Here is a 144,179-nt window from a genome sequence, read left to right on the forward strand (position 1 = left end):
AAACAAAGGGAAGTCACTTCTCAAACCCTCAAAGTCTTCAATAACCATTAAAGGCTCCAAGTCTCCAACAACTTTCTCTTACAAACCATTAATGGTTAACTCAACCCCCTTGCATGATTAGAGACTTTCTCTAAACTCAACCTCCATGTACCCCAAGGGTCTCATCAAGCATTCATTTCTTTGACCATGGTTATCCCTTAATTATTTGCATGAGGGTTTATCCTTTGATAAAAGCTTAATCCAATGGGTAATCTTAACTTAAGCTTGACCCTTACCCCCTAAGATAACCATGAGGTCTTCTCAGGCATTTAATGTCTCCAACCCCTTTTCTCGACCAGTCTTATGTTGACATTTGTCACCATTTCATTGGTGCCAATTGCAAACATGGATTCCCAACTTTCAAACTCAACCCTTGATTAAACCTTTCAATCCTGGCCATCCATTGCCCTATTTTTGCTATAAATAGAGCTCTCATTTCTCCATTTAATCATCCAAGTCTTTTACATCACACTTATACTTAAATCCATCCAAGCTTTCATATCTCATTTTATGCTCATCATTTAGCCTCTCTTTTAAATAGGAATTAATCTAAATATGCAATTTTAGAGTATGTTCCTTATCATTTAGTTTAAATCATGAACTAACATAGTATGCTAGGATAGTTTGTTTACTAACCTTGTCATCTTATAGTTAGTTTATTGCATTTGTAGCATCATGCATAGCTTAGGATGCATCTCATATTAAATCAACAAGAAGCATCCCTCGTTCTTGCATTTACCATCCCTAAACCATTTTGCTCAGTGATCTGAGAGCAAAAACATTGGTTTGAGGGACCGTGCAAGATAAAGAACCATGGAACCATCCTTGGGAAGCTGAGTCATACTTCATGACTCCATAGCTTGCACCAAGAAGTCCTGTGGGTGTGTGAGCAAGGCTCCCTAGAGTTCCATTTTTCGCATTTTGAGTTCTATCGACCTGTTTTTCCCGTAAACATAAACCATGGAGTCTCCTATTCTACCAGTTGGATCACATTTTCTCGATCACCACACTTGCCAATCCTCAACATATACCCATGGTAAGTTATTATGCAAATTTCCATCTGATGAGACCTCTTCACTTTTCCTCTTTTCTCGCTTACCAATTGTCCTACTTACCGATTGATAATGCATCTGCTTGTATACTAGTAATAAACTTGATGACACGATGCCGTCAAACTTCAATCATCATGCATCAATCTGCATCTGCATTCTGGTTGACATCGGTATCTTAGAGTGAGTCCATGTCTACAAATGCCAAACCTTCCTTCTTCTTCATTTGCCTAGTCCTCATCTCAACCAGTTTGCCAAGTTGGCAAACACATCACTTCTTATTCTTCCTCCTCTGTACCAGTACCTTATCAAACCTTCTATTGATGATCCGGTGCATCTCTTGTTTCATATGCTGGAGGCTTCCTCAAGTCCAACTATGGTCATCCGGTATAAGCCTTCAATCATCTGCCTTTAACTTCTCTATCTTATCCCAGAGCATTATCACTTACCGGTGGGAGTAGATGAACCAATGCACTAAACCTGTCAATCATCTAGTGAGAGTGGATCCTTGTCACCTACTAGCCAATATATTGTTCTCTCTACTTCTGGTATAACACTGATATAAATTTTCTGTCATTGAGCAGATATATCTTAAATATAAGCATATAACCCAATTGACATCCCCTTTGTCTACCTAACTAACTCGCAACAACCCAAACTCTGTCGGTCATATCTTCATCCGGTGGGAGTCCTACTATATGACATCCAACTGCTTACCAGTTGCCTGCACTTTCTCCATTTTCTTAACCTTGCTTTCTTACCGATCACATGCTTGCTGGTTGGCAACCATATACTGCAAGCACATCACTCACCGGTTGGCATTGCCATAATGCCAACTGTCTCCAATGCCAATTCATCGATCAACATCCCAACAATCCATACCGGTTGACATCCCATATTTACCAGTGACAAGCTATACCGGTAACATGTTATACCGGTTGACATCAATGACAACACAATTCCAACAATCTCCACCTTTGGCATTGATGTCAACACATGTAGTATCTGGTATACTACTGGTTTTCTCTCCCTCTTTGACAACAATGGGAAAGGATATTGACAAAATTTCTACCGGTGGCTTCTCCCCCTTTGACCATTATACTCTATATTCTCTTATCCAACAACACTTGAGATAGAGGGATTAGACACCATCTGATACCAATTGTAGAAAAGTGTGTCAGTGAATTTCACTTACCTACCGGCCAGATTGCATCTTCTCCCCCTTTTGGTATGCAAAAGGTTATTCTGACACAAATTTGCTGATACCAATTTTAGATGCTGACACTGATACCAATTTGATATCACTTGTATGCTCTCCCCCTATGTAGGTAACTCTCTCTCTTTGTTCACAACCGGTTGAGTGAGGACTTCCTAATATCGCAAACTTGGTGGTAATGCATCATAGACACCTGATCTCCCCTTTTGTCCAACATGTCTGATACCAATCAGAAGATATGGCTGTGAACTCCCCCTGAGCCATAGATCTTAGGTCCGAAACTGGGGCTCCAATCTGCACCTTGTACCGATCTAGTTGAGTATACATGATCTACAAATAATTTTTTAGCTCCATGATATCCATCACAACTTATGACATGATCTTATATGACCACAATGCCAAACCACATCACTATCATGTCAATTATCAAAACGGTTGGCCCATAATGATGCATGCACATAAGATCAACTACCAGACCAATACATTGTTACTTAAGACCTTCCAATGTCACCTGAGACAATTTCTTCACTTCAAGCCATAGGAGTCACTGCATAGACCATAATCTATAATACCGATTAGTATCCATACCGGTATCGTACTATACATATTGGTTTACTATACCAGACCAATATCTCTACCAGAATGATTTGTCCATCAACCTCTGTCTTCTTGTGTCAAGTGCCTCTGATCCCAATTTTAATTTGAACCATCCATTGACACATGCAATAGTAATCTATCTCTCATATGAAGATTTATAGCAAAGGCAACAACTACACATACTGTCATCTCATCTTCTTCCTTGTACTGGTAGGAGCTTATCCTTACATATGTCTTTTTCAAAATTTGGGGGTGAATGATATGATCAACATGTAACTCCCCTTGAGTCCTACATCTCCTTTAAACCTTAGGAGATATCACCTGTGAATTGAATGCATAGTGCCTGCCCATGGTCATATTCTATTCCTTCTTCCTCCATACCTGCTTGGTCTCCCTCCTTTTCTCATTTGCAGTCTTTGGGGCAGTGTTAATTTTCTTTTACCGATTTGTCCTTTCTCTACAATATTCTGTAGTATGACTAGAAACATTGCTGTAGTATCAAATTTTGTTCATGCGAAACAAATGATTGGAGGACCTTCTATCAAACCGGTTTGATCTTCTACCTCTGATCATGCTATTGTGGCCAACTACCAGAAGCGGTGGATTTATTGATCTTGCGGGAACAATTCTCCTTTTGTTCCATGTCAGTCTTTGACTCTCATGTGCTCTATAACTACTTCCATATTGAGCATGACTATTACACCGACTGCCATAAGACGAAATGTTCTTCTTTTTACATTCATTACTTCTATGACCAAAACCATTAAATGTTTGACAAACAAAATTATTATTCCTAGGAATTTTTTTTTGTCCCTTCCTGAACCTCTTTTTATTCATCTTCTCTATGACCATAATCTTTGCATGAAAAACAGTAACTGGAGAAAGAGGGCTTATGACTTACAAATTTATTCTGCAAAACATGAGATGATCTTATCAGTTTGGCTTCTCCATTTCTACTTCTCCAGGGGTTGTTCTTGAGTTGTTCAGTTTCTACAGTCCTTTCATTTGATCCCCTCCTTTTCCACACTTCTCTTGACTTGTGGGAAGCAACATTTCTTTGTCTTCCACCAGTAGGAGGTATTCTAGAATATTTTCTTATGAAGCCATCTTCTATCAGCATTCCTTTCCCTTTTGGATCAGCATTATTCCTCCTTGCATCACCGAACTTTATCCTCATGTCTTCACCGGTTGTAGTCAGGTCTATCTTCCTTCTTGGAGCATTTCTGACAGTGCAGGTCTGTCCTTTGTTGTTTCCATTTGTGGAGACAAATGGAATCTCTTTGTTGGTGACAACTTTGCTTGTGGAGCATTCACCGACATCAAATCCTAATCCTTTGGTATCATTGGAGTGTTTTTGTTTATTCATCATTTTATCCAAGGCTTCAGAGCTTCCTTCATATTGGATCCTCACCTTGACCTCATCTTGACATTACTCAAGGTCTTTCCCAAGATTCCCCATTTCTCATTTTTGCTTCTGACACTCTTGGTCCTTGGCCTCTAGCTCGGATTGTAAATCTTTGCACCTGCACTTCTTGATATGCAAATCTGATTCTACACTCACTATTTTTGCATCATCCACTTGTGCTTTTAGATTTGCAATGGTTGACTCTAACTCTTGGAGGCTTTTGATCAGTCAGTTTTGTTCCACAATAGCAACATTATTGAACATATTGTATTCTTTTCTTACTATGCTAAGCTCCTCGAGTGCACTTACCAACTCCCCTTCAAGATCAACTTGAGTGTCAACTTCCTGTTCATCTTGACCATCACTGCCAAACACATCTTGCCGATAGGATTGATATCTAATATCACTTTTTGATGTGTGCATCTCACTTTCTATCTCTTGAGCCATGAAGAGATGAGTTTCCTCTTCATCATTGCTGCAACAATTGACTAATCTACCTTTATCATCTACACATGTGTTTGTTTCATTGATCTTCTTGGTTTCACAAATTGGTTCTGCGGTGCTAGGTTTATTACCATAGAGCTTCTTCAATATGTCCCATAGGCTCTTTGCCAATTTGAATCTGTCCACCTTTGAAGAAACATCACCGAAGAGTCCACTGAGTATAGCCTTCATTACTTCAGTGTTACACCTGTATCTTCTTTCTACTTCAGGATCGGTAGGAGGACTAGCAGGACTAGAATAGCCATTTATAACTCACATCCAGACATCATACCCTAAAGAGGACAGGTAGACTTCCATCCTACAACTCCAAATGGAAAATTTTGACCCATTAAATATCAGAGTAGAGAAAGCTCTACCCAAGCTGGAGAAAGCTTATCTAACTGGGAACCTAAGATCTGATACCAATTGTAGAACACAAGATGCCACTAAGAAGGGGGGTGAATTAGTGGTTTCCAAACTAAACCCTTTTAATCATAAAGATGAGTACTAGTTAACATATCAAAGACCAGGTAAACATACCAGTAAGATAAGGGAAGAGATCAATATGCAAGCAGACACCATGGCACATCACATAACATCGGATATATGAGGAAAACCCAATATGGGAAAAACCTCAGTGAGAAATGCTATTGGAGTCTATTTCTCCAATCCAGCCTCATAATAAACACCAGAATACAAATTTTAGGGCACCAACCCCTAATTTTAGGGCACCAACTCAATAAGCACCAACCCCTGATTTAGGGCAGCAACCCAAGGAGTACCAACCCCTAATTGTTTATGGGCACCGACCCAAAGGAGAACCAACCCAAGGAGCACCAACTCAGCGATTACAATACATGTTAACAATACAATAGTAATAACCTAGTTACAAATGAGCTATGTAACCTCTGCAATTAATTCTCTCTTCTGGTTCAAGACTTCTCTTCTGGTTCTACCCTATTATGTTCTCTGTCGATTCTCTTCTCACCCTCTCCCACTGCTACTGCCTTACCACTTCAGACTCAACCGGTTGGATGAACTATCAGAATCTGCACTTGGTTACTAGTTAATCTCCTTACCGGTTGAACCCTTCTTGGATCTTTGCCTGATTCCACTTTTGCTCTGCTTCTACCTTGACTGACCTCTTCTCACTCTTCCCTGCCTCACTCTCTACAACCTTCTTACCGATACAAACACTTCCTATTCACACCACTATCAAGCTCAGTGACAGTCTACCAGTTGCCTTAACATTGCCAGTGTAACCCCTCTTGCTAGTAAAACACTTCGAGCACTTAGTCACTTCAATGTCTTTTCTCTTCAACACTCTAACTGATCAACTCTCTGATGCACACTCATGCTCTATTCTCTTGCATCTGACATCACAACATCTGCCAGCATCAATCAACTATGATCTTTGATCTGCATATTTATATGTGAGCTTTCCTGCCAAAACACCAATTCAACCTTGGCGTGCTAGGGATTCTTCTACAATTTATGAGGCATATTAGATCAGATCGAATCTTGTCTCTGGGATTGACAGCTTGCCAAAAATCATGCAACAAATCAGAAGAACTGCCAAATCTTTTCTTCCAATACATGTTTACTTTTTTTAGCAAATGACAAACTGATCATCTACTTGCTTCTGTCAATCACATTAAATGATCTCACTATTTACTACTCCATATCTGATCTATACCAGAACATCCTACATTGATCATTGTAACACAACCATCAACCTTTTGATTTGCCTCGAGCCGCATCCTTCTACTCTTGACCCATGATTTTTGTAGTCGACATTTAATATCGAATAAATCACCAACTACCTCACTGACAATGCATGATCCATTTGCTACTTTACATTTGGCACTTGGTGTCCATGTGTCTTGTTTTCTAGCATCCACCTCAGCTTAGTACATTGTGTTAGTTTAGGCTCTATCACCGACCATGTACACTAACACTATCGGTATACACCTATGGGTTCATCTTACCTTACCAGTTATACTAACCGGTTAACTTTCAAACCATGTAGTCTCCTGTTCTGTCAGTTGGATCACATTTTCCCAATCACCACACTTGCCAATCCTCATCATATACCTAGAGTAAGTTATTATGGACATTTCCATCTGCTGAGAGCTCTTCACTTTGCCTCTTTTCTCGGTTACCCATTGTCCTACTTACCGGTTGATAATGCATCTTCCTGTATACTAGTAATAACCTTGATGACACCATGCCACCAAACTTCAACTGTCATGCATCAATCTGCATCTACATTTTGGTTGACATCAGCATCTCAGAGTGAGTCCATGTCTACAAATGCCAAACCTTCCTTCTCCTTCATTTGCCTGGACCTCATCTCAACCGGTTTACCAAGGTGGCAAACACATCACTTCTTATTCTTCATCTTTTGTCTTGGTATCTAATCAAGCCTTCTCTTGATGATCCGGTGCACATCTCTGGTTTCACATGCTGTAGACTTCCTCATGTTCCACTATGGTCATCTGGTATAAGCCTTCAATCACTTGCCTTTAACTTCTCTGTCTTATCCCAGAGCATTATCACTTACTGATGGGAGTAGATGAACCAATGCACTAAACCCGTCAATAATTCGATGAGAGTGGATCCTTGTCACTTGCTGGCCAATATATTGTTCTCTCTACTTCTGGTATAGCACTGATATGAGTTTGTTGTCATTGATCAGATATATCTTCAATCAAAGCATATAACCTGGTTGATATCCCCTTTGTTTACCTTACTAACTCACAGTAGCCCAAACTCTATTGGTCATATCTTCATCCTGTGATAACATCTTCATCTGGTGGGAGTTCTACTATATGACATCCAACTTCTTACCAGTTTCCTACACTTTTTCCATTTGCTCAACCTTGCTTTCTTACTGGTCACATGCTTGCCAATTGGCAACCATACACTACCAACACATCACTCACCGGTGTGCATTGCCATAATGCCAACTGTCTCCAATGCCTATTCACCGGTCAACATCCCAACAATGCATACCAATTGACATCCCATATTTACTAGTGACAAGTTATACTGGTAGCATGTTGTACCGGTTGACATCAATGACACCATTACTAGTTGAGATCAATGACAACAAAATTGATCCAAGATTTGTTGTGGATTAGTAATTGTAGTCACATAAATCTGTCCACTTAATTAAATGAATATTTAATATTTATTTGATTATTTAACCATCAATTAATAATTAATTAAATTAATATATTTAATTAATTCATCTTAACCCTCTTCTCCTATTAATTAAATAAATTATTCAATTTATTTGATTTAATTCACTTAACCAAATTCAGACCATTAATTAAATAAATAAATCATATTTATTTAATTAAATATTCTCTCACATTTAAATAAATTAATATTTATTTAAATCCCCCAAAATCCCACCTCTCACATTTAAATAAATTAACATTTATTTAAATCACCTTTATCCTCTACCCACTTGCATTTTCCTACAAATGCAAGTTGCACAATTATTTTAAATAAATTATTTATTTAAATCACCTTTATCCTCCACCCACTTGTATTTTCCTACAAATGCAAGTTGCACAACTATTTTAAATAAATTATTTATTTAAAATCCTATTTATCCTCACCCACTTGAAACCTTTAATGGTTTCCCTTAAAGTCTTCAAAACTTGATGGCTTTAAAGTTTTCAAACTTGATGGCTTCCTTCTATAGTCTTCTTAAGCCTTTAATGGCTTCCCTTAAAGTCTTCTTAAGACTTTAATTGCTTCCCTTAAAGTCTTCAAGCCTTTAATGGTTTCCCTCAAAGTCTTCAAGCATTTTAATGCTTTATCTTCCTTTTTCTCATTTAAATAAATTAATATTTATTTGAATATTTATCCAAATGCAAATTACACCATTTAATTGAAATAAATGATTTTATTTTAATTGAAAATACCAAAATTCCTCCCACTTGCATTTTCCTACAAAATCCACTTGCATGCCTAAACCCCTTCTAGATTCTTCTAAACCCTTCCTAATTAACCTAATCCATCCCCTAAATATTGTCACATTCCTAAGCAAATTGGAGTCACTTCTCAAAGACTCCAAAGTCTTTGAAAAACAATTAATGCTTTGTGTGTTCAACAAATTAACCTCTAAAGTCTTCCAAACCACTTATGGCTCTTACATGACCATTAATGGTTAATTCCACTTGCACCCATGGTTAATGACTTTGACCCCTAACTTAACCCTCATGTAACCCATGTGTCTCTTCAAAGCATTTATTTCTTTGACTAGGGTAACCATCATGTCCCCTCAAGCATTTAATGCTCCTTATCTCTCCTCTCAAGCCTCCTCATGGTGACACTTGTCAACATGAGATTGGGTTGAAAGTCTCACATGGATTGAATATCTTTCAATCCTAACCCTTGTTAAGATTACTCAATCTTAACCCTTCATTTCCCCATTTCTTCTATAAATAGAACCCTTCTCCTCAAGCAACAAAGGAAGCATTAGAGTATTGTTGTTATACTGGCATTAGCATAGAGCTTTCTCATAGCATCACTATCTACACTTGCATAGCATTTGCTTATCATATTCAACTATCTTGAATCTCCATATGGCATCCATGGCTAGTGCTAAAAGCTGAGAGCTACACTCATTTGGGACTTGGAGAGGAGAGGAACAAGGGAGGAGCAACTATGAGCATCTTGATTAGCTATTTTATTTTATGTTTATATGCTTTCTATTTCATGCTTAATATCTCTCTTGATATGCCTATTTAGGATAGTCTTTTGTTGCTAACACTAACGTTTGTTTCTTGTGCTCTTGTGTGTGTTGCCATCAAACAGATTTTCTAATCCTTTTTGCAGAGCATCAGTAATCAATGTTGGCCTCTTGCCTTTAAGATATAAACACCATGTTGACAAAGTTTGGTTTGATGGTCTAGATTCTGATGCAAAACATAATTTATCATATCCCTCATTAGTAAGGTCATAATGAAACTTTTGGCTTCTTCTCAAATTATCAAAGATAATACTTGATGACATAACCATTCCTAGGATAATCAAGCAACCTACCTCTTTTAACAACTGCCTTCCCTTTTCAGGTGTCATATTCTCAAACTCTTCTTTCAATTCTGCATAAAATTTCCTATGGTACTCTTCTTGTTGCTCATTAGGGATATGAATTTATTTACCAATTAATTCCCTCCCTTTCCACTTGTACATAAACAACTTTAACTCCTAGGAATGTATAAACTCATCATTTGATATGAAAGTATTATAAGCTTTCCTTCTTACATCTTCAGTTAAGTAATTACTTTATTGAATTATGTCATCATTATGTTCATTAAGTGGAATGTAAGGTTGAAATATTACCTCTTGGTTCACTTCCACCTCTTCTTGCTGATCAATTATTTCATTGAGTTCCTATGATATCACAATGTTAGAGGATGAATCTAGGGACAATTGTTCTGAAGGTGGTGCTACCAATGGCCCTCCTATTGCATAGGTTGATGGGTTTGGAGATGGGGGTGAAGGAAAAATTAGGCTAGCCAAAAGAACAAGGGAATTTTTGAATTAATAATTCCACTTTCAACTCTGTTAAATTGATCTGGAAATATGCCCTTATATGAAGGGTCTTCTAGCCTTTTTCTACTCTCAACCTTTTGCACTTTGGAATAAGATGATCTCCTTGCCTTAACTTATTCATAGGAGCCAAAATTCCTCATCAACTCTTCTCTTAGCTCAAATTCATGTTCAATCTTTCCCAAAGTGACTGCTTTCTTTGCAGAAGAGTAATATCCCTCTGGATCAAAGTCTTTGGATTTTAACCCAATTGGTAGGTGGAGGGATTTGAGCATTTTAATTGCTTGTTCAAATACTTTGTTAGAATTAATTGCAAAGTCACCAATCTCTAGATACAAAGGGAGGAAAGATCCCTTTTGACTAGCCCTGAAAGGAGCTGAGGCCTCAAACATTTTCCATACTATTTCCAAAGCAGCTAGTCTATTTGGGACAATGAATGGTAAAATATGTGGCATTGCATTGAACTTGTAAATCGTGATGTAAGTATATTCTTCATCTAGATACTAATCAGCCTAGTTATAATCAATGCTCACTTTAAGTTCTTGCTCCTTCCTCTTTGACTTGGCGAAGTTCTTAACTTTCTTTGTCAATCTGGGAAGTTCCACACCACATGCAACATAGATTCTCCTGACAAAGTGTTTCTCAATTATGAGGGCCCGTGAATGTTCATACCTACAATCCCAAATCACAGTCCATAATTGTATTGGCTTCCAGATATTATATTGATGAAGAGTTATAACATGGAGAAATGGTCCCCATACCTTGAACCTTTGTCCTTGAAATAATAACATATCCATTAGTAAAGAGTACCATTTAAATGTTATTGGGGCATTGCCTTGTTTGATTCTAACCAGCGAATCATGAATGGCTTCATGAATAAATTGAGGATAATCATATGCCCTGTAATCTATCTCACTTTGAACATCACAAGTGAGTAGTATAATCTATTTTGGTGTCAAAGGGTCTCCATCATACCCAAATACTTAGCATATTTCATAATATGTCATTTCAAAGTACCTATAAAATAGGTCAATTTTATATGGGGGTTTCTCTGTTCTAGTAAACTATTACAAATCACCCTTATACATCGATCTATGCATGAGCAACTATTTCCTCCTATAAAGACCCTCAATAGCATCATACTCTATTGTTAATCTCTTCAAATCAATAGTTGGGGTGCAATCCCTGCAATCCTCCATATCAAATACTTCTATTATTTTATCCCTATTAATATCCAACAAACTTTCATTCACAGTTCTAAGGCATCATTGTTGTGGGTCATAGAAATTGGCTAGGATTTTAATTGCATATGTATTAACAAACACATTTGGTACTACCAAGCTAGCAAGCCCTAACCTTCAAGGGTTACACTCTAGGATAGAAAATTTTGACTTCAAAAAGAAGTACTTGAAGTTTTGATGTCCCCTAATACTAAAATAAATTTCTCTTCAATTGTGCTGCTTATCAAAAAGCTTGGGAACTTTTAGTTTCCAAAACCACAGATTGGAAAACTAAAAGACTTGCCAAATCCTCAAGTAGTCCAATCAGCCTTGGCCAACGAACAAGGATAGTCAAGGACTAGATCCCTCTACAATTTAGGCTCCACTGAACCTTAGGTAGGTGTGCCTCTTCCTCTCAAGCACAAAAGAGGTTATTTATAGTGGATTTAAATTTTTTAGCAAGTTTACACAACTAGCAAATTATTGTTCTGCAACTATGCTTTATTATGTGCTTTAACTAAATGCTTTGAAAACAAGTGATTGTGAATGTATATTGAAAATGAGATTGCTTTCAGGACTTAAATGAAATCTACATAGATTAGTTCATATAGGATTTGGGAAGAACATTTCTCTTTCAAGGACCTTGAAGGAACAATAATGGACCAATGCCTCTATCTAGGGATATATATGACACTTTGTGGACAAAATATCTTATCAACTCAAGAGACAATTTCTCATCAACTATGAAGGTTCAGTATGCGTTACACAAACAATAAGAACTCAATCTTTCAATTAATGCAATGACATGTGATTCACATCATAGCAAATCTATAAACATATTTATCAAGAGGACAAAGATAATTATCAACACAAAAGTGTACACAATATTTGGAAAAACAAACAATGAACCTTGTATATTAATCTTCAGGAAATACTTGCATACATAAGCTGCACTTGTAGATACTCCATTACAAATTGCTTGCACAAAATGATACTTCTTCTTCCTATAGACTTCTCTAATACAATATCTTGTTCTTATGACTCTCCCTTTTTTTACATATAAGAATGTCTCCCTATAAGTATGTAAATCAAAAGGCATATATGAAAGGACACACGCTTTTATGCACAGAAGGGAGTTACATACAGTTTCCTTCCAAAGGAAACACCCTTTGGTTTAATAAATAATTACAAATGAGAACCCTAAAAATACTAAATGATGCTTTAATAATATGTGCTTTATTCTCCGCCTTGATAAAATTCCTTAGCAAGTATTCATTATCTTCTCATTATTTTCTGCACACAAGACAAGCCAATCAGATTCCTTGATTTGAAAATACAACGTATTCCACTTTAGATTTTAGTTTGAAAATACTTGTTTAAAATAATTCATTAAAACCAAAGTATTTCCCTTTAACAATATTTTGCAAACATAACATCCGTTCATATAAAATAATACCTTACCCTAAAATATATATTCAAGGCACTTTATTCAGGATAAATACACATAAAATTCATCTTTAATGCACTTTCAAATAATAATGTAAAGTAGAGAATATACTTCCCTTTTATTATTCTTTCGGCCAAACTTCCTCCCTCAGCGAGCTGTTCTCATGTCCTATCAATTCTATAGTTTCATCGATACCTTTTATTTTCAATGGGACCGCTTCTAATTTCTTTGATGAACCTCATGTCAATGAAACTGCTGCTTTCGGTGAGTCCTCTTAGAGATCCATCACAGTGTAGATTTGTTCGATAAGTCATTTTTTGATGACTTGCCTCCTGACTGCCACTTCAGCTACTAACTCATTTTGACCAGACCCACCACGTGTCACCTCTGGATTGGCTCTGGGGTTTCTATCCTGCCACCTTAGCATGGTCTCACTTACCACTAGAATGAAGATCTCTCTTGTCACCTAGCCGCTAGTGGTTAGTCGCCAAGTCACAGTGAATAAACATCACACACTTTCCTATTGCGGTATAGCGACCACCGTCATATCGACTTGGCCAACTGTCCAATCTTCCTTATCTACTCGGATTTTAACCTTGCCTAAGCAGCTCTCTCTTCTCTTTGTCCATCTGTGCTGTGTGTCACTCTTTGGTTCGCCCACAGATCCACCTACCCACCACTTGGACCTTGGTTCTTCTTTTGTGCTCTGCCACGTGGCACATCTTGATTTGCTTGTAGATCCACCGGGACGACACCTTATCTGCCACCTTGCCAGTCGCTATTTCACGGGGATATAGGTCGTGCAACTTCCTATCGCGGTATAGCTACCGTCGTTGGATCAATCTTGAACTTGCATGCTCGTTAACCTCCCCTTTTTTGCACGTGCTTTGTCACCAAGTCGCGGGGATAAACCAATGTGCATCTCTATCTTGCAGTATAGAGACGACTGTCAGATCTACCCAAATTGCTCAATCTTTAATTTGTCCTTCTCCTATAAAATTTGGGTGCTTTGAGATGCGCACGCACGTAAGGGGCCCACCAGCACTGAGCTAGCACTTGGAAAAAGCCTTTTGTCTTCTAATAGTTATCATGCGAGTTGCTTTGGACTTAAACGTTAAAAGAGCCTATCCCACAAACAATGTGGGATAAAGGCTTTCCCTCTTCTGACGTAGCTCCATGTTCTTCAGTTATGCTCCTCGAGCTGACCTCCTTGCAATTCACCATCCACCATAACAATCTTATCGGGATTCGTCATAGCATAAAACTCCTCCTCTTGACGTCCCGATGAGTCTTCAATCTATGTTACTTTGTTAAAATAACTCACACTGATATCCCTGCAGGCACTTTTATCTTCATCGGGGGTCAGAATAGCCTTTTTCTATTCCTCCTGAAGTCCCAATGTTACTCTGATGCACTTTTATGCTTTATACCTCCAAGTATTCTTTATCGGTATAGGAAACATTGATGGTTCTGCCTTCCGATTCTCCATGTCATCGGAGATCGGCCTAACTGTTTCTACACTGTCCTAATATGGTCTTTTTCTCCGATGGACCCACCTTTAGTTCCCTTCAGTCATCGGGTATCAGGATAGAGTTTTTATTTTATTTTTGATCTCCTGATGCTATAAGTCCATGATCTGCATTGCCTTTTCATTGTTACAAGTTACACCGATAGCCTCATTGGCTATCGGTATAACAATTTTTACACTTTCCGAATAAGCCGATGCATGCCAATAGAAAACACCCTCCTTTTTCCTAATCAGAACAAGCTGTCTTGATGGTATGACTTTTCTAAGAGTGCACATCATGTTGAATATCATTTAAGTGCTCCAATGAATCCACCTTTTGAGTTATTGGTAAATGTCATGCCGATAATCCTTCTTTTGCTTGCCAATGTTGTTTGATCGGGACTACTTATGCCAATAATTGAAATTTTGTAGTTTTGAAAAATGATCCATCCACCATGAATAATAGTGATCCCATCTATCCCACAGGGTCTTGACACTCCTGAAATAGTTGATCCTTACAGAACTTTGCCTGTGCTAATAAGGTTGTTGCACATGCAAACAAACAGTAAATGCTCCATAATAGCACATAAAATTTTGCAAAAACGTGTGCTAACAATGGCTCTTTCTAGGGATGTATGTTCTCTTTAAGGACATAGCAAGATCCTAGTTATCTCTGGAAAGTAGACCAAAATGAAAATTGAAAACATATAACAAAAACAAGAGAAAAAACTATATTACTATAATACAAGAAATACTCTCTGATCATCAAGAGAAGAAATGCTTAAGGTATTGAGCATGGATTGGAACTTCCTGCATTTCACCATTAGTATTCTTCAAGAATTATGCATTTTCTCCTCCTTTCTGTAGATTCCTGTTTGAGTTTAATTTGGTGGCCCCAAGCCCTCGAAAATGAACATCATTTCTTTCCTCTATCAAAAACTTGATTCCCATCCCACAGCAATGTGCACCTTCTGATTGTATGATCATCCTCTTTACCAACCATATGAGTTGGTGAACTCATTTTTTCCACTTTGCTACATTTTACGTAGTCGCATGCCATCATCATCATTAAATTGGTATACTCATATCCTTTATCACATTTGGTTTCTGGATATGTAATCCTAAAAACATTTACCCAATGTTCACTTGAAAACCCTACTATTTCACCATGTCTCATTTCCTTGAAAAAATATTTCCATTCACTTTTACTATCATATGTGGATTGCACCCTAACGTAACTTTCATAAAAACTCTCAATGTTAAAAATCTGAATACTTCTTTCATTGTATAACATATTTTCTGAGTATGTAACATTCTTTGGAGGGAAAATAAAATTTAGTCTACTTGTTCTTTCTTGAAAAATATCTAGGCCTCCCAATGCAATATCTGCATTAGACTTAACACAACCCCTATTGCAATAATTCAAACTATTTATCCCTTTGAGATTATGTCCCATATTGTTCATTTTTACCACCTCCTTACTTTGAAAAGATATTTCATTTTTCTTAATTGCTAAATTAGGGCACACATAGGAATCTTTATCGCATATGATTTTATCAAAATGAGAACCTGAACACATATCACCTTCAAACATATTTTCTATTTCCCTATGCTTTGGACATATTTTACCCTTCTCACAAAGAGACTTTGGGTACATATCTTTTTTAACAATGTTGTGTTGAGGTATCACATCTGCCTTCTCATATATTATTTCCTTTTCTCTCATAGTCTCTAAAACATTACTTCAGGATATATCTTCTCCCATATCCGTTTCAAACAATAAGCCTAAAAAAACAGAAATTTTCGGTATACCTTCATGAGAATTCTCCTGAGAGTCATCATCCCCTTGAATAATGTCTTCATTCGCTGAAGTGCCTTCCTGTACACAAATTTTTTCATGAATATTATTAACCAACACAGTAAAAACATTTGGGAAATCAGTTATTATTACATCCTCTTCAAATGTTTTATCCTCCTGGAGTCCATCACATGTTTTATTTTCAGGAATAATGTCTTCATAAATGTTATTTGCTGAAGTTTCTTCATGTCTGTATATTGAATGTAAATCCATTTTTTCTTCACTTCCTAGATAGTCAATAATTTCACAGGAGGGACTGAAAAATGATTCACAAAAAATCATTTCCTCACATTCATGTGGAGTTTCATGATACTAAGGATTTAAAAAAATTTCAAAAGGATTTTCAAGGACACATTTCTTATTACACTCCTCGCTGTGTATGTATTCCCTTGATGTATTATTTTCTTGGGAATCATCATTTTCTTCATCAAATAGACCCTGAATGTGCCCTAATCCTTTAGTCTGTTTATTCTGAAAAAAAATTGGATCATTCTTCTGAACATATCTTTCATATTCTTTATCTAACAAGTACAAAATTTCTTCTGGACTGAGGAATGTTTCCTCTTTATTATTTATGTTTGTACCTACACATATGGATTCTTCCCTACTTAAATCCATAATTTCTTCTTTATCATAAAATTCTTCCTCTAACATGTTTTCATATAAAATCTCAAGTAGAAGCCTTACCTGAGGATCATGATAAATCCCCAACTCATGCATTTTTCTTGAAATTGGGGCCTTGATGTTTGAAGGTATTTTTGTGTATATATTAAACATTCTCATAAATAATTGTGTTGTAGATTTTGATAACTCAATGATGAACAGATAGTACCAAACCGATACTGAGAGGGGGGGTGAATCAGTATAGGCAAAAACACAATCTAAAATCGGTTTGTCAGCAGACACTATGCTTTGACAGACAAACAGTAACACCGTTCTTAAACAGAGTACAACCAGAAAAATGTAGAATAACTGAGACAAGCATAAACCGGTTGACACTTACCTTTTCAAACATTCTAATACTTCATATCCATTTCACCCTAGTGCGTGAACAGGTAATCTATCATCAAAAAGATATATAAACAGCTAGATGAACATGATTTACCTTCAGACACAAATCACTCAAACCATCTCAAGAATATCACCACACATGACACACAGATTTTTTTCACATGGAAACCCAACTGGGAAAAGCCATGGTGGGGATGAATACCCACAAGCTATTTTTGAACTCTTTAGAAGTCTGCTCTGTTAGGAGCCTTGTCCGGTTAAAGACTAATACAATAGGTTCTATTATGAACCAATCTTGTTAGGGATCACCCGGTTAAGGGATGGCTAGAATACCCAGTTAAGGGTTAAACCCTGTTAAAGGTTACCTTGTTAGAGGATTTCAAGAATTCAATGGTTTTGAGTCACCCTGTTAAAGGATTTACAGCAAGCCAGTTAAAGATACCCTGTTAAGGGATTTCTCAACTGTTGAATTGGTTAGAGATCAACAGGTATTACAATGATGTGGTAACAACACTCAATGCCATGCAGATCCGCTTTAGCTCCTCTTCACCTTCTGCACTTACACTCTGCAGGTATCACTTCTCTCTTTTGGTCTGACAAGAATCACGTATCTCTTCTCTTGGATAGTCACACACAACTTTTTGCAACAACCTCAGAAAGAAACACAACATCAACCTTATAGGAAATAGATAGGTCGTTAGCATAAACCCTAAACGCTAAACCTGTTAGGTTAAGCAATTCAAATGGTTCAATCCTGACCGTTGAGCACATTGCATTAAATGCAATAGTCTTGAACCAATCTCAAGACGTTCTTCATCATTCATTTTCCACTGATTTCATGGTGGTTAATAACCAATCACACACTATCACCATTTATAGACTTCGCACATTCCCGAGGTAGATAGGGACAATCTGTTAGGATTCCCACAGATACTGAGAGGGGGGGGGGGTGAATCAGTATCTAATCGGTAAATTGAATTTCTTAACTTAAAACATGTAGAACATATTATAACAATATACAGGTATGCAAGAAATAATGCAATAAACAGAATTAAAGGCAACCACATGAAAAACACACCATAACACATTGGTTTAACAAGGAAACCTGGTGTGGGAAAAACCTTAGTAGGATTTGTGACCCACAATATTCACTTACTGGCCAATAAGAGAATATTACTGCTACAAGAGGGGCCTACACATGTAGGAAGACCAACTGCCTAGAGCTCACTGCTCAATGGGAAGTCTCACTGACTTACAATGATGGATTATATAAATCCAGTATCTTGTACTGCTTCAAAATAGCATCTATAATGCCAGATCTAGTACCGGTTTCTACTCTGCTTCCTACATAAACCCTTAACCTATAATTTGCATAATAGGTCTGCCTTATTTTGCCTAAATATAATCTTTTCTACATACTTAAAAATGTTCTATAATGATCTTTCTTATATAAGAGTCATTTTACAATGATGCCAAGTTGGCTTACAAAGATTTTACAATAATAAACAAAATATAATATAACAAAAATCCTATTGGCTTCTGTGCCGGTATGCTTCCTTTCTCTGCCAGTGCCGATGGTCTGAGTGTCAGTGTAGAGTCTGATCTTGCTAGTGCCGGTGTAATGCCTTGCCAGTGCCATAGGATTGTAAGGTTGCCATCAATGAAAAAACCTTCAATCACCTACAATGTCTCATTGAAGTGTGCATATGTCAACACAATCTCCTTCATGCAGGATCCTTCATACGCACAGGGCTTACATGGCAACAAGATTTTTTCTTCGTTACATTGCTAACTCATCACAAAAAGTCACCGATTAAGTCACACAGGCTTTAGGCACTTAAACTGGAAACTTTGAAGTTGAGACTACCAACTGGTAGTCATACAAAGCTTCCATGTGTCGGTTCCACATGCCAATTCACCTCAAACAAACACACCGCTTCACTTTGGCACAAATGTCGATTCACAGTGCTATACCGGTTCTCACATATACTGGTTCTCTCCTCTTCAACATATTGATGTCAATGACAACATACAATGTCATCATGTCCTCATACCGGTTCACATTATGCCAACAATCTCCCCCTTTGGCATTGATGGCAATATACAAAGATATATCTTTGCTTCACATCTTCTCCCCCAATTTCTGCAGATATCTTCTCCGCTTCTCTTCTTCTCCCCCTTTGACAACAATGCCAAAGTGAAGGCACAAGCTTTCTTGTTCCAATATGCTGCTCCCCCTAAGGAGTAGCATCCTTCAACACATCAATCTAAAAAGAATTTGACTATGCAGTACCTGATTGATGTGGAGCATATACCTTTAGTTCACCTCCTAAAGGGGCACCACCCCTTATTCACTTCTTAAGTACATAAATGTAGCCTTTGGGAGAGGCTTGGTGAATATGTCTGCTAACTGCTCCTTACTGGAAACATGTTCCACTGCAATCTCTTTGTTCTGAACCTTTTCCCTCAAGAAATGATACTTAAGCTCAAAGTGCTTGGTTCTAGAATGCAAAACCGAATTCTTGGAGATGTTAATTGCACTAGTATTGTCACAATATATACTTACTAGTTTAGATACATGAACTTTGAAGCCATTTAATACATGCTTCATCCAAATTGTCTTAGTGCAATTCATAAAAGCTGCAACATACTCTGCTTCTGCTGTAGACTGATAGATACAACTTTGCTTCTTACTCATCCATGAGACCAGCCTACCACCGAGAAAGAATGCACCACCGGTTGTGCTCTTCTGGTCGTCCACATTACCAGCCTAATCAACATCTGTGAACACTTTCAGGTTAAAATCATTATTGTGTGGATACCATAACCCATAGTCAATATTTGCCTTCAGATACCTAAGAATCCATTTGACTGCAACCAAGTGGGATTCTCTTGGACTTTTCTGGAACCTTGCAATAATGCCAACTACATGTGCAATATCTGGTCTGCTATGCACTACATAATGCAACTTACCAATCATTGATTGGTATTCCTTCTCATCAACCAATGCTGAGTCATCCTCTTTGAATAGTTTACAACTAGTCACCATCGGTGTACCAACCGGTTTGCTATCTTCCATGCCAAAGGTCTTCAACACCTCTTTGACATACTTGGATTGAGTGATAAAGATTCCATCTTTCATCTACTGAATCTGCAATCCAATGAAGAACTTAATCTCCCCTATGAGTGACATCTCAAACTCTTTCTTCATCTCATCTGCAAACTCATGACTCATCTTGTCATCTCCACCAAAGATAATGTCATCAACAAATACCTCATAGATCAGGATCTGATCTCCTTCAGACTTCAATTAGATATTGCTATCTTCGCTTGTTCTCTCAAATCCAATCTTCACAAGATGGGAATGCAGGCATTCATACCATGCTCTGGGTGCCTGCTTTAAACCATATAAGGCTTTATGTAGCCTACACACCATGTCACTATCTTCAGATAGGGAAAACCCATATGGTTTCTCTATATACACTTCCTCTTCAAGTACACCATTTAGGAATGTAGATTTTACATCGATTTGATATACTTTGAATCCTTTAAAAGCTGCATATGCAAGAAGCATACAGACTCCTTCCAATCTAGCTACAGGAGAAAAGGTTTCTCCATAGCCTTCTCCTTCTTCTTGGGCATATCCTTTGCACACCAGTTTGGCTTTGTTTCTGATCACTGTGCCATCCTCATTTAGCTTATTTCTGAAAACCCATTTGGTGCCAATGATATTTTTATGCTTCGGTCTGGGTACCAAAGACCATGTACCATTTCTCTCTATCTAGTCAAGTTCCTCTTCCATTGCCTTGAGCTAGTCTTCATCTTTATGTGCCTCTTTGAGTGATTTAGGCTCAAATTCAGAGATCATATATGAGTTTTCTCTGACTTTTCTTCTTGTAAGAATTCCTGGATCCTTATCTCCTATGATCTGCTTAGGATCATGATTCAGCTTGACATATCGAGGAATGGTCTTGATAGATTCCTCTTTCTTTTCTTATTCATCCTCATCTCCATCAGTATCAACATCAACATCTATCGGTGTAGGAACACTGTTACTGGTACTTGGTTGACTGACAACCAGTTCCTAGAAGGTTACAACTGGTTCATTTACCACTTGCTCACTGTCGGTTTCCTCATTTTTCTCAGAGGTTTCATCAACTCTTACATTGATGCTTTCCATAATTCTCTGAGTCCTATTATTGAAACACTTGAGAGCTTTGCTCTTGGTGGAATACCCTAGGAATACTCCCTCATCACATTTCGCATCAAATTTGCTCTGGTGTTCGCTCCTCTTGATGTAACATTTTCTACCAAACACTCTAAAGTAGCTAACCACAGGTGTCTTACCGGTCCAATACTCATAAGGAGTTTTATCCTTACATTTCTTAATGAGTACCAGGTTCATTGTGTAGACTGCAGTGCTCACCACTTCTGTCCAAAAGGTGTGAGCAACTTTTCCTTGAATCAACATAGTTCTAGCTGCTTCAACCACAGTCCAATTATTCCTCTCTGCTAGGCCATTCTATTGTGGAGTCCGAGGGGCAAATAGTTGCCTCTTGATGCCATGTTCTTCACAGTACTTGTTGAATTCACCGGAAGTGAATTCCCCTCCTTGATCAGTTCTCAAGCACTTGATCCTTTTATCGCTTTCCTTCTCCACTAATGCTCTAAAAGCTTTGAACATTACAAAAGCTTCAAACTTATCTTTCAAGAATGTGACCCACATCATTCTTGAGCAGTTATTAGTGAGAATCATGAAGTACCTATCACCCTGCACACTCCTAGTTTTCATAGGACCACACAAATCAGTATGCACAAGATCAAGAAAATTGTCGACAGTGAAAGGTTTACCTTTAAAGGTTGAGGAAGACATTTTCCCTAGTTGACACTCTCTGCACAAGGTATTTTTCGGTTTTCTTAGTACTGGCAACCCTCTAATTGCCTTAATCTTATTGGTTTTCATAATGTTATCAAAGCTTACATGGCAGAGTCTCCTATGCCATATCTAGCTATCATCAAATTTAGCCATAAGAAATGTGCTTACATTTTCATTTAGCTGAAATAGGTTACCTTTGGTCTGCATGTCGGTGGCCACCAATTCACCATTCTTGAATTCCAAAATGAGACCACTGTCATTCAGCTGGGCAACACTCAGAAGGTTGTGTCTTAGACCATCAACCCAATACACATTGTCAACACTACTCTTTCCATTCAGAGAGATGGACCCTTTGCTTTTGACCATACATGGTGCATCATTACCAAAGCAAACCACACCACCATCATACTCTTCCAAGGATAGAAACTTGCTCCAGTCACCAGTCATATGGTGAGAACAACCACTGTCAATAATCCAGTCATTGGAATTATCAAAGTGGGAGACAAGAGCCTTCTTGTCTGACACATCTTCCTTGACAACAACAAACACAATATCTTCATTTTCTTCATCTTTTGACTCCTCATCTGTGACACCTTCATCAATTGCCACAAAAAAGTTTCTCCGGTTTCCTCCTTTGAATTTCTTGAACCTTTTTGGTTTGTCCTTGTTGTCACCATTAGGATAGTTTATAGCAATATGTCCTATCTGGTTACAAGAAAAGCATTTCAAAGGGATCTTACCTCTGTATTTTCTGGTTCCTTTAGGAAGTTTCCTAGCAAGAAGAGCTTCAAATGCCATTAAAATCTCCTCATCATCCATTTCTTTGCTCTGTCTTGGTTCACCACTAGTGCTAGCTTCTTTTCCTTTTTTGGATGGTACAATAGAAGCTTTAAAAGCCGATTCAGTCTTTTGAACACTGCCATCAAAACTATTTAGCTCATAGGCTATCAACTTTGCAATGATGGAGTCTAGGGATACCTTAGTCTTGTCTATTGATCTCAACTCTTGAATACCATCAACCCTTATTGCATAGACCAATAATAAGGATCTCAGGACTTTGCTTACCATAGTGGAATCTTCCATTTTTCCACCTGCACTCTTGATAGCTCTGACAATAGTTTTGATTCTTATTCTGTACTATTGAATGGTCTCACCTTCAACCATCTACATGTCTTCAAACTTCCCTCTAAGGCTTTCTTCCTTAGCTTATTTTACATGCTCATCACTGCCATAGATATTTTCAAGAGTATCCATACGTCTTTGGGATTTACCTTATCTTGGACATCAATGAACTCAATGTTAGATAAACTACTAATTAGGGCTTCCATGACTTGCCCATTCTCCTGCATCTCTCTCTTTTGGTCATCGGTGAGAGTACCGGTAGGGGCAACATAGGCATTCTCAACATAGCTCCAGTGTTGAGAACCCATGCTTCTGATGTATATCTTCATTCTGTCTTTCCATTTACTAAAATTTTCTCTGTTGAACTTTGGACCTTCCCTCTTCATCATTAGACTGGGATCTTTACCTCAAGCAGTTAAGCTTATAACATAGAGGACCTGGAGGACACTCTGATACCAATTGATAACTCAATGATGAACGGATAGTACCAAACCAGTACTGAGAGGGGGGAGTGAATCAGTATAGGCAAAAACACAATCTAAAACCAGTTTGTCAGCAGACACTGTGCTTTGACAGATAAACAGTAACACCGGTCTTAAACAGAGTACAACCGGCAAAACCCAGAATAACTGAGACAAGCATAAACCGGTTAACACTTACCTTTTCAAACAATCTAATACTTCATATCCATTTCACCCTAGTGTGTGAAAAGGTAATCTATCATCAAAAAGATATATAAATAGCTAGATCAACATGATTTACCTTCAGACACAAATCACTCAAACCATCTCAACAATATCACCACACATGACACACAGATTTTTTTCATGTGGAAACCCAACTGGGAAAAACCACGGTGGGGATGAATATCCACAAGCTATTTTTGAACTATTTAGAAGTCTGCCATGTTAGGAGCCTTGTCTAGTTAAAGACTGATACAATAGGTTTTGTTAGGAACTGATCCTGTTAGGGATCACCCGATTAAGGGTTAAACCCTGTTAAAGGTTACCTTGTTAGAGGATTTCAAGAACTTAATGGTTTTGAGTCACCCTATTAAAGGAATTACAGTAAGCTGGTTAAAGATACCTTGTTAAGGGATTTCTCAACTGTTGAAGTGGTTAGAGATCAACAAGTATTACAATGATCTGGTAACAACACTCAATGCCAATGCAGATCCACTTTAACTCCTCTTCACCTTTTGCACTTACACTCTGCAGGTATCACTTCTCTCTTTTGGTTTGGCAAGAATCACGTATCTCTTCTCTTGGATAGTCACACACAACTTTTGCCAACAACCTCAGAAAGAAACACAACATCAACCTTATAGAAAATAGATAGGTTGTTAGCATAAGCCCTAAACCCTAAACCTGTTAGGCTAAGCAATTCAAACGGTTCAATCCTGACCATTGAGCACATTGCATTAAATGCAATAGTCTTGAACCAATCTCAAGATGTTCTCCATCGTTCATTTTCCACCAATTTTAGGGCAATTGATAACCCATCACGTGTTATCACCATTTACAGACTTCACACATTCCTGAGGTAGATAGGGACAATCTCCTTCATGCAGGATCCTTCATACGCACAAGGCTAACATGGAAACACAATCTGTTCTTCATTACATTGCTAACTCATCACACAAAGTCACCTTTTGAGTCACACAGGCTTGAGGCACTTCAATCAGAAACTCTAAAGTTGAGACTACCAACCGGTAGTCATACAAAGCTTCCATGTGCCGGTTCCACATGCCGGTTCACCTTAAACAAACACACCGCTTCACTTTGGCACAAATGCTGATTCATAGTGCTATACCGGTTCTCACATATACCGGTTCTCTCCTCTTCAACATATTGACATCAATGACAATATACAATGTCATCACGTCCTCATACCGGTTTGTATAATGCCAACAAATCTTCCTATTTTTCTATGTCAAGAAATTCATCCAAAGGAGACATACATACTTATGCTTCTATTATGTATTGTTGGTCCTCCTCTAGCGCATAGCTCATACTTCCCTCTTCACCTGCATCATAAAACACATCAAGGAACCATTTCTCCAACTCCCTCCATGATGAGATGCTATGTGTAGGGAGTGATTCATAAGCTTCTCTTGCATTGTCCTTCAAAGTCCTGACAAATAATTTCATCACATAATCTTCTGCATAAACCTCATAATCTCTTACAAATGTATAAAATACATCCAAATGATCAATTGCTGATTCATCATGTTCCCCATGGAATTTTGGTACAAGTTGTGAAAGCTTAGGGAAGAACTTGTTTGGAATACATTGAAAGCCCCTAAGATCCAATGGCTTGATGCCATCTGGAATAAAAGGCTTTCTTTGAAACATTTTTAAAAAGGAAATTTTTCATCTCCCTTTGGGTCTCTTCTCCTAGTAGATTCACCAATTGAAATAAAAATTCTTATTAGGTAGAGTTGCCACCTCCTAAGAGGAATAATACTTTAATTTACTTTTTGGGCTTTTTCCTCCAGCAGAATTTGAAACAAGCTCACCAGAAGTTCTAAATACTTTTTGTACAACTCCCCAGTAGAGTCGCCAATCTGTTGGTGACTCGGATGGGGAAAACAAAACTTATCAAATCTTCAATGAAAAAACACCAAAGCTTCTAGGTGAATGTCAAACTATGTATGACAAGTCCCCAACAGAGTCGCCAATCTGTTGTGTGAGTCAGATGGGGAAAACAAAACTTATAAAATCTTCAATGAAAAAAACACCAGAGCTTCTAGGTGAATGTCAAACTATGTATGACAACTCCTCAGTAGAGTCGCCAATCTATTGATTGTGGGACTCAGATGGGGAACTCTCAACTGGTTACTAATTGAATGATCTATCACTAGAGATTCTAGATTATATTTTACCAATATCTTCAATTTAACTCCCCAACAGAATCTTAATAATTCCTCCCCAGCAGAGTCGCCAATCTGTTGGTTCCCAAAAGCACATATTGGAAAACCAAAACACTTGCCAAATCCTCAAGTAGTCCAATAAGCCTTGGCCAATGAACATGGATAGTCAAGGACTAGATCCCTCTGTACTTTAGGCTCCATTGAACCTTAGGTGGGTGTGCCTCTTCCTCTCAAGCATAAAAGAGGTTATTTATAGTGGATTTAAACCTTTTAACAAGTTTACACAACTGGAAAATTATTGTTCTGCAACTATGCTTTATTGTGTGCTTTAACTGAATGCTTTGAAAACAAGTGATTGTGAATGTATATTGAAAATGAGATTGCTTTTAGGACTTAAATGAAATCTACATAGATCAGTACATATAGGATTTGGGAAGAAATTTTCTCTATCAAGGACCTTGAATGCATATAGATCAAAACCTTCAAGGGACAATAACAGACTAGTGCCTCTATCCAGGGATATATATGACACTTTATGGACAAAATATCTTATCAACTCAGGAGACAATTTCTCATCAACTATGAAGGTTTAGTATGTGTTACACAAACAATAAGAACTCAATCTTTCACTTAATGCAACAACATGTGATTCACATCATAGCAATCTAGAAACAAATTTATCAAGAGGACAAAGATAATCATCAACACAAAAGTGTACACAATATTTGGAAAAAGAAACAATGAACCTTGTATATTAATCTTCAGGAAATACTTGCATACATAAGCTTCACTTGCAGATACTCCATTACAAATTGCTTGTACAAAATGATACTTCTTCTTCCTATAGACTTCTCTAATACAAAATGATATACAATCCTTACAGCAGTATCTTGTTCTTATGACTCTCCCTTTTTTTACATATAAGAATGTCTCCCTATAAGTATGTAAATCAAAAGGCATATATGAAAGGACACACTCTTTCATGCATAGAAGGGAGTTACAGACAGTTTCCCTCCAAAGGAAACACCCTTTGGTTTAATAAATAATTACAAATGAGAACCCTAAAAATACTAAATGATGCTTTAATAATATATGCTTTATTCTCCGCCTTGATAAAATTCCTCAGCAAGTATTCATTATCTTCTCATTATTTTCTGCACACAAGACAAGCCAATCAGATTCCTTGATTTGAAAATAAAACGTATTCCACTTTAGATTTTAGTTTAAAAATGCTTGTTTAAAATAATTCATTAAAACCAAAGTATTTCCCTTTAAAAATATTTTGCAAACATAGCATCCGTTCATATAAAATAATACTTTACCCTAAAATATATATTCAAGGCACTTTATTCAAGATAAATACACATAAAATTCATCTTTAATGCACTTACAAATAATAACGTAAAGCAGAGAATATACTTCCTCCCTCGGCGAGGTGTTCTCATGTCCTATCGATTCTTTAGTTTCATCGATACCTTTTATTTTTGATGGGACCGCTTCTGATTTCTTCGATGAACCTCATGTTGATGAAACTGCTACTTTTAGTGAGTCCTCTTATAGATCCATTGCAGCCTAGATTTGTTCCTGACTACCCCTTCAGCTGCTAACTCATCTTGACTAGACCCACCGCATGTCACCTCAGGATTGGCTCCAGAGTTTTTGTCCTGCCACGTTAGCACAGTCTCACTAACTGCTGGAATGAATCTCTCCCTTATTGCCTAGCCACTAGTGGTTAGTCGCCAAGTCGCGGTGAATAAACATCACACATTTTTCGATTGCAGTATAGCTGCCACCGTCAGATCGATTCGGCCGACCGTCTGATCTTCTTTAGCTGTTCGGCTTTTAACCTTGCCTGAGTGGCTCTCTCTTCTCTTTGTCCATCCGTGCCACATGTCACTCTTTGGTTCACCCATAGATCCACCTACCCACCACTTAGACCTGGGTTATTCTTCTGTGCTCCACCATGGGGACATCCTGATTCGCTTGTAGATCCATCAAGACGACACCTCATCTGCCACCTTGCCAGTTGCTAAGTCACGTGGGATATAGGTCGTGCAACTTCCTATCACAGCATAGTGATCACCGTTGGATTAATCTTTAACTTGCATTCTTGTTAACCTCCCCATTTCCGCATGTGCTTTGTCGCCAAGTCATGGGGATAAACCAGTGTGCATATCTATCTTGCAGTATAGAGACAGCCGTCAGATCTTCTGCGATCGCTGTCTGATCTGCCCAAACTGCTTGATCTTTAATTTGTCCTTCTGCTGTAAAATTTGGACGCTTTGAGATGCGCATGCATGCCCCCACCAATGCTGAGCTAGCACTTGCCAAAAACCTTTTGTCTTTCGGTAGTTATCATGCGAGTCACTTTGGACTTAAATGTTAAAAGAGCCTATCCCACAAACAATGTGGGATAAAGGCTTTCCCTCTTCTGACGCAGCTCCATGTTCTTCAGTTATGCTCCTCAAGCTGACCTCCTTGCAATTCACTATCCACCGTAACAATCTTATCAGGATTCATCATAGCATAAAACTCCTCCTCCCGACGTCCCGATGAGTCTTCAATCTATGTTACTTTGTTGGTATAACTCACACTGATATCCCCGCAGGTGCTTTTATCTTCATCGGGGGTTGGAATAGCCTTTTTCTATTCCTCCCAAAGTCCCAATGTTACTCCGATGCATTTTTATGCTTTATACCTCCAAGTCTGCTTTATCGGTATAGGAAACATTGATGGTTTCGCCTTCCGATTCTCCATGTCGTCGGAGATTGGCCTAACTATTTCTGCACTGTCCTGATACGGTCTTTTTCTCCGATGGACCCGCCTTCAATTCCCTTCAGTCATCGGGTATCGGGATAGAGTTTTATTATTATTTTTGATCTCCTGATGCTATAAGTCCATGATCTGCACTGCCTTTTCATTGTTACAAGTTACACCGATAGCCTCATTGGCTATCGATATAACAATTTTTACACTTTCCCAATAAGCCGATGCATGCTGATAGAAAAAATCCTCCTTTTTCCCGATTAGAACAAGCTATCCCGATGGTATGACTTTCCTAAGAGTGCACATCGTGCTAAATATCATTTAAGTGCTCCAATGAATATGCCTTCTGATTTATCTGTAAATGTCATGCCGATAATCCTTCTTTTGCTTGCCCATGCTGTTTCATCGGGACTACTTATGCCAATAATTGAAATTTTGTAGTTTTGAAAAATAAGCCATCCACCATGAATAATAGTGATCCCAGCTATCCCACAGGGTCTTGACACTCTTGAAATAGCTGATCCTTAGAGAAGTTTTCCCATGCTAATAAGGTTCCTACACATGCAAATCAACAGTAAATGCTCCATAATAGCACATAAAATTTTGCAAAAATGTGTGCTAACAAAAACACCTACCTCGGTCTTAGGTCTATACGACAACCCAAGTAACAAGGCAATTAGGTCATCATGGGCGTTCTTCTCCTTTTTCTATTTCTTTACCTTAGGCTCTCCAGAGTGTGAAACTTTTGAAGTAGGCATTTTACTTGCTTTATAGATACCCCTTCTCAATTCTACATATCATTCAATCTAGGTCTATAACTAACTACCCTACTTTTCCTTTTGAAATGGAATAAGGAATACAAGAAGCAAAACATACAGGCTTTCATCAACTTTATTTAAACTCCGGGGTGACTAAGTCTTTCATTGGTAACACAACTTTGTTTCTTTTCCACACTAAAACTCTCTCTGAATTCTAAAATTGAAAGACCCAAAATTAATAGAAAGTTTCAATCTTTAATATTTTCCCCTTAAATGCAATTCATGTGAATTTTGGTGGAGCAAATAGGTGTATCACAGGTTTGAATATGAACCCTTAATCATAAATAATTGATGGTTGATGACAAAATTTGAATTTTCCTACCCGAGGAGATCAATGTTGACATGTCACTTTATTTCCAACTCTTAGACGCTCGTCAAAGTCCTTCAAACCAACTCAATGAGTTATGTGTTGACATGCTGGATCCTATTCATCTGTTGGCACAACATCCTATCACCTTTCACTCGGGACTCGTTGAATCAGACAAAACACCTCCACCAAGTGCAGAGTGACTCTCATACATCATTCCCGAAATTTTTTTTTTGGACAATGCCATAAAGTTATCTGAGGTCCAATATTTTAATTATCACAACCCCACTTGGGACTTGGTGAAATAGGAAAAAGGTCTTCATGAAGTTCTTAGTTTATCATTGGGACAATGCTTACCTACCACATTAGACAACAACTCATTACTTTTAAAGATATCTCAAAAGTAGGGCCCACTTCAAAAACAATTTAAAACACATGACTTAAGTTAACTCCTAACATCATATGTGGGGGACAAACCTAAAGGATTAAATAAAAACAAAAGGACACATCCATTTGAGTATTCGTAAGACACTGGCTGAAAATAAATTGTAGGACATGGGGTCAGTTTTTGGACGATAACAAACCCTTGAAGAGAATGCTAAAAGGAAATCAACTGGGAAAACAAGTCACCGCTCAAAAAGAAAGTTTACCAAGGACCATTCAAAATTTGAAAAGAAAACCAAGGCTAAATCAAAATGGAGACCTATCCCAAATAGTTCTGACACCTAGCATCTTCACATTTTTCCAACAAATCCTGCATGTTATCAATGTCTTCTTTCTAATATTCTTCTTTCTACCTTGCAACTCCCAATTCTTCCTTAACTGTAGCGGATTCCAAATCATCTAACTCAATGATTTCTTCTTGTTTATGCACTTTTTGCTTCTTCTCGGGTTCTAGAGAACTAGAGGACTCAATCTCTTTTAGTTTTCTCTTTCCGAAGGTCGAACCCTCCTCAGCCGAACTAGTAGTAGGGGATACCAGACCGATACTCCACATGTCCATAAATGATTTGAAATAAGCATCACATGCATGATCTCTCTTATCCAATTTATTAATATATCAAAAGATTTGCCTACTAACTGGGACTCCAGATTCCCATAACACATTCTCCTTAGTTGGAAGAGATCCCAGGCAATACACAACCAAATATACAAGCAATGAACCAAACCAAAAGGGGTAACCTTTCTCTTTTGTCATCCTGATATTCTTTAATAATTGATTCTTTAATAGTTTACACAAATTGAACATAGCGTATTCCATAACAATCATATACGCAACATACACAATAATTGCCGAAGTAGAACCTTCCCTATTTCTAAAATAAATTTTATAGGATATGCCATATGCCACATACCTCAGAACATGATTAATGATTTTGTCGATTAGCAATTCTCTCTGATCACCCATCATATTGGTTATGGTTTCAACCTCCTTTTCCTTTACTGTCTTCTTAATCGACACATTCCCACTGTCACACAAGCCAGTAACAACCAAAATAATGTCCTTCGAGATCGGACAAGGTTTATCTAACATAATACAGTTATTCTACATATGAATCGAGATCAACCTGATCACTTCCTCATTGTCAAACTACGAGAACTCACTCCAAAAATTCATTCCTTTATGTCTCAACTTCTTGACCATCTGCAAATCTTCTTCACTTAAAATCCTTTCTATTTTTTTGATCTTTTCTGTGTCAAATTCATCCAATCGCACCTTTCCCAAAGTTTGAAAACTTTTGCTACTCGATTCTCTGATAATCATTTTTGATTACATGCTTTCTATGCTTCTTTTCTCTTCTCTCCTTAATAGTTGCTCCTTCTCTTCAAATAATTCTTCTTCGCATAATTATAAAAATGATCTCAAATTCCCAAATTTAACTTACCAATTTATTCTAGTGTTTTGCCACCAAAAGATGTCTTGTCTATGATGTCAGCACAAACATTGAATTACTAGATTGCATCTCAAACATAGTCATGTCAGACTGACAACATGAACCAACAAGAAGAGGGGCCAAAATATTTTCCTTGAGAAACTCTTCCTGAGCCAGAACAATATGCTCAGTTATTGAAGGAAGAGGTGTAGGTGTCGGATTTCAATACACCGGGCTTTCTCTCATTATTCACTTTCTTCTTTCTCCAAACCATAAATTCCTTCTTCTTTGATTCACTAGAATTCACTGCATTCTTCTTTGTTGGATTCTTCAGACCACCTTCATTTCTACATTGATTACATAATGTCTGGATTTCTTGCACTTGTAACAATTGATGTTCCTTTGTACCAAATTTGCTGAATGTATTCTAGATATGCATTGATTAACCTTGTGACCATAACCATTGTATAGATGACAATATCCATGAAAGTTATTATTTACCTTATTTATTCCAACCGCATTATGATTATGATTCATAACATGATTTCTATAGTAATTTTTTGTGACCAAACCTCTTGCAGTTGTAACATTGAATTCTTCTACAGTCTATAGCCTTATGACCAAATTTATTGCATTGAAAACAATAACCATTAAATGATGCGTACCTTTGTGCATTCGATTGACGAACCAGTAGTCTCTTTGTAGTAGATCTTTGATTCTGGGTTTTTCTTGCATCTTTAGGTTTCTTTTCTACTTCAACTCTAACTTCCTTTCCTTTGTCTTTATCATTCTGAATTTAACATTCACCATTCTAAAATCTTAGTCTAGTCTTGTCTAAATGAGATTTTTGTATGTTAATCAAATAATCTAGTAACTTACTACTTTCAAGGACTTCAATTTTTGTCTTCAACTTTTTCACCTCTTGTTCCAGCTTCTCGCATTCTTTTGTCTTGAACTTAATTGATTCTTTCAGACTTAATTCTATTTTGTTCTTCTCCTCAATTTTCATCATCAGATTTTTAATGGTTTCATTCATCTTCTTCAGTTGATTGTTAACTTTCTTATGTCTCAACTTGAACTTCCAGATTTGTTCTCTTAGTTTTTGCACACATTCATTCACTACCTTCACATTCTCTTTCAATTCTTCATTCTCAGATTCCACACTTTCCAAGTCTTCAAGAGTTGTCTTCAATTCCTCATCTAGATGATATTCTTCAATCATACACATCGATGCCATGATTCAATGAACAAGGATCTCCCTCAAGCAGTTAAGATTTCCAGTAAGGGACGAAGCTCTAATACTAATTGTTGAATTGGTTGAATGGACGAGAATACTGAGAGGGGGGTGAATTAGTATTCCCACTCTTTAATAACTTTTAATGATGCACTAACCTTAACAATTAATCTCATCATCATGAAATAGAAAATACAAAATAAACAAATAACACAACCACAAATTGAGCACCAAATTTTATACATGGAAAACCCAAATGGGAAAAGCCACAAAGAGTGTTAGCTCTCAGGATAATATAACTAGTTATATGGTGTTTAAAAAAAGGGGTGGCTCACTACCATATGGCTCACTACCACATAAAAAGCAGTTCATTGCTAGAATGTGTTGGCAACAACAATGAAGGAAAAATGATTCACCCCCCCCTCTCAGTTTTCACTGGATCTACAAACTTAACCACAAATACACATCTGATAAATTGCAGCAATAACAAAGATAAGAAAATTGATAGCACAACACACAACACCAAGATTTTGATGTGGAAAACTCAGTTATGAGAAAAACCATAGTGGGAACCTACCCACAATAAGATGATACTCTGCAGTAGTATGTGTAAATATTACAATGGGGAATGCACATGCATTCAGGCACACTGCCTAGAGCTCACTACTCAAAATATAATGACCTAAAAGGCTACAACCCTTAGGGAAGTCTCATTGACTTACAACAAGATTCAAACTACAATCCAGAAGGAATGAACTGCAAAAATAGCATCTCCAAATGCCTGATGACAGTTCTGGTTAAGCACAATTGTCTTCTCTGCAACAATATTCTCTACTTATTCACAATGCTGAAGGATTAATCACTTGTTTCCACATACATCACTCTCTAATAATGCAGACACAACTACGAAACCTAAATTAAATGACAATATTACCTATTTATATAATTCATCAACCTTGACAACAAGGGCGACTAAACTCTCAACTCATAATTACAAAATTACATCACATGATACAAAGATCGACCACCAGAACAATATAATGATATACATGACATAACATGGACTTAATTCAAATCTCCAAACATGCAACACCACCAGAAATCACACCAAGATCAACTGCAACACGATGCACCACCAGGAAAACTACATAACGCATAGAACATCACCGGTTCAACAAAATCACCAATAATTTGCACAATGATCAATGAAGATCATCAAAACAAATAGGAAATAATTAGGAAACACCAACAAGAATGTTAGAATCAATAGAAACAACTGCACCAACACCACTTATCAAATCTTCATCGATCAACATCTGAAAATCAAGGACACTCAAATAGCAACAACTTTCATGAAGAAAGATAACTTGTGGAGCACCAAATCATGAACCATCTGAAATGAAGATACACAAGACCATCCCAAACAGTCTTCTAAATATTCAGATCTAGATCTAATCACACCGGAATATACCGGAGGAAATACTAAACTTTGAAAAGCACTGATCAGAAAAACAAACTGCAAAACCAGATCACATGATATGATCAATTAAGCTTCCCAGATCACCAAAACTAATTCAAAAGAATATAGTGATACTACACCATACACCAAACCATGATCCCAATAAAGCAATCAACAATCACCAGAGTAGGAATATGTTGACATCAATGACAACAACATATCCTAGCAGCAGTGATGCAGAGGCCTTCCTACACCTAAGGACAAGTCCAAAAGGTTAGAGTCCAATCCTTCAAATGACACAAATGACCCTACAAGGAAGGACTCCACATTTGAACTACTCTCCACTACTCAAGCCTAACACTAACTCAAGATGCGTAAATGACTTCAACGTCTCTAACATGCCTCACTGGTGACTCCTGCTCTTAGGGGCTTTGGAATTGGTCCATTCATGACTGCTAGGGATTGTTCCAAGAATTGTTCTAGGGTTTTGTCTTCAAATCCTTAAACCTCCTTTGGAAACCTACCACCTAGGCTAATAACTCTCCTAGACTGATATTTTGCCTTTAACTCCAAAATACTGAACACAACTTGGAAAATTGTTTACCATTCTAGATACCCTTTATGTAGTTACACTCACCCCCAAAATGGATTGGCAAGAGCTGCAACCTAAGGGTCTGAACCCCTTAGAAGCCTAGAGACCTAATTAGGGTGATTAGGTCTAATTTACAAAGAAACCCCCATTACCAGTACCCCAATTGCAAAACCAACTTTATGAGAATGTGGGGAATGGTGAATAACCTCTAATTCTAGGGTTTCATGCCTAGAATCCATCGCTATAAGGTTTTAGGATGATTGTCCTAATATTGCTCAAGGTAGTCACATGGAGATGCCTACCTAGATTCACTTCAAGTGCCTCACAAACAAGCCTCCCTTGCAAAAAACCATTAAAACCTTAATGTACACTGACCATTCTTTCACTCCACCAAAGAAATTAACTTCTAGAGGAAGGAGATGCAAGATATGACCATTTTCAAGAAAAACCCTAGCCAAACCCTTATTTTTCGGGTTACAGTCAGAAAAATGGAGGCTTCTCACTAAAAAGAAACAATTAAACCTCTAACCACCACCAAATAAAAGATAATTCATTCCTCCATCTACTCCATGAATGGTGTGGCTTGATTCACTCTGTACAAGATCATACAAATTCTGCAAACTCAGGATTTCTGGGAAAACTCAATTTTGTTTGTATCTTATTGCTTCCAACTTCAAATCATAACATCACCCCTCTTGGAAATCATGTCCCCAAGGATTATAAACCTCTTCAATGGTTTCCAACTGAATTTGGAAGAGGTGTGAGCTGTTGAAAGTCTTACATCAACCACATTTTGAAAAGTTGCACTTTCAAAAGTTGCATTTTTGCATAAAAAGTTGTCAAACTCTCTAAGGTTGGGATCCACACACTTGGATCAACCAAACTCCCCTAAAACATCCTAAAAACCTATCAAACAAAAATCCAAACATTCTAATACCCCTATTGACCATATTGTCCCAATTGGCTTATCAAATTGCCTAATTAGTGACATGGGTTTACATGGTGGGTTCTTATTGAGTACATGAAACTTGCATAAACACAAGACACTAAGACAAACACTATGATCCTAGTCTTCATCCTTAGAGCCATGATTTTATTGTGAATGAGGTGCCCCTACACCATACTCCCTGGGAGAAGAGATCTCAAGCCCACTTGAGATCAGAGTTTTTAGGTCTACACCATGGTTGGAAATTTGTTTATCTGTCATCCACACTGCCTCAGAGTTTGGTTTTCCCTACCAAGCCACTAAATACTTTATGTAATCCTTGTTCCTCATCCTCTTTGTGACTCTAGTGTTTAGAATCTTGCTCAACTTGGTGAATTATGCCTTGGAATATCATTGTCTACTGCAACCTCCATAGATTGAAAATGGGTGACAATCCAAGATCAGGAGGAAGTTGGATTTCATAGGCATTTTGTCCATATTTCTTCAAAATCTGACATGGTCCAATCTTCCTCTGCATGAGCTTGGTGTGATTACCTTTTGGGATTCTCTCCTTCTTCAAATGTACCCATACCAAGTCCCCAACACTAAACTGCACATCCCTCTTTTTCTTATCAGCATAAGCTTTGTACTTTTCTGCAAATTGTTGGAGATGAGACTTCACTTGGTCATGTACCTCCTTGATGGTTGATGCAAAAGCTTCACTATTTGCACTAATGGGCTCTTCCTTGGGAAAATCCCTCAACTTGAATACACCCCTTGGGTGGATTCCATACACAATTTGGAAAGGAGACTTCCCAGTGCTTCTATTTATGGTGTCATTGTATGAGAATTTTGCCTGTGATAGTATATTGTCCCATTTTTCTCCATGTTGTCTAGTCAAACATCTAAATAGGTTTCCCAATGACCTACTGACAACTTGAGTTTTCCCATCCATTTGAGGATGGTAGGTTGATGAGAAAGCTAGGTTAGTTCCCAACTTCTTCCCAAGGGTCCTCCAAAAGTGACCTATGAACTTCACATCCCTGTCTGAAACTGTGTTTAGAGGAAACCCATGTATCTAGACTATTTCTTTGAAAAAACAGTCTGCAACATATGAGGCATCACAAGAGGTTTTACATGGAAAGAAATGAGCCATTTTGCTAAATCTATCCACCACTACAAAAACACTGTCAAAACCTCTCCTTTTCCTAGGTAGGCCCAACAAAAAATCCATGCTTATGCTTTCCCATGGCCTAGAAGGAATGGGTAAGGGTTGGTACAAGTCTGCATTGGTGGATTTCCCCTTGGAGTTTTGATAGATTACACATGTCTCCACAAACTTCCTGACATCTGCTTGCAACTTAGGCCTGTAGTAATGTCTTTTCACAAGGTCAAGGGTCTTGTCAAGACCAAAATGACCTGCCATTGCTCCACAATGCTTCTCCTTAATGATATTCAGGCTCATTGAACACTTAGGAATGTATAACTATCCACCTTTAAATAGAAATCCATCTTGTATCAGAAATCAGAAAATTCAACATGATACCGATCACCATGTTGTTCACCAAAAGTGATAACCCAAGAACACCTGCAATTGATCTATGAAGTAGCCAATTTAATCTATGAAGAACCTCAGGGCTTGGACAACATGACAAGGATATGAATCCTTCTGCTCTTCAGGCTCTACAAAACCTAGGTGGGTATAACTTTGATGCTTAGAATTAAACCTATTACACACCTATGACAACATCAACATAAACCGATAGATCTCACCAGAGCTCTAAAACAAGTAGTTTATTGCAGATGGGCTAGATCTACACATAAAACTCAACTATGCTTGAGCATGAGATAGATGAAGCATTTCAAAACATAACATAAACCAAAGATATTCTGATTGGATTTTAAATTGGTTTGAGAACCCCCTTATTTGCAAGATCAGTGCCTTATCCAAGGGCAACAGAGTCATACATCAAACTATAAGTGAAATCACTCATTGCAAATCCATCTTCATCATGAAATCTTTCTGCATTAATGCCTTACATAATGCATTACTAAGCTTATCCACATAAAATATCAGATCCAGAAGCATGAACCCTATTTCATTAATGTTTGCTCACAGAGTTTAAAATCTTCCTTGAAGATTACCTACAAACAAGTATTACACTCACAGACACAACTATTTATGACAAACTTGGTCCTCCTTAAGAATCAAATTTGAATAAAATGAAGATACACTTCAGAGACAAATTCTATGTGAATTTGTGCATGCCTTACATACACAAGAACCTGCAACAAATAACACCTATAGCATGAATCAAACTCTATTCTATGGAAAAAGACATTGCCCTGTACAATTTTGAAAAGAACTCAGAATTGGAAGCCATGAAAATATGGAGCCATCCTCCAAATTTCTGGAACCCTTACAAATGAGAAGAATTGAGAATAAGAAGAGGAGGGAAAGATCAGATTTGCAACCGAAATTGCCAAGTGTCTATTTTCTCTAACTGAAATTCTTTACCTTCTTCTTTCCCATGTAAACTACTCTCAAAATATCCTTTATTTGTTAAAATTAACTACCTGATCAGATTCCTCACTCCGACAGCTTTCTAGAAACATATAATACTTCATGCTTTGGCCAAAAGCCTTGGGTGAATTAATCATTTACAGGTGCACATCATTAAAATTTTTCATTTTCTTTATATAGTCTCAACTATATAATAAACTGAATTTAACTTTGATTTTTTGCTCTGATTGTGCCCTGATGCCTTGCCATGTGTCGAGACCTGATTGGTTGATGGGGTCCACTAGGTGTCACCTCGGATGATGCCTCGTCACTCCGCCACGTGTCCACTTGCTTGTCGTCCACCTAGGCACCACCTCTGCGCCACATCATTGCCATCGAGACGGGACCTACCTGCTGGACATCTGACTGTACCTACCACGTCATCGCCACCTGGCTTTTGCCATTTTACATTACTCCTTTCACCATTTTGAGGCCTCTAACGGGTGAGCATCTTACCTTCGCGAAGCTACGCGGACCGTCGGATCAACCCTGACTTGCTCAATCTTTACCTCGCTGCATTTTTGGAAATGCTTTTTGCCATTTCGCGGTATCTAACCTTTGTGCATCTTCGCCTCATGAAACAATGCGCTTCATCGGATCATCTCGGACCTGCTCACTGGTTAAGTCGGCCCTCCTCTGCAAAATTTGCCTATCTGCCTCGAGAAGCATGCCTACGTGGGGTCCACATGTCACCATCTTATTTCTCCTTTGGTCTCCTTGGGATCTGTGCCTATGCGTGGGCCCACCTTGGGTGCCATCGGGCATCGTCCGTCAAAAGCCTTGATGGCTTTGACATATTAGATGGGTGGGCTTTTGCTTATAAATACCAAAAAAGACCTCCGCCCAGCCAATGTGGGATAATGTGTTTAGCCTAGGACTGTGTTTTTAAGCTTTCTCTAAGTGTTTTAATGGATGCCGACCACTGCCTATGATGTTTTCTTCAAGATTTCAATACCTTTCTTTACACCAAACACGGAGGAGGGAGGACAAGCATTTTTCCTACAAATTGCATTTGACTGGAGCTTCTATTTGATCCTAGCCATTCCACGCAGACAATCTTCTACTGATCTGCCAATTTTTTATCATATTTATGTCCTGATGATTTAATGGTTGTTATGCCTGATATTACTTTAGAAATATGCAAGTTATCTCTAATTTCAGTTTGATGCGATCTCAAATTTGTAATTAGTTTCTATGCCTCCTTCACCATATTGCACAGGGGATAAGGGGGCTTTGTTTGATTGGCATTTGCTTGAATGTTTTGCTGTTCCTTTTCCCCACCATCCACGCAGAGGGGTTATTGGACTACTGCTGCAATTGTTTTGATTTTCTAATAGCCTTTCAAACACCAATCACGCCATAGATAAGGGAGAGCTGCCAATCAAACTTGCTTCAGAGCTCCTGGTTGCATTCTCTAGAGACACAGATTTCAGCTAAAGTTTGGAGTATTTCACATGCCACGTGAGGAAGGGAATACTGCAACTAATTAATTTGCATTCCCTTGGCTTTTTACTTTCTGTGCTGGTTGTTACCACGTGGGAAGGGGAAGATTTCACTATTGCATTTGTTTGAAATGTTTGCTACTGTTGCTTTTCACCATGCCACGCACCACAGCAAGGGAGGCGAATACTTGACTGTTGCATTTGCATTTGCTTAGCACCATCCTCCATACTCCATGCAGCAATTAAACTTAGTTTCAAAAGCTCCAAATCCCTTTTCAGCACCTCCAACTCTTACATCCAGATAAAATGGATGAGACCCATGTTGGCTGCCCTTTTCCAATCCATACAAAAAACATTCGAAGGATGAACAAATAAAAAATCTTAATATTGGTCCTTCAACACCATGTTACCGAATAGATGCTCATTTCCTACATGTTGTGGAGTGGAATTAAACATGATTTCTTCATTGGAACACCTTGTAACTGCAAAACCAAATGGATTCTTGGTATATGAAAGCTTCAATCATATCACCATCATTGTTTCATAAAAACCAAACCACCACTTATGGTCCAGTGAGAAGATAGGGTCCATAATCTCCTCCTACCTGGCTTTCACTTTAAACCTTGATTCAAAAATTATCGTGAAGCAACAAGTCAGGTCGGGCCCCAAAGCGGGTCCAACTAATTTTTTTTTCATTTTCATGCAACTGACCTCTGAAATGCTTCAAGAACCTTACCCATACCTCTGGAAATGATCGGCATCATTTTCGGATCATCAGACTGAATTTTGCAACCTTCAGGCAATTACGCCACATTTTCGCATTTAATAACGAGACGTAATTTTCAAAGTGGTCAAAACACCTTTCTGCGCCTCGCCATCTGATAGGCGTGTACTCTGATATACAAGCATGAATTATACCAAACATTTTTTCAAGATGAGTCTCAAGTGAAGAGGTATTAATTGGCAAAAGTGGCCAACTAGCTTTGTCGACACTGCGGACCTAATGAAGTCAATGTTCTGGCAACACATGATGCCTTTCTCAAAAATATCAAACGACCTCCGTAGACCCTCAAATTTGAAACACCCTCAAATTTGAAACACAGGTACCTTGAAGTACATGTTAAATCTTTTAATTCTTAGTTAGATCACAAGATTGACAGGATGCAAATGGTGCGCTCATGAAAATGGCTACATTAACTGATAAAGCACTGAAAGTACGGATAACTGAAAATGATGGCTAAATGAGCTCTTTTGAAAACTGATCAAACGGATTGACAAAGGCTTGAAATTTGAAATATAGCTCATCATTTATACCAACATTGTCCTGGAAGAAACATTTTGGCATGACACTCACTGAGGCAACTTTTACACTTATGTGAAACAAGGCTTCGACTAGCTGTCGAAATAGGGACTAGTCAAACCACACAAACTGCAAACGGATTTGGCTTTGAAAACTGAGTAAATGGATTCATTAGGACTTGAAATTTTGTAGGTTGACTCAAATTTATGCATAGAATCCAATCCACTTTTAATTTCTTCATGAAAATCAACAGGGCAAAAGATATAATCGATCAAAGTAGGCTACTCGATAAAATCTGCATTTGGGCCTAAAATGCACTTCCAGCTCACCCCTTGAAATGGGTACCTGGTAAACTTATCCAAACTGAATTCTGAAAGTTTCACATCACTGAATAGGACAAATGAAAGGTTTACAACAAGTTTCCAAAGCCTTACCCCCTGAAAATCAACTGGCTCCGTTTTACCCTCTCTAACTAGGCCATTCAAACTGACTCATTCAAGAAATGCAAAGCAAAATATGAATGGGCCTCTAAATTGGGACTCAATTTAATGGTCCCAACACACCAAAAGGCTCACATACCTTTTATATCTCTCCCAAGTCTTCATCAATGTCATACATGTTCTTCAAGGAGTCAATACCAACACTTTCCATCTTGATTTGGTTGATGGTTAAGACCCTCTTACTCAAAGCATCTGCAACTTTATTCTTGACCCCCTTCTTGTGCTTAAGGTTGAAGGTGAAAGCTTGTAGGGTCTCTACGCACTTCATGTTATGATGGTTTAACTTCTCTTGACTGTTTATGAAGCTTAGAGCTTGGTTATCAGTAAAAACTATGAACTCCTTAGGCAATAAATAGTGCCTCCATTTCTTCAATGACTTAACCAAATCATACATCTCCAAGTCATAGGATGAGTATCTCCTCTTGGAATCATTTAGATTTTCACTAAAAAAGGCAATTGGCCTTCCCTCCTAACTTAGTACTGCCCCAATAGCCATGTGGCTTGCATCACATTCCACCTAAAATATCTCGTTGAAGTCTGGTAGGGAAAGGACTGGTTGTTATACAACTTTCTTCTTCAAGGTTTCAAATGAGTCATCTGCCTCCTTGGTCCAACTAAACCTGCACTTTTGTCATCCCTTTATGGTGTCAAGCATTGGTGCACAAACATGACTAAATCCTCTTATAAACTTCCTATAAAAAGTTGCTAAACCATGGAAACTCCAGACATCATTCATAATTTTAGATGTAGGCCAAGACAATATGGAACTTACTTTCTCCTAGTCCATTTCCAACTCACCATGTGAGATTACAAAGCCCAAGTAGATGATCTCCTCCTGCATGAACAAACACTTATCCAAACTTATCATTAGCTTCTCTTCATGTAACCTTTTGAGGACCATATCTATGTGTTTGAGGTGCTCTTCCCTTGTGTGGCTAAAGATCAAGATATCATCAAGGTATACTATCAAAAAATTGCCTTTGAGCTCCACCAAGACCTCATTCATCAACCTCATAAAGGTACTAGGGGCATTGCACAACACAAATGGCATGAATTTCCACTCATATAACTCATCATTGGTTTTGAAAGTTGTTTTCCATTCATCCCTTGGCCTTATCCTAATCTGATGGTATCCACTTTTTAGATCCATTTTGATGAAATATTTAGCACTCCCCAAGCAATCAAGTAAATCCTCTATCCTAGGGATTGGGAACCTATACCTATAGTTATCTTATTGATAGACCTTGAGTCTGTGCATAGCCTCCAAGTGCCTTCTTTCTTGGGTGCAAGGGTTGCCGGTACTGCACATGGGCTTAGACTTTTGCCAACTAGCCTTAATTCAAGAAACTCCTCAATTTGTCTTACCATCTTTGCATTCTGATGTGGGGTAAGCTTGTATACTGCCTTATTTGGTAGGGTAGATCTAGGGATCAGATCTATGCAATGACTTATGTCTCTCACTGGTGGCAGGGATCTTGGCATTTTATCTGAGATGATGCCTATGTAATTTTCAAGTAACTGTCTGATTGCAGGGTCTATGTGCCTTTGTCCTTCTTCTTTCCTCTCTACAAACTTCTCCCCTTTTGTCACCTTGGACTTGGCAATGAGGGTATAGAAAACTCCATCCTTCTCTGCTATCTCTTTCATGAACTGCTTCCCTTCTATCAACAACACTTTGGCAATTAGATTCCTACACCAAGTTGCTCCTCCTTTCTCCCATGGAGCTTGTGGCCTTCTCCGGACACCTATTGGCCATGTGCCCTTCTTGGTTTCAGTTGTAGCATCTAGGAGGTCCTCTACCTTGGGATATTTCTCTAGAGAATGGTCTTCTGCCCCTAAAGTTCCCTTTTTGATTGTAGCCTCCTCCTTGGTTATAATTGTTCTCTCCTCTGGTGCCTTCTTGATTTGACTCACCTTGGCATCCAAAACCACTTCCTTTGCCTCTGAAAGGACTTCTTCCTCCTATTTGTTGTCTCCCTTTTCCTCTACTATTTTGTTCCTGCCTTCTCTTTAGCTTCTCCTCCACCTCGAGTCCCAATTGAAAGCATTTTTGGACTATCTCTGGGGTGTGGAGGTTCAAATCTTCTTGGATAGAAAATCTCAGTCCATTGAGACATCTCGCCACCTTCTCATCTTCACTCTCCTTTACCTTGTTCTTCACACACAACTTCATGAACTCCTCTATATAGGAACTCACGTCCATCTCCTTCTGCTTCAAATTTGGTCTCCTCTTCTGCAATTGGACATTATAATCCATTGGAACATAGGCTTCCTTCACCAAAGCCATCATCTTCTTCCAAGTAGAAACTCTTCTCTTTCCCTCTTTCACCCTCTCATCTTGCATGAAAGTCCACCAAGTTAGTGCAACCCCTTTCATTTTGGATTGGGCCATCTTCACCCTTTGGTGCTCTGGTATGTCTTCACTCTCAAAGAAATTGTGTAAGGAGTCTATCCACTCCATCACTGTATTTGGTTTTATCTTACCGGAAAACACTGGAAGATCCATTTTCACATCCATTGTTATTCTTTTCATGGACTTGAGAGCACTCATCAGGGGTCTCTGGTCTGCAGGAACCTCTAGTTCTTCTTGCCTAGGGATCTCCTCTTTATCTCCTTCTTCATCTCCTCCAGACTCTCTCTCTCCCCTCTCCACTTTGCCCTTCAACTGGTCCATTTAATTTCTCAAGGCTTGATTCTCAGCCCTGAAATCTTTTCTCTCTACCATTTGCTTCTTTACCAAGACAACCAGCTAAGCATTGGTCATCCTTGATGGGATATCTTGGGATCCCTCTTCCTCTGACATCTTGTCTTCTTCTCCGGTCCAAAGTACACTCCTAAGCTCTGATACCACTTGATGCAGAGGCCTTCTTACACCTAAGGACAAGTCCAAAATGTTAGAGTCTGACCCTTCAAATGACACAAATGATCCTACAAGGAAGGAATCCACATCTTATGGTTTGGAACTACTCTCCACTACTTAAGCCTAACACTTACTCAAGATGCGTAAATGGCTTCAACTTCTCTAACATGCCTCACCGGTGACTCCTAATCATAAGGGCTTTGGAATTGGTCCATTCATGACTACTAAGGACTGTTCCATGCATTGGTTTAGGGTTATGTCTTCAAATCCTTATACCTCCTTTGGAAACCTACCCCCTAGGCTAGTAGCCCTCCTAGACTGGTATTTTGCCTTTAACTCCAAAATACTGAACACAAAATGGAAAAATGTTTACCATTCCAGATACCCTTTACGAAGTTACACTCATCCCCAAAATAGATTGGCAAGATCTGCAACCTAAGGGTCTAAACCCCTTAGAAGCTTAGAGACTTAATTAGGGCGATTAGGCCTAATTTACAAAGCAAGCCCCATTAATGGTACCCCAACTGCAAAAAAAACTCTATGAGCATGTGGGGAATGGTGAATAACCTCTAATTCTAGGGTTTTATGCTTGGAATCCACTGCTATGAGGTTTTAGGATGACTGTCCTAATATTGCTTAAGGTAGTCACATGGAGATGCCTACCTAGATTCACTTCAAGCACCTCACAACCAAGCCTCCCCTGCAAAAACCCATGAAAAAATAATGTACACTAACTAATATTGCACTCCACCAAAGGAATTAACTTCTAGAGGAAGGAGATGCAAGATATGGCCATTTCCAAGAAAAACCCTAGCCAAACCCTTATTTTCTGGGTTACAGACAAAAAATGGAGGGTTATCACTACATAGTAACAATCAAAACCTTATACCACCACCAAATAAAATCTAATTCATTCCTCCATCTACTCCATGAATGGTGTGACTCAATTCACTCCATACAAGATCGTACAACTTCTGCAAACTCAAAATTTCTAGGAAAACTCAATTTTGTTTGTATCTTATTGCTTCCAACTTCAAATTATAACATCACCCTCTTGGGAATCATGTCTCCAAGGCCTATAGACCTCTCCAATGATTTCCAACTGAATTTGGAAGAGGTTGTAGCTGTTGAAAGGCTTACGTCAGCCACATTTTGAAAAGTTGCACTTTTGCACTCAAAAGTTGCACTTTCAAAAGTTGCATTTTTGCATAAAAAGTTGTCAAACTCTCTAAGGTTGGGATCCACACATTGGGATTGACCAAAAACCCCTAAAACATCCTAAAAACCTATCAACCACAAAACAAAACATTCTACTACCCCTATTGACCACATTGTCCCAATTGGCTTATCAAATTGCCTAATTAGTGACATGGGTTTACATGGTGGGGTCATTGAGTACATGAAACTTGCATAAACACAAGACACTAAGACAAACACTATGATCCTAATAGTCATCCTTAGAGCCATGATTTTCTTGTGGATGAGGTGCCCCTGCACCAAGAAGAAATGTCCAACAATATCTCCCTTTGGCATTGATGGCAACATATGAATGTGAAAAACAGTCAATGAAAAGAAAGAAATTAACTCCAACAAACTCTCCCTAAGATGATGTAGATAAAACAATTTTTCACATGCTTCTCTCCCCCTTCAACAACAATTCCAAAGATCTCAAAATAGAAAACCAAACTCACTCTCTTAGAATATAAAACATGAATATCTCTCCCTTAAAAACACATAACTAGAATACTCCACCAGGATAGCAACACCAACTCATCAATCTGGATAGAAAGATAAAACTTTGAAATCCACCGGATTGATGCAACTCAATGCATCTACTTCCCATTAGGAGGGGTGGATACCCCTAACTTGTCTCTTAAATAGGCAAATATATCTGCAGACAAAGGCTTAGTGAAAATATTAGCAATCTGTTCCTTTGTAGACAAATATTCCAACTTCACTTCCTCTTCATTGAATTTTTCTCTCAAGTAATGATATTTTATTGACACATGCTTAGTTTTTGAAAGTTGCACCAAATTCTTTAACATGTTAATAGCACTGGAATTATCACAATATATGACATCAGGCTCATCATAGATAACTCTGATATCCTTCAACATTTGTTTCATCCAAACCACATGAGTGCAACTACCAACAACAACAATGTACTCAGCATCAATAATAGATAAAGACACCAAATCTTGTTTCTTACTAGCCCATGAAACCAATTTCTTACCCAAAAAGAAAGCACCACCGAAGGTAGTCTTCTGGTCATCAACATCACCAGCCCAATCAACATTAGTGTAAGTACATAACATAAAATCATCATTCCTCAGATACCACAAACCATAATTCATAATCTCCTTCAAATATCTAAATATTCTCGTTACAACAGTGACATGACTCTCTTTTAGATCAGCTTGATATCTAGCAACCATGGACACAACATGCATAATGTTTAGCCTAGTCTAAGTAAGATATAACAATCCACCTATTGGGAATATGATAGATTTGGTTAAGTATTGTCATTGATGTCAACACTGTATCCCAGTTGGATATGGTTTTTCTATCCCAGTTGGACCTATCCTAGTTAGAGTTGGTGTTTGTCTTGGTTTTGGCTGTGATTCTAATCCAGTATGATCAGATCCTTGGATTTGGTTTTTGATGGTTATTCAAGTTGGTCATATGCTTGTCATATTCCATTGGTTCATGATTTGGTGCTCCAAAAGCTATTGCTTATGTTCCTGATTGATATTTCTTGGTATCGGTTAGCTTTATCGGTTGGCGATACTTGATGATTTGATTAAGTGATTTTGGTCTAGCTTATGGAAATGGTTTCTAAATTGTTGAAGGTGTTATTGATCATGTTATAATTTTTTGGTGGCTTCACATTGGCTGGCATGCTAATTTGGTGGTCCTATTTGGATCTGGTTGATTATTCTATGTTATTGCACTAAGGGTTTCTACTGGTTGGTGAAACATGTTGGAGATTGGTCTTAGCGTAATTTTCAGTGGATGTAATTGTTTGGGAATTTGAATTAAGTCCATGCTATGTAATTTAAATCATATTAATGGTCTGATGATATCATGTGATGTAATTTTTGTAATTATGGGTTTATAGGTTTAGGGTTTATCCGACCTTATCATTAAGGTTGATGATCTGTATTTATCGGTGACTTAATCATGTAATCTTGGTGTCGATGGTTATGTTTGCATTATTAGAGAGAGGTTTATGTGAAGGGTTTAGTGTTATAGGGCAGACATTTGTACTTAACCAAAACTGTATCAAGCATTAGGAGATGCTACTTCCACAATTCATTCTTTCCAAATTGTTGTCCGATGTGTTTGTAAGTCAGTGAGACTTACTTTTGTGATGAGCAGTGCGCTCTAGGTGATTGGCCTAATTTCAAGTGCATCCCCATTGTAATTATTTCACATACCACTGCAGAAGTATTATCTAATTGTGGGTAGGGTTTCCCATCATGGTTTTTCCCTTTACCAGGTTTTCCACTTCAAAATATTGGTGTTGTGTGTATTGTGCTTTCATGCTTTATCTTTCATTGTGTTGTTTTCTTTGTGCTCTGGTATAAAGGTTATAATCTGCATTAACTATTATACTTGTGAGAAAACTGATTCACCCCCCTCTCAGTTTTCTCTCGGTATCATAACTATTTAACACCACCAACCATAGATCTATACAATCTCTAATTATCTTTTGGAGATTTATCGTTCTTAGAAAATTTGCAGCCAATCACCACAGGAGTTCCAACTAGTTTACAGTCATCTAACCCAAAATTCTTCAACAGTTCCTTCACATATTTAGTTTGAGATATAAAAATACCTTTTCTAGTTTGTAAAATTTGCAAACCTCAGAAAAATTTCATCTCTCCTATCATAGACATCTCAAATTTTTTCTGCATATCACCGGCAAACTTCATGTTGAAGTTATCATCACCTCCAAAGATAATATCATCAACAAAGACTTCAACAATCAAGATGTTATCATTCTCAATCTTAAAATACAAATTACTGTTAGCAGTCCCTTTATTAAATCCTAATTTTAACAAGTACTTATGTGGAGGGGAAAAAGCGAGACCAGGTGACTAGGACCTAATCCCACTTTTGCCAACACATTGGGAATATGAAAGAGCCTATGGAGATAGATAAATTTGGCTACTTCTTGTGAGAAAGATAGAGCCAAGGATTATCTCTTAGGGTTTATATTCCTCTTATTTTATATGAAGAGAAGATGTGAAAAATAGGGTGTGATTGATTAACTAGACTAGGAGATGAACAATGAAGCATATATGAACTAAAATTGCAGAAACTTGCAAGACTGAAACTAAGATATTGAAAGAAGAGAAGGGGGAGGAATTTGAATGTGTACCTAGTGTTGAAATATGAGTCAAACTGACCTAGATAGGGGTGCCATAACTTGGTCTTGTTTTGTTTGACAAAAAGATGCAACTGAAGGCCTACAAATTTGGTGTTCTGAGCTTCCATCTTGCTGAAAATCACCTGAAAGTGGGGGGACCAGGGTGCCACACCACTTTCCTTGGCAGGACTAGGGTGCCACGCCCTTGTCCTTGATGATTTTGGGATAGATCTAAGGATTTAGGACAGTCCTTGTACCTTTCAGCTATCTTGAAAGTCTTTCGGGTACCTGTACCTACACCTGCAATTGAAATATAGGGTTTTGGGTGGCTATATGGGGTTTTGCCTTAGTCAAACCCCTATTTTGGTGATTTCCACCTCAAAAAATAGTCGATTTGTATAGTAAAATAGTGTGTGCAGGAATCTTGTGTGTGTGCAAGACCCTAAAATAATGAATGCAAACAATCTAGAGTAACCCTATGCTTTAAAGAGTAATTCCTAAATGCTTGTAATTGACAAAGTAAATTCTCTAAATCAATGATGCCAAGTGATCTAAAGCATAAATGTAAATCTGCAAATTGATGTAATTAAGCTCATATAAAGACATGAAAACAACATGAAATCATACTCAACCCCAAGGGAGGGGTACAAGCCAATTGTCAGTTGGTGATCTCCTATTATTTTTCAATGTCTTCAAGGCTCCTAATTGATGATGAATACATGATGAATACTTGATGAATGCTTGATGAATCTTTGATGAATGCTTGATGAATTCTTGATAGATTTTGTTGAATATTGTTGAAGAATCCAAAAGACTTGCTCTTTCACTGCATAGAAGTCTCCTTGTGATCACTAGCTCCTAGGCCTTCAAATGAAGAAAGAGAGCTCTTATGTATGAAACCCTAGATCTTAATTTCATCTTTATATATACCTAGGAATTGAATTTCCCACCAATTTCTTGGGGTTAAGCATTATAATATCATAGAATTATACTCCCAAAATTTCAGAAAAAATGTCGAGGACCGTGTGCAACTTACACACGGTTTGACCAAATTTTCACCAAATTTTCAGGGTCATTAGATATGATGATATTAGAGTGAATCCCAAAGTTACATCTGATTTTGAGATGTTTTTATATACGAAATTGGGCCTTAAAGGTCGAAATAAGACATAATTAGGGTTTATGATTTAATTATTTATTGGAGGAATACAATAAAAAGGGGCACACTTAGGGTAAAGGGCCCAATTTTATAATGTGGGAAGTGATGAAATATGACTTTAGATTTAATTAAATTAATTAATTAAATGCTTAAAGGGAAATTACAATGCAAGATGCAAACATACTAAGGTGGGTGCTAAACTAAGCGTAGAATTCTAGCACCCTAGCAAGGGTGTACAATTTATGATGTTTCATTTAGCCCCCACTTTAGCAGTCATATGACACTACGTGCATATGCAAGCTAAAGTACATAAAAGTAAACATTCATGAAAATGGATATATCCATAAGTTGTTGGATGAAGCCCCCAACAGTATCTGCAATACATAGCTAGGAACCACACCCTACAAAACCACATGTTAGATAGAAACACAAAATCACCTAAATGCTTACTAAGGAAGGTGATGAAAATTTGAGGGTAGCTATATGCCCCCCCTATTTTGGCTTGCTAATTTAGTGAGTTGAAACAAGGTATCATGTTTACCACATCGAATTGTGAAAGAAGATTGATGACAAATGCTCACAAGAAGATTTGATACAAGATCAAAAGCTAATGGAGAATTGTTTGGTAAGAAAGAGGACTAAACCTCAAGTCCAACACAACAAAGAGTGTGAGGATCTAAGAGCTCTCTAACACAAGATGAAAGATTTAAATGGAAACAAATGATAAATGAAAAATGATATGCAAGAGATATAATCCAACAAAGAATGTCACTCCATAAAGGAAATTGGAAAAGAATGGAGGATTGAAAGGACATCAAAAAGAGATTATTTATAGAAACACTCTTCTAAAAGAAGGCAAGAGATCCACATCAGAGACATGCATTCTCACAAAATAGAAGGGTTTATTATAAAAGATACTATAGCACCAAACCTAATGCTAATCTATTAGGTTATGGACTGGTTTATGTAACGTGTTGGTGGATTCTCTCGATGTGTTACCGGTTGGATTTATTTAATGTTGTTTTGGTCTTAGGCCGACTTGGATTATCATTGGTTTGCGGGTTTATGTAATGGATTTATTGTATTATCTTTTAGGTGGCCAACCTAATTTTTTAGGTCTTGTGTTTGTATAAATATGATGTAAGATCTCTTTTTAGGTCATGGCATGTGGTCGTGGGTTATGGGATTATCTATGTGCGAATAAATTTGTAATCATATGGAGAGTTTTTTCTCGATCATAGGTGATCGGATTGGGTTTGAGTAAGAGGTTTAAGACCTCCGACATCGAGCTTAACCAAAACTGTACTCAGGCATAGGAGATGCTATTCTTGTAGTTCACTCTTCATTCCAGATTGTAGTTCAAAGATTTCTTGTAGTCAGTGAGGCTCCTTTTGTGATGAGTAGTGCACTCTAGGATGTTGGCCTTCCTAAATGTGCAAGCCCCTTTATATGTAATATTTATTCATGTGATCAGTGGATAGATGATAGGGTTTACCTAGCTTGCTCACACTTCTCCTATTGGTGTTGCTCACTCCACCAACTCCTCTAGGCCTTTCTATGCTTCAAGACCTCCTAGTCCCTCTCAAAATCTTTTAGGACTATTTCTTTGTCCACCTTAAGGTGAAATTCAACAAGTGTCTTCACTAGGAACTCTACCAATTCAATGCTCTTCACTAGTTCTCAATCCTTCAAACTGACATTTTGTCACTCTCACCCCCAATGTTGTCTTGTGTTTTGCAGAGGTGTGGAGGTGTTCATTCAACATGGGATTTTGTTAACAAGGTCCATTTTTTTAATTGCCAAACTCATCTTCCTTACCGATTTCAAGAAAATGCTTGAAAAGAGGGCTACTAGGAAAGAGCCCCAATTAGGCCTCCAAATCCAGGTTTTTAGGATTTCTTAGTCATACGGTTCAAATGACCTTGAAAATATTTTTAGGATTCTTCAATCACTCTTTTAACCCCAAGAGATTTTTTTGGTTTTAGACCCCTAAGTGTGCATACAATGCCCTAACCAAAAAATGAGGTTTTGCTAGGGTTTCAATGGCTTTTAGGACTGTGATTGTTCAACTTGGTGAAAAGGCCATCAAATGGATTTTTCAAGGCTTCTCCTTTCATCTGCAACTCTATATGGACCTAATAAAAAATTCCAAATGCTTATGTTAGGTTTTTGGTTTCACCCCTACATTCTTTCATCATTTTTCACCTTGTCTTTCCTAGTCGGGTTGCAACAGGACTCACCGAGGGCAAGGTGGAAAAAATAGTAAACTTCACTTCCATAATTACTCCTTGCATATTTAAAATTTACATTGGGTTACCTACCATGTCCCAACAGGCCATGATGATTGCACAGTGGGATTTTATGGGGCAACCATTTTTCATTGATATGCTATTTACAAGCCAAAACTGGTTGTTTGAAAAACAAAATAGTAAAAGAACTACCAAAACCTATTTACAGAGCATGAAATGGACTGAATGAAACTAGAAAACACCAAAGAACAATAACCCAAGTTTGGATCAATGGATTTAGTCCATTTGTATTCACTCTTTAATGCAAAATAAGAGAAAATGAGTGGTTTCAGATTGTCCTTCACAATAATCAATGCTTCCAACCTTGGTTTCCATTCAAGAGAGGGTTTAAATATTATTATTCATGTGTGGAGGCATCTTAGGTAAAATTTTTAACCCTAACTCCACCTCTAAGCTCTTTTCGGACCAACTTGTCATGACAACTTGAAAAGTTGTCATGACAACTATTACAATTTTCCACATCTTGCCTTTCTCACTTAGGCAACCTATTGAAAATCATTACTAACTTCTATTTCAACATTTCTAAATCTATTTAGATCCCCTCTAATACTTTAATCAACCTATGCCTCTTTTGACCATCTACAAGGCATCATTGACTATTCAAACCAAGAACAACCAACAAAGTGCAAACCTAGAAAGAAACCAACTAAACTAGGCATACACTTGACTCAACCTAGACTCTAATCTCACACATTGGACCCTCTTGGAGTCCTTATTGGAAATATGACTTGGCTAAGGTCAGTACAAGCCAAAATTGAAGAAGGACTATTAGCCTAAGTCCTAGGCGCTCCTGCACCATTCTCCCAAACAAAAGAAAATTAAGTCACCTCTTTTGGGATCAGATTCTGATCAATGCCTAACTTCTTGAACTCTGTCTCAGTAACCCATGTAGCCTCTACATCATCCATACCCTACCACTTAATTAGGTCCTCCCAATAAGTTTGGTGTCTTGTCTTTTTAGCGACCCTTGAACTCATTATCTTCTCAGCCTTTGGACTTGGTTTTGCTGGTATTTGAAGGTTATTTACATCATCTACTATCACTGTTTGACTGTGATCTGAATCTAGAATTGGCCCTTTGTAAGCCACTAAATCTGCTACATTAAAAACTGATGACAATCCTATGTCACTTGGTAGATCCACCTTATATGCATTTTCTCCATACTTGGCTAAGATGGCACATGGACCCAACCTTCTCATCTGCAACTTATTAGGTATCCCTTGTTGCAACCTTGCCTTGTTGAGGTGCACCATGACAAGATCTCCTACTTGGAATTGTAGGTTCTTTCTTCTCTCATCAACCTTTTGTGTAATCTTAGTTGTGTTATGTTTCAATGCTTGCTTAACTAATTCATGGATCTCCTTCATAGACTGAGCAAAATCTTTAGTGTATCCACTCCTTGTTGCTATATTCCCTAAGTCTCTTAGCTCAAGAATACCCTTGGGTGAAAACCATAGATCACCTCAAAAGGGCTCTTGCCTGTGGTTCTATTTATGGTATCATTGTAAGCATATTCAGCTTGTGCCAACACTTGATCCCATGTCTGACCATATTCCTTGGTAAGGCACCTCAATAGGTTGAATCCTAAGCTCCTATTTACCACCTTGGTCTATCCATCTATTTGTGGATGGTATGCAGACCCAAAAGATAGATTGGTGCCAAGATTTTTCCAAATTTTTTTCCAAAAATGAGTCATAAACTTTGAGTCCTTGTCTAAAACAATACTCATGGGAAATCCATGTATCCTTATCACTTCCTTAAAAAACAATTGAGAAATATGAAATGCATCATGAGTGGTCTTGCAAGGCACAAAGTGGGCCATCTTACTAAACCTGTCCACTATGACATAAATGCTATCAAATCCCTTCTTTGTCCTTGACAAACCCACTACAAAGTCCATACTAATGCACTCCCAAGGTCTATTTGGTATGGGAAGAGATTTGTATAAACCTACATTTGAAGATGTGCCCTTGGCCTTTTGACAAACAATACAAGTTTCCACATAATTCCTAACATCTTGATTCATACTAGACCAATAGTAATACCTTTGGACTAACTCTTGAGTTTTGTTGACTCCAAAATGACCACTAAGACTGCCATTATGCTTCTCTTTTATGAGATTTTCTCTTAATGAGCCTCTAGGCACACAGAGTTTCCCTCCCTTAAACAATAACCCATTTTGCAAGGTATAATTAGAAAACTCACTATGGAAAGGTTTTGATACTCTTTGCATACCTTATAAGCACTGGAGAAATATTCATCATCTGGGTATAGGTCTTTAAAACTGTCAATACCTATGCTTCTTAACTGAATTTCTTGGACTGTCAAGAGTCTCCTACTCAATGCATCAACAACCCTATTTAGTTGACCCTTTTTGTGCTTGATTGTAAATGTTTAGGCTTGCACATATTCTACCCACTTCATGTTCTGGTGACTAAGCTTGTCTTGTGAGTTTAGAAAGCTTAAAGCTTGATTGTCTGTGTCAACTACAAACTCCTTAGGAAGGAGATAGTATCTCCACTTCCTCAAAGCCTACACTAATGCATATAACTCCAAGTCATATGAGGAGTATTTCCTCTTAGCATCACTTAGCTTCTCACTATGAAAAGCTACCGGTATTTCTTCCTGACTTAGGGCAACACCTCTTGCAACATTGCTTGCATCACATTCCACTGTGAAGAGTTTCTCAAAACTAGGCAACACCAAAACCGGTTGAGTGGCTATCCTTTCTTTCAAGGTTTCAAAACCTTTATTTTCTTGTTCATTCCATTGAAAATTTTCCTTCATTCCACCTTTAATAGTGTCCAACATTGGTGCACATATAGCATTGAATTGCCTAATGAATTTACTATAATATTGAGCTAGACCATGGAAGCTTCTCACCTCTGTTGCTAACTTAGGAGTAGGCCAATTTACTATGGCTTCAACCTTGCTAGGATCCATCTTGAGATTTCCATGTGACAACACAAACCCAAGATAAACCATGTCCTACTTCAGAAATTCACACTTGTCCAAGTTCATGGTTAGTTTCGCCTCATACAATCTTTGTTGTACAAATTGCAAATTCTTAACATGATCTGCCTTATTCTTATTGAAAATGAGAATATCATCTAAATATACCACTACAAATTTACTTACGAAGTCCTTCAACACCTCATTCATGAGCCTCATGAAGGTGCTTGGGGCATTTGATAAGCTAAATGGCATTACTAGCCATTCATAAAGACTCTCTATTGTCTTGAATGGTGTTTTCCATTCATCACCCTCCTTGATCCTAATTTGGTGGTATCCACTTTTAAGGTCAATCTTGTTAAATTATTTGGCTTCCCCTAAACAATCCATTAGGCCTTTTATTCTAGGAATTGGAAACCTATATCTAATGGTGATCCTATTTATAGTTCTAGAGTCAGTGCACAATCTCCAAGTATCACCTTTCTTTGGGGCTAAGACAATAGGTACAACATAAGGGCTAATACTATTCCTAATTAGGCCTTCGTCTAAAAGCTCTTGAATTCGTTTAGCAATTTCAACATTTTGTAGGCCGCTTTGTTAGGTAGGGATGCTCTGGGTATGAATTCAATTTGATGGCTTATGTCTCTTTTAGGAGTTAAGGTGGCTGGCTATCCATCACTCACTATCTCTTTGAATTGTTTCAATAGGTCTTGAACCTCTATTGGAAAATCTAGTTTCTCCTTCTTATCTTCCTCTTTAGGTTTTATCACTAATGCAAACTCTATTCCTTCACCTTCCTCATGTGTCTTCAAGAACTATTTTTCACTCACCAAAAGGACATTAGGACTTGGTGCTCTCTTTTCACCTTCCTGAAGGATAGATTGTATCTTGAATGTGACTCTATATTTCTTGAATGAATATGCATCCTTGGCTCTATCATGAATAGCTTGTCTATCCAATTGCCATGGTCTTCCTAATAGAAGATGACATGCATCCATGGGTAGGACATCACATAGCACTTTGTCCTTATACCTCCCAATTGTGAAATCCACCCATGCTTTCTCATTTACCAAGACATGTTGGCCTTTATTCAACCAAGTGACCCTATATGGGTTGTCTGTTGTCTGTTGACCCTGAGTCAATTATCACCTTACAAACTTTGCCCTGAATCTTTCATTTGATTCTAAACAGTGATCTCCTTTGGTTAGGCTCTTCCTTGACAGGTTCTTGATCAAAGTTCTTATTATCATTAGGTTGTCACCTACCTCTAATTCTAAAGCCGCTTCTAAGGTCTTACTACTTGAAGACTCTTCTTGAAGGTAGTTTACCCTTCTCTCACCACTCTATGATGAAGATCCCTTCTCTGGACATCTATATGCTGGATAACTAAGATGATTGCAATGGTAACATTTCATTGAGGCAAAATATGATGAACTTCTACCTTGTACACTAGTTCTTCCTCTAAAGCCATTGTTTGACCCCCTTCCTCTACTAGATCCTCCTCTACTTGAACCAACTTCTTGTTGCGCAGTGAGTTTAGACTTGCCTTGTATTCTTTTCTTTGAATTTATTCCTCCAAAGCCTCCCCTATGGCCTCTATTTTCTTTTCCTCTACCTTTGCCCCTGCTACTACTTGAATCATGTTTCCTTTTCAATTTTTCTTCCACTTTAAGGGCAAGCTGATAGCTTTGATGTACTGTCTTTGGGTTCAGTAGAATGATTTCCTCTTGGATATTCCATCTTAGTCCATTTAGGTATCTAGCTACCTTAAGGCTTTTTGCTTCCACAACATGATACCTAAGACTAAGTTTGTGAAACTCCTCCATATAACCACTTACATCAAGGTCTTTTTGTCTTAGGTTTTGTCTTTTCCTATGGATCTGCACTTCATAGTCATTAGGGAGATAGGCTTCTTTGATTTTGACTAACATCCCTTTCCAAGAAGAGATGGGGGTTTTACCCACTTTCTTCCTCTCATCTTGCACAAATTTCCATCATGTGAGAGAAAATCCCCTCATCCTAGACTTGGCCACTTTGACTCTTTGAGCTTCAGTTATGCCTTCACATTCAAAATGGTTCTCCATGCCCTCTATCCATTCTAGAACCACTTCTACTTCCATCTTACCAGTGAACAATGACAATCCTTCTAGCGATTTACCACTTAAGGCTTTCAATGCCTTTAGGAAAGGTTCTTGTTCCAAAACAAGATCAAGTTTAGGCACTTTGTCTACTTCTAACACCTCTTTACCCTTCCCTCCTACTCCTTCAACCTTTACCAACACTTCATCTACCTTGGTTTCAATTTCACCAAGCTTACCTTCCAATTCTACCAATTTTTCCTCCAGGAGTCTATTTTCTTCCTCCTGATCATCCACTTTCTTTTCCAACTCTGCATTGGTCACCATGTTGTCTCCAATAGACTCTTCCAATTCTAAGTACATCAACTTTACCTATCCCAAATCTTATAGGCTCTGATACCAATTTGATAGGGTTTACCTAGCTTGCTCACACTTCTCCTATTGGTGTTGCTCACTCCACCAAATCCTCTAGGCCTTTCTATGCTTCAAGACCTCCTAGTCCCTCTCAAACTCTTTTAGGACTATTTCTTTGTCCACCTTAAGGTGACATTCAACAAGTGTCTTCACTAGGAACCCTACTAATTCAATACTCTTAACTAGTTCTCAATCCTTGAAACTGACATTTTGTCACTCTCACCCCCAATGATGTATTTTGTTTTGTAGAGGTGTGGAGGTGTTCATTAAATGTGGGATTTGGTCAACAAGGTCCATTTGTTTTATTGCCAAACTCATCTTCCTTACCGATTTCAAGAAAATGCTTGAAAAGAGGGCTACTAGGAAAGAGACCCAATTAGACCTCCAAATCTAGGTTTTTAGGATTTCTTGGTCATACGGTTCAAATGAACATGCAAATAGTTTTGGGATTCTTCAATAACTCATTGAACCCCAAGATATTTTGTTGGTTTTAGATCCCCAAGTGTCCATACAATGCTCTAACCCAAAAATGAGGTTTTGCTAGGGTTTCAATGGCTTTTAGGACTGTGACTATTCAACTTGGTGAAAGGCCATCAAATTGATTTCTCAAGGATTCTCCTTTCATCTGCAACTCTTTATGGACCTAATGAACAATTCCAAATTCTTAGGTTAGGTTTTTGGTTTCACCCCTGCATTCTTTCATCATTTTTCACCTTGTCTTTCCTAGCCGGGTTGCAACAAGACTCGCCTAGGGCAAGGTGGAAAAAATAGTAAACTTAACTTCCATAACTCCTCCCTGCATATTTATGATGTACATTTGGTTTCCTACCATTTCCCAATAGGCCTTGATGATTTCATAGTGGGATTGTATGGGGCAACCATTTTTCACTGATATGCTATTTACAAGCCAAAACTGGTTGTTTGAAAAAAAAATAGTAAAAGAACTACCAAAACCTATTTAAAAAGCATGAAATGGACTGAATGATACTAGAACACACCAAAGAACAATAACCCAAGTTTAAATCAATGGATTTAGTCCATTTGTATTCACTCTTTAATGCAAAATAAGACAAAAATAGTAATAATAGTCTGAAAATGAGTGGTTCAGATTGTCATTCACAATAATCAATGCTTCCAATCTTGGTATCCATACAAGAGAGGGTTTAAATAGTCTTCCCCATGTGTGGAGCTATATTAGGTCAATTTTTTAACCCTAACTCCACCGATAAGCTCTTTTAGGACCAACTTGTCATGACAACTTTTACAATTTTCCACATCTTGCCTTTCTCACTTAGGCAACCTATTACAAATCATTACTAACTTCTATTTCAACATTTCTAAGGCTATTTGGAACCCCTCTAATACTTTAATCAACCTATGCCTCTTTTGACCATCTAGAAGGCATCATTGACTACTCAAACCAAGAACAACCAACAAAGTGCAAACCTAGAAAGAAACCAACTAAACTAGGCATACACTTGACTCGACCTAGACTCTAATCTCACACATTGGACCCTCTTGGAGTCCTTATTGGAAATCCAACTTGGCTAAGGTCAGTACAAGCCAAAATTGAAGAAGGACTATTAGCCTAAGTCCTAGGTGCTCCTGCACCAAAAGATATTGTGGGTCTCCAATCCCATCGTGGTTTTTCCTCATTAAGGTTTTCCACATATAAATATGTGTTGTTATGGTGTTCATATTTGTGGTTGCAATATTACTTCTTGTTATCTTCTTTTATGCATACCAGTTGCTAAGTTGTTATGTTTTTGATTATGAGAAAATTAGGTTTTGAAGGGACCCCGAAACCCTTTACAAAGGAACCATAAAAGATAAAAGCATTAAGAAACTAGATGAGACAGACAATGAAAAAACCAACAAAGTAGTGGACAAAAGCTAGCATAAAAGACCAAAACTACTAGCAACAACCAACAAAAAAGAAAAAAGACAAATTACATTATGTTTTTAAGGGCATTAGCCAATTTCTCGCTAATCTCGTGCATTTCTTTGATATTCTTTCTGAGAATTGGGATTTCCTTTGAAGAAGCCAAGGCAGCCTTTTTCAAGCTCGCCCTAGTCCTTTTAGCCGCACCTCCAGGAGCACTATCCACATTCCCAACCTCAGTAGCAGCCTCTTCACCATCAAGGTTCACAATAGAATTGGTAGGGCTCAAACCATCAAGGTATTTGTCAATTTCCTCCATGTTTCTGGTCATAGAGTTGAGGATCTCTAGAATCAAAATTAGGAAGTTCTTCATGGCAACCTTCCCTTCCTCTAGCTTGCTGATCTAAACTTCTAGCTTCTCCACCTTGTAGTCCATTTCCTTTTTCCATTGCTCCAGGTTTCTTTCACCTTTCTATTCCTACTCTTCTTGATGTTTAGCCTTTTTTCCATTTTATTAATTCTTTCATAAACCCATCTATCAAAATCCAGATGAGCATCAGACTGGTTCTTAAGCTTATCCATGATAAGCATACCAGTATTAATCTCATCACCAGCTCTATACTTTTCCATGCTCATATCCTCCTTATCCTTGTTCAACTCTATTTTCATTTCCTTGTCCTCCTATTTTTTCTGGTTATTCAGCTCCTCCATGGGCTGGTTGTTGAGATCACCAGGGCTCACACTATGGGTAGGTTCCTCCTTATTACCCTCATCCTCTTCCTGATTTTCCTTCTCATTACCACTGTCCATTCTGGATGTTTCCTTGACCGAGCTTTTCTAATCGAAATCTTCCTCTTCTCCTCCTTCCTCTTCCCCCACTTCCTCATCTTTCCATCTCTCCACCCTGTCAGTATCGTCAGTCTCCATATCACTACTGTCGTGCCCAAACTTTTGGGCAAAAACACAAACAACAAATTTTTTTTTTGAACACTTAATCATATGCATCCTATGCTTAATTAGTTGTGACAACTTAACAAGTTGTTCCAACGAAACCTTAATTGTTATTAAAATGGGTTTCTAAAGAGAGGGACGAAAGAAAATTTAACTAGAAGCCTTAGGTTTCGATAAAACTCCTCGACGATAGAATTAGATTATTACTTACATAACAATTATGATAACTCCTATTATCAAGCAGAACAAATTAATTTTATAAGGACAATAATAAATTCACTCAAATGTCCCTTTTATTTTGATTGTGTTGTATAATATTTAATTAGATCAACTTCTACTAAATAGACATTAATATAATTACTCGATTCAATAATGGTTCATCTAGGTAAAGGTATATCAAGTATTCCCAATACATCGGTAGTGTAACCTCTTCATTTATAACTAAATCAATTCTTAAATCTATTCATTTAAGTATTAATATGATTTTAATGTAATAATATTAATTAATTTGAACAAATAAAATTGGAAATAATTACTCGATTCAATAATGGTTCATCTAGGTAAAGGTATATCAAGTATTCCCAATACATTGGTAGTGTAACCTCTTCATTTATAACTAAATCAATTCTTAAATCTATTCATTTAAGTATTAATATGATTTTAATGTAATAATATTAATTAATTTGAACAAATAAAATTGGAAACGTTACTATGTTAATTGATTTATTTAACATATGGTTCCATCTGGGTTAAATAAGTTCGCAAGATCAAGTTCATTGACTTATTTTAGAAATAGATAATTCCACCACAATATCCTCTTTCAAATAAACATTTAATAACCTATATTAAATGCTTCCGGTTAATTACAAATATCATTAAAAATCTCTAAAAAGTATTTATATAACTTAAATCAAATTGTAATATATTAATCCTCCAAACATTAGGTATTAAATATTTAATGCTCAACATTTAAATTACCTCTAGATTTTAAATTTAATCATTAAGTTTTACAAAAACCCATCAATAAACTTCTTTAATAAATTTACTCCATAGAGTACATTATTTCTCTATAAATTAATCCCTTCCCAAATTTAATAAATATTGACATTAGAATACTTTTTAAACTTAATTTAGATAAACATACTATTTAATTTTTTTTTCTAAAAACATTAATAACTCTTCAAATATATTTAGCCAAATATAAAATAGTTTATCACATTTCCATTAAATTTTCAAACTGGCCTTCTAAACTAAACAATAACTAAAGCCAAGAGAATAATTTCATTTCAAATTCTTAGAGGGACATCTTCCCTCCTCGATTCTTATTATTTTAAGATTATACATTTTTAAAACCCTAACTAGGGTTTGTTTTTATTTTACTTAAACTTATCCCTTATCTCATATTTTTCAATAACTAACCCTAACCCGTCTATGGGTTAGGGCTTCCTTTTTTTTTAAACATATATTTTTTTTGTGGGTGTGTGTAGGTGCGAAAGTGGTGAAGGAGGTCAAAACCAGCTGAAGGGGCGGCCAAGGCCAAACACAGAGGGCCAAAGTTCCTTAACATTTAGGGAGGGGGCGAGAAGGTGGCGATGGTTTGCAGGGAGCGGCCGCTGTCCACTATGGTTCACCACAGTGTCAGTTGTCGCCCATTGTGGGTTACCATAGTGGCGGCCATCGCCGCTGGGGGTCGCTCGTAGTGGCGGGTTTCGCTCCGCCCACTGTGGATGACCCACACTGAGTGGCGTCCACTCACTGTGGTGCCCATAGGGGGGAACAAAGGCCCCAATCCGACGGGGGTAGGGTTTTTTGGCCCTCCCCCGTCGGTCTGCCAGAAAAAAGGTTTCTCCTTTTTTATTTATTTATTTATTTATTTATATATATATATTCTTTTATTCTAATATGTAAAGCAATATATATATATATATATATATATATATATATATATATATATATATATATATATATATATATATAAGTATATATACATAAATAAGACAATAGGCTATAAAATATAATATACAAAATATATTCATATGTCTTTGGCAATAAGGCATATGTAGATCTCTGGTAACATTTTTTTTTCTTTATATAAATGCATGTATTTTTAAATTCATATACTTATGCCCATATGTTTAATCTGTGTGAAAGGCTGATTTATATATATATAGATAGATAGATAGATAGATAGATAGATAGATTCAACACCAAGCTACATTAGGATATTTAATAATCAGAGAACTAAAGTCTGGTAATACATCTTTATTTCCTACTTCTTAATAGTCTCCTTTTTTTTTAAGTATATATCTCTTTTCCCCCTTTTTGGTATTTCTATAGATGCAGTTATAAGGTAATAAAATATTGTCTGTCAGGAATATTAAATTAAAACAATATATCAAGTAGTTATTTTCCTTTTCTTTTCTAATATGCAGAATATAATACTATAATATTGACTGTCATGGAAATAAAACAACAACCTAAAGTTGGTATATATTTCCTTTCTTGAGTATAAGGCATTAAGATAAATAGTTGTTTACATTAGTTCTTTTTAAAAACAAAACAAAAAAACAAGCATCTAAAACCATCTACATTTTCCTTTGATAAATCTAAAAAAAATACTTAGATCTCTCCCCTATACTAAATCTAAATTTTCAAATCATATAAAAGCAGATTATTTAAAACTAACAGGTTCAAGTAAATGCATCTCTTTCTCTTTAGAATGTCTTAAAATTAACCTTTAGAGTTAGATGTTTTTTTCCTAGATTTATTTTCTGCATTTTTTTTTTGAATAAATGACAGAGATAAATAAATTACAGCAGCATTAATATTGTCTAGAAACACTTAGAAACATTAAAAATGCAAAACTATTATTCCTCTAATATTCATTTAACCATATTTTGCAATATCAACTTAACAAGGAATACATTTCTTATAAGGAAAATCTGAGTACAATATGTCCACTTTTACAATGGGTAAAATACCCAACTAGTCTCTCATTCCTAATAATGAGCACTTAAATAAATAGATACATTTCTCTTTCAAAGTAAATACAACACAAGACTCTTTTCTTTCACTTCTGCAACTAAAATAAAATCTGCAAGGCCATTTCCAAGCAACTTGCATACAAAATCTTAAGGCGCTAACCATGGAGTGCTCACCTCCCAGCCTAGGCTTACTAGAAGCCACCCCCGAGCTTGGAGAACCAATTCCTAGACAGGTTACACTCAAGAAAAAAAAAAAAGCAAGGGGAAAACTCAAGCAAACACATTCCCATCCCAAAGCTGAACTTTATCACATAGTGTGATATTTACATGGGTGGAAGTGGACCAAGTACCTTGAGGAGAATTGCAAGATAGTAGATCACAAGCCAACTCATGGCAACCAAGAACACAACATAAATCCAGCAAGATAGTAGATCACAAGCCGGTCATGGAAACCAAGAACACATCACAAGTCCATCTTGAACCAACATCCTTATGATCCCCAAGGCATACATGCCATAATTTCCCCCCTTATGACCCCCAAATGCATAAACAAAATTATGCAGCAAGGGTCACATAAACAAACCCTTGAGATCACTCTCATAATGAGAGCCTCTCACTCTAAGGCTATCAAAATCCTTCCACCTCCAAGACCATTCTACCCTCCCAAGGGTAAGAAGGCCTTGGATACTCCCAAAACACAAGAAAATGCATAAAAAGAAATAAGAGGAAGATCACATAATATTTTCACAAAGGAAAAGCGAGGAAAACAACATTTACATTCAAGCAATCCTACAAATAGATTTCCAACATACAAGTCAGAAAATGCACCAACCTTGAATCTGCCAAGGGTTTTCTAGGGATAGCTTGGAGAAGAGCAGCCCAATTCCACCATTCTTTTCTGCAACACTTAGACAAAATTCTATTCTAAAACTGGTTTTCAAAATTGCAAGATCTCATCTCCAAAGATGGAGAGTGGGTGATTAACTCACTAAGTCTCAATCTCTTGCCTAAGAAGGCTTCTCCCACTCTTTACAACCTCTTGGATAGAGTGAAAGACTCCCATAGGTTGGTTTTCCCTAGGTCTTACACACTCCCTAACCAAGGCACCTCAAGAAGAGTAATGTAATGGGGAAGAGGAATGGCACATACCAAGAATGTTATCTACCCAAGGATGGCACTCCTAAAGATGAAATTTGGCCATCTAGGAAAACCCACTTTTTTGGGAGGTTAAACAAGTCCTAGGGGAAGGACACATGGCCAAATTTGGCCTTCACCCATAGGTACTCCATGAGGCCCAATAAAAATGCTCCAAAACTGACTCTAGGAGTTGGTTTAACCCTTTGAAAGTCCACCTAAAGTTTACCTACGGGTCAAATCTGAGTTGACCCTCTTAATGGCTCACTATCCTAGATTTCTTGGAACCTTCAAGGATAATTTGGAAATATATCAATTAAACAAAATAAATCTCTCAAAAAGGTGACATGACAATGCCAACACAACATACAACATATGTGTCAAGTGACACCACAAAAGAGTTCCAAATCACTGATACACACATGGCAATTTGTCTCTTGTAGAATCTACACAAATAACTAAATACAATTTACACACATGCAACATTTACATTTACGAATAAAATATGATACATATGGGGTGTTGTCTCTCCAAATAGACAACCCCTGGTTTTACGAACATACATAGGTCTAGGCTTGATTCTCCATAATGTTTCCATGGTCACATGGATAATTTTCCTACGCATCTCAAATACACATTAGTAATTCCTAAATTGCCTCATATAATATTAAACACATAAATAAGAATACCAATCAATCACTTTGCATACAATTGACATCATACAAATCAGTTTACCATAAAACAATAAAATCGATATAAAGCAATTATCATAATCCCCTTAAATTCCAACCATTCATAAGGCATGCATCATAATTTCTAACATCATAATAAAGTCCTACAAATTCAGATATAGCTAACATTCGATGGATCCTATAGGATCTAAACCCATAACACATCAAAATGTGCACCACAAGGTAAAATGCTTCCATAACTTGGTTTAATTACTTTTCTCACTAATTTATCCATCTAACATAGCTCATCCTATTGAATTATTGCATTTATTTATAGGGTCAACCTTGGTCATCTAAGTTAACCAGAGCTTGATCAGGGAGGGGCTCTGCAACTACTTTCTTTTCCCATATAGTCAAGATCAACCTCCACATCCTTATGTTTATGGCTCAAATCCATGTCCTCCACATTTTTCTCCGCAAATCCTTTTTTAGCCTTTTTACTTTGTTTCTGCTCATCCTTTCTTTTCCTCTTGCCATTGCCTGGGGACATTGACAACCTTTTATTTTCCTAAATCGCCAAAATCTTACAATGCTCATAAATGAGAAAAATAAGACCATAATGAAGCACAGGAGAAGATGGATTCTTATTGTGCTTGTTCAAGGAGCGTGACAGGGACCTGAAAAGGTAATAAGGAAGAGACACCCTTTTCTCATGCCTAAAATGGTTTAGAAGCACAAAGTGATAGGTATGGACCCTAGTGAAGCGGTCCTCCAAAGTGATATACTCCATAATGGCATTAAGCACAAAACCCCAAATTTTTTTAATGTTAGACGCATCATAATACCCCCCAGATGATTTGCCTAATTTAGCTCTCTCCTTATCTTTGCGTGGAAAGAGCTTCACAACATTATTGGAGACTTTTAGGTCCCTAAATAAATTGAGACCAGTATGGGGCATACCTATGACCGTAGAGATGAGGTCCGCGTCCAGCTTGAATTTGACACCATGGATTTTGAAAGTGCCATTTTTCCAGTTTTTAGTCACTCTAGTAACCGCCAACTTAACTCTGCTTTTGTCATAATCCTCCAGTTTTTTCATGAACGGCATCATAAAACCCTTCTCCATCTTCGTCCAAATCTTGGGCATCTACTACCATCTAGAAAGGTTATTGGGTTCCTCTCATCTAAGGTCACCTCCCATTCTTGAATTCGTTCTGCAATTTTTCTGCTTCAACAAATTCAAAGTGAGCTTCCAGATGACACTTGGGCACTTGAAAATAAGCACCTACAAAGTGTGCAAATTTTTAATATTCTTATTTAAAATTTTCTCTTCTGACAAGCTATCATTTCCTTTTTAAAGTTTTGATGTTTAATCATTAATACAACCATGATTAAAATGCAATCTTTCTTTCCCCATAATTTTGTCCTTTCTAATGAGGTCTTTAATATTAAACTCAATATGATCTTCACCATTCCATATGCTTTGTTTTTCAGATATAACGCCAAGGTTAGCAATACCGTCTGCAATGACATTCTTTTCCCTAAAGGCATGCTCAATAATAATAGATTTAAAACTAGTAATAATTTTTTTGGCCTTAAAAATGATATTTTTGATAGACCACGAAGGCTCAACTTCACCTTTTAGGCATTTAATAATATTAAGAGAATCTCCCTCCAACCATAATTTGTCATAATTGAGATTTTTAGCAATAATCAAAGTATTAAGGGCAGCCGAAGCTTCAACATAATGGCTTGTTTGGTTACACAAAGGACCAGCAACAACCACAAGACAACCTCCAGCAAAATTCCTGACAATTCCCCCATATCCAGCATTGCCAGGATTTCCCTTAGATGCTCCATCAAAATTGGCCTTGATCCATCCTTGGGGAGGAAAGCTCCAGAAAAGACCTTCTCTGCCTTTATCCTTACTATTTCTGCTATTGGAAAGGTTCCATCTTTCATTAAAATCTTCTTTAGTAGATAATCCAGTATCAATACCATATAAGCAATCATGGACCCCTCTATAAATTTTATCCACCACCACTTCAGGGTTCACACTTTTTCCCCTAAAAATCCTGTTGTTACGCTCCTTCTAGATGTTCCAGGTGACAATGGGGAGAATAAGTTTCCAAAGCTCAATATTCTTAGAATTAGAGCTAGGGAAAAACCATTGCTACCAGAACTCTTCCAGTGAGTTCGAGAAAACCTAGCTCAACTTCCACTTATTAAGAATTATATTCCAAATATCTTGATTGAAAGTGCATTGGAAGAGGATATGGCAGGCATACTCCTCCTCCCTGCAACAAAGAGAGCACCTGTTAGGAAAAACAATCCATGCTTATGGAGATTATCAAGGGTTAGCACCTTACTTTGGATAAAGATCCAAAAGAAGATATTAATTTTGGGAGTCAAATTCTTCATCCACACTTTCGCCCATAGAGGAATCTCATCTAGAACTTTGTAATGCATAGAGACAGCTGAATAAATAGAATATCGCCCATCAAAAGTTTCCTTTCAAATCATACAATCCTCAGAATGCTCCATGAAGATTTTGGAAGAGAGAAAGGTCTCCAAAAATCTTAGGCTCGGACAAACTTGGCTAAACTCAATCCACTTATCATTTCTCCAGTAGTCCCTAACAAGGTCTACATGCCTTCTTTTAAACCAGTCTTTCCATTCATTAAGAATGGGGATTTCTTCCAGTGATTTATCCATTAGCCATCTTTCCTCCCAGAATCTGATAATCCTCCCATTACCCAGTTTCCACTTTCTTCCAGCAGCAGCCCAGACTTTAGTCGTTTGAACAACATTCCAAATAGTAGAGCCATCCACAAGGAAGGAATTATCCATAAATTCTTCATCAGACGGTTGCATATGAAGGTATTTCTTTTTCCAAATGGAATTCCATTCCCTTTCCTCCCCTTCCATTCTCCAAATTTGTTTAGCTAATAGGGCATTGTTCATAGTCATAATGTTCCTTATTCCCATGCCCCCAAAAGCCTTAAGAGTGCAAATATTATTCTAGGCAATAAGGGGGATTCTATTTTTATCTTCCACTCCTGACCATAAGAATTTTTTTTGTATTCTTTCAATTGCCTCAGAAAACTTCTTGGGATATTAAACAGACTAAGGGCATAGTTAGGCAGATTTTGAAGAGTATCCTTAAGCATTGTCACCTTGCCTGCTTGGCTGAGGAGGGCTCCCTTCCACCTAGACAATTTGGAATTAAATCTATCAACCAGCTTCATCTAGAAATTCTCTGAAGGCTTTAAGCACAGAGGGAGACCCAGATAAGTAGAAGGAAACTCTGCAATTTTACATCCAAGGATCCGTTCAATCCTTCTTTGTCTATCCACAGGGGTGTTGATGAAAAACAAAGAACTCTTATCCTAGTTTATTTTTTTCCCAAAAGCAGCTTCATAGGAATCCATGACAATCTTCATATTTCTAGCTTCTCTTATGGTAGATTCTCCCATGGTCATAGATTCATTTATGAACTATTCATGAGTTCAGGTTAAGTTGGATGAGGAAGGCTTAAGGCCTTTGAGTTTCCCTTCCTCCACACTTCTCATAATAAATCTGCCCAAACTTTCTGCCAAAATAGTAAACAAGATAGGAGAGATAGGATCCCCTTGTCTTAGGCCTCTAGAACTTTTGAATAAACTGGAGAGAGGTTCGTTAATAATAACAACAGAAGAGGTCGTACTAGTCAACTGAGAATGTAGCTAAATCACCTTTTCCCCAAACCCAAAAGCTTTCATAATTTTGAAAAGGAATTGCCAATTCACTCTGTCATAGGCCTTGGAGATATCGAGCTTCAGAAAAAAGCCTTGTTTTTTAGTGACGATTAGAGAATAAATGTTCTCATGATCCAAAATGATGGAATCCAAAATCTATCTACCAGAGTCAAAACCATTTTGTTGGGCAAAAATTATGCGAGGAAGGATATACAACATTCTAGAAGTGAGCACCTTATATATTATCTTGTAAAAAGAATTACAAAGACTAATAGGTCTAAAATTATTGAGAGAATTAGCCCCAAGGATCTTAGGGACGAGGACAATAAAGGTAGCATTGAGTTCTTTAAGAAGATATCTAGACCCAAATAATTCCTTAACACCATTACAGATGTCATTATCCACAATATTCCAAAATTTTTGAAAGAGGAACATAGGGAATCCGTTTGGACCAGGAGACTTGTCTCCAAGAAAGGAAAAAACTGCCTTTTTGATCTCCTGATTCAAAGGGATCCTAAAAATATTTTTGCTGTCATCCTCATTTAAAATGGTAGGTATAGCTTGAGAAAGAAGGTCTTGATTTCTGATATCTAGAGAATCCTCACCACCCAAAATATTACTAAAGAAATACACAACTTCCTTTCTAATTTCATCTTCATCTGACAAAATACCCCTATCACTAGATAAACTAGAGATTCTGTTGGCCACCCTATGCTTAAGAGCAGTCACGTGGAAAAACCAGGTATTTTTATCACGTTCCTTTAAATATAATGCTCTTGATCTTTGTCTCCAAAATGTTTCTTGATTAGAAATAAATTCATGGTATTTGGAAAGTAGCCCATTTTCAGAATTCCTGAAATCCTCAGAAAGGCCTTCCACTTGAATTTTATCTTGAACTTCATTAATATTTATCTTAATATTGGCTTTCATTTTGAAGATATCTCCAAAAGTCTCTTTATTCTAGATTTTGACTTTGGCTTTGATAATATTAATCTTTTTGGCCACTCTGAATAAAGATGTACCCTCAACCTTTGAATTCCACCACTCAAAAACAAATTTTTCCATAGGGAGTGGGATAACCATGCTTTTTCAAATCTAAATGGAAAATTATATTTTGAGGAAGTAGGATTGTCAGTGAAAGAGATAGGATAATGATCAGAGCCAATCTTAATGATAGATGCCAGAGAACAATTATACTTAGAGAGCCAATCGGGGGAGATCAGGGATCTATCCAACCTAACTTGAATGAGATCAGGGCCAGTTCTTCTATTGGTCTAGGTATAATTAATCCCTCTAAGATCCACATCCATCAAAGCTTGATCATTGATAAAGTCCATGAGATCTTGTCTTCCATGTAACTCCAAAGGAAGGCCTCCCATCTTTTCATCCTCTCTTAAGGGAGTATTAAAATCTCCCATAATCATCCAGCTTTTATCTGAAAACCTTTGTATCTCTTCTGCCAAACTCCTCCAAAATTTAGCTCTTCCAGCTTTAGTATTAGGTGCATAGATATTAGAGATAACCTAGACAAAGTTATCCCTAATATGCTCAAGAAAAAATGAGGTCCTATTAACCCCTGAAGCAATTTCCTTACCTTTAATGGAATTCTGATTCCAAAAGATAGCTGTGCCTCTGAGGCACCCTCTGAGCTAGTACCAATCACCCCATTATTTTTGAAAATTCAATTTTTTTCCACTTTATCCTTACACATCTTAGTTTCCTAAATAAGAACTACATCTGGTTTATGATCTTTAACAATATTATGCAACACATCCTGCTTGTGGGAGCGTTCAACCCTATGATATTCCATGAAATAATTTTCATAATTTAACTGGAGATAAGGCTGACTTGATGGAAATCTATGTTCCATCAGCATAGTTCTTCCAACTTTCCTATTCCCCCCGATTCTTTAGTGAGGGTCTCCCCTATTTTTTTGTTCTAATTTCCAACATCTGCAACCTTTTTATTCTTGCTTCTGGTCGAAATACCTCTATTGGGTCCTACCTTATTTGACTTGCCTTCTTTATTACTGGAAATCCAAGGATTTCCCTCAAGACCCACTGTCTCCATGCTTCTGGGAGCAGTTTTACATTGGGAGTTCAGGTTCATATTACCAGTTTGCTTAGGACTTCCATTGGTTAATAACAACAAAGATATTGTTTCCAAGATATTACAGTCCTGAGCTTCATTAAAGTCTTCCTCATTTTCCTTGTTATTAGATGAAGTTGAAACATCATTACTGGATAAATCAACAGATTTACCCTGGATGATAAGATCAACCTTCAAATCCGCAAATTCAGTATTTTGAACCAGGTCTTCAGTACCCTCCTCTCCCTCCTCATTACTTTCTTTTTGACTATTAGAATAGGCACAATCAGAGTTTTCCTTGTAGTTATTCATACCCTTATTTTCCTCATTTTCCAACTTAGTCACTTCCTTCTTAGGGATTAACTCTGAAGGTGGAGCATCATTATTCCCTTTCATTTGCCATTTATGTTGGATTATGATCAGTTTTACTATTCTTACCCTTTATGGAAGGACATGATTTCACCCAATGACCCGACTTTTTACAATGAAAACACACAAACGGGAGAGATTCATATTCAATCACTTGGGTCCATTTCCCCAGTTTAGACAAAATCTCAATGGATTGAGGCATATCTGTCATTTGATTAACATTAACACAAATACGAGCAAAAACCAACCTAGATTTGGCTGCAGTCATTGGGTCGATCAACAAGAGTTCCCCAAAGGAGCCCACAATCCCTTTAAAAACCTTCTCATTCTAAAACTCCAATGGAAGTCCAAGAAGACGCGTCCACACAAGAGCCAACACGAAGAAGGAATCATCCAACGATAAGTTAGGAGCCCATTTTTATAAAGCCAAAGTTGGCTTGCCGAGCATCCACGGACCTTCACAGAGCACTTTATTCAAATCTTCTTAATTATTGAAAGAAAATGAAAAAAAACCCCTAGGCAAAGCCACCACATCCACTTGGCCTTTGAGAAATCATTTTCTCCTTATAAAGTTCCTAACAACATCAATGTTAGGTCTAAAACCAGAAAATTGCCCAGCCAAAGTCATAGCCAGACCAGAGATAGAGAAATCAACCAGCTTATCCAACATAGATATAGCAAAAACCCTTGTCACCGGATCAAAAATATTTTTAACTTCTGGAAGTCCAGAATGCACCGAAGGCCTGAATCCAAATAAAGTTGTCCATTTCTTTACTTTACCTCTATCATGTGGGTTCCCTACTTTGGAATCTTTATCTTCAACCGATTTGTTTGTCGCCTTGTCCCCCACAGGACCCTAGGAGGCCTGGGAACCTGCATGATCACTAGCACCAGGCGCAAAAAGTCCACCATCACCTTGCTTAAAATTTGAATTTCTCGCTCACTGCTCACCTCCTCCCGCAAAGTCTGCCATCTCCTTTGTCATTGTTGTCACACCAAGAAAAAAAAACTGAGTTGTTGTGTTGATAAGGTTAAAATTAATCATTTTGGGAGACACTGTTTCACCCCCCCCCTCTCAATGTTCTTGGATTCCAACAATGAGAACATGGCTTAGAAGGTACCCTATAAAGAAATATGATGTTTGATTGTTTGAGGACTTCGAAATGCACATGCATATTCTTCATTACTGTAACCTTCTTGTTGCTACAAATATTCGGTTGATGAAATATCATGGTAGACCACTCAATAAGAATTTATGGAAAGTTCATGAATCCGACCACGAGGCAATACTTGACACAATAAGGGTTAGAGCTGACCACAAGGCTCATTAGATTGATTCTACAAAAGAGTAGAATGATTTTGGAAATTTTGTATATATCCTTGACAAAATTTTGTATATAGATGGCCATGAGTTGATTTTTACCTATTTAGAGGCCAATTTTTGTGTATAGATGGTCATGAGCTGATTTTTATGTATTTAGAGGCCAATTTTTTTATGTAGATGGCCATGAGCTGATTTTATGTATTTAGAGGCCAAATTTTGTATATAGATGGCCATGAGCTGATTTGTATGTATTTAGGGGCCAAATTTTGTATATAGATAACCATGAGTTGATTTGTACCTATTTAGGGGGCCAAATTTTTTTATATAGACAACCATGAGCTGATTTGTATATATTTAGGGGCCAAATTTTGTATATATTAATGACCAAATGATTATCAATGCATAAATGAAATTTTGTGATTTGGATCTATGATTCTATTTGAAATTCATGCACTATAATTTTGTTAATGTATAATTCATGCATTATTATTTTGTCAATGTGTAACTCATGTGTTATTATTTTATCAATGTGTGATTCATGTGTTATTATTTTATCAATGTGTAATTCATGTATTATTATTTTATCAATGTGCAAATTTTGCACGCTTCTCACGATATTTTCATTAACAGAAAAAATGAACGTTATGGTGCTTAAGAGATGATGTCGTGACAATAGGGTGCTGAACGTTTGGGCAACCTGGTTGTCCAACCAGGACAATTCCTAGCATAAATATCACCACCTGAACATGCTCGCACTAACAATTCATGGATACAACAAAAAATTGAGATTTACCCTATCTTGCAACTTTGCATTGTGCACAACTGACGATATTTGTATCAACAAAAAAATTGATGCCTTAAGAAAATGGTTTTGTTTCTTCAAAATTTGAGGTAGGTTATTATCGAGGGGCCTCATGTGAACCTATGGGTTCAAACAGATTGTTCTCATGTGCCCCAAATTCTGAGAAAAACTCGTCAATGTTTGACAGTGTTTTGAACTTAGGGCACTCAAGAGATGACACCACGACGATAGGGCATTGAACATTTGGGTGACCCGAGAACTCAACCAGGACCATTCTTAGCATAAAGTTCCCACCTAGATATAGTTGCATTGACGGTTCATGGATATGACAAATAAAACAATATTTATCCTATCTTGCAACTTTTCATTGTGCGCAACTAATGATATTTGCATCAACAAAAAAAATGTTGCCCTAAGAAAAAAACTTTGTTTCTTCAAAATATGAGGTAGGTTATTGTAGAGGGGCCTCACATGACCCTGTGGGTTCAAAAAAAACACATTTGTATGTGCCTTGGATTCTGAGAAACAACCCATCAAAGTTCAACAATTTTTTGAACTTAGGGAACTCAAGAGATGACACTGCGACAATAGAGCATTGAACATTCGGGGAACCTAGGGATCCAACCAAGACCATGCCTAGCATAAAAATCACCACCTAAACATGCTTTCACTGATGGTTCATGTATATGAAAATAATAATGAGGTTTACCCTATCTTGCAACTTTGTATTGCACGTGACTGATGATATTTGCATCAACAAAAAATTGCTGCCCTAAGAAAATGGCTTTGTTTCTTCACAATTTGAGATATGTTATTGTAGAGGTGTAGGGTCCCTCCTTGACGTATCTTTTAATTAATGCATTGATAGAATTGATTAGACTCTTATGTGATGTTCTGATTTATATTTAAGATGCTTATGGATAATGCGAGATATTTATATGGACATTTGATATATGATGACTCTATGGATGATTGGCATATCATAGACTATTATGATGATGGATATACATTTGATGGTCTTTATGCACTTATTATCATTGGATGATTCATATTGTTTATTGTTGGCATTATGGATGAATTGATTATGTTTTGCATTGATGTTTTCTCATTGATGTCAACACTAGCTATTATAGATGGTTACCGATAGACAGATTTTGGTTACTGGTAGAAGATCTAGTGTTACCGACAAAAGAGATTATCTGTTGGACACTTCCGACATGTTTGGATCTATGGAATGTGATTGGTTACATGTGATACGTTCTTCTGGAGCATGTTTTGGTCATTTGGTATTGGCTTGGTATTGGATACTATCATACACTCTTGTAAACCCTTACCAACATTGGTTTAAGGCTTTACCGATAGAGCTTTCATTGAGGAATCGTGACAGGATGCATAAGTGGTGTTGGTGCAGCTTCTAGATGGATTTTAGGATGCTAAAGATGTTCTTTGATCATGCTTCAACTACTTGAAGACATTGATTTGGCGTGGTGGACCCAGAATAGGTCTGATACCTATCTAGGTTATGGACCGGTATCATGCTAACGTGTACTCTACACATTACTGAGATGTTTTAGGAGGATTTATTGATTTGTTATTATTGTTTTGGTCTTAAGGCAACATGACATATCATTGTAATATGTAATTAGGTAATGATCTTATTGTAATATCTCTTAGGTGGCCGACCTAATTGGTTTAGGCCTTAGGGTTTGTATAAAATGATGTAAGATCTCTTTATAGATCATGGGGACTATGTATTGTGGCCTTGGAATGCAATATCATATGTGAAATAGATTTGGTCGATCATAGGTGATCTAATTGGGATTAAGGAAGAGGTCAAAGGCCTTCGATATTGAGCTTAACTGGGACTTGAATCAGGCATGGTAGATGCTATCTCTAGCAGTTCACTTTATTGGATTGTTGTCCATTTATCTTGAGGTGGTTTTAACCTCTGTAGTCAGTGAGATTCCTTTGTAATGAGCAGTACGCTCTAGGCAATGTGCCTTCCTGCATGTGCAGACCCCTCATTGTATCACATACTTTCTATAGAAGTATCATCTGATTATGGGTAGGCTTCCCATCGTGGTTTTTCCCTTTTCGGGTTTTCCACATACAAATCATGGTGTTGAGTTACATTGTTTACCGATATATGTGTCTACCGGCATTTGTTTCTATTTTACCGATATTTGAATGTTTATGTGCTCCGATTTAAGGTTGTATTATGGACTAAATGTTATAACTGTTGACAACTGATTCACCCCCCCCTCTCAGTTGTTCACCGGTTATCCTAACAATTGGTATCAGATCTTTGGTCCTCTTTTGTAGAAGTTTAACCACTTGAGGTAGATCCTATGGGAACTAGTACTTCTAATCCATCGGTAACTATTTTTAGAAGTGAAATCCCTAAGCTTGATGGAACAAATTATGGGATATGGAAAATTCGAATGGAGACTCATCTTAGATGTCTTAGCAAAGATATTTGGGAGATCACTGAGAAAGGGTACACACCTTATGATCTGGCATCTGGCAATCCTTCTCCTGTAGACTTGGATAAGAATATTGAAAATGATTGTAGAGCTAGAGAAGCCCTCTTGTGTGCACTTATTGATCAGCAGATCATGGAATTGACAGATAAATCATTGACAAAGGTTATGTGGGATGAATTGCAAACATTGAATGAAGGTGACCCTACTGTAAAAATTGCTAAACTTGATGGTTATCGGGTAAGATATGAAAACTTGAAAATAGAAGATAATGATAGAATTGTTGTATTTATGGAAAGAGTAAATGAGATTGTTATAGGAATTCAATGTTGTGGAGGATTTCTAAGTGATAGGGAGATTGCAAGGAAATGCTTGACAAGGAGTTTTTGAGTCTAAAGGTTCAATTTTGTTTCCAAAAGATCTACTTGTGGCAGTTGTATATGTTTACAAATCATTCTTCTGGTCTTCATGTTAAGAAACCCATGCTTCACTTCCTTAACAAACTCCCCAATCTGAGTGGGCTCATTCCCTTACTCATTCCCTATTGGTTTTGCCAAACCATTACATTTCTTCCAACACACTCCTCTGTCCATTTGGCCATGTTTCTAACTACTCTCTATTATCACAAGCACCTCCAATCAGTTTAGGGGACTAGATGAAGGTTTTGTTCAAAAAGCTTATTTTCATCTTCTTGTTTTGGCCTCTTAGTTTCACTTGCTCAAGCCAACTGCCTAGGTCTCACAACCCAAAATGCTTCACAATGGTTCCATAAAGATTTCTAAGAGTTCATTCACTATCTTGGTCTATCTTCCAAAGTTCTCCCCAATCTGAATGAGTTCAAGGTGTTTAGGTTCATGAAATTTGTGTGTTATGCAGTCAAAAGGGCTACTAGCCTGTGGAAGCCTAATTGACCTAACTATGCTCACCCTGCCCAACGATGGGCTTCTCCTCCAACAAACTTAATTTTATTGGTTTTTTAAAGGTATATGCTCATGGATTTTCCTACTTTAGGCCTTTGCTATTGTAAAATGAGGATTGTCCACTATTTGTGGCACTTTTGTAGGGTTTGGTAGGGTTTAAACCAAAGAACATTGAAAAGTATTTCCAACTCCACTCATCAAGCCTCCAAATTGGCTTAGAACTTCTACCACACCAAATAAAGCCTTCCCCTATTACTACCTTGCAAACATAATGCCAAACACTTGGCAAACAACTGAAATGTCACTGTCATTGTTAAAACTGCTCCTTTACCAGTCAATCTACTGCTACATCTTTGGTCCTGCATAACAAGGAGTTTGAACTGGGAAAATACCTTAATGAGGTCTACCAAATACTAATCAATCTTCCTATTACATTTCCATCATAGTTACAAGGCTTGGATAATGCTTTTGAAGCATTCCTTGAGCATTTTGACAACACAATTCACAAAAACAGCGAACTCACTGTTTTGTTTACAAAAAATGTTCAAACTTGCAAATTACAAACTTGTCAACTATTGAAGTTGAATCAAGCTAACATGTAACACTTCTTAGATTCCTTTCTTGGCATTTTTAACACTACAATGCATTTGATTACAAGAATTTGAGTTTTCAAGAAGGTTATTAGTCATGTTCCCAAAACTTGTCTAATCTTCACTCAAATTTGTCCTCCAAACATACTTTTGATTCAAAAAGAAATATTTACACAATGTACATGCATGAATCAACTTGACCCAATCCATTTTGGTCAGAACCCACGCTTGGATCAGTCAAGTTGTGGCATTTTCCAACTCCAAACCCTTGACAGGGCAGTGAGCACACAAAATGGAAGAAATTTTATTACACCAACTTTCAAAAGAAAAACCAATACAATGGTCACTTGAGGAGCATTAAATAATCAATAGGAAAACTTCCCAGAAGGTACAGTATGGACTGTTACTCCAAGGAAGGAAAAACCATAGAAAAGAACCAGAATTTCATCTTTCTTATTGAGTTTTCTTAATCATTACAATCACCAACCATCTTCAAGGAAAAGGGAGGTAGTTTTATAGTGTTTCCAATTAGTTACCAAGCCCTGTATGGACATGAGGCTTCCACAACTGTATTTTACTAGAAAAACCCAAAAATGACAACTTTGACAACTTTTGCAAGCCCAAATGACAACATTTCTTTCTCCAAAAGAAATTTTTGACAATCTAACCTTATCAACTTGTCTAAACACCTTAGACATGCTTAGAAACACTTATGAAACATGTTTCAATGCTTTGAAAAGCATTAGAAGACCTTTTTGGCAATTTTGCACATTTTTGCCAAAAATTCTCAACTCAAATCCTGAAAGGCAAAACTTGACCTCTTGAGCCCAAAATGAGATCAAAACCACTAGAAAAGACACACAATAACCTAAAACAACATTATAAACTTGACACAAGACATTACAAACATGAAAGCATTAAATACTCAAAAAGGAGAGTTTTGCTCAACTAGGTGCTCCTACACCATACTCCCCCAAATTGAAAAAGTTCCAAGTCTTCTTGTAAATGATACCTGCAAAAAATATAGGCTTCATCTTGACCTTTGGCATGTACTTGTCTTTGGCTTCATCATGCATGGCCAAATGAAAAGCTCCTTCCTTCATCTTCACTCAAGGCCTTGCTTCAAAATTCAACATCCACCATAGTTGTAGTTGCTCATAAGGTGTAGATGATACCATCAACTACCATTCCAGCAAACTCTTAGTCCAAGAACAACTCCATGAATAGATATGAGAAATCTCAATGAACTTCATCTCAAAGTGAGGAGAAGTGCTCATTTGTGTGGACCAATAGATGTGCTTGGTGTCATGCATTTTCCTAGTATAGAGCATTACTCCCATAAAGGTCATGACACCTTCATAAAAACTAATACCAATCTGATAGTGTTCATGCATGTAGACCTCTGTAGCAACATATGGATCAATAATAACTATCTCTATATCCTGCTTGTCAATAGGCTTCTCAAGTGCATGTGACCCTTGTATCATGTCTTCTTCTTGTCCAATCTTCTCAACAACTCCATCATCAGGACAAAGACTATGTGCTTCAGCCACATTGGTCTCTATCCCTTGCTCATCCTCAAGAACCTTTGCCATATAAGGTTCCTCTTCAATTCTTTGCTGCTCACTCTTCACTTTAGCATGCATCTGCTGCTGAAAGTCACTGAATGGACTGTCTACCTCTTTAACTTCACCTTCTATGGTACTTGGGGTCACCTTCCACTAAACTTCCATTGTGTATTTTTGCACCATCTACTTCTTCAACATCTTCCTCTTGGTGATTCTTATGCTCAGGGAAAGCTATTCTCTCAACCAATCCTAGACTTCTTGTTATACGCCATGTAGGATCATCTTCTTCCCTCATAGGGTTCAAGATAAAATTTCTGCCATCCTTAGAAAATTGATATAGATTCCTATAAGCATCATACATAGTGCAATTGTCATATTGCCATGCTCTTCCCAAAATCAAATGTCAATCTCTCAAGGGCATAATATCACATTCCACCATCTCATAGTAAGGACCAATATTGAAATGAACAATAGACTTCTCTAAGACATCAACCCAATGATCATCACTCAAACCAAATGCTCTGTAAGGTGACTCGTGTAGTATCCTTGGTAGATTCAACTTTTCCACCATTTCTATGCAGACTATGTTGTCAAGAGAACCACTGTCAACTACAACCTTACATACTTTACCCTTGCATTTGCACTTGGTTATGAAAATGGCTTGTCTTGGATAATATCTACTCTCCATGTTGTTAGGAACTTTTTTCTTCAACTCTCACAACTCACAACTAACTACAAGGATCTACTTCCTTGCTCTGATACCACTATGATAGGGAGATTGCAAGGAAATGCTTAACAAGGAGGTTTTGAGTCTAAAGGTTCAATTTTGTTTCCAAAAGACTTACTTGTGGCAGTTGTATATGTTTACAAATCATTCTTCTGGTCTTCATGTTAAGCAACCCATGCTTCACTTCCTTAACAAACTCCCCAATCTGAGTGGGATCATTCCCTTACTCATTCCCTATTGGTTTTGCCAAACCATTACATTTCTTCCAAAACACTCCTCTGTCCATTTGGTCATGTTTCTAACTACTCTCTTTTCTCACAAGCACCTCCAATCAGTTTAGGGGACTAGATGAAGGTTTTGTTCAAAAAGTTTGTTTTCATCTTCTTGTTTTGGCCTCTTAGTTTCACTTGCTCAAACCAACTCCCTGGGTCTCACAACCCAAAATGCTTCACAAGGGTTCCATGGAGATTTCTAAGAGTTCATTCACTATCTTGGTCTATCCTCCAAAGTTCTCCCCAATCAAAATGAGTTCAAGGTGTTCGGGTTCATGAAATTTGTGTGTTATGCAGTCAAAAGGGCTACTAGCCCGTGCAGGCCTAATTGGCCTAACTTTGCTCACCCTGCCCAATGATGGGCTTCTCCTCCAAAAAAATTAATTTGATTGGTGTTTTAAAGGTATATGCTCATGGATTTTCATGGTTTAGGCCTCTGCTATTGTAAAATGAGGACTGTCCACTATTTGTGGCACTTTTGTAGGGTTTAAACCAAAGAACATTGAAAAGTCTTTCCAACTCCACTCATCAAGCTGTTGGCATTTCAATAGAAAGAAAGATTATTGATATTCATTAAGGATATTGAGACGGTTGTTGAAGATTATTTGATATAACTGAAAAAGGATGATAACTATCTTTATAACATTATTTTGTCATTGATGTCAAGAAATTGATTTTCTGATTCAGTATGATGTTGCCATATCTTGAGGAGATTGATTTGAAGAGAATTAAGATGTTGGTAAAAGACATAGAAAGAATGTGATAAGAAAGGGGAGAAATAAGATATTCAATGGGAAACTATTACCGAGTTAGACAATGATGAGATCATGATGTTTAGATTATTTTGCTACCCTACATATTTTGTTGATTGTAAGGTTAATACTATACTATGCAACCGAGCAATGAACCTAGTCGGTAAACCCTAAGGTTATCGATATCGGTTAATGAAGGAAAAATGTCTACCGAGTAAAGTTTAGTATTTACCAAGTTGCAACTGAGTTATGACAGTGCGCATGGGATGGATAAAAGCATTATTTAATGAAGGACAATGATTAGCTGGAGATGTACAAATGATTGGTATGCCGTGCATGAAGGTTGTTAAGGATCTATGGCAATGGGAGATCGACAGGAAGATCTACAGCTCAGATTGAACCATAATAACCTTGTGCAAGTTCCAAGAAAGGAATTCAAGCCCCAAGGCGAGGTAAAATGTTTTCAGATCGAAGGATGCATTGAACCTAGTCAAGTTTGAAGATCTGATGGCTAAGATTGATCATGGGAAATGTGATCAAGGAGATTCAGTGGTTAGCAAATTGTTTATAAATAAGAAATTATTGATGAACAATGTATGCGGGCAAGTGTAAGCACAAGGATGCTACATAGTGATTACCAAGCACAGAAGCTTGAATACTTATTTGTATAACAGAGTAGGGAGCCCAGCAGAGGGACAAGATAAGTCCTATGACAAGATTGTTTTGAGAAAAATAGAATCTGCTTTAGCATTTTAGATGTGAAGTTGCAGATATATATTTTATTACTGTTATTTTGTAAGTGATAGAAAATCTCTTAACCAAGTGGACTTAACAGTCTTATTTGTAAACGCTCTAGCAAGGTAACATTCTAAATGAGTGTTTGAAATCCTTTGACAAGGTCACTTCTAACAAAGTGAAGATCCTAATAGATCTGAGGGAAATCCCTTAACCGGGTCACATCTAGCAATGTGTTTGTAATCTTTAACAAGATTTTCTTTTAACTGAGCATACTCTAGAAGAGTATATTTCTTAGTGGGTCTGAAATCCCATAGTGGTTTTTCCCTATTTGGGTTTCCATGTTAAATCTGGTGTTATATGTGTTATGATGATTATGTGTTTATGAGTTTGCATGTTTAGCAATTTTTGGTTATATTGCTGAAGTATAAGTTACTGAGGTTGAATTTGTTGATTTCTTGGAAGATTAAGTTTGTATGATTCACCCCCCCCCCCCCTCTCATCTTGTTAGCTATTGGCATCAGAACTTTACAATTGGTATCAGAGATTTGGACTCTAAAAGAAAAGTTTAAAGGTACTTGAGGCAAAGATCTAAAGATGTATAAAAGGGATGCACCAAAGCCGAACAAGTCAAGTTTCTCCACATGGCAGAAAAGGATGAAGTTGTATTTATCAGGAATTAGAGAATATGCAACATATTATTTGGAGAATGATTACATACCACCAAGCACCAACTCGATGACCTTCGAAGAGATAAATTCAAAGCAAGAACATATTCAAGCTATGATTGAAATAACATCAGTATTGACCGACTCAGAGTTTAATGATCTAGAAGGCTACAATGATGCAAAAGCAAGGTGGACTAAGCTCATATCTATGTATGGCGGTGATGAACATGTTCAAAGAGCAAAAGTAGATAGTCTAAGAGGACAACTTGAATCCATGAGAATGAATGAAGGTGAGAATATAAGCCAATACAGTACAAGGTTAAAGGAGGCTGTCAATCAAATTAAAGGAGTAGGAGGAACTATTGAAGAAAAGGATGTAACAAGTAAGTTGTTGAGAACCCTTCTACCTACTTATGCCATTTGAGTCTCTACAATCAATGAACTAAGGTCTATATTTAACATGCCAGTTTTTTTGGATGCTACTATTGGTAAGCTACATGCATTTGAGTTAAGTAATTTTGATAATAGTGGGTCTTCGGTAAATAAAGTAGAATCTGCATTCAGTTCTTTTCATATTGGTGAATTTGATGATTACAATGATAGAATGAGTAAGTACTCTGAAGGGAATCACAGTGGAGCAAGTGAAAGATTTCACAAGAACATGGAAGAAGTGCACAAACTGTATGAGGAAATCAAGAAGCAAGAAGAGTTTGAAGAATTATTAGCCAGAACGTTACCGAGAGGAAAAGGTAAGTATAAAGGAAAACTACCTTTAAAATGTTTCAATTGTGATAAAATAGGACATATGGCTTCTAACTGTCCTGACAAAGAATCTAGTGAAAAGAGAGAATACCAAGATAAAAGGTAGAAAGACAACCAATATAGAGGACACTGAGACTTCAGAAGGAGAGACATAAAGACATGCCTAGTAGCTAATGAGGAATCCAACGATGACAAATCTGATGAAATGGATACAGAGGAAGTTGTTTATGTGGTTATTAAAGATGGATCAGATGAAGAAAGGTATGAAGAAAAAGCCCTAATATCTCACATAAAGAATAATGACTCTTGGATCATAGATAGTGGATGCTCACATCACATGATAGGTGATAAACACAAGTTTGTTAAATTAGAAGACTATGATGGAGGCTATGTAAGATTTGGTAATGATGCACCATGTCCAGTGAAAGGTAAAGGATCTATAAAACTTCTTAACAATGCTAAATGTGATGATGTATACTGGGTTGAAGGTTTGAAATACAATTTGTTGAGTGTAGCACAACTAAATAATATAGGATACCGAATAGAATTTCAGAAAGGAATTGTCAAAGTTCATGACAAGCATGGAAAGTTAGCTACTACCGGAACACAAACAAAAGGTAATACATTTCATCTTGACTCAACTCGGAACAAGTGTCTTTATGCAAAGATAGATGATACCTGGTTATGGCATAAAAGGTTTTTTCATGTAAATTTTGATAACCTGATCAAAATAAGCAAGAAGCATCGAGTAAGAGGTCTACCGAGTCTAGAAAAACCTAAGAATGCTATGTGCCAAGGATGCCAGATGGGTAAGATGACAAGATCAAGCTTTACAAGTAAGTCCTACAGTTCTAAAGGAATTTTAGATCTAGTACACATTGATCTTTGTGGTCCCATGAAAGTTCAAAGTTATTATGGTGATAAGTATTTCATACTATTTGTGGATGATTACTCAAGGATGATGTCAGTTATGTTTTTAAAAGAAAAATCAGAAGCTTTTCAAATGTTTAAATGGTACAAGGAAAGAGTTGAAAATGAGACAGGAAGACAACTGAAATGTCTTAGATCTGATAGAGGAGGAGAATTCACTTCTAATGAATTTAACTTATTCTGCAATGATCATGGTATAAAAAGGCAAGTATCTGCACCAAGAACACCTCAACAAAATGGGATAGCCAAGAGAAGAAATAGATCGATTGTAGATTGTGCCAGAACCTTGATGATAGAAAAAAGGGTACCTCAAACATTTTGGAGAGAAGTAATCAGCACTGCAGTTTACACCCTGAACCAAGTTCAATTGAAGAAAGGAACTATGAAGACACCATATGAGATCTGGTATGACAAGAAACCTAATGGAAGTTATTTTAAAATCTTTGGAAGTAGATGCTATGTTCACAAAGATGACAAATATGGAAAGTTTGATCAGAAAAGTGAAGAAGGAACTGTAGCATAGGAAATAGGAAACCATCACAAACAATATAAACATACTAATCTAGCTCAATCACGAAAGCTCAAATGTAATGATCTATCCTAATTACATCCAATAGAGACATAAAGATAAAACATTCAAAAGTAAATACTATGCAAACCATATGTGGATATGAATGCTTCCTTCATGCGGCTCCATTGTTCTTCTTTCTTCTCCAAATAGCTTTGTTGTGGATCTCACCTACTAGTGCATGATCATGATATGAAAGCAAGTAGACAAGATGATTGCTCAAGAGTACTCAAAGCGTGATTTGACAAAGTGATTATAAATTCGATAATCTGATTAGGGATCAAGAATCAAGGGGTTTGATTGAAGAAATTCATCCAATTTATAAATAAATTGGAGAAAAGACAAGATTAGCATGATTTAATTCAAATGGAAATTGCAAATCAATTATGTCAATTATGACAAATTTATGACAAATTATGCACTTTCTATGCAAAATTTGTTAATTGATAATTTATGACAATTTATGACAAATTTCTATGTCAAAAATTGATTGATTGTCAATTATGACAAATTATGACAAATTTCTATGTCATTTCCATGAATTTAGGAGAGAAATAGGAGGAAATTGAAATTAAGAATTAGAAAATTAGAAAAATTAGAAAATTAAGAATTAAGAAATTACAAAAATAAGAAATTGATGAAAATTAGAAATTAGGTAAATTAATTAATAATCCTTCATTTATTAATTAATTCACAAAGAGGAATAATTAGCCAATTAAATGAACATTTAATTGTGACAAGAAGACTTAGGATAAAATAAATAAATTATTAATCCTAAAGGGAGAAATGACAAACAAGGTTAAATGATTAAATCACGAAAACCCTAGAAGATGAATTAGGTATTGATGAAAGATAATTAATTCGATTTGATTCTGATTAACAAAGGACCAATGTGATAAATGATTTGATTGATAAATACGCCAATTGACGAGGAACAATGACTAATTGATCCAAATTGACATGATTGAGAAAGATGATGATCGATGACAAATCGATCGCAAAATGACAAAATTGACAAGAGGACAAGGATTGATGACAAAATAGATTGCAAGACGATAGGATTGAAAATGACCATGATCGATGACAAATCAATCGTAAAATGACAAGATCGAACATGACAACGACCGATGACAAATCGATCACAAAATGACAAGATTGAAAATGATAAGGATTGATGACAAAATGACAAGATTGATAAGAGGACAAAACCCTAATTAGGATTGACGATGCCCAAAATGATGACAAATGAGCACGCACATTGATGCGACAGGATAAAATTGATCAAAATCATGACTGGATAGTGTTGTTAACAAGACCAAATTCGAGAGCGAGACAAATGAAGAATGTAGAAGAATGACTCGATGCTCGCAAATGATAAAAACCAAGTACGAATCATAGGAGAAATGTTAATGTGACGCAAAAACCTAAAATGAGGCAATGTGCAAATGTTAAAGTATGACTCCGCAAGCGTTGACCTTTTTTAGGTGTCTACATTTTGCCCCTCTTTAAGACAATGTGATTTTAAGCGTTGTTTCAAAGAACTTAATGAAAATGCCCCAGACAATGACAATTACATATGCATTCCCCCTCGAGGAATTGGCTGGAAACATGTAGAAAAGAAGCCAATTGATCGATAAAAATGATAGGATCGAACGGATTGACAATCGGAGATCAGATGCATGAAGGACAAGCAGTTGAAGATGCAAAAGACCACGACCAACATAAGATAGAGAGGGTGCACGTCCATCTATGCACTGACAAAGATCTATAAATGGGACCAAGAGAGTGATAATTTGCTCATTTGCACTAGCCAAGGAGGAGAATTTGTTGCTCTGGACAAGGACACTTGCAGATAGATGGCGAACATTCCAATGGCGGATCACCTCGGTGAACGTGTATGCACATTCAGATGACTGGACGACGTAGGAGCAGCGGTATGGATCTCAAAAACCCATGTTTTCAATTTGATGAATTTTGAGGGCTTACAGGACATTGCGGGGTCCACAGGGGATGCAGAAGAGGACTCCTGCGCTTGTGTAGGGCAAATCCTGTGCTTGTGTGGGGTCTTCTGCGCTTGTGTAGGGAGACACAGGCATAGGTTACCTAACACAGGCGCAATTGTGCAATGCAAACCCTAATTTTGGTCAAAATGACATGCAAATGATCTGGAAAAAGGGGACAAGGGTAGGATAGGTCAGATTAGATGAAAAACACCCTGATTAGGCATGAAAATGAGGAAATGCAACCCATAGGAGCAAACCCTAAAACTGACAAAAATATGCCCCAATTGTGATGCAGAGTCGACAGTATCCATTGATCACGCGAGAGAACCGACCAGATTGCTTCATGTTACGACATAGACTCAGGAGCATGGACAGAAATACATTAGCAGGACTTGGGATATGAGGGACATCATCCTTGAGACATGGCAGGGATGCGGAGGATAGAGGGAACACCCAGTGATAGAGGCACGTGCTCCTTAGGACAGATAGTGGACATTATGTAGTTTGACATTTTGTAGTCAGCCTGCGGGCCCTACTTAGGACAGACAATCCAATTTTGTACTTTGATATTTTTGTGGATATATGATATGATATGCATCAATATGATGGGATGCAATGTGTTATGACTTATGGTTATTTTCCATGTATGGATGGCTTATGCACTGTTTATTGTGAAACATGTATGGATGCATTTTTATGTGTTTTTGATGCATTGATAATATGAAATGGATAAAATGCTAGATATAATGCTTGATATAATGCAGATGTACTAACCAATGAGTGCAGGATGTAGCATATATGTATGGAGATCAGAGCACTAGACCGAACTGACTATCCGAACTGATGGAAGAAACGTTAGTAAGAAGAAATAAGACAAAGGATAGTTAGAGATGAGAAAAAACTTGCTTTTAGTAATGCACTTTGTAGGTGAGAACCTTTATTTTTATGTAGCAAAAGGGATGCGTAGCATCATGGCATTGAAGGCCAGAGCTGAAATGCAACCCTTTTTGCAAAAGACAAACACATCACAGACAAACAACAATCACAATCAAAAAGAAAAGGATCATGATCCATCCCGGTCACTCTAAATCACTTAGTGACATCATTGAGCAACATAGGAACATGATCGAAGATAAATCCATAAATGATAAGACTCGCCAATTCCAACAAGTCAAACAAACATCTTGATCTTCTTTGTCAAAAGTTGAAAGTGTTGATAGGACGATCATGCTGTCTAGTTTCAGGACATGCGGTACCCCGTCTAAGACAGGACACAGTCTGGTTTCGAGTATACCACACCTTGTATAAAACTCATGATAGTGTGCCAAGGACAAACGATATTGATGTTGATGTTCGATTGATATGACAATTATGATCAGTTTGAATGTCTAGGTTGATTGAAAAAGTTTATCTGTTTAAGCGTGATTTCATTAAAGCACAATGTGTGATTGCGTGTCGTTGGATGTATACTCAGCGATCTGTCTATGCACCAAGAGAATATTTATTGCAAAATGCTTGGTTTTGGATTTTAATGTGTTTGAAAAAAAAATTTGTTCATTTTTTCAGGACTTTATATGATTTTTTTAGGGATTTTTTTTTTTCAGGACATTTTTTTATTTTTTATGATATTATTTCAGGACATTATTTGATTTTTTTTGGATTATTTCAGGACATTTTTCAATTTTTAGAGATTTTTTTCAGGACGTTATTTGATTTTTTTTGGATTATTTCATGACAGTTTTCAAATTTTTTTTGGATTATTTCATGACATTTTTCAATTTTTTAGGATTTTGCCCCCAGTGTCTAGCAAGGCAAGGAATATGACAGGTGACTAAATAGGCTTTCTGAAATGATGGTGGATAGAGGGAAGATAAAGGCCTTTTATCATGGAGGCAATACGGATGCAATTTTCAAGGGCTATTGCATGATGGCACAAGAGACTGGATATGACAATGTATATCAGTGACATGGTATGAGGGACATGTCAAGAGGTGTTTGAAACCATGTTTAAATTTTGCATCCTTATGTCAGATCAAGATCAAGGAATGAAAAAGAGTGTATGGATAGTGATAAGATATGGATAGGATAAGCAAGACCAAGAATGGATAAGGGACATGGACTGAAGGTCGGGATAGGATACGGGATAGTGGCAGAAAGTTGCAATAAGCTAGGGAATATGGATGAAAGGTTGTAATAAGAAAATGGATAAAGACCAAAAGCTATGATAGACTGAAAGCTACAAACAAGATGCATGATGCTCATGAAGATCATCAGCCTTGTCAAGATCAAAGGTGGAAAGGGAAATTGGACATGAGGGACAATAGGATATGAAGGGTAATGACAGGGGTTCGATAAGATAATGAAGGGCAATATAATATGAAGGAGGAAACCTGCCCCCAAGTGTGGTGTGCAAGAAGTTCATAGATTACGCATGATGCCTGTTTGCCAGGTTTTCATCATAGTACTTGCCCAAGGTGCCTATTTGCCAAGTTTTCACCAGTGGACAAATTATTTTTGCTTTAATTTTTTTTTTTTTTTGTCTTTTTTTTTCACTTTTTTTTTTTTCTTTTTGACTTTTTCAATAGAAGATGGACACATGATAGGAGATGGAAGAAGGACTCAAGCGTCTTTTTTTTCTTCTTTTGGATAGTAACCTTGAAAAAAAATGGACCATGACTTTTAAAAGTATGCTCAAAGACGTTGGTAGGATAAGGACATGGAAAATAAGATGAAACTAAGGCAAGGATTTATGCAAAGGATTGGATCAAAGGGATGGAAGGATGGAACATATGAATTGGATAATGGATAGGGTATTGGAAGAATTGGTCTTCAGTGGATGGAAATGTTGGCAAGATCGACATTGGCACACACCTTGAGGGGTGATGGACTGATGGAGGACAAATGTATTTTGGATATTGAGATTTCGACAAAGGAACGACTATGGATTTTGGGACATAAGGGCCCAAAATGGATGAAGAAGGTGATGTAGGAGTAGACTTGGAAAGTTTGGATGGAGGAATAGCAATTTTGGATGCCAAGCTAGATGTTTCTTTAGGCTTTTGTGCTTCAAGAAGCTGCTTAGGGATCCACATGGTTTTTGATTTTTCATGCTTTTGTGGTTCCTTGGAGTGCATTGCTTGCACAAGGGATTTAGAAACCCATATATATTTTGAATTTGCTTTATTTTTCTCAGTGGGCCTTTGTGGCCTTTTGGATATTTCTTTTTCTTTATAGATCATATTGTTATTTGTTTTGACATGTCGATTATATTGGACATGTTGATCCTTGAATACATGTGGATTTTTAGACTTATGACTTTTACACTTGGCATTCAAATTGCTTGGAGGGGGAAAGGAATGCATGGATGGATATGAATGAAATGGACTTCTTTTGGATTAGTGAAATTGACTCAAGGATGTGTGCCTTTTCTGACCTTGCATAGAGGACGGAGGGATATAAGGACCTAAGATGGATGGAAGGGATGATGGGGAAGGGATATGTTTGGATTTTGATGGAGGGATACCAACGTCTTGAGAGTGAGTTGTGTAGACATGACCCTTAAGATCTTCTTTGATATGGAGGGGTTCTTTCTCATGAAGGTCTACTCCTTTGCCTTTATGAATATCTTGACTTGTAGGATACTCTTTTCTTTGGGAAGAAGACGCGAGTCCATTATGAGGTGGATATGATATGAGAGAAATAATGAGATCTTGAAGTGGATCGGATTTCACCAAAGTGGAAGAACCAATTGTGCATGTCGAGGGTTCATGAACATCTTGCACTAACATGTTAGGATCATGAGTGGGATTAGGATCATGAGGGGGACTAGGATTGTGTTGTGGACATGGTTCAATGATAGGCTCTTCAAGAGATGGAATGGGAGGAATAATGGGATCATCACAAGAAATATGATCTTGGAGTGTATATGGAGCATTAAGACAAGGAGATGGAGGAACAAAAGGATCTTGTGGAGGATTTAAAGGAATAATTTGATCTTGACAAGGAGGAAGATCATTGGAATCCTCTTTAAAGGTGCTTTTCTCTTGACTTTCAATGGGATCATCAGAAAGGATGGAAGGGATATCTTGATCTTTCTTAGAAAGTGGAATGTCAATTGGATTTGAAAGGACATTGTGTTCTTGGAATGGAAGGGGATCATTTGGGATTGGATGGACTAGGATATCTTGATCTTGCTCGGGGAATGGAGTGTCAATAGGACTTTAGATAGGATGGACAAGAATAGGGGAATCATTGCGAGTGTCTAGGGAAATGGGATCCTGGTCAACAATTGGATGGGATGATAAGGTTTCAGGATCTTGATCTTGATTTTCTTTAGGACTCATTTCTTCATACTCTAAATTATCCTCTTGACATGAGGTTGGACTTTGGATATGCATGGGGGATTCTGACAAGGAATCAATGTTTTGGCATGAAGGAAATGCACTTTGAACCTTTGTGATGGATTTTGGCAAGGAATCAATGCTTGAACATGAGGAAGAGGGACTTCGAATGGGGTCCTCTAAAATAGGTAATGGCAATAAAGTGCATGGTGGCATTGGGTCTTGTATTTTTGATAAAAGACAAGGATGTGCATCATGAATTGGATTATCTTGGCAATCAATTATGGATAGCCCTTGGATAATTTCATCCTTGGGTGTATTGTTTGATGAGGATAATATAGAAGGTTCTTGTGAAACTTCTAAAGGTGTAGGGATAGATGCCACTGGAGAGTCAATTTGTTTGTGGGGAGATGAGGTATTGCTAGACATAAGTGTATTATCTTGATCTTCCTCAAAGAACTCACTTGGTAATTTCCTTAAGATCATTGCAATAAAGCCACCTTTCTTTCAAGGTTTTGACATAGTTGTATCTAGAATTTGAACTTGTTTGGCAAGGAGTTGGTTCTGATTTGATGTCATGTTCTGATGTTGAACTACATGTTGATCAAATTGGTTTGACATGTTCAAAATTTGGCTTGGTGTGGGCTGCAACCTTTGTTTTTGAATTTGTGATTGTGGTTGTTGACATTGATATTCCACCATTGGTTGAACCATTTGTGGACATTGTATAGTTGGTTGGACATATTGTTGAAATTGGACCATTGGTTGTGTTGGTTGTGTCTGTTGGAAATGTTCAAACTGTTGAACAATTGGTTGTGATGGTTAAAAATCTGATTGATAGTAAACACCTTCTTGTTCTTGTTGTGGAGGCACATAATGTTGAAATTGTTGTTGTCTCTTTTCTTGAAATTGTTTCATCATCTCTATTTGGGAGAGGAGAGCTGGTATGTTTGATCGTTCAAGAAGAGATCTTACATCAATTGGCTCAATCTTTGGATTTCGACCTGGAAATTTTTGAAACATTTTGGACATTTGTGATCTATTCTTCTCAATGTTTTTCACTCTTTGTTCCAAAATCTCATTTTCTTGAGCTAGTTTCTCCTCTAGTTTTTGTATTTGGACATTTACATCATCATGATACGTTTGATCAATATTGCCTTGTTGTTGGGTTGGATAGAATTGTGATTGCATTGTCAGTTGATATGTTAAACTTTGTTGCATCATTGGTGCTTGGAACCTTGTTTCAATAGACATGTCACTATGCAAATGCAATATTTTTGGAATTTTTCAAGGATAATGTATGATATGCAACTAAATGCAAACTAAATAAATGAAGATGCAATCTATGACAAGAGTGCAACCTATGTTTTTGGTTGTTTTTGAAGATTTTGACAAACTTATGAATGCAAATCTAAAGACTCAACCTTGGGAAGTTGAAATGAAGCCAAGACCTCAAAGGACAAAAGGACCAAGTGACAAAAGGACAAAATGACAATGTCTCCCCTAATATGCTTGGATACTAAGCTAGGTTTGACCAAATGACAATAATGACATAAAAAGAAAAGGTCTAACAAGGTCTAGACTTCTTAACAATGACTTAGGGTTTATCAAAGATTTGGATTACTCAAGTATGACAAAACCTAGTTTTGACACTATATGCAAAGGGACAATTACCATGCAAATGACCCTAATATGATATGATAATGACCTAATCTTTATGAAGAGACTTAAGGTAAACAATGTAAATGTATGACAATGATATGACTTTAATGCAAGAGGACATATGCAAATGGATGACTCTTATTGATATGAGTATGACTTAGATGAAACCTAACCTTGGTACTTGACAATGAACTTTGCAAAATGCAACCTAGGATGAACCTAAATGTAAGTGACATGAATGTTGAGATAAGATTTTGAACAACGTTTGCTAACCATGTTTGAAGATGAGTTTTTGAATCTTGATAAACTTTTGTTGGATGAATGTCTCTTGTGTTTAATCTTATGTTTTGAATCAATTTGTTTTGCTTTTTGAAATGGGATGCAATTCAACTTTTGACAAGCAAAGAATACAAGATATTACAACTTAGACTCAAGACAATCATGCTCATTTCCACATTTCTTATGGTAGGCAAAGACATTAGGTACTTGAGAGGTAGACTCATTATGGGATTCAAGGAGAATACATAGATGCTTGACCCCACGGGCTCCCCTCCACGGCACTCACTTCTCAGGGCAGCCAAGCATTAGTCCCCATGGAAATCTCCCCATGGTGAACTTAGTATCTCTTCCAAGTATCCGAATTTGTCCTTCTCAAGCAACTAGAAGGGTTTTTGGCCTCTAAAAACAAGGTATGTAGTAAGGATTTCTGTTAAGCGTTACTCCTTGATGTCACACAAGCGTGATTGAGACATTAAGCCCATAAAGATACCAAACAAATGTAGTCACGCAAGCATGATTTAGACCAAGAGGCCCTACTTAGATGTTGATATGAGAAAGAGTTCAAGGGTCATCACTTCCCAAGTAACTACAATTCCCACGTAACACTTGCTTCAAAGCTTTCGCTCATCGGGTATTTTTTTATAGTGAGTTAGAATGCCAAGGATTTCTAGTCGTACTCACTTTGGGTCGTTCCCTTCTCATGATTATCACTTTCTTACAAAAGCAAAGTGGTCGGGAAGGCAGGCCCTCTAAAGGAGACACACAATCAAAGACAAAAGCATGGTATCGAAGATCTGGATTTATGATCACCCTAAAAGGATGAGAGCATACTCTCCTACTCCAATGTCACACTCAACAATCAAAGAAAAAACATGTTCATTCCAACCTATTAGAAATCACTAGGTGCCTAAAACATTTAAAGGCAAACATCAAGTTTAGTTGTTTCTCCAAGGCAACCTGCAAAAAACCCAAGTTAGAAGTTTGATTTGTTGTCTTTGACTATCGATTCTGCATAACACATGTTAGTAGTTTGATTTATTGTATTTTCCATGCGTATGCAAAGATTTTGCACAGATAATTAGTACCAAAATCCAAAGCACAGAAAACAGAATGCAAAAACTAAACAAATTTCAAGTAAAACACTGCATTTTTACCCCTGTTCTGGACTTTATACAGGCGCAGAACCCATGACACAGGCGCAGAACCCATGACACAAGTGCAGAATGTCTTTAACACAAGCATAGAATGCTCAACACAGGCGCAGGTTGTCTGACACAGGCGCAAAAGTCCCCAGAAAGCCCTACACTGCCCTGTTTTTGGTTTTTTTTGGCCTGCAAATCAACTCATAAGCACTCAAAGACACAGTAAAGGGGTTAGAGGGTTAGTGTTCACATTGGGTTCACCAATTAATGTAGCATAGGAAATAGGAAACCATCACAAACAATATAAACATACTAATCTAGCTCAATCACGAAAGCTCAAATGTAATGATCTATCCTAATTACATCCAATAGAGACATAAAGATAAAACATTCAAAAGTAAATACTATGCAAACCATATGTGGATATGAATGCTTCCTTCATGCGGCTTCATTGTTCTTCTTTCTTCTCCAAATAGCTTTGTTGTGGATCTCACCTACTAGTGCATGATCATGATATGAAAGCAAGTAGACAAGATGATTGCTCAAGAGTACTCAAAGCGTGATTTGACAAAGTGATTATAAATTCAATAATCTGATTAGGGATCAAGAATCAAGGGGTTTGATTGAAGAAATTCATCCAATTTATAAATAAATTGGAGAAAAGACAAGATTAGCATGATTCAATTCAAATGGAAATTGCAAATCAATTATGTCAATTATGACAAATTTATGACAAATTATGCACTTTCTATGCAAAATTTGTTAATTGATAATTTATGACAATTTATGACAAATTTCTATGTCAAAAATTGATTGATTGTCAATTATGACAAATTATGACAAATTTCTATGTCATTTCCATGAATTTAGGAGAGAAATAGGAGGAAATTGAAATTAAGAATTAGAAAATTAGAAAAATTAGAAAATTAAGAATTAAGAAATTACAAAAATAAGAAATTGATGAAAATTAGAAATTAGGTAAATTAATTAATAATCCTTCATTTATTAATTAATTCACAAAGAGGAATAATTAGCCAATTAAATGAACATTTAATTGTGACAAGAAGACTTAGGATAAAATAAATAAATTATTAATCCTAAAGGGAGAAATGACAAACAAGGTTAAATGATTAAATCACGAAAACCCTAGAAGATGAATTAGGTCTTGATGAAAGATAATTAATTCGATTTGATTCTGATTAACAAAGGACCAATGTGATAAATGATTTGATTGATAAATACGCCAATTGACGAGGAACAATGACTAATTGATCCAAATTGACATGATTGAGAAAGACGACGATCGATGACAAATCGATCGCAAAATGACAAAATTGACAAGAGGACAAGGATTGATGACAAAATAGATTGCAAGATGATAGGATTGAAAATGACCACGATCAATGACAAATCGATCATAAAATGACAAGATCGAACATGACAACGACCGATGACAAATCGATCGCAAAACGACAAGATTGAAAATGATAAGGATTGATGACAAAATGACAAGATTGATAAGAGGACAAAACCCTAATTAGGATTGATAATGCCCAAAATGATGACAAATGAGCACGCACATTGATGCGACAGGATAAAATCGATCAAAATCATGACTGGATAGTGTTGTTAACAAGACCAAATTCGAGAGCGAGACAAATGAAGAATGTAGAAGAATGACTGAATGCTCGCAAATGATAAAAACCAAGTACGAATCATAGGAGAAATGTTAATGCGATGCAAAAACCTAAAATGAGGCAATGCGCAAATGTTAAAGTATGACTCCGCAAGCGTTGACCATTTTTAGGTGTCTACATTTTGCCCCTCTTTGAGACAATGCGATTTTAAGCGTTGTTTCAAAGAACTTAATGAAAATGCCCCAGACAATGACAATAACATATGCATAAGGATTGATGACAAAATGACAAGATTGATAAGAGGACAAAACCCTAATTAGGATTGACGTTGCCCAAAATGATGACAAATGAGCACGCACATTGATGCAACAGGGTAAAATCGATCAAAATCATGACTGGATAGTGTTGTTAACAAGACCAAATTCGAGAGCGAGACAAATGAAGAATGTAGAAGAATGACTCGATGCTCGCAAATGATAAAAACCAAGTACGAATCATAGGAGAAATGTTAATGCGACGCAAAAACCTAAAATGAGTCAATGCGCAAATGTTAAAGTATGACTCCGCAAGCGTTGACCATTTTTAGGTGTCTACAGGAACATTTCTTGGTTATTCTTCTATAAGTAAAGCATTTAAATGTCTGATCAAATCATCTAACAAAATAGTGGAAAGTGCAAATGTGAAAATTGATGAATTTGTAGAAAGAAATGATAAAGGAAATTCCAAAGAACTAGAAGATTATGAAGAATTTGTTTATGTTCAGTCGAGAAGTCCTACCGAGAAAGCTGCTAAAGAAAATGAAGATAATGTCTAGTTACCGAGTGATGAAGAAGATCATACAGAACCTACCGAGCCTATATTAGCCAAATATGTTAGAAGACATCATGCATCAAGTCAGATTATAGGAGATAAGGATGATCCAGTAATAACAAGGAACAAACTGAGACAAAACACATGTTTGATATCTAAATTTGATTCGAGAATAGTAAAAGAGGCATTTAACAGTGAAGATTGGGTAAATGCTATGAAATAAGAGATTGATCAAATCAAGAAGAATGACACATGGACACTAATCCCAAGACCGAAGGACAAAAATGTAATTGGTACAAAGTGGATTTTCAGAAACAAGCTAAATGAAAAAGGTGAGGTCATTTGGAACAAAGCAAGACTAGTTTGCAAAGGTTATGCTCAAGAAGAAGGAATAGATTATGGTGAGACTTTTGCACCTGTGGCTAGACTTGAGGGAGTAAGAACATTGTTGGCATATGCTGCTTTCAAAAATTTCAAGGTATATCAAATGGATGCTAAATCTGCATTTTTGAATGGTATACTAGAAGAAGAAGTTTACATTGAACAGCCTAAAAGATTTGTTGAAGACAAGAGTAAAGATCAGGTATGTAAATTAAACAAAGCTTTATATGGTCTGAAACAAGCACCTAGAGCATGGTATGAGAGACTACACTCTTACTTAATCAAGATTGGTTTTATAAGGACAAGTGAAAACAACAACATGTACATGAAGAGTGATGAGGACAATGGAATACTGATCTCAGCCATATTTGTTGATGATATTATTTTTTGTGGTAATGACTCCTTATGCAAGAATTTTGGAAATGAAATATGCAAAGAATTTGAGATGTCATTTATCGGTGAGATAAAGTATTTTATAGGTTTACGGAAACTGCAAATGAAAGATGAGATTTTCATTACTCAATCCAAGTACATAAAGGAAATCTTGAAGAAATTTGGAATGGAGGAATCTAAACCAGTAAGTACTCCTATGACTACTAACTGTAAACTATCAAAGAATGATGAATTTGTATCTGTTGATGAGACACTTTACCGATCTATGATTGGGAAGTTGCAATATGTTGTGCACAGTAGATCGGATATAGCACATGCAGTAGGTATTGCTGCAAGATTTTCAGCAGATCCCAAGGAAACACATATGACAGCAATCGAGAGAATTTTTAGATACCTGAGAGGCACTGAAGATTATGGCTTAGTATATGAAAAAAGGAATGATTTTGATTTAAAAGTTTATACTGATGCTGATTGGGCAGGCAACATAGATGACAAGAAAAGCACAAGTGGTGGAGCTTTCTTTTTAGGAAAAAGACTAGTGATTTGGCATAGTAAGAAACAAGGATGCATTTCACAGTCAACAACAGAAGCTGAATATGTTGCTGCAGCATTGAATTGTACCAATATAGCATGGATCAAGCAACTGTTGGAAGGTATAAATGAGAAAGTTACCAAGCCAGTAACTATATTCTATGATAATACGAGTGCCATTAACATTTCAAAGAATCCGGTAATGCACTCTAAGACAAAACATATCTCTATAAAGTATCATTATCTCAGAGAAGAAGTTCAAGAGAAGAAAGTTGTGCTAGAATATATCAGTTCAAAGGAGCAATTAGCAGACATCTTCACAAAGCCACTGCCAAGGGACACTTTTGAGTACCTCGAAAGCAAGTTAGGGGTCCTACCCTGATCTTCTACTCACTGACAAAGTTTGGTGAAAGCATCAATTTGATGAATCTATAGAATGTTATGTGTGGATTGATGTTGATTTACGCACTTTAGAAGGTTTTCTAAAGGTGTGCAGGAAATAGTGAATAGAGACAAGTTGCTCTGACTGAGACTGAAATGATATGTGTGTAACACAGCAAAAGCAAGCATTTCACAGCAGAAGAGTTCATGATTTAGTTCTTTTACTTTTTGGCATTGTTGTCAAAGGGGGAGAAGACTAAATGGTAAAATCCTAAATGAAGAAGATAATAGAAGACTAATGACAGGGGGAGAAGATTACAAAAGGGAGAAGACTAAATGCAAGACAACAACTCAGAAGCTAATGAAAAAGGGAGAAGACTTTAGGAGATTTTAACAACTCAAGAATAACAGGAGAAGTCTAACAGCAATCCGAATCCGAATCAATTTGAATATCTTGTTGGTATTACCATTTAAAAGTTGGTTTTGCCATCAATGCCAAAGGGGGAGATTGTTGGCATTTCAATAGACAGAAAGATTGTTGATATTCATTAAGGATATTGAGAAGGTTGTTGAAGATTATTTGATATAACTAAAAAAGGATGATAACTATCTTTATAACATTATTTTGTCATTGATGTCAAGAAATTGATTTTTTGATTCAATATGATGTTGCCATATCTTGAGAAGATTGATTTGAAGAGAATTAAGATGTCGGTAAAAGACACAGAAAGAATGTGATAAGAAAGGGGAAAAATACGATATTCAATGGGAAACTATTACCGAGTTAGACAATGATGAGATCATGATGTTTAGATTGTTTTGATATCCTACATATGTTGTTGATTGTAAGGTTAATACTATACTATGTCACCGAGCAAGGAACCTAGTTGGTAAACCCTAAGGAACCTAGTCGGCAAACCCTAAGGTTATCGATATCGGTTAATGAAGGAGGAATGTCTACCAAGTAAAGTTTAGTATTTACTGAGTTGCAACCGAGTTATGACAGATCACATTGGATGGATAAAACCATTATTTAATGAAGGACAATGATGAGCTGGATTTGATTGAATGATTGGTATGCCATGCATGAAGTTTGTTAAGGATCTATGGCAATGGGATATCGGCAGGAAGATCTAGAGCTCAGATTGAACCATAATAACCTTGTGCAAGTTCCAAGAAAGGAATGCAAGTCCCAAGGCAAGGTAAAATGTTTTCAGATCGAAGGATGCATTGAACCTAGTCAAGATTGAAGATCTAATGGCTAAGATTGATCATGGGAAATGTGATCAAGGAGATTCAGTGGTTAGCAAATTGTTTATAAATAAGAGATTATTGATGAGCAATGTATGCAGGCAAGTGTAAGCATAGGGATGCTACACAGTGATTACCGAGCACAGAATCTTGAATACCTATTTGTATAATAGAGTAGGGAGCCCAGTAGAGGGACAAGATAAGTCCTATGACAAGATTGTTTTGAGAAAAATAGAATCTGCTTTAGCATTTTAGATGTGAAGTTGTAGATATATATTTTATTACTGTTATTTTTTAAGGGACAGAAAATCTCTTAACTGAGTGGACTTAACAGTCTTATTTTCAAACCCTCTAGCAAGGTAACATTCAAATGAGTGTTTCAAATCCTTTGACAAGGTCACTTCTAACAAAGTGAAGATCCTAACAGATCTGAGGGAAATCCCTTAACTGGGTCACATCTAGCAATGTGTTTGTAATCTTTAACAGGATTTGCTTTTAACCGAGCATACTCTAGAAGAGTATATTTCTTAGTGGGTCCAAAATCCCACAGTGGTTTTTCCCTATTTGGGTTTCCACATTAAATCTGGTGTTATATGTGTTATGATGATGATGTGTTTATGAGTTTGCATGTTTAGCAGTTTTTGGCTATATTGCTGAAGTATAAGTTACCAAGGTTGAATTTGTTGATTTCTTGGAAGATTAAGTTTGTATGATTCACCCCCCCCTCTCATCTTGTTAGCTATTGGCTTAAGAACTTTACACAAGCCTCAAAACTAGCTTAGAACTTCTACCACACCAAATAAAGCCTTCCCCTATTACTGTCGTGCAAACATAATGCCAAACACTTGGCAAACAACTGAAATGTCACTGTCACTATTAAAATTGCCCCTTTACCAGTCAATCTGCTGTTACATCTTTGGTCCTGCATAACAAGGAGTTTGAAGTGGAAAAATACCTCAATGAGGTCTGCCAAACACTAATCAATCTTCCTATTACATTGCCTTCACAGTTAAAAGGCTTGGATAATGCTTTTGAAGCATTCCTTGAGCATTTTGACAACACAATTCACAAAAACAACGAACTCACTGTTTTTTTACAAAAATTGTTCAAACTTGCAAATTAAAACCTTTTCAACTATTAAAGTTGAATCAAGCTAACATGTAACACTTCTCAGACTCCTTGCTTGGTAGTTTTAACACTACAATGCATTTGATTACAAGAATTTGAGTTTTCAAGAAGGTTATTAGTCAAGTTCCCAAAACTTGTCTAATCTTCACTGAAATTTGTCCTCCAAACATACTTCTGATTCAAAAAGAAATATTTACACAATGTACATGCATGAATCAAATTGACCCAATCCATTTTGGTGGGAACCCAGGCCTGGATTAGTCAAGTTTTGGCATTTTCAAACTCCAAACCCTTGACATGGCAGTGAGCACACAAAATGGAAGAAAGTTTATTACACCAACTTGCAAAAGAAAAACCAATAGAATGGTCACTTGAGGAGAATTAAATAATCAATAGGAACACTTCCCAGAAGGTACAGTGTGGACACAAGTGCTACAGTACGGATTGTTACTCCAAGGAAGGAAAAACCATAGAAAAGAACCAAAATTTCATCTTTCTTATTGAGTTTTCTTAATCATTACAATCACCAACCATCTTCAAGGAAAAGAGAGGCCTTTTTATAGTGTTTCCAATCAGTTACCAAGTGCTGTACTGACATGAGGCTTCCACAACTATATTTTACTAGAAAAACCCAAAAATGACAACTTTGATAACTTTTGCAAGCCCAAATGACAACATTTCTTGCTCCAAAAGACATTTTTGAAAATATAACCTTATCAACCTTTCTAAACACATTAGACATGCTTAGAAACACTTATGAAACATGTTTCAATGCTTTGAAAAGCATTAGAGGACCTTTTTGGTAATTTTGCACATTTTTGCCAAAAATTGTCAACTCAAAGCTTGAAAGGCAAAACTTGACCTCTTGAACCCAAAATAAGATCAAAACCACTAGACAAGACACACAACAACCTAAAACAACATTATAAACTTGACACAAGACATTACAAACATGAAAGCATTAAATACTCAAAAAAGAGAGTTTTGCTCAACTAGGTGCTCCTACACCACTAAGTGAAGATGAAATAGTTTCCAAAGTCTTGAGAGCCCTTCCACTGGTTTACAAGATGAAGGAAACTACAATTAATAAGTTAAGAACAATGGCAAACACTTCAGTCAACAAAGATATTCTGATTGGGAAAGTATCTGCTTTTGAGCTTGAAGAATTTGGATCTTCTGGAGCTGTAAAGTCTGAACCTTCTTTTCATGTATCATCATCATCATCTACCAACAAAAGTGATTGGAAAGACCTACATGCAAAAGAATTGGAAGACATGAGGAAAGAAGATGAAGAACTTGAGCAACTTGAAGCCTTATTTTCTAGAAGAGTACCTAAAGGACCAACTAGAAGTAAGTATGAAGGAAAAAAACCTTTTTAAATGTTTTGCATGTAATAAGATTTTTCATTTTGCATCTAGATGTCCTGAAAGGAATGCAAGGTTTGAGGAAAGAGTTAAGAAATCTTTTAAGCCTAACTAGAATAGATATAGATTCAAGAAAAGTAAGCAGTGCTACATAGAAGATGAGGAAGGAATAACTAATGACTTTGGAGATGAACTGACAGAAGACTTTGCAAGTGGATTTGGCAATGGAAAATAATGGGTGTTCTATGCTTTGAAGGAAGATGAACTAGAAGTGGCTATCAAGAATGAAGAAAAGGCCCTTGCAGAAAAAGTTGAAGATAAGGATGAATGGTTAATTGATAGTGGATGCTTACATCATATTACTAGAGATAAAGGGAAATTTCAGTCCCTGCAAGAATACAATGGCGGTCAAGTCAGATTTGGAGATGACAAGGCATGTATTATCAAAGGTAGAGGTATTATTTCTTTGGATGGAAAGCATAATACTAATAAAATCTATTATGTAGAAGGTTTAAAGCATAATATTTTGAGTGTTGGTCAATGGGTTGATACAGGTTTCCAATTTCAGTTTAAAGAGAGAAAATGAAAAATCATTAACAAGACTGGTTTGGAGATTGCAACCAGTATTCAGATAGGAAGTAATATCTTCCACTTGAACACTGGTAATAAGACATGCTTAATTTATCATATTGATGAGAGTTGGCTATGGAATAAGAGGTTGTGTCATGTTAATTTTAATTGTATTGTTAAGATCAGCTTAACTAAGGCAGTTAGAGATATACCTAAGATTATGAAGCCTCATAGTCTGATATGTAAGGAATGTCAATTGGGTAAGAAAGTTAGAAGTTCTTTCAAGAGCATGCATGATAAATGTTATGATGTACTTGATTTGATTCATACTGACTTATGTGGTCCAACAAGGACTAGAATCTTTCAAGGTGATAGGTATTTCATGCTGATTATTGATGACTATTCTAGAATGATGTGGGTGACTTTTCTAAGGGAGAAGTCTGAAGCTTTTGAGAAATTCAAGATCTTTAAAGTGGTTGAAATTGAACCTGGATTGAAAATCAAATGTCTAAGATCAGATGAAGGAGGTGAGTTCACTTCTTATGAATTTAACAATTATTGTAAGACAAATGGAATCAAGAGACAACTATCTGCACCTAGGACTCCTCAACAAAATGGAGTAGTGGAAAGAAAGAATAAAACAATTTTGGACACAACAAGATCTATGATGATGGAAGCCAAATTGTCTCATATCTACTGGAGAGATGCTATAATTACAACAGTCTACACATTCAATAGAGTTCACATCAAAGGTGAAACTGGTAAGACCCCTTATGAACTATGGTTTGGACATACAACTACTATTAAATATTTTAGAATTTTTGGAAGTAAAAGCTATATCAAAAGAGATGATTCAATTGGAAAGTTTGATCCTAGATGTGATGAAGGGATATTTCTTGGTTATTCAATTCAGAGAAAAGCATATAGATGTTATAACAAAAGATTACAAAAAATTGTTGAGAGTGCTAATGTGAAAGTGGATGAGCAGTACAAAAATCATTCTATATCATACGACAGGGAACTGACAGTGGAAGTGATCATAACTAAGCCAACAATGCCTCAATTGGTATAGGAAGCTGAGGTAGTTACAATAACACAATCAGAAAATTCAACTATGACTGATGATCAGAGCAGTGAACCTGAAGTTCAAAAGACACCAAGGTATGTAAGATTAAATTATTCTGAAGATCAAATCATTGGAGATAGGAAAAAGGGAGTTATGACTAGAAGGAAACTGGCTAATGAAGAGGTGTCTTATTTCTAAAATTGAACCAGCAATTATTATTGAATATTGCAAGGATAAACATTGGTTAAAGGCTATGGAAGATGAATTAGATCAGATAGAGAAGAATGAAACTTGGGCTTTAGTTCCATGGCCTAAAAATAAGAATGTTATTGGAACTAAATGGGTTCTTAGGAATAAACTAAATGAGGATGGTCAAGTTGTAAGAAACAAAGCTATATTGGTTTGTAAAAGATATTCTCAAATGGAAGGAATTGATTATGGTGAGACATTTGCACTGGTAGCTAGAATTGAAGCTGTTAGACTATTTCTTGCCTATGTAGCTTATAAAAAATATAAGGTCTATCAAATGGATGTTAAATGTGCATTTTTGAATGATGAGCTTGAGGAAGAAGTATACATTGAGCAGCCTAATGGATTTTCACTGATAGATGATAAAGATATGGTTTGCAGATTGAAGAAAGATTTATATGGATTGAAACAAGCTCCTAGAGCTTGGTATGCAACGTTGGATAAATATATTTTGAAGCTTAGTCTTACTAAAGGCAATGCTAGTAGTAATTTATATTATAAGATCAATGATGATGATATTTTGATTATTGAATTGTTTGTTGATGATATCATTTTTGGAGGAGAAGATAAATTGTGCATGGAATTTGCTAACAATATGAAAAATGAATTTGAAATGTCCATGATTGGTGAGATGAAATTTTTCTTAGGTTTGCATATTACTCAAACTGACAAAGGAATTTTTATCTGTCAAACTAAGTATTTGAGGGAGTTGTTGAAAAAGTTTGGTATGGACAATTCCAAACCGGTAAGTACTCCTATGATGAGAAGTGAGAAATTATCTATCAAGGATACTTCTACACCAGTAAATGTGACAAGGTATAAATCTATGATTGGTGGTCTATTATATCTAATTCAGACTAGACTTGATATTATGAATGTAGTAAGTATTATTTCAAGATATCAAAGTAATCCCAAAGAAAATCATGAATGTGCAGTAAAGAGAATATTTCGGTATTTGCAAGGAACAACAAAATATGGCCTATGGTATTCCAAAAATGATGATTTCACTTTATGTGCATATACTGACTCAGATTGGGCAGGTGATACTGATGACATGAAGACCACTTCTGGTGGAGCTTTCTTACTTGGATAGAAACTGGTTTCATGGATCAACAAAAAATAGTCATGCATTTCTTTATCTACTGCAGATGCTAAGTATGTTGTAGCAGCAACTAATTGCACTCAAGTCTTGTGGATGAAGCAAATGTTGAAGGATATTAGGGTAAATTGTAGTGAACCAATAGTTATCTACTGTGATAACTCTACAGCTATTTACATGTCTAAAAATATGGTATTTCACTTTAAGACTAACCATATATCAATAAAGTACAACTTTCTGAAGGACAAGGTAGAAGAAAAGGAATTCAAATTGGTTTATGTGAACACTAAAGAACAGATTGCAAACATATTCACTAAACCACTGTCTAAGGAATCATTTGAGTATTTGAGAGACAAGTTAGGGGTTTCTACCCCTCTGGGAGAGATTTGATTGATGAATTTTGTCATCAGTCTAACATGCATTATCAGAGACATTATTCATTCCGGCACTGATGAGTGGTGCTACTACTCAGGGGGGGTAGTCAGCTTTGAGGTTTATATTATTGCTTTGATATTTTTGTCAAATTTTTGGCATTGATGTCAAAGAGGAGAGATTTATTTAGAACTTTACAGAGATATCATTCACACAGATTGTTGGTTGTCTTCCATAGGGGGAGACTTGTTTGGCACTTCTTGGTACTTAGATGTTTTTCACATCTAGTGTTGCCATCAATGCCAAAGGGGGAGATTGTTGGCATTATGGATGAATTGATTATGTGTTGCATTGATGTTTTGTCATTGATGCCAACACTAGCTATTATGGATGGTTACCAATAGACAAGTTTTGGTTACCGATAGAAGATCTAGTGTTACTGACAGAAGAGATTATCTGTTGGACACTTACAACATGTTTGGATCTATGGAATGTGATTGGTTACATGTGATACGTGCTTTTGGAGCATGTTTTGGCCAGTTGGTATTGGCTTGGTATTGGATACTATCATACACTCTTGTAAACCCTTACCGACATTGGTTTAAGACTTTACCGACAGAGCTTTCATTGAGGAATCATGACAGGATGCATAAGTGATGTTGGTGTGGCTTCTAGATGGATTTTAGGATGTTGAAGATGTTCTTTGATAGCGTTTCAACTGCTTGAAGACATTTATTTGGCTTGGTGGACCCATAATAGGTCCGGTACCTATCTTAATTATAAACTGGTATCATCCTAACATGTACTATACACGTTACCGAGATGTTTTAGGAGGATTTATGGATTTGTTATTATTGTTTTGGTCTTAAGGCGACATGGCAAATCATTGTAATATGGAATTATGTAATGATCTTATTGTAATATCTCTTAGGTGGCTGACCTAATTGGTTTAGGCCTTAGGGTTTGTATAAAATGATGTAAGATCTCATTGTAGATCATGGGGATTATGTATCGTGGTCTTGGAATGCAATATCATATGTGAAGGAGATTTGGTTGATCATAGGTGATTGAATTGGGATTAAGGAAGAGGTCAAAGGCCTCCGGTATTGAGCTTAACCAAGACTGTAATCAGGCATGATAGATGCTATCTCTGGCAGTTCACTTTATATGATTATTGTCCATTTATCTTGAGGTGGTCTTAACCTCTGTAGTCAGTGAGACTCCTTTGTAATGAGCAGTACGCTCTAGGTAGTGTGCCTTCCTACATGTGTAGGCCCCTCATTGTATCACATACTTTCTGTAGAAGTATCATCTGACTGTGGGTAGGCTTCCCACCACAGTTTTTCCTTTTATGGGTTTTCCATGTACAAATCATGGTGTTATGTGGTATGGTTGATTTGCATTGATTATCTATTTAATTGTCGAGTTACATTGTTCACCGGTATCTGTGTCTACCGGCATCTGTTTCTGCTTTACTGGTATTTGAATGTTTATGTGCTTCGATTTAAGGTTGTATTGTGGATTAAATGTTATAAATTTTAACAACTGATTCACCCCCCCCCTCTCAGTTGTTCACCGGTCATCCTAACATTTATGAGATTATGATGACATCTTGATTATGCTAAACCTATTCCATGATTATGATGATATTTGAGTTGATATTATAATGATTGTGACTGTCTCCTAGTGTCTTTGTGATAGGGACAATGTCATACCACTCATTGCGAGCATTAAAAGGCGTTGCAATTCTCTATCACTTGCCTGATTATCTATGATATATGTTATTGTATATGTTATGTTGTGGTTATTGGTGGTTGCAGGATTGCAAGTACTAGGCATCGACTCCACCTGGATTCATAGGCCTGAGTGTATCTTTATCCCAATGGTAAGTTGTTGGAGATGGCATGAGTTTCCTCTACACACTCTAGGCTTAGTTGTCATCCATGTCAATTTGAGCATTTTGGCACAAGTCGTCATCTTAGTATTTTGGATGTGGCTGTCTTGAGGTGTTGTGAGTATTTGATTAGTTAATTAATTAATGATTATTTTATATAGTTTAAATAAATTAAATTAATGTTTAGCTTTGATATTTTATTGAGCAATTTATTATTATTGTTCAATTAATGCTTTATTGAATGATTAATATTTATTTAGTGTTTTGATATTTATTTAATTGATTTAATGTTTATTTGATATTTATTTATTGTTTGTTTATTTGTTTAAATGTTATTTCTAATGTTGATTATGATTTTATATTTATTTGTGGCATTTATTTATGTTGCCATGATTTATTTTATTGGGATTTGGTTATTATTTAATTGTTACTCGATATTATATTATTAAATTCTATTCTCTTGTTACTAATTGGGTAAATAAGTGTTATAAATTTTACCTACCCTATTATTCTATTAGTCAATTTGTGGGGGGTAAGTAAATAATACTATTTTATATTATTTACCTCATATCTATGCATGGTAGGTAAGTAATATAGTTTATTGGAATATTTTGATTGGTGGAGATTTTTCTATAGTTTTGAATCCAATTTTCTATTTATTGGCATTTGTACATTTGCCTAGGTTGGCTACCAAGAGAAAATTCTGTGCGATTGAGTGTTTTGGTTGTGCTGGTTGTGGACTTTTGGTTCTTAATCAAATTATCTTGACTATAACTTCTATTGTTTCCAGGTTGGTTTCATTTCATCCCATGTGTATTTCATTTTCGGAAATAATTGTATGCCCTATATTTGTGTAGATTGATGCGGGTGATTTTGGGAAAAGTTGTGAATGGTATATATAAATATATTTGTCAAGTTATATTATTGTGATTTGGACAATCAATGCATTATGTAATTTTATTACTGTTTGGGCTATTGCTGTGAATGGTTTTCTTTGCTTGTATTTTTTGTGTATTGTCGGAAAGCATCTTGTAATGATTGTTGTATGAGAGAGAGAGCTTTGCTAATCATCTTTTGGGATTCTTGTCAATCCTTTTGTTGAATTTTTGTTCCCTTGGAATTTTCTCCGTGGATTCTCTCTATGTTGGTTAGACCCTATGTATAGTTGGGAGTTTCATTCAAATTTGATGAAGTGATTTTCCCATGATTAATTTTCCATTGTGATTATTTGTTAAGTCCTTAGTTTTAAGTGACTTTTGTGTCTCCTTTGGACTTGTCTTAGAACTGATTTTGAGCCTTAGTGATTTTTCTGGGCAAGTCAGAAGTTTATGTTTCTATTTTTTGAATTTCTTGACTTTGTTTCAAATGCGCCATAAGATGTGTTGTATGCACCACTTTATTGGTTAAATGCACCACATAATGGGTCAAATGCACCATTTTTCCTTTTCAGTGATTTTTGATAATTTTGTCAATCTGCAATCAATTTTTTTGAATTTGGCTTTGTACCAAAGGCTTTTTATGATATCCCTAAAGTTCTCGATTCTATGTTTTGCTCAAATTTTGGTTATTTGTATTCTTTGAGCTCCAACAAGAGGAATCATGCCTTGTCATTGAGTATGGTGTATGTTAATGAGATTGTTCCAATGAGATGTGTTATTGATGTCTCCAACGAGAGGATGAGAATCTTGTTGTAGAGGATATTTGGTTGTGCAAGAGGATTTATGCCTTTCCTTGTGTTTATGTTTATGGTTTTTACGAGGCTCTTGATTTATATGTTGGCTTTATAGTTTTTATTATGTTTTAGATTTGTATGTGTGCAAGATTGATGGTAATGTGGATTCATTTCTTGTGAGCCTCTTTGTTGTTCTATGTGATTTCAGTTTACCATAAGGTCTTGGCTCATGAATAGGGAGAGTGGGCTTCCATGTGATGGGTAGGGTCAAGAGAGAATAGGCTGTCAAGAGGTTCCTTGTAAGGATGCTTGAAGTCTAAACCACTAGGAACACATTGGGGGTTTTCTTGTTGTAATTGAGTGATAACCATAATAATTAATTAGTGGGATGGGTAATTAGGACTCACCTAATAATATAATAATTAATATTGGTGCCCCATCTCATGGCCCTTGAGTAGAGACTTGAGATGAGATTGGGAACATAATGGAGATGGTAAGCCAAACTCCCTTGATTCTCTCATAGGTTGAGATGGCTCCACATGTTTATTAGGGTGTGTCTTTTCCCCTTCTATGTGAGGATAACATGTGATGACACTCTTCCCTTACATATGTCCATGATCCTTATGCCTTGATTGGTTGGTATGCCTATAGGAGTTTCCCATGTTTTATGTTTATCCTTGTAGTGCGTTTTGATATGTGATTATTTGGTGGTGATGTTCTTGTGTTGTATCCTTGGGTTTTTAGGTGTCAACATAGATCTAGAGTGTGAGTGGGACCTTGTGTCATCTCCTAGCATGAGGAGTGGTTCCTTTGGTTCCACATGGTCAGGTGGTTTGATGCCTTCTTCCATTGGGATGTTCTTCATTGGATTCTCTTATACATGGATGTGGATTCTATTCTCTTCAGCTTATGGTTGGATATCGTAGTAGATTGATCTATATGACATTGTATTGTAGACTTTATGAGATCACTATACTTGTACTTGAGAGCTATGCTCCTAGATGAAAATGGAAATGTTTATGTATTGATAGTTGACATATTAGGATGAGGTTATGACTCTTATAAGAGGACATATTGTTGTATCATGACGTATCTTGGATATTGATTAATTTATGGAAATAATGTATTGTGTTTATCAATATTCATTTAGTATTATGTGGATGATTATTATGTTAGAAATTGAATTGGTAATATGGTAGATTATGTTGGAAGGAAATAAGAGTGTTAAGTAATTATTAAGTAAATGGGATTAGGAATAATTTGTATTGGTGCTTTAAAACAAACTTAAGAATAAATGGGTAGTGAAATGAAATAGTTTGCATTCATGATAGATAGATTAGGAAATTACCATATGTATGTGCATGAAAAGAGTAAATGATAGTTGTTTTATTATGCATTGGATAATGGTAGTGGTTATATTGTTATTGTTTATGGAGGTATATAAGTGATGACGTTGAGATACTCTAGGGATGTTTAGATGTTAAGTTGTGTTCAATTCCGCTTGTGTAATGAGTATTATGATGGTACTTTTATGTTCATGTTCATGATGGATATGCATATATCATGCTAATGGATGTAGTTGTATATGAGTGCTTTGTTATATGTGTTGCATTAGTTGTAGTTTTTTAAAAAATATCTCTATTTACATGTTAATTAGCTTTATTTCTCTAGGGTATTTTGGTGGGAATTACAAGAGGGGTTTCATGTGACCTTTTGGGTTCAAACAGATATGTGCCCCAAATTTCGAGAAACAACCCGTCAAAGTTAATTTTTTGAACTTTGGGCACTCAAGAGATGGCACTGTAATGATAGGGTGTTGAACATTTGGGTGACTTGGGGACCCAACTAGGACCATGTGTAACATAAAAACTCCCACCCATGTATGCTTGCGTTGACGGTTCATGGATACAACAAACATAACAAGATTTACCCTATCTTTCAACTTTTCATTGCAACTTTTGACAACTTTTCACAACTATTGACAACTTTTGACAACTATTTGTTGGCATTGTGTTGTCATTTATGTAAACTGGTATAGGATGGCAACTGGTATGGGATTTTGATGAGCACTATTGTCATTCATGCATACTAGAAATGGTGCCATTGATGTCAACTAGCATAGAAGGTCACCGACAAGGAAGAGAATTTCATCCAACATAATGATCATTAGAGTCACTGGTAAACAAGTTAGTGTTCACTTGTGTTGAAGACATGTATTGGAGACCAATATGGTATAACAACCAGTAAGTGATATATTGGCATTGCATTGTTGCCAACCGGCAAGTGAGCAAGCAGGGTGAGCTAATGAAGAAGTGGCAACCAATATGTTGTTGGATGTGGAATAATAGGAATCCCATTGGATAAAGATGTAGTCACCAGATAATGAGAAGACTCACAAAGTGGTATAGGAGAACCCCAACAATGAAGCCCCTTTTCCATTTTCATGTTTGTTGTAATAAAGATCCATTTTTGTAAGACCAATTGTCAAGTTGGTACACCTATAAACCACTTGGTCAAACTTGGTCAATGGATCTATGGTAGACTAGAAAGAGTCAATTTTGTCTGTCTTGTGTGCTTAGGGTTCATTTGGAAACCTTTAGAGTGAAGGAAAATACATAAATGGTCGATAGACCAAATGTTGTAAAAAGTTGTAAGAGTAGCACTATCAGCATAACTTATCCTGATAGAGTCGCCTTCTTGATGAATTGTCATCAAGTATCGGTGTAACCCGTTTGAGTACCACCTGATAACCTGATGGAGGGGCGACATTCTGAAGGACTTTTTATTGGGTATCGGTGTAGATGTTTTGCTCCACTCACGATGACCCGATAGGGTAGAAAACTGAAGGAGTCAGCATCGGGGGTCAAAAGTCGAGGATCCTGACTTACCCCAATGACCCGGTACGTCAGCACACTTGGAGTTTTGGCGTCAGCAATCGAAGAAGCTATTTTGAAGTCATCCCGATGACCCGATGGAAAAGCAGACTTGTGTCCACTAGTTATCAGGCATCAACAAAGTGGTGTTTAAGTTATCCTGAAGAGCCGATGGAAAAGCGCACCACCATGAGAAAGTTTCATCAGACATCGGATGGAGAGTTTTTGAGCTACTCCGAAGACCTGATAGGAATGCAACACTGACAGAGTTTGTGATTGGACATCGGGAGCCCTATTTTTGAGTTAACCCGATGACCCGATAGAACCACTTGATTGTAAAATTGGTCATCGAGCATTGAAGCTCATGTTTTTGACCTATGCTGATGACCCGATGGAAGTTGCCAACTGCAAAAAAATGCAATCGAACAGGAACTCGATCTCCCAACTCCTCCCAATGGCTAGGTCAATTTGGATTTTAGTTGAGGACATTGGTGGGGACCTATTTGAACAAGTTTGAATCATTTCCAAGGGAGAGAGGATTGATTCAATGAATGCAATTGATCTTTTGGTGTGGACAAAAATACAGTTGTAGGTTTCACAAAACATCTTTTGGTGTTGAAAAATCAATAAGTTGCATTGATAGGACTTGGCATGGCATGAAGGTTTAGAATTGTGTAGTTCCATTTGTTTTCAATTGGCTTAGGGACTGGGTGGACACATCTAAGTCAGAAATTCTTCTGCTTTAGTCTGTCAGCCAGGGTAAAGTGCAATCAGGGTTTCATCCAGCGATGGCTCTAACTTGAGTTTCCTACATTGGATGACAATAGCCATTTGGGGAGTTCAAGCTAGAGCAATGCATGTTAGGACTCTGGTAGTTGCAGCCTAGGAAGTGTCAACACTTAGGTTCCACACCATACCCTAGGCCAAGCATGCCCATGTGCTTGGTCTTAGAATTGAGAAAGTATGAGTTCAGAAGGACTCCAAAAGTGGACTAAACAAATCCAAGGTTGGATTGTGTGTGCAGGAGAATCCTTAGACTTGAACCTAATGTTTATTTAGCCTTGTGAATTCATTTGCAATTTGTTACTTCAGAACCAAACCTAGTTACCCCTATTAGGTCTATCGAGCCAAGAGGAGTTCAAGGGTGTACAAAAGGGAGTAGGAGCCTGTCCTTTTGGAATCTGAAAGTACACCATAAAAGATACTCAGATTTGAAGTTTTTTTTCTTCATCCTTTGGAAGAGCTGAGGCTATTTTGCAGAAAATAGTGTTTGGAGGGCTACAAGCTAAATTTGGTCTGGTATGACAGTATAGTAGCACTTGGGTGTTGCGGGTCTAGGATCTGTTGGGGATCAACTTGGTTGATCAAAACAAGTCATTTCCAAGCTTTGGGAACCCTATCCACTCCCTAAACCAAAGGGTTCGAGTATTTCCATGGTTTGCTAATTTGGCTAGTCATCCATTAGCCTTAGCATGCTAAGTAAGGTGACATTGTTCACTAGGTCAGAGTCAATAAAAGGTTTGATCATCTGCAGAAGGTTGGAGTTAGGGCTTAATTGTGCTTCCCCTACTGAGCCCTGCATCAAGTGGTATCAGAGCTTAGGCGAAGCCTAATGGAAGAAGTAGTTGAACATGTCTGACCAAAACCAAGAAGGAGAAGAGGAGATCCTTAGGATCCCTTTGAAGGTGACCAATGTTGAACTTGCAAAGATAGTGCAAGGTTTGAGCATGAACTACGAAGGTTGAAAGGCAAGCTTGCGAGGAGGGAATAAGGTCTAGTAGAAGAAAAGAGAGAAGAAGAGGAGACCTCAGAGTAGGAGGAAGAGGAATAGGAAATTCCTGCAGACCAAAGACACCTTATGAATGCCCTCAAGTCTATGGCTAGAAGGACTTCAGACAGTAAGTTGGACTTTCCCATGTTCAGTGGAAAGATGGACCCGGACCTAGTCATGGAATGGGTGGATGCATTGGAAAGTTTCTTCAAATGTGATGAGATCCCTGAGAACTAGAGGTTCAAGATAGAAAAGACAAAATTGAAAGGTGTACCATTGACTTGGTGGAACTTCACTCAAGGAGAAAGGGTGAAGATAGGAAAGAACATGATCACTTCATGGAAGGTGATGGTTGCCAAGATCAAATAAGCTTATGTACCTAAAGATTATGAAGTACAACTTCATAAAAAGAGATTGAACTTGAGATAGAAGGAGATGGATGTCAGTAGCTGTACTGAGGAATTCCAAAGGCTATGTCTGAATTCCAAGACAATGGAAGGTGAAAATGAGAAGGTAGCTAGATACCTGAATGACTTGAGAATAAACATTCAGGATGAACTGAACCTTTGCAACCTAGAGATGGTACAAAAGTGCTATCAATATGCACTGAAGGTTGAATAAAAGCTCAAGAGGAGGCAAGACTAGAACAATAGGGGTAGAGGCAAAAAGGACTTCAATAACATAGGTAAAGGAATGTCTAGTGTAAAGGGATAGAAATTTAGACCCCAAGGAGAGTCAAACCAAGAGAACTCACAAGGAGAGAGCAGTTCTAGAGGTGGATATAAAGGCAGGAGATCCAATAGAAAAGGCAGATTTGGTGGAAGAAATGGAGGTCCTATGAGGTGATTTAATTGCAACCAAACAGACCACCATGCCAATAGATGTCTAGAGAAGATGAGATCAAGCACGCAAGGAGATAGGAGAACAAACCTGATTCAAGAGGATGCACAAATTTCCCACTCATCCTCAAAGGATTTGGATCCAGAAGAAGGAGTATGCCTAATGATGAAGAGAACATTGCTGAAGACACCAACACCTTAAGAACCACCACAAAGGAAGATGTTTTTCAGGACCCATTGCAAGAGCCACAGTAAGGTCTGTAAACTTGTTGTTGATTCTGGTTCAACTGAGAATTTAGTGTCTAAAGAAATGCTAGACAAACTCAAACTTGTAAAGATGCCCCATCCCAACCCATCCCATGTATCTTGGATTAGCAAAGGCCAAAAAACCCTCATAAATGAACAAGCCTGGGTTGATTTCTCTATAGGAGAATATAAGGATAGAGTAGTATGTGATGTTGTAGACATGGATGTGTGTCATTTGCTATTAGGTCACCCTTGGCAGTATGACCTCAAGGCACAACATGATGGGATGAAAAACACTTATACCATTAATAAGGATGGAAATGTATACACCATGAAACCACTACTTGACTTGAGGAATGGAAACAAAAAGGAACCATAAAAGAAGGCAAAGGAGCCTATGCCTTAATCTTTAAGCCCAAGGAGCAAGAAAACCCTAAGGAGGTACCCAAAGAAGTGTAAGAACTTCTCAACATTAACAAAGGTGCTTCACTACCTAACACCCTTAAGAGATGTATGTCATCACATTTACTTCATACCTGGTGCTTCACTACCTAACAAAGTAGCTTATAAGCTTACCCCTGATCAGACTATAGAAGTCTCAAGACAAGTCCACCATCTACTGGATAAAGGGTTGATTCAAAAGAGTAAGAGCCCATGTGTAGTCCCTAGTGTATTAGCCCCTAAAAAGGATGGAAAATGGAGGCTATGCACCGATTCTAGGGTAGTGAACAAAATCACAATCAGATACAGATTCCCAATTCCAAGGATTGAAGATCTAATGGATCAGTTAGGAGGTGCATGTTACTTTTCAAAGATAGACCTTAAATCAGGCTATCACCAGATCCAGATAAGGCTAGGAGATGAGTGGAAAAATGCATTTAAAACCACAGAGAGATTATATGAATGGCTTGTTATGCCATTTGGCCTTAGTAATGCACCTAGCACATTCATGAGATTGATGAATGAAGTTCTTTAGGACTTCAATGGAAAGTTTGTGGTTGTGTATCTTGATGATATACTTGTTTTCAATAAGACCAAGGCAAAGCACTTGGAACATTTGAGTCAAGTCTTAAAAAGACTTCATGAACAGAAATTGTTGATAAATCTGGAAAAATGTGTTTTCATGCAGGAAGAACTAATATATTTGGGATACAACACTTTTAATTTTTTGAGCGGGATGGAGAGCGGTCAGATCCAGAATTCAAATTTTCTAAGCGGGTTTTCTAGTTCGGTGCAGGGACAGCTTGCTGTAGAAGATTTAGAGAGTCCTACAGAAGGGGGGAGCTTAGGTTGTAAGGATCACGATGCTCCCTTGGATTCAAGGGACCCAGGGGGAGGACCAAGACCACGTGAAGAGAGGATAGCAGGAGGCAGTGGGAAAGATCAGGTTCAAATTTCAAAATTAGAAGGTGGCAACTCAGAAGGAGCTCCAGGACAGCAAGTGGCTAGTAGTTCAAAGAACATGGTGGAAGGTAAAGCTTCTTCTCGAAGGGATCTCGAGAATCCGATGATCCCAGAGGATCTTAAGGGGGGACCTAGCTTGAATGGGCATATTGGCAAATGGTCCTCTCTGTTTGGGGTCAAACCCAAAGGTAAGTCTTCACTGCCCCCAGTTAAAAATACCTCGAATGTCTCTTAGGGAAAGTTTTCCATCTCTATTCTAGACCAAATCATAGACCATAATATTGCTAGAATGGAAAATACATTGATTGGTAATTTTTTTGGGACGAGACCGAATATAGAGATCGTCTACGGATTTGTTAAAAGAAAGTGGAACTTGAAAGGTGAAGTAGATGTGGTTGCAATGAACAAAGGCTATCTATCCTTCTCTTTCTCTTGTGAGGAGGATAGAAGAAACATTCTTTGTAGTGGATCCTGGGCAATCATAAAAAATATCATATACATCCAAAAGTGGTACCCTAATGCGGGAAGAGAAAATTTTTTTCTGGTTCAAGTTCTGGTCTGGATTAAACTCCCTGGGCTCCCAATGGGATACTAGGAGGAAGATGTGCTTGCAGGAATAGCCAATACCTTTGGGGAGCTTATTGATATATATCAGGTCATGATATCCAAAAGAAGGCTTATTTATGCCAGGATTTGTGTAGGAGTTGGACCTGATACGAACATGCCAGAGGAGATAGAGATAGAATCTAAATTTGGGAAGTGGAGGCAGAATATTGTTTATGAATCAATCCCTTTTGCCTACTTTCATTGTAAAAAGGCAAGAGACTGGGTTAAAAAATGCCCAAATAATGAGGTCAAATCTCATCCCCAAGCTAAGGTTTGGAAAAAAGTAGATAGCTCTCTGAAATCTTCATATTCTAATAATCTAGATCAAGAAAAACAGTCTCAGGTTGGAAGGACAGAGGTAGAACTCATCAGTGAAATGGGAAACAAATTGAAGAAAGGAGATAGTGAAAAAATAGATCATCAGGAGATGGAGCAGAGTGGCAAGGATCTAGGGCATGGAGAAAGAAAATCTAAAGACAACAAATAGAATGAGGAACCTGAAGAGGATAAGATAGAGTTAATCTCAGATAAGCATGAGAGTAATAGAGATAAAAAAATCCAAAGGCAACAAAGAGGAAGGAGATAATTTTAACCTTGTATCTAATTCTCTTGAAATAGATAAAGAAATAGACTGGATTTAGGATGCCCAACCTGATAATATTCTAGATCAAGGGTTGTCGGAGATCTCATTAGCTTCTCCAATAAAGATAAAGCTGCCCTTTTTGGATGAAAAAGAACCAAAATGGTGAGATGAGGAAGACATCAAAAAGGCACTGGGAAAGAGTGAATCAAAGAGGGAGGAAGAAGAAGGAGTAGAGGAAAATAGAAAGAACAAGCAAAAAAAAAAAAGAATAACAATAACATTAATAATAGTACTCTGACTAGAAACACCAGAAGAAGGCTTGGGGATGTGGGGGCGCAGCATACTTCTCCAGGAAGACATTCAAATGCTTAAAATAGGTCACTGTAAACAAGCAGGAATATTGCAGATGGGACTCAAAGAACCATCCTTGAGGCAGGTATTTCTAAAAAACCATGAAGATCATCTCTTGGAATATTTGAGGACTGAACAATCCTCACAAACATGATTTAGTTAAAAGTATGATTAGAGATAAAAACCCTGATATTTTTTTGATTCAAGAAACCAAGATGGAAAAAGATAAAGTAGAAAGTTTGAAGATGTTAAAAAATGGAGGAGTTAGTGGAGGGAGTTCAGAAGGTGCCTCAGGAGGTATTGTTACTCTCTGGAACAAAAACAATGTAGAAGGAGAGGTGCTGATTCAGGACAACAACTTGGCTTGTATCAGATTTAAGCATTTTAAAAATTGCACTACTTGGGTCTTAACTAATTTGTATGCTTCTAACACTAAGACCAACATAAGTGATTTGTGGAGAAATTTTACTTTGTTAAGAAGCAGGTTTGCTGAGGATAGCTGGGTTATTATGGGAGATTTCAACACCCCTTTGAAGGAAAATGAGAAAAAGGGAGGGAGTCAAGCTATTCTGGATAGTAGATTGGACTTGATGGACTTTATTAACAATAATACTGTCCATGACCTAGAGCTGCAAGGAGTTAAATTTACCTGGACTAATAGAAGGAGTGGCAAGGATTTAATTCAAGTTAGACTTGATAAAGCTCTTTTGTCCCTAGATTGGTTTAACCTTCATGTTTGTTCTTTATCTTCTCACATAAGGGCGAGATCAAACCATTACCCAATTACCTTTATGGTAGAGGCAAAGAATAGTAGGAGGAATTTACCTTACATATTTGAAAGAATGTGGACTAAACACCCGAATATAGAAAGCAAGATTGAGGATTCGTGGCAGGTCAGTATTGAAGGAAATGCCATGTACAGAGTGGTTAAAAAGTTGAAGATTGTAAAAGAAAATGTTAAGAAGTGGAATAAGGAGTGCTTTGGGAATATCTTTGCCTCAAAAGCCACAATCCTCTTAGAGCTAAAGGATATATAGGATGAGATACAGAATAATGGCTAGACTAATACTTCAAGAGATGCTGAAGATGTTATCCTTATGACATATCATGACATTATAGCCAAAGAAGAAACCTACTGGAAACAAAGATCAAGAAATGGTTGGTTGAAGGAAGGGGATAGGAATACTAAATACTTTCACATGTCCACCATAAGACATAAGGCCATTAATATAATATCTTAGATTAAAGTGAATGGAAGAAGTGTTGAAGAAGAAGAACCCATGAGCAGGGCTGCTATGGATTTTTTCTCCAATCTACTTGCTAAGGATCAGAATTTGGATATGAAAGCCCAAAGGAATCTTTTGGAATGCATTCCTACAATCTTAGGGGATGATCAGAATTCTCACTTGATTGCTATCCCATCCCATGATGAGATTCTGAAAGCTGTCAACTCCTTTGAAGGCAAAAAGACCCTTGGCCTGGATAGTTTTCCCATGTTCTTTTTTCAAAGTATTGGCATATTATTGGAGATGATGTGTCCAAAGCTATATAAGAGTTTTTTGGTGCTAGAATTTTTTTGAAAGAGGTTAATGGAACTTTTATTGCTCTTATCCCCAAAAAGATGGGGGTTGATTCTATGGATCTCTTCAAACCTATAAGTCTATGCGATTCTCTTTATAAGATAATTTCCAAGGTTCTAACTTCCAGAATCCTGAAGTTGCTTCCCTCTATTATATCTCCTCAACAAAGTGGTTTTGTCTCAGGTAGACAAATCCTGGATTCGATCATCTTAGTCCATGAAAATATCCATTCTTTGTCTAACTCTAAAAAATAAGGCTTTTCTCTGAAGCTTGACCTGTCTAAAGCCTACGACAGAGTGGATTGGGATTTTATGATGGATGTGCTCATTGCTTTTGGCTTCGGCTCTAGAAGTATTAATCTTGTTAGATAATTAGTTTCCTTGGCTTCTTTCTATGTTTTAATGAATGTATCTCCTTTCCCTTTCTTTAAATCATCTAGAGGACTCTGGCAGGGAGATACCCTATCCCTGGTTATCTTTATTATAATGGCAGAGTGTCTGGGGAGATGTATTGGGAAGCTGGTTGAGAAAGGGGAGTTTTGTGGATTGAATCCATCTTTTGCGGATCAAATCTATTCCCATCAGTAGTTTGTTGATGATTCTATAATAAGGGGGAAAGCTACGGTGCAGGACTCTACAAGTTTAAAGAATGCTCTGGATAGTTATGGTTCATGTACTGGACAACTTATTAATTGGTCTAAAAGTTTTGTTTATTTTATCAACACCCCAGAGAGAAGGAGGATTAAAATAAGTAATATCCTGGGTTGTTAAGTAGGGAGTCTTCCTGCTTCCTACTTGGGGCTCCCCTTATGCCATGATCCACCTAACACTTTTCGGGGAGCTTTGGTGGATAAATTCCACAAGAAGTAAGGTCCAGTTGCTGAAATCTACTCTTGAAAGTATCCCTCTTAATGCCATTAGTCTCTTTAGAATTCTGGCCAAGTATGCGGAGGCTATTGAAAAGATTCAGGGAATTTTTTTATGGACATGGGTTGAGGAGAAGAAGAGAATGAATTTGATTGCCTGGGATAAGGTATGCAAGCCAATAAGAAAGGGAGGACTGGGTCTTAGAAGAATAAGAGACATAAATGAGTTCCTTATGGCCAAGCAGATTTGGAGAGGGTATAAAAATCAGGAAGAGTGGAAATTGATATAGGACAACAAGTATAAAAGACAATGTCCAAATCTTTAAAGCTTTCTTAAAGAAAAAAATATTCCAATTGGCTCCAACATTTGGAAAAATGTTTCTAGAACAAGAGACTTAATAGACAGAGGTGCAAAATGGAAAATGGGGAAAGAGAATCTTATCCTATTCTGGGATGATTCTTGGTTGCTGGAGTCCCCTTTGACTGAAAATCCTGAGTGGAGTAGATTTCAAAACCAATGCAAGGAAAGATTTGGATCTATGGTGGGTGATTACTGGGAAGATGGACAGTGGAAGGATTTAACTCAGGTGGATCAGTCCTTGGGAAGTCTGAACAAAGTTATGGACTCTATGGTAAGAGTTGAGGAGGAAGACCAATTAATTTGTAAATTCACAGCAATTGGTACATTCATTTTGGCTTCTCTTTATTATCAACAATACTCTAACATGGAAAGCCCATGCTGGGCTAAGGCATGGGTGAAAGGCCTCACCCCTAAGATTAACATTTTTTTCTGGACAACCCTTCAAGATAAAATTCTAACAATTAAGAATATTAGAAAAAGAGGTATGAGCATGCCTAGTGTTTGTATTCTATGTAAGAATAATGAGGATACCATTAATCATATGTTCTTTCATTGTCCTTTCTCTGCTGAAGTTTGGGGAAGATGTCTGGACCACTTCAAAATCAGTTGGGGCTTCTCAAAATCGATTCAGGAGGTTTTCAACTCTTTGCATCATCCTTCAAGGAATAAGTCTACTACTTTATTGTGGAAAATTTCCTTACCTCATATGTGTTGGGGTATATGGAAAGAGAGAAATGACAGAGTTTTCAAAGAGAAGGTTTCTAAGGCTAAAATTGTGTTTGAGAAAATAAAAAGAAATATAGTGGAAAATTTGAATATCATAGGAGGCATTGATAATCCTCAAGACAAGCATGATCAGTTTATCTAAAATAAGTGGAGATTAAAGGGTCGAGAGCACATTCAGATCAATCCTAGAGAGGGTGTGATATGGGTCAGCCCGCCCAATGGGTGGATGAAAATTAATTTTGACGGTGCATCAAAGGGTAATCCGGGTGTTGCAGGATGTGGAGTGGTCCTTAGGGACAAATGGGGAACATGCAAAATCATAAAAATCATACCCATAGGAAACCAGACAAACCATGTAGCTGAAGCTATGGTGGCTTACCATGCGATGATCCTTGCTAAGAAAGCCAAATGCACTAGAGTCTGGTGTGAAGGAGATTAATTGAACATAATCAATTGTTTAAATATGAAATTCCCACCTTCCTGGTCAATAAGTTGTTGGCATTTTTGATGTTTATGTTGTGATTATCATTGATGGACACACACTTGTATTGAGATCCCCTTTATATGTATGAGCTCATGCTCAACCGATATTTGTTCCAACCGGTATGTTGTATTCTAGTCTTTAGACTAGTAGTGATTTTGCAGAATGTGTTTCCCAGTCTGAAGCGACATGTCGACCCCAAGCAGTTCATAGATCACAAGCAGTATGAGGGAGAAAAGAGGCACAACACATTCTTACCAGTCTTCATTTTTATCAAACCGGCAACTGGTATTTTGTATGAACCGGTAATACTCTGTGATGAGTTACCAATCCATCGATTGTTTGACAATGCCGACACATTAATGGTGATTCTTGTGTCGTGTTACTAAGTATGTCTAGGTTCATTGAACCTAGGAAATTGTAAAGAAATCCTATTGGACCAACATGAAATCAGATTCCTTTAAAAGGACATCATGTATAGGGTTTTAGGTTGTTGCGAAAAGGGTTAATTTTGAGCTAGGGTTTAAGGTAGATGTTGAGTTGTTGGAAGAGCAATCTTATCTGAGAAGATTGAGTTGTAATTGAGAGAGAGATAGAGAAGACTGAAGTAATGCTGGAATGCATTAGCTGTGAGCAATAGTGGATCTAACCAAGCAGTTTGTGCTATTAGATAGATCAAACACTTGTTGATTACTCACATCTTTAACAAGTCAGTAGCCCCTAACCAGGTAGGCCTCAAAGCCTTTGTAAAATCCTCTAACAAGGTGGTTCACACATGTGAATCTAAAATCCTCTAACAAGGTAGTCTTTAATCAGACTTATCTCCTAACCGAGATTGAGATTCCTAACAGGATCTGTTTTGGTGAAGAACATTGTAAGACCTTAACCGGTCTGGTTTCTATTCTGTAGATAGTGACTTGTGAGTTCCATCTCACCATGGTTTTTCCCAGTTGGGTTTCCACGTCAAATATCTTGTGTTATGGTTGTATTGCTTTTGTGGGTGAATGTTTTATTTGCATTTTGGTTTGTATGTGTGGTAACCAGTTTGACTGTCAGACTGCTTTACCGGTTTATCTTTAGACTGTGTAAGTCTTTTAGTGCAAAGATTTTTGGCATACTAATTCACCCCCCCCTCTTAGTATTCATCATAAGCAATGCTATTAAAGCGACTAAGAAAATTAGTGAGGAATTTGAAATGTGTGTTTTTACACTTGTATAGGGAGGCCAATTCCTGCACTGATTGGGCTGCCAACCTGGCTTGCCAATTGGAAGACATCATTACTAGTTATGGCAAAAGTGAGATTGCAAGTGAAATGAAATCCCTGCTAAATCTGGACCGTAGCCATGCTAGGCAACGTGGTACTTTTAATCATAGTTTCTAATGCATCTACCCTTTTTTTCGATGCAGGGTTATTTTGGAGGCAATGAGCATTTATATAGGTGTCTTATCATAATTGTCTGGCATGGATTCTAGGCATTTTTATAGGGCTTCCATAGAAACCAAAGAAGAGGTTTTGAAGCTGAGAGAAGGAGTTTTGAGGAAAGGACTAAAAAAATGGGAGGTAATAAGAAAAGATTCAAACCCACCTCTTGCTCAGAATGGACAAAGAATAGTGAAGTGTGGGATATCCTTTAGCAGGGGGGTCTAAATGTGCTCATGGAAAGGCTAAGTGGGAAAGATCTCACAATTACCAACTATTTCATCAAGAACTGGGAAAATGGCAAAATCCTGGTCGGGTCCCAGATGATGAATGTTGATGAGGAGGTCATTACTGAGGCTACGAGGATGATTACAGAGGGCATGAAATTTTATAGGGACTGCAGCATATCAGATAAAGCAGCGGACAAGTTCCCAGTCACGGATGATGAGAGGATAAAGATGGTGAAAATCGACAATTCCTACAATGCCCCAAAGAGGATTTGCAAGCCATGGAGGTTTGTTTTATTTGCTTCTATCCCCTACATTACTTTGGATGGTAGGTTTACTAGAGCCTATGGTCATCACTTTTTCCTGCTCAACCATTTTCGACATGGGGAAAAGGTGAGCTTGCCTTATTACCTAGCCTGTTCTATGGACCACACTATCAAGGAGGTTCGGAAAGATCCCAAAAGTGACCATGCCCTCCACCAGGGGCTTATGGTTCTGGTTTATAAAATGCTTAAGGGGATATGCATTGAAAAGCCTATTAAAGGCAAAAATGAAAGAGATGAGACTACAGAGAGTGAAGCCAGTGGATTCAACTTTGATTCAGAGACTGAGGGAGATTCGGAAGAGACTAGTAAAAAAGGGAGGAATAAGGCTAAGAGGAAAAGGATTATGGTGGATTCAGACATTTCGGAGTCAGAAACTTAATCCTTTGAGAAAAAAATTATTAAAAAAAAAGAAAGGGAAAGCAATTGGAAAGCAGATTCAGAGGAAGAATACTAAAAAGGGAAACAATAAAGACATCAGCCATGTTCTGATTGATTCTGAGGAGGAAGTTGAGGAGAACAAGAAGGATGAGGGTCAGGACAAAGTGGGGGAGGAAAACCCGGTGATGGGCAACATTGAAGGTTTGAAAACTACAAGTCTGCAAAAGGAGGATAAAGGGGATAAAAGTGGTATCGGTGATAATGATACTATAAAAGCTTTATGTGATACCATCAGAACCATGGTGAAGGATATTAACAATTTGAAGACTGATATAAAGGCTATTACAAGAGTTACGGTTGGTGATAAACCCTTGGCGGAACATGTTAAGAAACTGATTATTGTACTTCACAATGCAGAAGCTATTGAATGTATGGTGGGTAAAATCATAGCAATGGAAAAAAAGGTCAATGAGGTGAAAGATAACAAGGAGATTAAAGGAATGGAAAATAAAATGAACAATCTGGGTAACAGAGTTGATAGAATGGAACTCAATGTTAATAAGATAGCAGATCAAAAATTTCAGATCCCCAAAGCTTCGGTGGATAACATGAACATCTTGATCAATAGATTTGAGAACAATGCAGAGAAGGATGGTGATAAAGATCAGCCAGACAAGAAGGGTCATGAAAAGAGGACCAGAGCTAATACAAGGACCAAGGGTGACATCAAAGGTCATGAGCTAGAGGAATTAAAGACCTCGATGAACAACATGAAACAAATGGTTGTCCATGCCGAGGATATCATGAAAAGTATTTAGGTCTTTGTCTCTATATCTACAGGGGTTCTAGGTTTTGTCTTTTTGCTGTCGTTGTGTTGTCCTTGCGCTCTCTATTTCTAGTTTTTTATTTTATGTAAGTTGATCCCTTTTTGTTCGGGTGGGATCTTTCTATTTTTTGAAGTGATCAGGCACATTTCTTTCATGTCCTTCTGATCTCTTGGCTTGTACAAGGTTCGGGTACCTTTGAAATACATGCTTTTACTTAATCAAAACTAATATATTTGGGATTTGTGATATCCAAAGGTACTTTGAAGATGGATCCAGAGAAGATAGATGCACTCTTGACTTGGCCAACACCAAGGACACTGAGAGAGGTGAGAAGCTTTCATAGGTTGGCAACATTCTATAGGAAATTCATTAATAATTTCAGTCACATCTATGCACCACTCCTTGATACCATCAAGGGAGGAAGAAAGGTAAAGTTTGAATGGACAACCAAAGCAGAGGACGCATTTGAATACCTAAAAGGTAGAGTGGCACAATTTCCTATTCTTACCCTTCCTGATTTCAATAAACTGTGCACAGTAGAAACAGATGCAAGTAATTTGGCCGTTGGAGCAGTCCTTAGCCAAGAAGATAGGCCGATTGAATTATTTTCTAAAAAATTGAATGAAGCTAAACAAAAGTATAGTACATATGACTTGGAACTACATGCATTGGTGCAAGCACTTAGAAAGTGGAGGCATTATCTTTTGCCCAAAGAATTTATTGTTTTCATTGACAACCATGCATTAAGCTTCTTGAGTGGATAGGAGAAACTAAGTTGCAAGCATATGAAGTGGGTTGAGCAATTGCAGGCCTATACATTCACTATAAAACACAAGAAGGGAACACAAAACAAAGTGGCAGATGCACTCATTAGGAGAGTCCATTTAGTGCAGGAGGTTCAGATCCAGAGTATTGGGATTGATGCCCTCAAATACCTATAGAAAGGCGACGCAGATTTTGGTGAGATATATGAGGTTTACATTACTCTTTCTGACGCATATCACACTTTGTATTCTGATTACATGAATTTAGAATGGATTATTGTTCAAAGGGGGATAGTTGTGTATTCCAAAGTGTTCAATGAGAGTGAATATCACTAAGGAGAAACATTATGGTCCTATGGGAGGTCATTTTGGTATCGATAAAACACTAGAGTTGGTTAGGAGGCACTACTTTTTCCCTAAAATGCAGACATCCATTAGAAAGTTTGTAGATTCTTGCATAATCTATCAAAGAGCTAAGGGAGTTAGCACAAATCAAGGCCTTTACCAACCATTGCCAATACCTACAAAACCATGGGATAGTGTGAGTATGGACTTTGTTATGAGTTTGCCTAGGACAAGACAAGGGTTTGACAACATTTTTGTCATTGCAGACAGATTCAATAAAATGGCACATTTTGTACCCTGCAAGTCCACAAATGATGCATCTCACATTGCAAATTTATTCTTTAAGGAAGTAGTCAGAATCCATGGATTTCCTTCATCAATCATATCAGACAAAGATGTAAAGTTTCAAGGCCATTTTTGGCAAACTCTTTGGAAGAAGTTAGGCACAAATTTGTCTTTCAGTTCTGCCTACCATCCTCAGACAGATGGGCAAACTGAAGTTGTAAATAGGTCTCTTGGAAACCTACTCAGATGTCTAACCAAGCAGTATGCACAAGCTTGGGATTCAATTCTTCCATAGGAAGAATTTGCATTTAATGATACTATTAACAAGAGCACTGGAAAAACTCCTTTTCATATCAACTATGGTATTCATCCTAGAGGGGTGATGGAGTTAAGAGAGCTACCAAATGGCAAAGTTTATCAAACAAGTGCATGAATAGGTGAAGGAGACTTTGAAATCTGTTGCAAAGAAGTATAAGGTACATGCAGATCACAGAAAAAGATATGTCAGTTTGAAAATAGGAGATCAAGTGTGGGCTTATTTGAACAAAGGCAGGTTGCCTAAAGGCAAGTACACCAAGTTGCAGATGAGGAAGATTGGTCCTTGCCAAATCATCCATAAGTTTGGAGATAATGCATATGAAATCTCTCTACCACCTAATCTTGCTATTTCTCCTATTTTTAATGTTTGTGATCTCACTTCATTTAGGAGTATCATAGGTGATAACAATTCTTTGCAGGAAGCTGATGATGAATAGGTTGAATGGCTAAAGGACCTTCTACCTATCTAACCACTCCAATTGGAGAAAGTGTTGGACACTAAAGTGGTAAAACAAACTAAGAAGAACACCTACAAGGAATATCTGGTCAAGTGGAGAGGTTTACCAAACTTGGATGCCACTTGGATGGATGAGCAGACAATCCTCAAGCATGGCACCACATTAGAAGAGCTACTCTCAAGTAGGAACTTGAGTTCAAAGAAACAGGGGGAGTATGATGCAGGAGCACCCCAACAATGAAGCCCCTTTTCCATTTTCATGTTTGTTGTAATATAGATCCATTTTTGTAAGACCAATTGTCAAGTTGGTACACCTATAAACCACTCGTTTAGCGGATCTATGGTAGACTAGGAAGAGTCAATTTTGTGTGTCTTGTGTGTTTAGGGATCATTTGGAAACCTTTGGAGTGCAGGAAAATGCATAAATGGTCGATAGACCAAATGTTGCAAAAAGTTGTAAAAGTTGCACTATCGGTGTAACTTATCCCAATAGATTTGCCTTCTTGAAGAATTGTCATCAAGTATCGTTGTAACCCATTTGAATACCACTCGATAACCTGATGGAGGGGTGACATTCCAAAGGAGTTTTCATCAGGTATCGGTGTAGCTATTTTTCTCCAATCGTGATGACATGATAGATTAGCAAATTGAAGGAGTCAGCATCGGGGATCAGAAGTCGAAGATCTTCACTTACCCCGATGACCCAATAAGTCAACACACTTCGAGTTTCGGCATTGACAATCGGAGAAGCTATTTTGAAGTCACCCTAATGACCCAATGGAAAAGCAGACTTGTGTCCACTATTTATCGGGCATCGAAAAAGTGGTGTTTAAGTTATCCTAAAGATCCAATGGAAAAGCGCACCACCTTGAGAACGTTTGATCGGACATCAGATGGAGAGTTTTTGAGCTACTCCGAAGACCTGATAGGAATGCACCACTAGCAAAGTTTGTGATTGGACATCAAGAGCCCTATTTTTGAGTTAACCTGATGACCTGACAGAACCACTTGATTGTAAAACTTACCATCGAGCATCGAAGGTCATGTTTTTGACCTATGTCGATGACCCCATGGATGTTGCCAACTGCTAGAAAATGTAACCAAATAGGAATTCGGTCTCCCAACTCCTCCCAATGGCTAGGTCAATTTGGATTTTGGCTGAGGATGTTGGTGGGGACCTATTTGAACAAGTTTGAATCATTTCCAAGGGAGAGCGGATTGATTCAACGAATGTAATTGATCTTTTGGTGCAGACAGAAATACAATTGCAGGTTTCACATAACGTCTTTTGGTGTTGAAAAATCAATAAGTTGCATTGATAGGACTTGGCATGGCATGAAGGTTTAGAATTGTGTAGTTCCATTTGTTTTCAAATGGCTTAGGGACTGGGTGGACACATCTGAGTTAGAATTTCTTCTGCTCTAGTCTGACATCCAGTGTAAAGTGCAATCAAGGTTTCATCCAGCGATGGCTCTAACTTGAGATTCCTGCATTGGACCACAATGACCATTTGGGGAGTTCAAGTTAGAGAAATATACTTTAGGACTCTGGTAGTTGCAGCCTAGGAAGTGTCAGCACTTAGGTTCCACACCATACCCTAGGCCAAGCATGCCCATGTGCTTGGTCTTAGAATTAAGAAAGTAGGAGTGCAGAAGAACTCCGAGAGTGGACTGAACCAATCCATGGTTGGATTGTGTGTGCAGGAGCATCCTTAGACCTGAACCTAATGTTTATTTAGCCTTGTGAATTCATTTGCAGTTTGTTACTTCAGAACTAGACCTAGTTACCCTTATTAGGCCTGTCTGGCCAAGAGGAGTCCAAGGGTGTACAAAAGGGAGTAGGAGCCTGTCCTTTTGGAATCTGAAAGTATGCCATAAAGGGTACTTAGACCTAAAGTTGGTTTTCTTCATCCTTTGGAAGAGCTGAAGCTGTTTTACAGAAAATAGTGTTTGGAGGGTTACAAGCTGAATTCGGTCTGGTATGACAGTATAGTAGCAATTGGGTGTTGTAGGTCTAGGAGCTGTTGGGGATCAACTTGGTTGATCAAAAAAAGTCATTTCCAGGCTAGGGGAACCCTGTCCACTCTCTAAACCGAAGGGTTTGAGTATTTCCATGTTTTGCTAATTTGGCTAGTTAGCCATTAGCCTTAGCATGCTAAGTAAGGTGACATTGTTCACTGGGTCAGAGTGAACAAAAGGTTTGATCATCTACAGAAGGTTGGAGTTAGGGCTTAATTTTGCTTCCCCTACCAACTTCTATATCACAAAGAGTGTTCCCAATGGAATCATATGTGTCTATTTAAAGATATGCTTGCTCAAACAAGGGAGCCATATTGGTGCAATGTTGGATGCAGTTGACAAGGATCCAATCCCATGGGTAAGTGGAACTTATCCCCTAACATGCATGAAATGCATTACATCTCTTCGAGATAGGTTTCCAAGAGTTAAAGGCATGTGGTTGAAGGCTCTCACCAGATGAACTAGTGAAACACCCAGTTGTCTTAGATGCATGAAATCAGAGATGTGTAGAAGATTTGCAAGGGTATACATGATGAGTTACCAGTACAGAGAAGAACGAAAAGTTGAAGCAGTTATAGACAAAGAGTGCAACCCGATTGAAGATGGAGAAAGGTGTTGCCATAGATGAAGACAAATGGATATTGTTGAAGGTTGATGACATGGTATTATCAAAGTGTGATGACTGGTAAGCGTGTTCCACTGGTAGATCAACAAACTACAAGTTTCAAGGTAGACCAGTTAGGGTAGAACTGATTGGGTAAGAGAGCTGGTAGATGAACCCGGTTATGTGGTTGGTCGGTGATATTGTTTGGACTGACATAGAAGACTTAGCAGAGGTTGATGCCAAAAAAGATGACACATAGGAGACAAGTGTCATTCATGCTATGGTCGGTGAAGTAGGTGGTGACTAGTTGACATTAACATCGATAGCGTGAATCACGGGTCGAGAGAAGAAGGGTGCGACTCAAGATAGATCTAAGATCAGAGATCGGATTCATTGGCATCATGATCGATGTAGTTTGTCCAAGTGTTGATTGGGGTAGGTGAAGCTATCTGCATGATTGCTTCATGGTGTTTGTCAAGTGCAGGTTGTCGTGTTTGCTAAATACAAAAAACATCTTTTGGATGTTGTTAGGAATACTAGTGAGCAACTAAGAGCGGGGTGAATCAATTGTTAACAAATTATGTGAATTAAAGAACTTAAAACCTTATATCGGTATAACTAATTAAGCATTAAAGAATAAATGAAAACAAAAGAACCAATACCATACAACCATAACATATAACACCATGATTTGTACGTGGAAAAACCAGTAAAGGGAAAAACCATGGTGGGAATCCTACCCACACTTAGATGATACTTTTGCTGCAAGTATATGATTACAATAGGGGCCTACACATGCACAAAGGTGCACTACCAAGAGCACACTGCTCATTACAATTAAGTCTCACTGACTACAAAGATATAAACCACCTCAAGATGTTTGGACTATAATCTAGAAAGAAGTCCTGCCAGATTACAGGTCCTGTTAAGATCAATACTAGAGGTCTAAAACATCTTTCATAAACCCAAATTGATCACCTATGAGCAACCAAATCCTCTACACAATTGATTATTACATTATTCTCTCCTTGGCCATCATACATGATCAACAATGAGATCTTACATACATTTATACCAACCCGGGACCTAACCAATTAGGTCAGCCACACAAATGATAATACAATAGATTCATTATATAATCCTGAAATAAAATCATAACACATGTTGGCCTAAGGCCAAACAAACAACATCCAATCAATGAAACATACCGGAAGCGCATCGGAGGATTCACCAACACATTTCATGCAAACAAGTCCATAACCTAGATAGCACAAAACCTAAATTAGATCCACACATGCCAAAGAAATGACACCAACCAGTCGAGGCACAAACACAATCACCATCACCATCCTGAATCCCTTATAGAAGTTGCACCAATACCACTTATGCACTACATCAGTGATCTTCAATAAAGCTCTGCCACTGAAACCCTTACTGGACCAATAAAGCAAGCTTACTAGAACATAAGATAGAATCTGATCATCAAGTCAATACTATTGGAAACCAATAACACTGAGAGGCAGGGTGAATCAGTTTTATACTAGAATAGTAAATTTTAGCCTTAACAAAACATTCATACACCAACCGGTATACCGGTATAAGCAGAATTGAAAGAATTAAAGAAACCAATAAGCCAAACACATAAATGAGAAACATAACATAGATTTATACATGGAAACCCTCAATGAGGAAAAACCATGGTGGGATTTGTGACCCACAATATCAATCCACTGGCCATATGAAGAGATATTACAATATATGATGGGCCTACACTTGTAGGAAGGCTTACAGCGTAGAGCACACTACTCAATCACAATAGGAGTGTCATTGACTACATAAAATTCTAGACAACAACCCGGAGAAATGTGAACTATTAAGATAACATATTCTATGCCAAAATACAGTTCCGGTTTAAGCTCTGTCTATTCTGATTGAAACCCTAAACCCCTTTACTAGAATAACCCTTACAGTAAATTCCTCACATACATAATCTCTTTGGATTAATTACATTTGCATATCCATTACATCTATATCCTTATCATATCAAAATGATCTAATCAAACTGCCCTATATACCCTATACAAATTTATGCCTTATGTCGGCTTACAAAGATATATACAATATCAGATTACATGTCAGCCATATATCACAAATGTATAAACATTAAAACAAGTTGCCGATGCTGGATCCAAGATAGGTCAGCCTCCAATATTGATAACCTTTTCTATACCATGTTGGTTTGCATTATCGGTGACCAAAGAAATCCTTCTGACCTGTCGGTGCTGGTGTAGAATCTGTGAAGTGCCTGTCGGTACACCATATGAAGTCAGAACACAAATTCATGTTGTCATCAATGATAACATAGTGAAACCAACCAATAGGGTATCAATTGCCAACAATCTCCCCCTTTGGCATTGATAGCAACACTCATGTGAAAATGGTCATAGTTTTATCTGTCGGTTTCATCCTGCCCTGCTCCCCCTGAGCTGAATATGAAAAATACTCCATATTTCCAAAATTCAAAAAACTCTATAACTCCCCCTAATGTATGCAACTTTTTATCCTTTTTCACATCCATACTACCCCCCCTTTGACATCAATGCCCAAAAATTATAAAAAGAATGTCAAAGAATAAGAACTGTACAATGAATACCTCCAAAAATGTCTTACTGGAGCTTGACCAATTTCAAGATTTCCGATTAAGATTTCTCTAGTAATTCCATATAAGTATCATAGTAGGTTTTCAATGTGCTAGAAATAGATACAAGACCACTCAATAAATGTACAAAAGATTCTTTTTCATTTACCTCTGCCGATGTGGGCTTTCCTAGCATATCCATGCATTTCTTCTTATGTACATAGAGTGAATCCAATCTTGGACTCACCAAACCTCTCAGCCTTCTGTCTCTCCAAATTATTTTATATATTTCCTTCTCATGAGTAGAATTTCCATTCTTTGAAATCAAAATTTGGCCATCAATTGAAGCAGTCAATTAAATTAATCTATCAAAAGATTTAGCAATACTAGCAATTTTCTCCTATATCTCTTTTATCTTTTTATCTACATTTGTAGTAAGTATTTCAGTATTACAACATACCCTATATATATTAGTACACTATTTCAAAGAATTCTCTATTAGAGTTAGCTTCTCCTCAATATTTTTCTTCTCTGTCTCAATTACCTGATCAAAAGTGGCTCTCTTAGCCTGAGTGAATCTTTCAAGTGCTTGCCAGTTAGAGATCTGTTGTAAGGATTGAAAGTCTTTTGATATGTTCTCAGTAATTACCTTAAGCTTTCTAGAAGAGATCACTTCATTTTCAATCTTACACTCCGGGACCAATTTGTGTAGAACAATGATTGATTGATCTATAATCCCCTTGTCTGTGGATCCCTCCTTCATTAGTTTTTGAGCAGCCATCATCATTAGTTCTATGGGACTCATCTCTGTGATGGTTTTCTTTTCTACTAGAGAAGTGTCAATTGTCAATAATGATGGGCTCCCAACTAGAACCCTATAGGATTCCCATGTTTTCTCTGGTGATTTATCCTTTATTACCTTCTCACTTGCACCAGTGGCTTCGCCACTTGGTGCAGTCTGTGTAACTTTTGGTTCCTCTCTAGGAATAGTATCCTCCACCTATACATTAGTATCTAGAGGAAAATTGTCCTCAATATTAGTATCATGTACAATGTTCTTAGTATTAACCGATGTTTCAGTATTTGTCTATACATTTGTGTTTACCGGTGGCTCAATTTCCACTATCTTGATATTTTTCAAAACTGAGGGTGGAGTACCCATAATCCCTTTTCCTTTATCCAAATCTTCTAGGGCTTGATTTTGTTAGGATTGATGATAGTCCAAATATAGTGAGAGGGGGGGGGGGTGAATTAGTATCTAACTGGTGTACAAAATATTTAACCTTATTAAGTATTTTGCATTCCAAAATAGTGTACCGGTAAACAAGAATTAATGAAGTATATAGGAACAATAAAGACAACATAGAAAGAACACCATAACATAAGATGTTTAACGAGGAAACCTAGTGTGGGAAAAACCTCAGTGGGATTTGTGACCCACAATATTCACTCACTGGCAAATGAATGGATATTACTTACAAGAGGGGCCTGCACATGCAGGAAGGCCAATCGTCTAGAGCTCACTGCTCAATCACAAAAGGAAGTCTCACTGACTTACAAAATGGATAATGATAATCCAATATAATGTATTGCTACAATTCAGCATCTTCTATGCCAGGTTTAGTACCAGTTTAAGCTCATACAATAACCATAAACCTTATACAAAATCTGCTTTAATATTCGCTCATCACTTCTACCATCTATCCATCCTATCTTCTATGTCAAAATAATTTTCAAGATCTCATACATATATGAGTCTTATTACAATATGCCATGTTGACTTTACAAAAGATATTTACAACTAAATACAATAAACAAAACTTTATTCCTGTCAGCTAGAGTGTCATTATACACTATTGTCACTGTCGGCGAAGTGTCTGCCAGTGCTGATGCTTGCCGGTGCAGGTGCCTGAAGATATCCACAAGGTTGCTGATAAGTTGCCATCAATGACAACACCATCATTTCTCACTAGAGTGTAGAATACCAACAATCTCCCCCTTTGGCATTAATGGCAACACTCATGAGAAAAATCCAAAAACCTATCCCAAAAATGAAGTCCAAAATTTTACCAAGAATGTATGCTCCAAAATGTGTGCTCTCCCTGAGCAGATGATCTCCTTTGATGACCATTTTTCTTTGTCCATTACTCCCCCTTTAACATGAATGACAAAGGTTGTCAAAATTATCAAATGAGTGCAAATTTTCAACTTGAACTTTGTAACCGGTTGGTTACAATCTAAAATAGGTCTGCTAATGCCAAGTTTAAGCTTTGTATAAACCTATTACTATCCTTCATAGCTAGCTTATTTCTCTGAATTATATCGGTGAGATGATGCATATGTTCTTCCGGTGTCTTTTGACCTTGAAATAATGCCTCAGAGATTTCTTTCAACAGAGAGATAAGATTATCTAACTTAGTACTGAGTTTGCACTTTAGCTCTCTGTCTTTTCCCTTTATCCTGTCCTTCTCTTTCTCTAAATTCTCCAATTTTTCTTCAAATCCAACAATTTCCTATTCAATAATTGATATAGGTTCAGATGAACCAATGATATTATCAGCTATGTCATTAATCTCCTTTTGAATTGTGCTTATTTTCTTATCAATGTCAACTGTCAATAGATTTTTCTTGCAAGTATCTCTGTACAGTTCCTTGTACTCAAAAGTTGTCTTATTTAGTGCCAGTAAAAGTGTATTGATGTGTTCTGTGCACTTGTTTATTGTTTCCTCAAAGAATTTTTCTTTTTCCTTTTCCATTTTCTCCTTGAATGTTTCCTCATTTATTTGATCAACTATCAGTATATTACCAGTAATATATTTAGACAGTGTGTCTAACTAACCTGAAGAATCCTTTACATGCTCTAAATTGCATTTGGGTGCAATCATCTTAAGAATAGGAATTGTGTCATCAATTACCTTATAGGCCAATGCATTACAATATGTTATTTTCTTTATTGAATCCAAAAGTACTTCAGTCACATTGGTGGGTCTAAATTTTGTCAGTGAAGTACTGGATGTCTGCCCAACTACCTTTACAATCTCAGTGCTTCCGATGGGACTAACCTCTTTTCTTGTCTCGACCTATGGTGGGTCAGTCTGTGTTTGCATTTCCACTAGCAAAGGTTTTGGTTTCTCTTTGGTTATCGGTTTCACTATCTCAATGTGTCCCTATGACTCTATCGGTTTCTTTGCTTGTTTTACTGTGTTATCTACTACCGGTATCTCCATTAGTTTTTCTTTATTCTCCATTGCCGGTATCTTAGTTACTGTCTCTACAGGTTTCTTTGTTCTTGCATTGGTATTGTCAGTAACCATTTCACTAACCAAGGGTTCCTCTAAATGCTTAGTTTGCTCTGCCTATACCCCAATCTCAATCTATTCTTCCTGTGTTCCAATCTCAATATTATATGTCAATTTCTCAGTAGCAACATCTTTCTTTTCCTCTGTGCTTTCCTTATCAACTACAATGTTAACCTTCCGAGTGTCTATGTTTATAGTGTACAAAATTTCCGACTCAGGGTTGGTATCCTCACATGATGTATCCACATTCTCAGTAGCCGGTGTGCTATCTGTCTGAACCAGTGGAGTAACCAAAGGTGGTGGCATGTTATCAGTTACTTTAATGTTTGATAGTCCACCTACCTTTCCTTTCCCCTTATCTCTATCCTTTTGACAGACTTTGAAAGTTTTCTTTGGTCTATTTAGCTCTTCCTGTTTTTCTTTGTCTACAAAGAAAATGTCCCATTTGTCTGTTGTTTCTTCTACAATATCATTTACCCTACCAGCCATTAGGCTCACATGCCGATGTCCACTTGCAAAAACTGGCCTATTTGCTTCACTGATCAATTCATCAATTTCTTCAATGGATTTGACAGGATGTAAAGCTAGAAGTTTCTCAATTTTAGTTTTCTTATCTAGCTCCATAATTGCTAACCTCTTAGCATCTAACGGCCTATACAATTCACTAGGCAAATCATCTATAACTTCTATTAACACTTTCTTATATATGTCAAGATGAAGGATGATGCTATTCTCTATACTTTCTTTCTCTTGATTAGTGAATGTATCATATAATTTGCTCACATTGGATAAGTTGTCATCATTAGTTATTTCATTCAGTAAGTTGTCCAATGGTGGTATAACCTATTGCTTCTTTTTCTTCTTTGGTGTCAACTTCTTTGCCGGTGGTCTCACTGCCTGTTGCTTCTGCCTTGTTGTTCTTGTTTTCTTGGGAGGAGGAGAGGGTACCAGTGAGGGTTTTCTCTTCCTATCAACTCTTTTAAACTCAACAATAATTTCACTATCAGAGGATATGCCAACTGGTGAGAGATGTGCCTCCAGTTGTAATCCTTCTAAGTCACTTTCCTTTATTCTAGTTATGTTCATGATGTTTTCTTTTATTTCCTTAACTTGCTTAGATGCACTCCTTATGTACTTTTCTCTTCTCTTTCTTTGTTATAATGTTTGTACACCACTTTCTATTGTTTCTACACTTCCAAAAACCTTTTTCTTTCGGTTCTCTAGGGGCTTCTAATAGGGATTTAGCATAAGTTTCAATGATGTTTACATTTGCTTCATACCCCATTTCTGTTACCCATACAATTCTAGGAAGAAATGCCTCCATCCATATCTCATCCTTTTTAATTACAAAAACATATTTCCTTTTCATACCTGTCTACAATACTTTGTGGTAATCTATCTCTTGTTTTCATTTTTTCTTTAAATGTTTTGAAATACTCTATTATGTTGTTATCCTTATCAGTGCCCATACCAGTGAAGATTTCTAACAGTTGTTTGCCTAACGGTATATCATAACCAAAGTCTTTCTTACCAATACTAGGAACCTCTTTTGTGAGATACAACATCAAACATACCAGAAGATTGCAAAAATGAAAAGTACCTTTCTTATCACCTTTGATATTTTTTAGATTATCTATTAACTCATCCTTTAACCACTCACATACATCTATTTTTGCATCATTATTGACCATATCATATGCACTTTTAATACAAAGACTAGAAACAGAGTAGAGTCAGTTTGCATGGGTGGCCTTACAACCTAAAAACATACTTATAAATTTGACATTCTCATCTTTAACATCATTCACTCTCAGGGATCTACTATCATATGTTGCTCCTGTTAATGTCATGACAATGTTATTAGGAACCTTTTTAGTTTTATCTAGCCTGCTTTCGGTGGAGGGTAAGCCAGTCACTGCCCTAACTGCTTCTCTGGTGATTTTACAAACAAAATCTAGCCAAAAGAATTCTCCATGAACTCTGCTAAGGACAATCCTTACTACTTCCTTAGGAAAATAAAGGATGTCCAATATTTCCACAAAACCTTAAGTTTCAATTACCTTGTGTTCGGGTTTTACATTTCCACTTTCATCACAGATAACAGTTTTAAACATTTTCAATATTTCTTCTGAACCTAATTCCTCAATATGGCAATGAATACATATTCTAGGATCTTCAACATATGCAACACCTTTTGGAATTTTTGAAAAAGCTCCTAGGGAATCATCCTATTTCGCTATCTTGGGGATAATCTTAAAAATGGGTCTAGGGTGTTTAACTACTTTCACAACAGTAGGGTTTGCAATAAATTCTGGAGCAGAGGAGGAAGCCATTGATAAATACCTTAATCTACCTGATAATGGTTTGAGTGCTTGAAAGAACTTGCTTCACTTCTTTGCTTGGATGCCTTCTCTCAGATTTCGCACTCTCTGAAAGTTTGAATGCTCGGTGAATTGAAAAAGAGGGAAAATCACTGATTTATAATGTCTCTTCCTCCAACAACCGTATTAAATTCTCACCGGTTAAGTGAAACTTAACACATCTTCTGGTAGAGAAGAAGTACATCTTCTCACCATCAACCGAGGGTAAGCTTGCATGATTTTCAACTTGCCACAATACCCCCAAGGGTTACTTTTTTAGTTGGATGAAGAGTCTCCTGCCGGTGGAGTTATTCTGTTCTACCGGTGAAGAAATAGTCTCATCAAAATTTTGATCTGTCTTTCTAATCCACTGTCTTGAAAATTCTTGCTTTACCTCATCAACCTTCTCTTTGCCTTTCAAACTGGGTCCTTTATTGTTTGTCGGTGAAGTCTTACATCTAAAATTTTTTGCAATATGTCCAATATTGTTACAAGCATAACAAGTCACATTGTTTTTTTGAATAGCTTTTCCATATCCTATGTCGGGTTGTGTTCTGCATTGATTAGATAAGTGCCCAGATCTTCCACAAACATAACATCTTACATTCATTCTGCAGTTTTCTGAATTGTGACCAATTTTGTTGCATTTGGAACATTGACTAGTGGGTGCATTAATGTTCTGATTGTTTCTAGATCTACACTGATTTTCTCTATGACCATACTTGTTACAGTTAAAGCATTTCCCATTAAATTTGTAAGCATTAGGTTGTCTTACCGGTTTACTATGATCATGATTGTTTGCAGTACCAAAACTTTCTCCAACTTCAAATCCAAGTTTATTAGTGTCTCCATTAGGTTTCTGAACTTTTCTTGAATTTCTCTTTATGTTGATTTGCAGTAGCCAACTCATTTTCCAGAAATCTCTTTTGTCTCATAAGTTCAGTTTTATCATGTTCCATGTGAATCAAATCTGTCTTCAATATATCATTTTCATGACTGAGTCTTAGATTTTCATTTCCAGCATCATTGAGTCTCCTAGTCAAGTCATCTTCATTCTTCTTTCTATCTTCAATATCTTTACAAAATCTCATAGTCATGTCTTGCATTTCATTCCTCAAAGTCATGTTTTCTTGTCTCATCTTGCTTACAAGCTCATTAAGAGTTTCCTTTTCATCATCATTACTCTGCACCTTCTCATGAAGTTATTTTCTCTTATTTCTAGCAGTAGTGAGATTCTCTTGAAGTCCTTGAATGAATTCCTATGCAATCCTCAGATCATCTTCAAGTTTGATATTCTTCAACTTCTCTACATCATAGTCCACAAGAGCTCCTTCTAATTGCTTTCTTAAATTCTCCATCTGTACCAGTGTCAGAATCTTCCTTAAGTTGTTAGACTTTTGAAAATAGAGGACCAAACTCTGATACCAATTGTTAGGATTGATGATAGTCCAAAGATATGGAGAGGGGGGGGGGTGAATCAGTATCTAACCGGTGTACAAAATATTTAACCTTATTAAGTATTTTGCATTCCAAAACAGTGTACCGGTAAACAAGAATTAATGCAGTAAATAGGAACAATAAAGACAACATAGAAAGCACACCATAACACAAGATGTTTAATGAAAACCCCAGTGTGGGAAAAACCTCGATGGGATTTGTGACCCACAATATTCACTCACTAGCCAATGAGTGGATATTACATACAAGAGGGGCCTACACATGCAGCAAGGCCAAATGCCTAGAGCTCACTGTTCAATCACAAAAGGAAGTCTCACTGACTTACAAAATGGATAATGAGAATCCAATATAATGTATTGCTACAATTCAGCATCTACTATGCTAGGTTCAGTACCAGTTTAAGCTCATACAATAACCATAAACCTTATACAAAATTTGCCTTGATATTCGCTTATCACTTCTACCATGTATCCATCATATCTTCTATGTCAAAATGATTTTCAAGATCTCATACATATATGAGTTTTATTACAATATGACATGTCATCTTTACAAAAGATATTTACAATTAAATACAATAAACAAAACTTTATTCCCATCGGCTAGAGTGTCAGTATACGCTGTTGTCGCTGCCGGTGCCAGTGCTTGAAGATATCCACAAGGTTGCCGGTAAGTTGCCATCAATGAAAACACCATCATTTCTCACTAGAGTGTAGAATGCCAACAAATTTCCGCCATGAGAGTCACATTCTTCTTAACCATGAAACATATGTTGGTAGAGTATTTCTCTACTAAATGCTTAGGTATTCTTATCCTAGACCTCATAGATTTTTGAAAAGCCTTAAAATAACCCCATATCTTATCATCTCTTTGACTTCCTAGTGCAACAATTGATTGTTTTAACTGTCTTCCTACCAGAATGTCAAAAGCCCATTGCTTCCTACCAGAATTGGGTGTATCATTCAAAAAGTATAACATCAAGAAGACTAACAAATTCCCATATCAGATGGTGCCCTTCTTCTCACCCTTAATCTTCCCTAAGTTGATCAATAACTCTTCAAGCATCCAACCACAAAGATCTAGCTTTACATTTTTCTCATCATCTTATATGCAGCCAAAATACATGAACTGAAAATAGAATTCATCTGGTTTGACTGAGTTACCTTGTATCCTATAACCATGCTGCCAAACTTGATGTCGGTGTCAGTGATAGTGCTCACTTTCATCGATCTCTTATCAGAGGTGGTGCTGATGATCTGCCTCACAAAGTCATTCGACACTTTCTTATTTGGATGTTGCCCTACTGATGGCAAACCAGTAATTGCCCAGATGGATTCCTTAGTGATTTTATAAGGTCTGTCTAGCCATATGAATTCCCCATGTACTCTGCTTAGTACATATCTAATTATTTCATCCTCAAACTCTAGAATATCCAGAATATCTGTAAACCCTAGATCTTCAATGTGTTGATATGTCAGTTTAATCTTTCCTATTTCTCCCATTAGTTCAGTCATATACATCCCCTTGATCTATGAAGTTCCTAAGTCCTCTATATGACAATGAATGTATGCCCTAACATCTTCTACATACACCATTCCGTCCAGAACGTGAGAAAATGCTCCAACCGAATCTTCCTTGGTAGCCACATGTGGATACCGCTTGAAAATTGACCTGGGGTGGTCCTTAACCTCCACTATAGTTGGATTTGCAAGAAAAATAGGAACAAAAGATGATCCTGCTTCCATGTTTCAAGAAAAATACCTTTTGATCATTCTCGATGAAAACCTTCAACAATTTCTTCCAGCCACTAGTTTGTTCGCTCAAGAAGAAATCTGATTGCCTTTGATCGCACTTAGTCACTTTGAATCTCTCTAAATGTAGGGTGATTAATAATGAAGTGTATTCAACCTTTTATCCTTTGAGAGAAAACCCTAATCTTCCATTGATATAAATGATTGCCGGTGAAAGATACCGGATCTCGCTCAGAACATATCCATGCTGGATAATCTTCTCCAAAATATGGAACATCTTCCAGAACCTCTTCCTGGGGCATATGCAACATCTTCATGAATTTTTCCTACCCCTAAGGCATCTGCCTTAGTTACCGGATGAGCTCACTGCCGGTGCATGAGCAGCCTCTTCTGCCGAATAAGTAACCGAGACATTCCCATCTAATGATTGTTCTTTAGTCTTCCCAACCCATCTCTGAATGTGATCTTATCGGATTTCACTAACCTTCTCTATTCCTTTTTCATTTGATCCTCCATTACTAAATGGTGGATTTATGCTTCTACAAAACTTAGCAATATGTTCAACTTCATTGCATGCATAACATGTACTATTGTTCTTTTGAATTTCTTCGCTAAAACCGGTGAAATTGCTTGACCTACACTGATTAGCCATATGTCCAAATTTTCCACAGGTATAGCATTTTACATTCATTTTGCAATGTTCTATCTTATGACCAATTTTGTTGCATTTAGAACATTTATCGAGAGCAGAATCAGGGTTTTGATTTTCTTTGTTTCTACATTGCCTAGCCATGTGACCAAATCTATGGCAAACAAAAAATCTACCATTGAATTTATAAGCATTGAATTGTCTTACCGGTGCCTTATGGTTTTGATCTTCATTAGCAGTACTAGAACTTTGTCCTTGCTCAAATCTAAGTCCACTGGAATCTCCAATCTGTCTCTGTCTCTTCAATAACTCATCAAGATGTGCTGAGTTGATCTTGAATTTTTCTTGGTACTAACTTGCAACAGTTAAATGATCTCTTAGTATTGTTATTTATCTTTCAAGCTCTTGCTTATTGCTCTAGGATTGTACCAAATCAGTTCTCAACGTATCATTTTCATGAACCAACCTACCACATTCTTCAAACTTATTCTTCAGCGATACAACAATATTTTCTTCCTTTTTCTTTCTATTCTCAATCTCCTTAGACACCTCATAGTTATAACTTGCATTTGAATCTTCATAACCATGTTCTCCTGACTCAATTTCTGGCATTGTTCCTTAAGTATATTTCTCTCTTCATCATCTTGATTTTGTAAAATTTCTTTCCTCCTGGCTTGAATAGATGATAGCCTCTCTTGTAGGACAAGAATGAATTCCTTAGTATAATTCAACTCATCTTGTAGCTTTAAGTTCTTCAATCTTTCAACATCATAATATTCACGTGCCATCTCAAGCTGCTTCTCCGAAGCCATATTCATGTATTTTGGTTTCAGGATCTTCCTCAAGCTATTAAACTTCCTCTGAGGCACAAGGCTCTGACACCAATGGTTGGAAACCAATAACACTGAGAGGGGGGGTGAATCAGTATTATACTAGAATAGTAGATTTTAGCCTTAACAAAACATTCATACACCAACCGGTATAAGTAGAATTTAAAAAAGTAAAGAAACCAATAATCCGAACACATAAATCAGAACCATAACACATAGATTTATACATGGAAAACCTCAATGAGAAAAAACATTGTGGGATTTGTGATCCACAATATCAATCCACTAGCTATATGAAGAGATATTACAATATATGATGGGTGTGCACTTGCAGGAAGGATTACATCCTAGAGCACACTTCTCAATCACAATAGGAGCCTCACTGACTACATAAAATTCCAGACAACAATCCGGAGAAATGTGAACTTTTAAGATAGCATATTCTATGCCAGAATACAGTTCCAGTTTAAGCTCTGTCTGTTCTCAGTGAAACCCTAAACCCCTTTACTAGAATAACCCTTACAATAAATTCCTCACATATCTATTACATCCATATCCTTATCATATCAAAATTATCTAATCAAACTACCTTATATACCCTATACAAATTTATGCCTTATGTCGGCTTACAAAGATATATACAATATCAGATTACATGTCTGCCAGATATCACAAATGTATAAACATTAAAACAAGTTTTCGATGCCGGATCCAAGATAGGTCGGCCTCCAATACTGATAACCTTTTCTATACCATGTCGACCTACATTGTTGGTGACCAAAGAAATCCTTTTGACCTGCCGGTGTCGGTGCCGATGTAGAATCTGTGAAGTGCCTCTCGGTACATCATATGAAGCCAGAACACAAAATCTTGTTTCCATAAATGACAACATAGTGAAACCAATTGATAGAGTGTCAATTACCAACAAATACCAACTAACTGAAACATACTTCAGAAGCATATGAACCACCCATACAAAAAAATTCCACCATGCAGATCATATAGGTGGCAATCAACGGATTAACTTTCCAATCTAATCCATCTACCAGAAGCCAGTAAACAACCATAACAACAAGTGTTGACATCAATGACAAAACATTAGTGCAACACATAATCAATTCCATCATATATCCAACAATCTCCTCCTTTGGCATTGATGACAACACTAGATGTGAAAAACATCCAAGTGCCAAGAAAATGCCA

The sequence above is a fragment of the Cryptomeria japonica genome, chromosome 11 (genome assembly GCF_030272615.1).
Source record: "Cryptomeria japonica chromosome 11, Sugi_1.0, whole genome shotgun sequence".
Lineage (NCBI taxonomy): Eukaryota > Viridiplantae > Streptophyta > Pinopsida > Cupressales > Cupressaceae > Cryptomeria > Cryptomeria japonica.